General features: G+C 48.7%; 3 protein-coding genes across 3 annotated transcripts; 2 read left to right on the top strand and 1 right to left on the bottom strand.

Moving 5' to 3' along the window:
* Positions 1-39492: 39492 nt before the first annotated feature.
* LOC136366201 (serine/threonine-protein kinase pim-1-like) lies at positions 39493-43594 on the top strand. The gene is given in 9 exon segments (XM_066327098.1): positions 39493-39595; positions 40683-40896; positions 41563-41635; positions 42024-42095; positions 42097-42391; positions 43044-43081; positions 43083-43179; positions 43453-43543; positions 43545-43594. Coding segments are annotated over 9 exon segments (1026 nt in total). The 3' UTR covers positions 43588-43594.
* Positions 43595-83884: 40290 nt separating this feature from the next.
* On the top strand, positions 83885-125837 carry RAD54L2 (RAD54 like 2). Its single transcript, XM_066327057.1, is given in 35 exon segments — positions 83885-84609; positions 107844-107993; positions 107996-108041; positions 109431-109570; positions 111123-111254; positions 111982-112020; positions 112023-112097; positions 112100-112165; positions 112168-112211; positions 112703-112718; positions 112721-112912; positions 113181-113289; positions 113983-114122; positions 114125-114178; positions 115048-115160; positions 115163-115392; positions 116652-116829; positions 117256-117289; positions 117292-117459; positions 117462-117505; positions 118061-118179; positions 118487-118602; positions 119580-119679; positions 120006-120211; positions 121403-121578; positions 122303-122398; positions 122400-122472; positions 122475-122499; positions 122606-122802; positions 123291-123380; positions 123931-124023; positions 124232-124246; positions 124249-124494; positions 124497-124742; positions 124745-125837. Coding segments are annotated over 35 exon segments (4392 nt in total). The 5' UTR covers positions 83885-84458; the 3' UTR covers positions 125218-125837.
* A 4268-nt stretch (positions 125838-130105) lies between these two features.
* On the bottom strand, positions 130106-141344 carry LOC136366146 (semaphorin-3D-like). The gene is given in 20 exon segments (XM_066327056.1): positions 130106-131008; positions 131079-131221; positions 131388-131442; positions 131444-131519; positions 131660-131820; positions 132093-132112; positions 132115-132133; positions 132548-132636; positions 132758-132809; positions 132811-132982; positions 133059-133202; positions 133549-133618; positions 133763-133877; positions 134105-134250; positions 134573-134701; positions 134807-134909; positions 135244-135363; positions 135585-135647; positions 136309-136469; positions 141145-141344. Coding segments are annotated over 20 exon segments (2370 nt in total). The 5' UTR covers positions 141263-141344; the 3' UTR covers positions 130106-130594.
* Between the last annotated feature and the right edge of the window lie 1074 nt (positions 141345-142418).

The raw sequence follows: 142418 nt of genomic DNA, 5'->3' as shown, positions 1-142418 counted from the left end.
ATGCCAGACCCCAAAGCCTCAGACAGTGAAGGAACTGAGAACCCTTTTAGGTATGATGGATTATTTGTTAAACCTCTGTATGCCTTGATCACGGAAGGAAGCAGAGATCTTCAATGGACAAAACCAGCTAAAGAAGGCCCTCATGTCAGCACCAGCCTTGGGACTTCCAGATGTGAGTAGGCCATTCTTTTTGTTTTCTCATGAGAAGCAAGGGATTGCTTTAAGGATACTAGCACAAAATCTGGGTCCATATCGAAGGGTAGTTGCCTATGCCTCTAAACAGCTGGATACGGCAGCTAAGGAGTGGCCAGGGTGCCTCAGAGCCGTCAGCAGTGGCAATGAACATCCAAGAGGCACGCAAGTTCACCCTGGGTCAGAAGATGACAGTGCTAGTGTCTCACACAGTGTCTACAGTCCTAGAAACGAAAGGGGGGCACTGGCTCTCCCCACAGAGATTCCTAAAGTACCAAGCAATACTGGTGGAACAAGATGATGTTGAGATTGTGGTAACTAACATTGTGAACCCAGCTTCCTTCCTCAGTGGCAGTATGGGAGAACCAGTGATCCATGATTGCCTGGAGACCATTGAAGCCACCTACTCCAGTCGCCTGGATCTGAAAGATACCCTGCTTGAAAATGACTGATGGGAGCAGCTATGTCATCAGTGGAAAGAGACATGCTGGGTATGCAGTTGCCACAAGCAAAAAGGTAATAGAGTCCAAACCATTACCAACAAATACCTCTGCACAAAAGGCTGAGATAATTGCCTTAATTCAAGCTCTGGAGCTGGCAAAAAAAAGGAAAAAGAATTAACATCTATATGGACTCAAGGTATGCATTTGGAGTAGTTCATGCACATGGAGCCATTTGGCAAAAGAGAGGACTGTTAAACTCACAAGGAAAGAACATTAAACACGCACAAGAAATATTGAGACTGTTAGATGCAGTGCAACTGCCTGAAGAGGTAGCCATCGTGCACATCAAGGCACACCAGAAAGTGAGCTCGGAGTTGGAAGAGGGGAACATGCTGGCGGATAGAGAGGCAAAAGAAGCAGCAAAAAGTAAGATAACTGATGATTTGTATTGAAGGTAAGCCAATATACAACAAAAAGGATAAGAGACTTATTTAGGCAGAAAAGGCAAGTTATAACCAGAAAGGATGGGCTGTGACAAAAGAAGGAAAACTTGTAGTACCCTCCTATTTGTTGTGGTCATTAGTACAGAAGGAGCATAAGAAAACACACTAGGGCAAGTAACTTGTCAGTGTAGTCTTTGCCTCCAAACTAATCCCAAAAACACCCCAAAGCCTAAAGTGGGACAAATTGGGAAAGGCTGTGGACCTGGGCAACAATGGCAAATTGACTTTACAGAGCTGCCCAGGAAGGGAAGATATCGTTACCTATTGGTGTTAACTAATACTTTTTCAGGATGGCCAGAAGCCTTTCCTGCTAAAAGAGCTAAGGCCCGAGAGGTAACCAAAACACTGTTGCAAGAAATAATACCTCGTTTTGGAGTTCCAGCCACCATATCCTCATATAGAGGACCACACTGTATTTCACCCCATATCACCCTCAATCTAGTGGCCAAGTGGAAAAATGAACCACTTGAACAAATAGTGAGACTGGGGCAAGAAGCAAATTTGCCCTAGCCCCAGGCTCTCCCATTGGCATGATTGTGAATTCGAACAAAACCAAGGGCAAAAGAGAAACTGAACCCTTTTGAAATATTATATGGAAGACCATATGCAGTTCAAGAAGAAACAACACCCATGCAAGTAAGAGCACTAAATAGACAACTCAGAGAAATTGAGAAACGTGTCTGGAGCTCAAAACAAGGAATTAGATGGACCAGTACATGATATACAACCTGGGGATTATGTATATATTAAGTCTTTTGCAGAAAAGACCTTGGAACCACAGTGGGAAGGACCATTCCAAGTGCTTCTTACTACCTTCACTGCAATCAAGGTCAAGGAACAGAAGGCCTGGATCCATCACTCCCGAGTGAAGAAAGCCCCAGAAGGAATCTAGAAAATCACACCAGGCGATAATGAACTGAAGCTGAAGTTCACTCGGAATCACAAATAGATGTATTGACAGTATGGACATTATGTAGAAAGTTGTAATTATTGCAGTAATTCCCTTAACCATAATGAAAGTCAATGCAATACCACGCAAGTACAATGTGACTGAGATAAATAGGTGTCAAAGGAGAGCTTATGATGCTTACTCTCGTAAGGCTCTAAATAAGATGCTAAAAGTCACGAATGCAAGCTTGTGGGAAGGAAGAAATGTTTGGGGATGTAAATATGCATTCGTACAGGATGGGTTCCACAAGGCTTACCACCCACTCATGAGATCCATCCGCATTAGTCCTGAATGTTGTGACAAATGCTTGAGTAAATGTCCACAGTTTAGGCTCAAAATCGAGGGGTGTGCAATAACCATACATGATGCCTCAGTGGACCTGATACATCCAATAGTCCCCTTAGGATTAAACCATGAGGGAACTGTATTGTACCCTTCTGAGCACAGGATGTGGGCACGAGAAATTGAAGGAAAATGGCAAACTGTTAATCTAGAGCCCTGCACTGCGAGGAAGGTGTCAAAGACACTTGCTTAGATACAGATCAAAATATTTGTCACTTTGAAACGCATCCAGGCGAACAAAAAACTTGACTAGTATATACAGGACAAGGTTGGGTCTGTCTAAGGACAGCGTGCCTCATCTTAAGAATAGCCAGCCAAATTGTAAAAGAGACCAAATTCAATTTGTGTGTTTGCAATTTTGTCAGAATTAAGGGATGTGATTTTTCCTATCGAGCACCTGTAGTATCACAACAATACTGTACAGAAGATACTGCCTGTGCCCATAGGGATGAATTTGACTCTAGTTGCTCAATTGATGAAACACCCTGAACTGAAAGAAATCTTAAAGGAAATTAGAGAAGGGAGCAAAAAGACATTAATTACAATTCACCATGATACAGAGACCATCAACGGAGTTTTTAAAAGGTTTGAAGAACATTTGTCTCATCATTGGTGGGATGTTCTTTTTGGATGGTCTCCAACAGCAACTGGTATACTAAACACCTTAGTCCACCCCATAGTTGTGTTGCTTATTTTAGTTAGTATAAGTTTAATTTTATCTGTTGCAATACTTGTTTGGAATTGGAGGATGCTACGACAAGTAGCAGCCTTAACCTCACTATCAAAAGCATATAGCTTAGTCTTAAGAGACACCAGCTGTGTGGCTTGGATAGATGAAGAAGACTCTCTATATTGAGTAAAAGAATTTACTCACTTTAAAGAAGAAGTGGGGAATGAGATATTAATTTTAAAGAATTAAGGACTTTAGTTAAAGAATTAGACGTGGACTTGCTGACGTAGACTTCCCTTTACATTTTGAAGAATAAAAGACTTTAGCACGTAGACTCCCCTTTTACTAACTAGACATTGCTGAGGTAAACTTCCTTTTTTTAACATAAGCCGGATTTAAGGAACCGATAAATCAGGAGACCTGTCAACTTAATCAATAGACTCCAAGAACACAATGTGATCATAAATCAGATAGTCTTGAGAAAACAGGATCCAGGTGTCACCAACACTAAAAGGTTAAAAAGGCAAAGCGAGGAAGACGCATCTTACTTCATCATTTTGAGACCCCACACCCTAAAAAGGACCACCGACCCATTTCAAAGAACAAACTACGCATGCTTAATTGCTTTTTGGCTAATTACCATACGAAGCGGGGAATGGGATGGACCAGAGTCATGAATATGCATTTGTGTTTTGGGTATTCAACACTTTTGTACATAAAAAGACCCTGTGATCATCTGTGAATTGCGCGTGTGTATTTGGGAGCTATCCCTCACGCTGCCCGGCGTCGTAATAAACATACACTTTCTAACTTCAAACTGTTAGAGAGTCTTTGTCCGTCATAGTTGGATATTGGCATTAGATCAATATCCATATTTTTTTAACAAATCAAAGGAGGGAGTGAAGGGGTACTGGTACAGAACTGGGCTCTACTGGGGATGAACTGGGCTGTACTGGGAAGGACTGGAGGGGCTGAACAAGCTGTTCCCACCTCCGGACACTCCCATTTGCCGAGGCACCAGCATATCATTGCTTGCAGCCAATCAGTGCCAGGAAACCGGGGCCTCGGGGCGGTGCCTGGTGTCAATGCCATGTTTCCTTTTTGCCTACAACTCCCGTCATGCCCCGCGGCCAAATTGAGCCCCATTGCAGTCCAGACTACAATGCCCGTCATGCACCGTGCTCTAATGAACCCTGGTATCCGCCCCGCATGTGTCTTTTTAAGTGTCACCCAAACCCTCCACCGTCTCTAAGTGTCCCTTCAGCGTCCCTTCGGAAGCCCCCAAAAGTGTCCCCGACTCCCCTGAATGATCCCAACCCCAGAGATGCCCGTTAAAGCCACTTCCGGGAATTCATCTCCAATCATCCCCCGTGGCCTCAGAGCTCCGCCTAACACAGTCCTGCGCCTAAAACTCCTGCCCTAAAGGGCACGACAGCTCCAACAGTTTCCCCCCAAGTGCTCCTGAACCGTGTACGTTCCCCCTGAGGACCTCAAGTCGTGGCTTGGACGCCAAAGTGTTCCCCAAGTGCCTTCCCGGACCTCCAAAACTCCGTGCGACCCGCTTCCGGGACTACAGTTCCCAGCATGCTCCGCGGTGTACAGAGAGCGCTGTTCCAGCGGTGACTCCACCTCCCATCATGCCCCGCGCCACACCCAGAGCCGTTGGAGCCGCGCTTCCAACTTCCAACTCGTGATGTTCCGCGGCGATGTTAACCCATGTTATACCCGCGCCTACAACTCCCATCATCCCCCGCGCCCCAGAGAGCCCCCTCAGAGCCCCCCAAGTGCCCGCCCGGATGCCGAAGGGCGCCCAGATTCCCCTCCCTGACCTCCAAGTGCCCCTCTGGACCCCCAAGTGCTCCCTTGGACCCCGAATTGTCCGACAGGATCCCAAAGTGCCCCTCCAAGTGCTCACCCAGCTCTCCCAGGTGTTCTCCAGACTCTGATGTTCTCTTGAAATTCCTTCGCCAGATCCAAAACTGCCCCAAACGTGCCCCAGAAATGTCACTATGGACCCCGAAGTGGTCCCTTTTACCCTGTTTGAGAAAATGCTCAAAAATAAGACAAAAGGACTAAGAAGAGAACAATTAGCATTAAGAGGGATAAATCAATAGCCAGTAGTAGTCAATTATTAATGAAGGAAATTGTGTTAATTAGAACTAATGAAGAAAAATTTTTTTGGTTGCTAAAAATGTATAGATTTTTGACGGTAAACATAAATATTTGTTAAGAAAATACAGAATTATAAACAACAAAAATATAATTTTTATTTATTTAAATTTCAATTATCAACAAAATTTAAAATTTTTCTTTATATTTTGGGATGCCAGTCCCAGGTGAGTGATGTCAGACATGGTGAGGTTGGGGTGAGGAGCAGCTTGTCCAAACAGGGTCAGCCACCAAGGGGCTCATTCTTCTCTGTGCCCAGACCTCCTGAGGAGACATTCAGCATTAAGATCACCTGGAGACTGCTTCATTCACCTCTCCTAAGAACTGAAAATTGAAATAATACAACCCTGATTAAAAAAAAAAAAAAAAAAAAGTAATGAGACGCACTTTGAAATCTTCCTCCTTGACAGAACTCCAAACTGAGTCCAAGCAGCTGCACAATCCCTGAAGACTTGAAGAGAACTGAAGAAAGACAAAGAGCTCCTCAGGACTTTCTGTATTTTAATCAGCCCTGTTAGAAATGATCAGGGCAGGAGATGATATTAACTCCTTAAATGCCTTTATTCCCAAAGGAGAAGCTCAAGGGACGACCTACAGCACGGCTACTCCACCAAGGAAGAAGTCCAGGTCAATTCTACCACTGCCCTCGTTGCTGCAGAGCCCCTGCAAAACCACTGGAGAGCTGGGCTTGTTTGGTCTAGGGTCGTCACCTTTGTCCAGTCTCTTTTGGTCATGGTGAGGAGGCAGAATCAGTCCCCAGGTAGAGGAGGGTCCTCTCGGTGTTGTAGTGTCTCCCTTTTATTTGGATTTTGTGTTGGTTCGCAGCTTTTGGACCATTTTGCCAGCAACTGCACTTCCTCTTGGAGTGAAGCATCATGAGAGTCCTTGGATTTTCCATGAGGGTGGCAACAGCAGTTTGACGGTCAGGCCAGGCACTGGCAGGAAGCAGGAAGTGGAGCAGACAGGGGGCAAGTGGGAGGAGCAGCAGAAACTCAATCCATGGCAAGGGGCGTACAATACAAAGGGTAAGAAACTGGGGTCTGGGATACAAACATTCGAGGGAAGGTAAGGGGCATGCAAGTTGCTATGGATACCAGTGCACCCGACAGTAACAAGTAACAGTAACCAAGCTTCCAACCCTAAACAACTAGGAGTCCCTTAATTTTATTCACTTCAAGCCCCACACTGGGTTTGGGGCTGAGTCCAGGAGCCCCAGGAACTGAAAGAAGGTGGAAGAAGCTGCTCAAGGAGTCAGAAGCAAAACTCCAAGTCCCTTGGAGCATCCCTGGGCCCCAGTGAGGGCAGGGAGTGCCAAAGGCTCCCCAGGGACTGGTGAGAGCAGATCCTTGAGGCCAGGAGTGCAGGGAGCCCGAGGCTGTGAGCAGGGAACTGCAATGCTGAGGCAGGCCTGGGCTGGCTGGAGGGAGCAGAAAGGCCAAGCCCTGAGCCCAGGCCTGGGACAGCAGGGCCTGTCCCTCCCGGGGGGCTTGGGGCTCTTGGTGGGGCACTGGGATGGCAGCAAGGACAAATGGCATCAAGCTGCCAGCCCTGCCAGCCTGCTCAGGGAGGGGCCAGGCAGAAGCCAAGTGCAGCCCCTGGAAGGAAAGTTCCTTCAGTGGGGCCTCCCGAGGCGCTGGCAGAGCCCAGGGGACAAAGGCCTGGGTGCCTGTGGCCCTGCCAGCCCTGCCCAGCCCTTGGCCATGTGTCCTGCAGGCTGTGCCCCCTGGGCGTGCTGCTGCTGTGCCCTGGCCGGCTGCACACGCCCATCTCGCTGTCCCCCCAGCATTTGTCAGCCCAGCATTGCTGTGCCCTCCCTGGGCTCCCTGCACCCAGCGCTGCCGGCTCCTGGCACACAGAGCCAGGCCATGGCCCAGCCTCACGCTGGGACACCTGCTGCATCAAAATTCTGCCCTGGCAGGGGCTGTCCTTTGTCCTCAGCTCCAGGCTGAACCTTCCAAGTTGCACTTTGGGGAGGTTTCCTTCTCTTCCCACTGCCAAGGGAAACGCTGTCTGCTGCTGTTCACAGAGAGAGAAGGGCTGGTGGGAGACCAGTGGTGGTCAGAGGCTGTTTGGGGTACAGGGACCATGAAATTGTTGAGTTTTTAAATATTCTGTGGAAGAAGGAGGGGCATCCATAAAGTTTCTACACTGGACTTAAAGAGAGCAGACTTCGGCCTGTTCAGGATGCAGATTGGGGCAGTGCAAAGTCTGGTACTGATTTTATTAAGAAAAACATCCCTGAAAACCAGGAGGTCCATGGAGGATGGACACACTTCAAAAAAAAATTCTGAAGTAATAAGAGCACGCTGTGTGCCCAAACATAAGCCAGTGAGAAAAATGACTGGCCTTGCTGGGCATGGGGCTTTTGCAGGAACTCAGGGAAAAACAAGAGTGTGCATCCCTTAGTGATAGAGTGGAAGGGAACTCCGGAAATATTTAATGATGTTAGGTCATTTAGAAAGAAAACTAGAGAGGTGTAAGTCCAATTAGAACTTAAACTGTCTGCTTCTATGAAAGATACTAAAAGTCATTTGATCAATAAATTAATGGCAAACAGAGGGGGAAGGAAAACCTCCATTCTTTTTTGAGGGGGATGCAGTTACCAAAGATGAGGAAAAGGCTGCAGTACTTAACCCCTTCTTTGCCTCAGGTTTCCACCATCAGACAGGCTGTCCTCAGGACAAGTCCTCTCCTGGGCTGGTAGATGGGCACAGGGAGCAGAAGAGCCCTCCTGTAATCCAGGAGGAAGCAGCTGCTGAGCTGCTGAGCCACTCAGATGCTCACAGGTGTCGGTGGAAGCAGGTGGGATCCATCCTAGGGGGCTGAGGGAGCTGGTGGATGAGCTCCCCAAGCTGCTCTCCATCACTGCTCATCAGTCCTGGCTCAGCAGGGAGGTCCCAAAGGACTGGAGGGGCCAATGTGAGCCCATCCCCGGGAAGGGCTGGCAAGAGGATCTGGAGAACTCCAGGCCTGTCAGCCTGACCTCGGTGCCCGGCAAGGTTATGGAACAGATCACCTTGAGTGCCACCACAGGGCACCCACAGGATGGCTGAGGGATCAGACCCAGCCAGGGTCGATTTCAGTATCTGCACTGATGGTCTGGATGAGGGGACTGAGGCCACCATCAGCAAATTTGCAGATGCCACCAAGCTGGGTGTGAGTGTGGGTGTGCTGGAGGGTAGGAGGGCTCTGCTGGGGGCCCTGGACAGGATCCAGGGCCCAAATCCAACCATGGGAGGTTTAACTAGACCAAGGGCCAGGTCCTGCACTTTGGCCACAACAACCCCTGCAGTGCTACAGGCTGGGAACAGAGTGGCTTGAGAGCAGCCAGGCAGAAAGGGATGTGGGGCACTGCTGGACAGCAGGCTGGACATGAGGCAGCAGTGTGCCCAGGTGGCCAATAAAGCCAGTGGCACTTGGCCTGGATCAGGAATGGTGTGGCCAGCAGGAGCAGAGCTGCTGTGCCACCCCTGACCTGCCCCCAGCTCTGCACACAGACATTGCTGCTGCAGCTCGGAGGAGGGAACAAAAGGAGGATCTCCAGTGGGCACTTTGCTGGGAGAACTTTTAATTTGTTGAAAGCCACTGAGAGCACAGCTCCTCATTGACACAGTCCAGGGCCAGAACAAAGGTGGAGAAAATGCAAAATGAAAAATGGCATAAGCAATTGCCTTTCTTTGTGGAAAATATTGAAAAACCAAAACACAGGAAAGAAAGCCGTAATCTACCCAACAAGAAGTATCAAAGGTGTATTTTATTACAAAAGATTTGCAGAAACTGGCCAGCAGTTTAATGTTTCTGAACTCATCCAGTGATCAGTGTCCACACGGCAGCCTTGAGCTCCTGGTTTCTCAGGCTGTAGATGAGGGGGTGTTGCCTCAAGTTTGCCTGTTTTTCACTTTTTGCATTTTGTTCTCACGCAGCTTCAAGTAAACTATGTATATTATTAGAATTTTTTACATTCTTCCTCTCTAGGAGGAGAATGATGACTGATGGTGATGGCCACCAACATGGTCAAAGAGGTGGCTACCTGTGTAGGCAATCTTGGCCTGTCTGTAAATTTGTATATATATGGAGTCAGAAAAATAAAGTAGAGGCTTTCCTGCTTGACCTCCTGCTGGCCTGCGTCGTCCTTTCGTGCTCCTAACAGCAGCCGCAAGTGTGACCCTACGTCACGTCTGGTGACCCCTCCGTTTGGACAGGAATTCAGCCTTCTGTGTATCTGAGGTAACAAGTGGTGAGAGATGATGACCTCTGCCTCTCCCTCGGAAGATGTCCTCGTGATGGACCTCTGGTTTGAGGTCCTAGAGAAGGAGGGATCCTCTGTATCTAGGGAGGACTTCCTAGAGTTTTTTTATTATGCTAGAAGCCATGTTTTTTTCTCCACCGTTCAGGCTGCTTTCTCTACATTGGAGTGGCGGATCTTAGGGTCCCGCCTACTGCACGAGTTTAAGGCGGATGCTGGGGCGGATTTTTTGCGGTTGCTAACAACCTGGAAAAGGCTGGAAGCGGTGCTGCTCGGTATGCAGCCTCCCAGTTCTGGGGCTTCAGAGGATGGCTCCAGCCTGATGCTGTCTCCCGGGCTAGGTCCCAGGGGAGATGGTGGTGCCTTTTCTCCTGTCCCCGCGCCGCGGACGCGCCGCTGGAACGGAGGGGATTTAACCCCTACCCCTGCTCGCACGGTGCCGGTGGGAACACCGATTCCCGCCCCACGTAGGCGCAGGAGTGAGGAAAGCCTGTCCTCCCTCATGCCAGCAGCTGAGGAGGATGCGGGGCCCGCGGACCGGACCCCGCCCGTACCTGCACCCCGCAGGCGTTGGAGTGCGGGGGATCTCAGGGCTTGCGGAAGCCCAGCAGGAGCGGCGCTACCAGCGCCGCCGACTCCGGTGCCGGGGAGGCAGCAGCAGAAGGTCCCTTCCCCTCCCCGTGCATTCCCGGTGCGGGAAGCGCCAAGAGCGCGTTCGGACCGGGGAGGGGGGGCGGTCACAGCGGACTGCCCTCATTGTGGAATTTCCACGAGATATTTCGTGGAGGAGGACAGCGTGGGTTCGTGCCGTCCCGAGGGGCCGAGCGAAGCGGCCCCGGACCCGCAGCCCCCCCGCGCCTCCGGGCGCGGCTCCGGGCGGCCAGCCAAGTCTGCCCGGGGGGACACGGCCCCGGAGGGTGAGAAGCGTGCCCCGGAGAGTGAGAGGCCGGCCCCGGAGAGTGAGAGGCCCGCCGCGCAGCGGGCGGGAGGGCCGCCCACCATTGGAGTTCGGATGGCCGGGGGGACCATGCTGGGAGCGGTACTGGCAGCCCCTCCCGCAGCCGTGGCTCCGTCGAGAGATGCGTGGGGGAGGTGGCGCTCGGGTGACCTTCGGGCTGTACAGCCTGGCTCTCCAGAGAGTCTTTCACCCCCCGCAAGCCCCCCTCCTTCCCCCGTGGCTTCTCCCCCCAAATCACCCGTGTCCTTGGAAGCGGTGCCGCACGGCAAGTCCCTCAAGGCGCTGCGTTCCCCTCCCGCGCTGAGCCGGAGCGGCTCCGCAGTTTTTACTTTTAGGGGGGACGGCGCAGCTGGTGACAGGCCGATGTTCACCCATGGCAAGGGGTCCCGGGATGCCGGGTCGCCTTCGGGTGGCCGTTGGATGCTGCCACCGTGTCAGGTGACGGTCTGGCCGCGGGATTGTGCACGTTTTTGGGAGGATGTCCGATCCAAGGCTGATACCGTGGGTACCCGTGGTTCGGCATGGCGCCCCCTGAAGGGCAGGGATGAATTCCCCAGCTCTGCAGGTGCTGCAAGACAGGCACCTGCCTCTGTCCCCGTGGAGTCTAAGAGACAGAATTCGGAGGATGATGCCTCGACGGGCGGTCTGCGAGCTTTCCCTGTGCTTCGGGAAGCTGGTCGCAAGAAACATGCCCATTTGTCTTGGCAGGCTTTGGTTGATCTCCGAGATAGGGTTGGTAAACACGGTCTGGGGTCTCCGGAGATGATGCAGGTACTCCGGCTGATAGACACAGACATGTTACCTCCTTATGACATTCGGTGTTTGGGCAAGGTTCTCTTTCAGCCGGTCGAATATGACCTATTTGAGTCCAAGTGGTCTCAATTGGCTGAAAAGACTGCAGCAGAGAATTTGCTGGCTCGTCAAGATGACCCTAGGTATGGGGTCGGGCCAGACGTGCTGCTGGGTATAGGTGAGTTTGCTGATGTTAATAGGCAGATCACCTGTGAGCCCCTGGTACTGGAGCAGTGCCAGAAGGTTGGCATGGCAGCATTGGTACAGACAATGGAGTTGTCTGCACCAAAACAGTCTTTTGCTACGATTCTTCAGGGGACTGATGAACCCTTTCTGCAATTCGTGGGGAGGCTGACAGCTTCGGTTGAGCGACAGGTGGATGATTTTAATACCAGAATGATGTTGCTCAAACATTTGGCAAGGAGCAATTGCAATGCAGAGTGTAGAAGGATCATTGAGGCCCTTCCAGGTGATCCCTCACTTTTGCAAATGGCTGAAGCCTGTGCCAAATTGAGCACTGTACGTGCTAAGGTGGCTGCCGTGGCTACCACCCTACAGCCGACCTGGAAGGGGAAGTGGGGTGGGAAGCCGAAGCAGGCAAAGGCTCCAGCCAGCAAGAAAACAGGGAAGAAAGGGGAAAAAGGGACCATTCCTTTGTTTCTTTGTGCACGGTGTGGACGGCCAAATCACATGGCCAATGATTGTAAGGCCACAGTTCACGTGAATGGCCAGTCTCTATCGGGCTCAGGAAATGGGCAGTGGAGCACGAAAAGGAAGCGTGCTCAGACATGAGTGTCTTCCCAATCCCCAGAGCCAATGGAGGTCTGCTGGGCCAGCAGAGTTTCCACACCCACCCGCCCCTGTCACTGTCCCTGAAGGGACCTGAATTGCTCAACTTGTGTTTTTTGAGTCTTCTGTTCACAGGACAGAGTGCTGGTGGAGAGAAGGAAGCTACTCTGAAGCTACTGGGCTGCCCGACGTTCAATGGACTGTTGTTCTGGCCAGAGACTGTCCTGAAATGACTTTTACTCTGTCTGTCTTTGGAGTGGACATTGCAAGTTTCTCCCTTGCTGCTTGACGTCTGGAATGGACTCTTTCTTCTAGACGACTTCGTCGCCCTTCGTGACTTGGTTCGGGAGCAGTTGGTCCAGGATCATCTGGAACTTTCTACCAGTCCCTGGAATGTCTCTGTTTCCTGCCTCAGAAAGAAGTCTGGGACATGGAGGTTGTTACAGGACCTCTGAAAAGTTAATGCTGTGGTGGAAGGCATGAAGATGGTGCGGGCTGATGTGCCGTCGCCCGCCATGCTTCCCACAGATTGGTTGATCCTCGCTGTGAATCTGAAAGATTGTTTTCTTGTGATTCATTTGTACCCTACAGGTATCAGTGGCCGATGGAATGTTGAATAGTCCAATCCCTTGCACATTTTGGACTGGGTCTTTCTGCCCCATCAGACACAAAAGACGGCAATTGCATTGTTTGAGCTTATTGCTTGATTGATAATTAAATGCAGGCAACAGTGCTTGCAGATTGATGGGTGCAGATTTTGCGAATTTTATACTCTCAGTATTACGGGAGAAATTTGACTGGAGCTTTGCAAGCAGTGTTTCTCTGCCAAATGCTCTGAAAAAATTTTAGGGCAGGTTGCTTGTCATCTGCCCAGCCATGAGCTATTGCAAGTGGCAAAAATTCTTTGAAATTTTTGCGGCACAAAACTAGTCAGAAGTAAGTGCAAGGACCTGCTGTCTTCACAGATGGTTCAGGAAGGACACGACGAGCCATTGTTGCTTGGAAGGATGGATCTGAGGGTCAAGTTTTGGAAGGTCATGAGGATGGGACAGCCCAATTGGTTGTATTGAGGGCTGCCGTCATGGCATTTCCAAAGTTTCCCAGGAACCTTTCAATTTAGTCACGGATTTCGTTTCTGTGGCCGACATGGAACAGCAGTTGGGTCATTCAATTTTGAAGGAAGTCAGCAATGTTGCTTTGTTTCATTTGATGAAGACCCTGTGTTGTGCCCCTGAGGTCTGTTCTTCAAAACAAAAATGGGGAATGCAGGGTGAAACCCCGCAATCAATTGGCAAAGGTTTTGCATGCCATCAAGCATCATACGGTGCTGCAGGGTTTTAATAACCCTGCCATGTTGAAAGCCAGGAGACTGTGACCAAGACGAAGGTAAACAAGTGGAGGAACCACTGAGTGACGACTCTGATGCCGATGATCACTCCGATGGTCCTTCCATGTCAAGAAATTGAACATTGTTCATTTTCTTTTTCCTTTTTTCTTTTTTAATGGTAAAAGGGTGAGATGTTGCCTCAAGTTTGCCTGTTTTTCACTTTTTGCATTTTGTTCTCACGCAGCTTCAAGTAAACTATGTATATTATTAGAATTGTTTACATTCTTCCTCTCTAGGAGGAGAATGATGATTGATGGTGATGGTCACCAACGAGGTCAAAGAGGTGGCTACCTGTGTAGGCAATCTTGGCCTGTCTGTAAATTTGTATATATATGGAGTCAGAAAAATAAAGTAGAGGCTTTCCTGCTTGACCTCCTGCTGGCCTGCGTCATCCTTTCGTGCTCCTAACAGCAGCCGCAAGTGTGACCCTACGTCACAAGGGGGTTCAGGGCTGGAGGCAGCACTGAGTACAGAACTGACACTGCCAGATCCAGGGATGGGGAGGACATGGATGGGGGCTTCAGGTAGGCAAAGGTGCCAGTGCTGAGGAACAGGGAGACCACGGCCAGGTGAGGGAGGCAGGTGGAAAAGGCTTTGTGCCGTCCCTGCTCAGAGGGGATCCTCAGCACAGCCCTGAAGATTTGCACATAGGAGAAAACAATGAACACAAAGCAGCCAAAAGCTAAAGAGACACCAACCAAAATAATCCTAAGTTCCCTGAGTTTGGAATGTGAGCAGGATGAGATACTAATTTTAAAGAATTAAGGACTTTAGTTAAAGTAGACGTGGACTTGCTGACGTAGACTTCCCTTTACATTTTGAAGAATAAAAGACTTTAGTTAAACTAGACATTGCTGACGTAGACTCCCCTTTTACATTGAAACTTCCTTTTTTTAACATAAGCCGGATTTAAGGAACCGATAAATCAGGAGACCTGTCAACTTAATCAATAGACTCCAAGAACACAATGTGATCATAAATCAGATAGTCTTGAGAAAACAGGATCCAGGTGTCACCAACACTAAAAGGTTAAAAAGGCAAAGCGAGGAAGACGCATCTTACTTCATCATTTTGAGACCCCACCCCCTAAAAAGGACCACCGACCCATTTCAAAGAACAAACTACGAATGCTTAATTGCTTTTTGGCTAATTACCATACGAAGCGGGGAATGGGATGGACCAGAGTCATGAATATGCATTTGTGTTTTGGGTATTCAACACTTTTGTACATAAAAAGACCCTGTGATCATCTGTAAATTGCGCGTGTGTATTTGGGAGCTATCCCTCACGCTGCCCGGCGTCGTAATAAACATACACTTTCTAACTTCAAACTGTTAGAGAGTCTTTGTCCGTCATAGTTGGATATTGGCATTAGATCAATATCCATATTTTTTTAACAAATCAAAGAGAGCTTGAAGATGTGTGGGATTTCACAAAAGAACTGGCCCAGAGCATTGCCCTGGCACAGGCGCAGGGAAAATGTATTGGCCGTGTGCAGCAGAGCATAGAGAAAGGCACTGGCCCAGGCAGCTGCTGCCATGTGGGCACAAGCTCTGCTGCCCAGGAGGGTCCCGTAGTGCAGGGGTTTGCAGACACGTAGTGGTCATAGCACATGATGGTCAGGAGATAGAACTCTGATAACATGAAAAATACAAACAGAAACACCTGTGCAGCACATCCTTCATAGGAGATGCTCCTGGTGTCCCAGAGGGAGTTATGCATGGCTTTGGGGACAGTGGTGCAGGTGGAGCCCAGGTCGCTGAGGGCCAGGTTGAGCAGGAAGAAGAACATGGGGCTGTGCAGGTGGTGGCTGCAGGCGACAGCACTGATGAGAAGGCCGTTGCCCAGGAGGGCAGCCAGGGAGATGCCTAGGAAGAGGCAGAAGTGCAGGAGCTGCAGCTGCGGCGTATCTGCCAATGGCAGCAGGAAGAAGTGGCTAATGGAGCTGCTGTTGGACATTCCTTCACTCTGGGCAACGTGGACTGTTAGAAGAAAACATTGAGAAGATTGGACATGTTGCCTCAAGTTTGCCTGCTTTTCATTGTTTGCATTTTGTTCTCACGCAGCTTCAAGTAAACTATGTATGTTTTTAGAAAATTATCTTTGTTGACATACTTCTCCTCTCTAGGAGGAGAAAGATGATTGATGGTGATGTTCGCCAGTGAGGTCGAAGAGGTGGCTACCTGTGTAGCCGATCTTGGCCTGTCTGTAAATTTGTATATATATGGAGTCAGAAAAATAAAGTAGAAGCTTTCCTGCTTGACCTCCTGCTGGCCTGCTTCGTCCTTTCATGCTCCCAACAGCAGCTGCAAGTGTGACTCTCCGTCAAAGGGACACATTTCCTTGAGTCAGTCCTCTGCAATTTTATTAGGAATCCCTTGAAAACTACTTCTCTTCCTCTGGGGGAATTTCACTATAAACTTTTTTTTTCAGTTCAGGTTTTTGCTGGTGAGTTACTGCCTCTTCTTCAGGATTGCTCTCACCCTAAACTGGGGAGCCCAGAGGGAAAAGAGAGCTTCCTGTGCCCCAGTGCAGTCAGATCTAAATGGTCCCACACAAATGCCCTTTGTTCATTTCATATCATCTTTTTGTCAGCATCATGACACTTAAGAATACTTTAAAAAGAAAGTGGACTATTTGAAGGCTCCTATTTAATAGTCAATTCCTCAAACCCTTCTCTCTTTCCCTCTGGAGCTGGACAGGGAAGGAGTTCCAGGGCTGGTCTGGCTCTCTGCTGCCTGGAGCTGTGCCAGTTGGGACCTGTTTCTTCATATCCAAGCCTTGTCCCTTCCAGTGCTCCCAGAGCCCAGCCCAGCCTGGGGGCTCAGCTCTGCCCTGCTCACCCCTCCCAGCGCAGGCCACTGCCCAGGGGCATCTCCCTGGCAGCAGGGCCTTAAGGGCAGCTCAGACAAGCAGAGATGCTGCAAGCCAGGGTACTGCTGGTGCTGTCTGGCGGTAGAGGAGGGTGTGGAGGCACTTTCTGAGGGACCTCAGAGGCAGATCTGCTCATCCCCAGGGTGAGAGTGCAGGAGTGTCAGCGACACAGACCACCCTGACAGCCCCTTTTCCCTTTCCTTTAGGAGAAAGCTGAGAGCAGCTCTGGCCATGCAGCACCACCTCCACAGCAGGAGGAACCTGCCCTGATGGGGGTGGCTCCTTCCACCTCCAACTTCTCCCCACAGCCCATGGGGAGCTGCCAGGCAGGCTGAGAGCTGCCCCTGGCAAGTGGCCGATCCCCTGGCCTGGCCAAGAGCCCTCAGGGCTGCAGCACCTGCTCTGCATGACAGCCCTGGGCAGCCCTGGCTGCAGCCCCAGCTCCAGCCCCTGCAGCCATCCCTGGCAACAGGAGCTGTCCTGCCCTGTCCCTCTGATGGTGCCCAGGGCAGCCCCGATCTGGAGCACATCCTCCCCCAAAGCAGAAAGGGCAGCAGAGCCATCTTTACAGTGCTGTCAGTCCTGTCCTGGGGCAGCTTTAGGAGATCCCTGCAGCCAGAGACTTACTGTGTCAGAAGTGGTGAACATTTCTCCATGAAGAAGCTCAGAGATGTCAAAAGGTGTGAAGATTTCTCCATGAATAATCTCAGAATTGTCCTTTTCATTTTATTAAGCCTCTGTCTGCTTCACCCCTCTCAGGTATCTGCAGGCAGTGCCCTCATCCCTTCTGGGCTGGGAGAGGAGCTGCTCCTCAGGAGAACTGTCTTTTTGAAGCTCTTCTTGTTTCCAAGAGCTGCCTCTGTGCCAGGATCCCAGCCCAGCTCATCAGCACAGACACAGCACAAAGATTTTAATGAGCCTTTTGGAGGTTTAGTGCTGAGTCCCTGAACATCAGTCCCTGAGAGTCAGTGAAATAAATCTCTCAAGAATCCAAAGTCACATACAAACTCCAAAGTTTCTTGAAGTTTTAATGGCTCCCGCTGAAGGACATGACGGAGAAAGAACTTTAATGACCCTCACATGGATTTGGTGTTGTTTACAGTGGTGTCAGCCCCAGAGAGAGTTTAAAAAAAAATTCAAAAACTTTTTAAAGAACTTTTGGAGAAGTTTTGGAAGTGAGATTGAGACTCAAAGTTTCTTGAAGTTTTGATGGGACCCAGTGAGAGACAGGGCTGAGAAAGTGTCCCTAGGTTCCAGTTAGAGCAGAACACTGCAGGCAGTGGTAACAGGTGGGGGCAAACCAGGCAAAGGTGTCTCTGATGCTTTAACAAACCCTGTGCCCTGCCCAGCCCAGGCTGTCCCACGGTGTCCATGCCCTGTGCCTCTGTCCCTGCAGGCTGTCGTCACCCCCCGGCTGCCCCACCTGGCTGGCCCCTTCCTTTGCTGACAGCTCTGCATCCTGTCTCTGCCTGGCCACACAGAGCCTTGGGCTTGAAACCAGGAGGGTTCATTCAACATTTACCATGCCTGGGAATTTTTGGCACAGGAACGAGGCGTGTAGGGCCTGCTTTGCCCGCAAGAATGGTTGGAAGACAAGAAGACATCTACCTCAAGAGTACACCGATAGAAAAAAACCAGCGACTGAATCTGGGACCTTGGGGTTGGTTTTATGGTAATGGCTAAACTGGAATACAGATGTAGCGATGCTATATAAGTACCACTCTTTTAGAATCACATGTCCATGTAAGGTTATGAGTTTTCACACCTTAGACCTAAGCCTAAGGAAGTGATGCCCTCTTAATTGCAAGTTAGTGTTCAGGAGTCTTATTCTGATATTTTCTAGATTTGGTGATAGAGGGGCCTCAGAGAACCAAGGAGGCTACTGTGACACATTGGAATCTCCTGAAACCAAACTCCTTTTTGACACAGCAGGGCCACATGGAACCAATGGTCCATTATGATAGTGCAGATCCAAGGAGACCATGGGGACACTCTGGAACCTCATGGAATCAAAAGTACATTGTGACAGAGAAAGGCTTCATGGAACCAAGAGTCCATTGTGACACAGCCAGGCCATGTTTGAACAATGAAACCATTGCTGACAGTACAGAAACTCCTGGAACCCAGGGGCCACTATGACACTGTATGGCCTCATGGAACCAAGGGGCCAGTGTGACACACCGGTGCTGCATGGAATGGAAGGTCCGTTGTGACTATTCAGATCCAAGGAGACCATGGCGACACTGTGGGACCTCGTGGAACCAAGGTCACCATGTTATACTGTGGGACCTCACGGAACAAGGGTCCGTGGTGACACTGCAGAACCAAAGAGATTGTTGTTGGCAGTATGAAAGCTCACGGAACCAGAAGTCCATTGGGACACAGCGTGGCTGGTGCAACCAAGGGTCCATTGCAACTCTGTTGGGCCCCATGGAACCACAAGTCGTTGTGACACAGCGTGGCCACATGGAGCCAAGGGGCCATTCCGTGAGGTTCCTGAAGAACCTCACGGAACCAAAGGTCCCTTGTACACAAAGGTCCCTTGTGAGGCCCTGTGGAACCAAGGGGATCACAGTGACATTGCCGGGCATCATGGAACAGTGGAGACAATTCTTACACTTTGGGACCCACTGGAACCAAGGGGCCACTATGACTCTGCAGGGCCTCATCCGGCCAAGGCAGCCTTGTGACACTGCGGGCCCCCTTGGAACCAAGGGTCCATTGGGATATTGCAGGGCCTCATGGAACACTGGAGACCATTATGACCCTTCGGAACCCATGGGAACCAAGAGGCGATTGTGACAGTACAGGGCCTTGTATAACCAAGAGGCCACTGTAGCACAGCAGGGCCTCATGGAATCCAGGGGACCATAGTGACACTGTGGGGCTCCATGGGACAAAGGGGCCATACTGACACCATGGAACCAAGGAGAGCTTTGTTACACTACAGGGCATCATGGAACCAAGGCAGCCCTTGTGACACAGCATGGCTTCATGTAATGATGGAGCCCAGTATGTTACATGGGGCCTTGTGGAACCAAAGGATCATTGTGGCACTGCAGGGCCTCATGCAACCAAGGGGACAATAGGGACACTCTGGGGCTCCAAAGGACCAAGGGGGCATTCCTTTAGTGCAGAACCAAGGAGAGCATTTTAACACTGGGGCATCACAGAACCACATGTCCATTGTGACACAGTATGGCCACATGAAACCACAGAGGCCATTTTTACACCTGGAGGCCGTGTGAACACAAAGGGCCATTGTGGCACTGTGGGGTCACATGGAATCCTGGAGACCACAGTGACAGTTCAAGGCCCCATGGAACCAAGGGTCCATTGTGATACTGCAGTACCAAGGAGACCCCTGTGACACGGCAAGGCCTCATGGAAGCAAGGGGGGACAATTGTGATGCTGCAAGGCTCAATGGAGCACAAGGCCAGTGTGACACAGCTGGGCCTCATGCAGCCAAGGGGCCATTGTGATCCTGAAGAACCCAAAAGTACCAAGATCCACTGTGACACTGCAGGAGTATAAGGAATCATGGAGAACATTTTGACACTCTGTGGCCTCATGGAACCAAGGGGGCAATTGTGTCATTATGCAGCTCCAAGGAGCCAAGGAAACCATTTTGACACTGCAAGGCCTCATGGAAGCAAGGGACCATTGTGACACTATGGGGCCCCATGGAAACAAGGGGCCAGTGTGACACAGCGGGGAACTAAGGTTCCAATATGAAGCTATCATTGTGACACTGTGGGGCCCTGCAGATCCAAGGGAACAGGTGACAGGTCTGGTTGGCTTGGCCTGACTGACTCAACTGACCTTGGCCTGGTGAGGGTGTCCTCTTATGTGCCCCTGCAACACTGGGGCTCTGAACTTTCCTTTCTATGGAAAAGAATCATCCGTCCTGCCCAGGCACCCATGGCCAAAATTGGTACTTCTCCAAAATTCACTGTATGCAAAGGTTTCTCCCAGACAAATGAAGCCAGGATAGACAGGTCTGGCTTGGCTTTGTCTCTGGTTGTTTCCTCTAATAGGCCCTGGACATACTGGGGCTCTGTGCTTTCCTCCCTATGGGAATGAACCAGCCTACTCATCCTTTCACTCATGGCTGAAATTGGGATTCTGCCCTTGAAATTCCATGTATCTGAGATACAGAATGCAAGATATTTATTCCATTGCTCCCAGATGAAAGGTGCCAGGACACACAGGTCTGGTTGGCCTTGGGCTCTACTGGCTGCCATTCATCACCCACAGAAATACTGGGGATCTGTGCTTTCCTTGCTCTAGAGACCATGGTGACACTTCAGGGCCTGAGGGAACCATGGAGACCTCGTGCCACTGTGGGAGCCCCATGGAACAAAGGGGCCATTCTAACACTGCGAGGTACCATTGATGTAAGGGAGCAGTGGCCACTGTTACACTGTGGGAATTCATGGAACCAAGGGGATCACTGTGGCACTTCACAGAAGGCGCCAGTGTGAAGCAGCAGGGCTTTGTGGAACCACGAGGTCATTGTGGCATTCCAGGGCCCCACAGAACCAAAGGGCCATGGTGACCCTGCTGGGCCTCATGGAACCAAGGGGCCATTGGGACACCTCAGAAGCAAGGAGAACATTGTGACACTACAGGGCCTCATGGAGCCATGCAAACATGGAACAGATCCAGCTGGTTTAGCCTCCCAGAGGCCGCCTGAACGGTTCAGCTGATCATGGAATACTGAGGACTGCCTCTCATCAGCCCCTGCAGCACTTGGGCTCTGTGCTTTCCTTCCTATGGAAAAGAATCATTCGTATTTCCAGGTGCCCATGGCCAAAATTGGTACTCCCTCAGAAAAATTCCCTATATGCAAGGGTTCTCCTGGACAAAAGCTTCAAGGACAGAGAGCTCTGGCTGGCCTCAGCCTCTGGTGGTCAGATCTCATCTCAAAGAGGCCCTGAGGAAAGGACTTAAACAGTTTTGACTACTGGAACACCAATGAGTCTCTCGTTGTCTGAAAAATTCAGATACTCTTCTGATCATAGGTGTCTTTTTTTCCTCATTGTGTATTATACATGAAATACTATTTTCAGTTGAATAATAGTATTCATATCACTCTGCCCGTGAGATCTGACACAAAACCAGCTGCTCTACATATGGCTCCAGATACTGTAGAAGCAAAGACAATAAAGGATCCAGCAGGAATTCTTTGTCTCTGCTCCCATCTGTCCCATCTCCTCTGGAGCTGAAGGTGCAGCCTCAGCACTGGGGAGGGTTCAAGGGGTCACAAGATCTGCTCCCACACAGAACTTGCATACCCTGGGGTGCCCTTCTCAGCCTCAGTGCCCAGAGCCTTTCTGCAACCTTCCCCCTGGAGCTGCTGCTTCCCTGCAGCCCCGGCCATGGACAGCAGCAGAATCTGGTGTGTCCCGAGCAACAGTGGCAGCTCAGGGCCCTGTGTGGAGCAGGGACTGGGGCAGCAGGACAAGCCAGCCCAGCCAGTCAGGGCACACTCAGCTGGGGAAAGGGTTTTCCAGGGAGAAGGGCAAGGGAGTGCTTCTGTGCCTGTAGGGAGGAATGCAGAGGAAGCTGCTGCTGCAGGCACCATCTCTGGCCAGGCCCCTCTCTCCCCTGCCCAGGGCTGCTGTGCTGGCCTGGGGAGAGGGGCTGGCACTGGGTGGGCAGAGGCAGCCTGTGCTTAGCATCTCCTGGAGCCAGGAGTTCTGCACTGTCCCTGAGCTCCATTTCCCCTGCCCTGGGAGCTCCAGCCTTGGGCTGATGTGGAGGCTGACCTCCTTCTCTGCCCCTCAGCAGCTGCTGAGCCCTTCAAGGGGGCCAGGGCTGTGGGGTGAGTGCCCCCAATGCTGGAGCACCCCAGAGCAGGCACTGCCATGGGGCTCAGCCAGAATGGGCTGCGCAGCTGGGCTGGGCTGGGCTGGGCTGGGCTGGGCTGGGCTGGGCTGGGCTGGGCTGGGCTGAGAGCAGGAGAGGTGGGCAGAAGCTGGGCTGAGCTGGACTAGACGGGGAAGTGCCCAGGAGATAAAACCCACCCATGTCAGCTCAGCTGTGGGACTCTGCAGGGCCAGGACACATTCCAGCAGGTGTGTGGTGCTGTGCCAGTTCTCTGGCAGGGATCTCAGACAGGCAGGTGCAGCACTGAGGTGGTTGGTCTGCGGCCTTGGTGGCAGGGCCAGAGTCAGAAGATGCCCCAGGGCTTTGACCATCCCTCCAGCCTCTTCCATCAGGCACTGGCACACCTGGGCACTCCACCCAGGTCTATTTGTTCTGTGGTTATCTCCTTCTTCCTGCTGATTTCAGCACCAGTGTTGGGGCAGCATCAGCCCTGCTCAGTCTCCCTCCTCCCCCAGCCCTTGGCAGACCCCAGGGCAGGGCTCTCTGTGAACCCTGGCATGGGATGTGGGTGTTGGAACTGGACACTGAGGTCTGGTGTGGACACTCTGGTGGGGAACATTTGCCTACCCAAAACACACTCTGTGCTGTGCTGTGTCTGATGAGGGGGATGTGGGGCCTGTGCTGGGCAGAGGGGCTGTGCTGCCTCAGGAACAAATGACAGGGATGAGCCACAACACAATGACCAGGAAGTGTAAGTGAGGACAAGCCACGGGGGGAGAATTCAGAAATCTGACCTGAACTGTGTTCATGTGTTTAGGAAAGCCAAAGCGCAGCTGGCGATGATGGAGGCTGCAGGCAACATCCAGAGCAAAGTTAATTCAGTTGCTGGGTTTGCAGGAAATGGCTGCAAAGGGAGCATGTCAATCTGCTGCTAAATGAGGGCAGGAGGGGCAAACCTGGGATAATGGAATGGCCTGGGTTGGAATCCTAAAGATCATCCAGTTCCAATCTCTTGCCATGGGCAGGGACACCTTCCACTGCACCAGATTGCTCCATGTGACCTGGCCTTGAACACCTCCAGAGGTGGGGAGTCTGCAGCCTCTCAGGGTAACCTCACCAGGGCCTCACCACCCTGACCGGGAAGAATTTCTTCCCAATATCCCATCTAAACCTGCCCTCCTTCTTCTCATGGCCATTCCCCCTTGTCCTGTCACTTTGTCCAAAGTCCCTGTCCAGCTCTCTCCAAGCCCCTTTGGTGCTGGAATGGGCTCCAATGTGTCCCTGGAGCCTTCTCACTCCCAGGCTGAACAGCTCCAGCTCTCTCAGCCCGGCTCCAGAGCAGAGGTGTTCCAGCCCTGCAAATGTCCATTGTGACACTGCAGGGCTCCCTGTAACCAAAGGTGGTGCGTTGTCACACTGGGTGCCCCATGGAAACAAGGGGCCATTGTGACACAGCAGAGCCACAAGGAACCAAGGACATCACCGTGACACTGTGAAAACAAGGAGAGCATTGTGACACGTGGCATCTCACAGAACCAAATGCCCATGGTGATACTGTGGATCCCCTTGGAACCAAGGAGACCATTGTGACACTTTGGGACCTCAAGGAATAAGGGAACCATTTGAACACTGCAGAACCAAGAAACCACTGTACCACTGTGGGGCCTCATGGAACCAAGTGGTCCATTGTGACACTTCAGGGCCTCTTTAAAACAGGGGGATCCTTTGGGCACTGGGGGGTCTTTTATAACCAAGGGCCAGTGTGGCACTGCAAGAACCAAGGGCCATTTTAAACTGCAGAGCCAAACAGACCATTGGGACACTGTGGGGCCCGATTGAACTGATGAGAATAGGGTGACACAGTGAGACCTTATGGTAGCAAGGATCCATTGGGACACTTTGGAGTCTCCTTTATCCAGGAGTCCAGTTGTGACACTGCAGAGCCAAGGAGATCATTACGACACTACAGGGTCTCATGGAACCAAGGGGCCATTGTGGCACTATGGGGCCCCATGGAAGTGAGAGGCCATTGTGGCACTGCTAACAGAATCGAGTAAAAATAAAAGTAACTCGTTATCACCAAGGGAGCAGGAAGAAGCACCATTCTTTTTTTTAGCCAGATGCACAACACAGAACTGCTTTTCCCAAAGCTGTGTATGCTGAATACAGGAAAGTTCCTGCTTACAGACTGTATTTTACAGAGATTTTCAGTGATTGCCGCAGAATAAACTTACATATGAGAATCATTCCCCTGAAATCATGACGTATTTTTCTCTCCTTCACAGATATGTTCTTCTGTCCGGGGGTTCTCTTTGGTGATCCCTGGTGGTTGGTGCTTCCAGGGTCACAACTGACTGCCAGTGAACTTTTAAATGTTGGCACAACTGGAGCTGGTCACTTTCCAATTCTCCTTCTTACACAATGGACATTTTGCAGTTCCATGGGGCAGTGGGTTTGCAAGAACAAGCATTGTGTGTGCTCACCAGGTGGAGATGGTTTTACAACTGGTGACATCCCCCTCTTTGAGGCTTGTGAAGCTTCTCTTCTCTCCAAGCCTTCCAGAGCCTGACAATGGTGGCTGCTGGAGTTCAGTCTCCCTCCCCATCTCACAGCAGTCCTGCCTTTCCCTCCTGTTCTGAGTTGACGCTGTCTCCTATCCCATATATTGGACTACATTGTTATGTCTAACTGCTGCCCCCCTTTGGGCGGGGCCTGCCACTTTGCTACTCTCTCTGGGGCTCGGCTGTTTCGCTCGCTGCTGGCTGCTGCTGCTTGCCCACTGCTTCTCTCTCTCTACCTGCCTGTCGCTGCTTGCTGGCTTTCACTGCTTCTGTTTGTTTTTTATTTCTTTCCTTCCTTTTCTTTTCCCTCCCCCTGCCCCCGGGAAGGTTTTGGACCGGCTCCTGACCTGACCTGACTGGAGAATCTCCAAGGCCCGCAGAAGAAGCTCTGCACCCTCCCCTTCACAGTAACTTGAGAATTTTTTTCCCTTTCCCTTGGTGTTGGGCAGTGGTTTTTTTTTCGTTTATCAATAAACCGGTTTTTTCCACTTTTCTTCCAAAGCATTTTCCTTCCCGAACCCAGGGCTGGGGGGGAAGGGGTGGTGGAAGTTTGTTTTTAGGGGACTCCTTTTAGAAGTTCTCCCCTAATTTATTCCAAACCAGGACATTTCTTGGTGCATTGGCCGGGAAAGGGCGAGAGAAAATGGAAAAAACCTTAATAATAATATTGGTGGTTCTAATCGTTTTGTGGGTGTATTGAGATGGTTTTTTCTAGACTCATAATGTCATTCAGAATGAAAGCCTGCCAATATTTCTGGTCCCCAGAGTTTTCTGAGGTCTTAATACCTTTATGGTACCTAGGGTTATTTCCTTACCCAGAAATAGCTCTGGTATTGCTCCTAATACGTAGTTCTTGTGGCCGTGGGGCACTAACCAGAATATTCATTGGGCTGGGCTTGTTTGTGATGTTTTATAGGAAAGTTGTTAAGATGCTTGAATCTATTCCAGGAGTTTATAGTTCGTTGTTATAGTTGTGCATTCAGTTTGTTAGGGGAGAAGCAGGGGGAAAGTTTTTTCAGCCTCTGTTTTCCCTCTTCTCCTTTGAATTTTTTACATCTCTATTAAAAAATGTTCAGTTTCCCCTGAGTGTTAAAGAGACCATCTTTCTGGCATTTAATTTAGTAAGTTTTCTCTATACTGTCTGCAGTTTATATAAAATCAAAGCTGAGATTTCCAAAGAAGCTAATGAGACTTCTGATTTAGGGGCAAAGCCAACTAAGAGAAATCTTGAGTGGAGTGGGAAAGAGGAAGATATGGGCCAAATTTTAGAGGAATTTTCTGATCCTATAGTCTAGGACTTCCCATCTGAACAAATTCAGAACCCAGCTGAAGTGGCAAAGTACTTGAAAGAAAAGTGCCGTAGTAATACTAAAAAGAAAAGGATTATTGCAGTAAGCTGGGCCCTGGCATATGTTTATCGTACTCTGCTAGATACTGAAGGGCAGCAGATAGATAAAAGAGAACAAAGAGATAAACTAGTTGCCATCCCAGTTACTCAGGCTGCAGCTAATATCCCAGGCTCCAGGCCAACAGCTAAACCAGACAGGGAGTCTAAGACACTGGCAGTCGCCGGGGCAAAGAGAGCACGAAAGACTGATCGTCCCGTAGGGAATGATGCAGGTGAAGAACCCTTGAGGCCTCCCGAGGACAACCAATCAGAAGCTGGACAAACTGACATAAAATCAGAAGTCGAACCAACTGACTACCCAATTAGAAACCGGACCAACTGGCCTAAGATCAAATGCCCAACCAGCTGGTACAAGATCAAAACCCACTATTAATTCCTTTTCCCTGAAAGACCTTCGAGGTCTAAGAAAAAATTACACTCGACAACTAGATGAGTCTATAATTAGTTAGTCCATCTTTGAGATACTGCAAACAAGGCTACAATTCTGGATAGCACTAAAGCAAGGCATTTGGGCTCCCTGTCACATGATCCAGTTATTGACCAAAGAATGATGAGGAAGGCTACCCCTTGCAGTCTCTGAGAACGAGTCCTGAGAAGTGTAGCACAAAGATATCTGTGTGTAGACGATCTCTACATACAGCAGACCTAGTGGAAGACCATAGAACAAAGAATTCAATGCTGAGAAAAACAGCAGTGGCAAAGATCATCTTCTCAGATGACCTAAACATTAAGAACCCAGACTTGATACCATGTACACCCGTGATGTGGCAAAAACTTGTACGACTTAAGCCATCTAAATACGCTTCTGCTCTAACAATAATGAAGCAGAAGACATATGAGACTGTGCTCGATATGGCAAAAAAGCTTCTAGCATATGCCAATACTGTACATAGCCCAACTCATGCCAGAATTGCAGCTGTGGAAACATGACTGCAAAAATTAGAAAACAAATTAGAAGAGAATCATAAGAAACTCAGGGAAGAAATTAAGAAGAACTTCCTCCAAATTTCGGCTGTGCAAATTAAAAGCCCTGGTATCCAACGCAGGTGCACCTTTGATGGGGAGAGAAGGCACACCCCGTGAGCTGAGTTGTAGTTCTTCCTGCATGAATCTGAAGAAGACATGAGAAGATGGGATGAAAAACCCACTGCTGCTCTAGCGCAACGGGTACGTCATTTAAAAGAAAGTAAAATTTGAAGAGGAAGTCCCACTAAACAGAGAGCAGCTCCAGTTATTTGCAGCCAGGACGTTAAGTATGATGACGATGATGACATGTCCGATCCCCTTAAAAGAACCTCTGAAACACATATCCCCAAAAAGAAGGATAATCATGCTTAGTGGAGCCCTGCCTCTAACCAAGTGGAAATTAGAGAAAATCATGGTTTTTAGACAGTATGGGTTCGTTAGTCTGGCATATTAGAACCACAACAATATAACACCTTGATTAATACTGGTTCACAGTGCACATTACTCCCATCAGGACATGTGGGAGAAGAATCTGTTTCTGTTGCTAATGTAACAGAGAGATCACAGGATTTTACTTTAGTAGAAGCTAATGTTAGTCTGACTAGAAATAAGTAAAAGAAGCGCCCTATTGTGACTAGCCCAAAAACACCACGCGTTTTGAGCATAAACTTCCTCCAAAATGGGTATTTCAAAGACCCAAACGATTCAGATAAGCATTTGAGATAGCGACTGTAAAAACAAAGAGTGTTAAACAATTAAACACCTTGCCTGGACTATCAGATAACCCATCTGCTGTAAGACTTCTAAAAGTAAAAGACCAACAAGTGCCAATTGCCACTTCCACAGTGCATCACCGACAGTACAGAATAACTCGAGATGCAGTAATCCCCATCCACAAGATGATATGTGAGCTGAAGAACCAAAAAGTAGTCTGCAAAACCCACTCACCCTTCAACAGCCCCATCTGGCCTGTGTGCAAGTCTAACTAAGAATAGAAATTGACTGTAAACTACCGTGCCTTGAATGAAGTGACTCCACCGCTGGGCGCTGCTGTGCCAGACATGCTAAACTACAGTACGAACTAGAGTCCAAGGCAGCAAAGTGGTATGCCACTATTGACATTGCTAATGCATTTTTCTCCATTCCTCTGGCTGCAGAATGCAAGCCTCAGTTTGCTTTCACCTGGAAGAGTGTGCAGTACACCTGGAACCGACTGCCCCAGGAGTGGAAGCACAGTCCTACCATTTGCCATGGACTGATTCAAACCGTGTTGGAAAAGGGTGAAGCTTCAGAACATCTGCAGTACATCGATGACATCACTGTGTGGAAAAACACTGCAGCTGAAGTATTTGAAAAAAAAAGAAAAGATCATCCAAATTCTCCTGAAAGCTGGTTTTGCTATCAAAAAGAGCAAAGTTAGAAGACCTGCTTGAGAAATCCAGTTCCTAAAAATTGAGAAGATAGACAGCATTAGATTCCCACTGATGTCATCAACAAGATCACAACAATGTCTCCACCAACCAACAAAAAAAAGACACAAGCTTTCCTAAGCGCCATAGCCTTTTGAAAAATGCGCATTCCCGAGTACAGCCAAATTGTGAGCCCTCTCTACCTAGTAACTCGCAAAAAAACCATTTTCCAGTGGAGCCCTAAGCAACAACACGCCTTTACCCAAATCAAACCGAAGACTGCTCATGCGGTAGCCCTTAGCCCAGTCAAAACAAAACCAAATATGAAAAACGTGCTCTACTCTGCAGCCAGGAGCCATAGTCTGTCTTAAAACCTTTGGCAGAAAGTGCCTGGGGAGACTCAAAGCCGACCACTGAGATTCTGAAGTTGAAGTTACAGAAGATCTGAAGCCAGCTACACTCCAACAGAGAAGAAAATTTTAGCAACCTATGAAAGAGTCCGAGCTGCCTCAAAAGTTATAAGCACTGAAACACAACTCCTCCTGGTACCCTGACTACCAGTACTAGGATAGATGTTTAAAATAAAGTTCCCTCCACCCACCATGCCGTCAGTGCTACCTAAAACAAGTAGATTACCCTCATTACACAACGTGCTCAAGTTGAAAAATTAAATTGCCCTAGAATTTTAGAAGTAATTACAAACTGACCCGATAATGAAAATTTCAGTGTTGCAAATAAAAAACAAGAACCAATAACCTGGATTGACGAAGCTCTGCCATATGACCAGCTGACAACAAAAGAAATATGTTATGCTTTATTCACCGACAGTTCCTGCCACATCATAAGGATGATCCAGTCAATTTGCTGAACTCAAAACCATTCAACTGGCTCCAGATATTGCAAAAAAAGATAAGTAGCCAAAGCTCTATCTGTACACTGATTCTTAGACGGTAGCCAATGCTCTGTGAGGATAACTAAAGAAATAAAAAGAGGCGAACTGGCAGCGTAGAGAAAAAAAAACAATTTAAGCTGCTGAAAAGTAGAAAGATATCACTGCCCAGTTAAAAAAACCTACCTGTGAAGATTTGCCATGTAGATGCCCATGTCCCCAAGAATAAAGCTAATTTAGAGATGCAAAATAATCAGCAATAATCTGAATGTAAAGTAAGATTCATATATGCTGAATGTTACTACCATTGTCTGCACGTTAGATCAGTCAAACATGAAATAAAAACAAACGTACAAGTATCAAAAGTCTGAGCAAATAGAATGGACAGAAATATGTAAATGTCAAAAGTCTGAATAAGTAAGATAAAAGGTTTTATTGTGTGTCCACGATATAAGATGAGAAGTAAAATGTTCTGAATTGACACTGTCTCCTATCCCATATCTTGGACTACATTGTTATGTCTAACAGCTGGCCCCCTTTGGCGGGGCCTGCCGCTTTGCTACTCTCTCGGGGGCTCGGCTGTTTCGCTCGCTGCTGGTTGCTGCTGCTTGCCCACTGCTTCTCTCTTCTGTTTGTTTTTCTTCTTTCCTTCCTTTTCTTTTCCCTCCCCCTGCCCCCACACATTTCCCCCCCGAAGTTTTTGGACCGGCTCCTGACCTGACCTGACCTAAGAAGTCAGAGAATCTCTGGGGCCCACAGAAGAAGCTCTGCACCCTCCCCTTCACAGTAACTTGAGAATTTTTTTCCCTTTCCCTGGTGTTGGGCAGTGGTTTTTTTTTTCATTTATCAATAAACCGTTTTTTTCCACTTTTCCTACAAAGCATTTTCCTTCCCAAACCCAGGGCTGGCGGGGGAGGGGTGGTGGAAGTTTGTTTTTAGAGGACTCCTTTTAGAAGTTCTCCCCTAATTTATTCCAAACCAAACACCTCTCCAGCCTTGGTCTCCAGTCCCAGCCATGGAGGCTCTTTGGCTCTTGAGTTTTCCTGCAGCCCCCAAGGGCAGCTGAGCTCTGCCCTTCCCACAGTCAGCCCTGCCCAGCTCAGGCAATGGCCAGCAGTTCCTGCTCTGTGCCTGGCCTTGCTGTCAGCCCCGGCAGCGGCTGCGTGGCCCCTTTGTGCCGCGCTGGCCCAGCCATGGTGCCACAGCCCCTGTGCCGGCCCAGAGCAGGACAGGAGCATTGCGGGTGGGAACGGCCCCTGTGCCGTGGGGCCACAGCAGCCTTGGGGCTCTGTGCCCCATGGCCTCCCTGCTGGGCAGCCTCTGCCAGCTCCTGCACAGCCCGTGGGCCCTGTGGGCCTGCACAGACAGCCCTGCCCCGGGCTCTGCCGGGCTCTGGGCCAGCAGAGAGGCCGGGCAGGGCTGGCCATGGCCGGGAACAGGCCCTGAGCCCCGCAGGAGGATGGAGCTGGGCCACAGCCAAAGGGCCCCGCAGAGCTGGGCTGGGCAGCCGGGGCTGCCAACGCCTGGGGACAGAGGCTGGCACTGGGGACAAATGTCCTGGGCCCCCTCCCTGCTGTGCCCATGCCACCAAGGGCACAGAGCAGCGTCCTCTCTGGGCCACTTGCCTGTTTTCAATGCCTTCCACAGGCGCTGGCCCTGCCCCACACGGCCGGGGCTGAGTCCTGCCCCTGCACGCTGCCACAGGCCGAGATGGACACTGATGGTTTCTGTGCCAGCTCTCTGAGCCCAGCCCAGCTCCCTGCCAGCTCTGCCAGCTGCCCTGAGCTCTGTGCAGCACCAAGGGCCTCTCCCCAGCCCGGCCCAGCCGGCTCTGGCCCCACAGCTCTGCTCAGGGCAGGCTGCTCTGGGCAGGGGCCCCACGGCCTCAGCCCCTGGCAAGGGCACAGCAGCAGCTGCAGCTCAGAGAGGGCTCAGCCCCAGACATGGGGAAGGTGACTGGCCAAAGGAAAAGGAGGCTCCCTGTGTGCCCTGCTCTCCTCTCCAGGAGATCCTGAGAGCTCTGCAGCCCCTGCTGCCATCCCACCTGCCCAGGCCAGCACAACAGCCCCGGCCTTGTGGCCCTCAGCAGCTGTTCCTGCTCCAGGCCCAGGGCCCATCCCAGAGCTGGGGCAGCCACAAAGCTGTGCCCATTTCTGTACATGGCTGCCCTGATGAGGATGGAGCCTCAGACACTTGCAGGTTGCTGATGAATTTCACTTTTTAGAAGATTCTTTCTTGAGCTCTTCAGTGGAGAAATTCATTTCTCCAGAAAACATTTCTTCAAAAAAACCACACAAGACAAGCCTCTGTGAAAAAAACCTAAGTTTTCAATTCTTTTGTGATTAATTGGAGAGATTTCAGAAGTTCATAAAATGTTTCATGAACTGAAAATAAGATTGAAACACTGAAGTTTCTTGAAGCTTTAATGAGTCCCACTGAGGGACACAACTGAGAAAGTGTCCCCAGGTTCCAGTTAGAAGTGAACACTGCAGGCAGTGATGACAGGTGGGAACAAACAAGGCAAAGGTGTCTCTGATGCTCAGCAAACCTGGATGTGTTTCAGGAATGCCAAGGGTCAAGGCCTGAGCCCCAGCCCCTGCCAAGGCACATCCTGTCCTTCCCTCATTGCTCAGGGCTCTTCCCGGGCCACTGGCATGTGGGGATGTGCAATGCCAAGGGCAGCACCATGGGGCGGCCCCTGCCAGGCTGCTGAGCAGGGACAAGGAGGCAAAAAGGCCCCAGGCCTGCAAGGGTCACTTGTCTCCTCCTCATTGCTCAGGCCCAGGGCCAGCAGCCATGGCCAAAGGGCTGCAGGAGTTGGCTCTGTCAGGGCTTCGCAGCTGCTGCCCATCCCTGTGCCCTGCCCAGCCCAGGCTGTCCTACGGTGTCCATGCCCTGTGCCTCTGTCCCTGCAGGCTGTCGTCACCCCCCGGCTGCCCCACCTGGCTGGGCCCTTCCTTTGCTGACAGCTCTGCGTTCTGCCTGCCTCTGCCTGGCCACACAGAGCCTTGGGCTGCTCCAGGCTCCTTCTGGGGGACGTGTTGCACCACAGCCCTGCCCTGGGGGGAAATTCCTTTTTCCTTTTGTGCAGTCTGGGCCTCCCTAGATATCCTTGGCATTAATTTTTTCTTTTCTGGCTGTTCTCTACTATATCAAAAGGACCCACCATCTCTCAAACCAGCCCTCAGGCCTATCCCGTGCTCTCAGCCCCTGTCCTCAGTCTGTACTGCAGTGAGCACAGAGCTCCTTTGTCCCCATACAGTGGCTGTGTGCTTGAGGCCATGGGCACCTGGACAAGAAGGATGGTTCTTTTCTATAGAAAGGAAACCACAGAAGCCCAGGTTTTGAAGGCACGTTAGAGGCACTCACCTGAGGCCAAGGCAAGCTCAACCGGTCTGTTCTTGCAACTTTTGTCTGAAGGGAACCGTTGGATATATGGGAGTTCTACAGGTGAAATTCCATTTCAGCTGTGGTGTGTCTGGACAAGAATGTCAGTTCTCCACAGGAAGGGAAGGGCAAAGCCCCAGTATTTCAAAGGCAGATGAGAGCTGACCCTCACAAAGCCAAGGGAACCTAGACATTCCTGGCAGCTTTTGTCTGGGAGTTATCCTAGGATATAAGGAATTTTGGAGGCAGATTCCCCATCTTGGCTAAGGATGCATGGATTTGAAAGGTGTTTTTCTCCATGGGAAGAGGCATGGCTCACCAGTGTTTTGAAGAGAGCTAAGATGTGGCCCCTAGAGGCCAAGGCAATCCAGAGCTGTCTGTCCTGGCAGATTACATATGTGAACAACCCTTGGATATAATCCAATTTGTAGGGAGAATCCCAGTTTTGACAATGGGCCCCTGGAGGATAATAACTGTTTTTTCCTATAGGAAGGAAAGCACGGAACTCCAGGGTTTCAGGGGCAGATGAGAAGCAGCCCTCAACAGGCCAAGTCAGCTTGGACCACTCAGGTGGCCTCCAAGAGGCCAAGCCAGCCAGATTTGTTCTATGGTTTTGGATCCTTGAGGCCCTGCAGCATCACAGTTGCCCCTTGGTTCCATGAGGCCCTGTAGTATCACGACAGCTCTTTGTTTCCATGAGGCCCAGTGATATCACAATGCTCTCCTTGGCTCCGTGCTTCCATGAGGCCTGGCAGTGTCACAGTGGTTGCCTCAGTTCTGTGAGGCCCTGTGCTGTCACAATGGCCCCTGGTTCCCTGGAGGCTCAGAGTTCCAGAATGGTCTCATTGCTTCCCTGAGGCCCTGCAGGGTCACAATGGCTCCTTGGTTCCACCAGGCCCTGCAGAGCCCCTTGATTCACAAGGCCTCTGTCGTGGTTTGGACTCATGAGTTGAGATGAGGACTGGGAGAAAAACACTCTAAGGGCAAAGTAGGTTCAAATTTAAAGGTATAAAGTAAATTTATTATTAACAGATTCAGAGGAGGATAATGAGGAATAAAAGAAGACTTTTAAATACCTTTTTTGTCCCTTAGTCCCCTTCCTTTTCCCACCAATAATGCAGGGAGACAGGGAATGGTGGCTCTCATCAGTTCATCACCCGAGATCTTTTTCTGTTTGCTCAGAGGTTTTTTTCTGCTATGTCATCAGTCCCTGCCATGGGCAAAACAGTCTTCCCAATGCTGTTGTGGCGTGGGACACTTCTCCGTGGGGTGCAGTCTTGTAAGGACAGGCTGCTCTAGTTTGGAAGCAAAGGCCCTCTTTCTCTATCTCTGGCAGCAAGGGCCCTCTCTCTCTCTCTGTTCAGGTCTCTCACGGGATCACAGTTTCCTCTGGCATCTACCCGCTCAGCATGAGCACTTTTCCCACGGGCTGCGAGTGGATCTCTGCATGCCCATGGGCTTCATGGATTACAGAGGGACAGTTTGTGTCACTGGGATCCTCACCACGGTTTTGCTGAGAAATTTTAGCTCTGACTCTTAGAGCACCTCCTCCCCGTCCTTTTCCCACTGACCTTGGTGCTGCCATGTTGTTTTCACCTACATGTCTTCCCTTCCTCCTCTCTCTCTAAAAGAAAAACTGCTGCCTGGAGGTATCATTGCCCACAAGTTCCACTAATTCAAAGATTCTTGCATCATCTCATAGTGCCAAGAGGTTGATTTTGTCTAATTTCCATGTTCGGAAATCGATCATGAAGTTTCCACTACTGGCCATGCCACTGCCAACAGGAATCTCCTTGGTTCTGGTGAGTCATAATGGACCCTTGGTTCCATGAAGTGCCTGGCCTTCCTCAGCCTCTCACAGACTCTTATGGCCCCTCACAGCCCCTCACAGCCCCTCACGGCCCCTCACAGCCCCAGCATGGGGCTCCTCCCAAGAGAGAAGGGGTCAGGCCCTGTTTGTTCTCCTTTCATTTCGGTCCCTTCCCAGCCATGAGCAAAGAAAGGCAGAACTGGAGCCTTTCCCCAGCCTTTCCCTGGGGTTCATTGTGGCTGGAGCTCTGTGCTGGCGCTGGCCCCAGCGCCAACATCCCTGCAGCCCCGCAGGCCTTTGGTGTCCCCCCGTGTCCATCCCCTGTCCCCGAGTCCCGCCCGGCTCCGGCAGCAGCAGGAGCCGCAGCGCAGCGGGCGCCGGCCCGGCCCGGCCGGGGCTCCCGGGCAGGAGCAGCAGCAGCGCCGGCCCCTTCCCACCTGCTGCTGCCTGCCTTCCAGGGCTTTGTCCGGCTGAATTCTGGACTAGAGCAACACTCACCCACAGACAGTCCTGACTGCTCAGGGCTCGCCTAGGCTGCCCTGAGCCAACCTCAGAGAAAGAAAGGATCGCGTTCCAGTGCTGTTTTCAGCGCTGTTTACTCACCCTGAGGTGACAGCAGGAGGCTGCTGCTGCCTTTGCGTCAGGAATTGTAGCTCATGGCTGCTCTTGTCCCTCTTCTGCTTGCCACTTGGATTTTATCCATAAATCTGCAATTGCCTCTTTTGATCGGTGCTACCCAGACCGCTTTCATGACAGGGAACTCAGGATTTTTGTGTCAGACATCAAGATTAGGAGACCTCCAAATGCTCAGAAGTCCCTGAGCACAAAGTTGAGGAGAATTAAAGTCACACAGGCCATGTTTGCAGTGCTCAAACACAACTCATTTGCTGGTGCTGCTGAAAGAGAATCAACTGAGAGAGGTCATTACAGGAACTGCCTCTTGAGTGTCGAATAAAATGAAAAACTCAAGCCAGGAGAAAGAGAAACCAGAACTTCCTGACTCGTTTCACTGTTCTTTCCGAGCAGCAGCAGAAAGCAGAGATGCACAGAGGTATTTCCAGCTGCTGCTGATCCCAGGTGGAGCCCAGCCTGCTGCCCAGGGCCAGCGGGAGCCTGAGCCCAGCCCGGGCAGCTCCCGCAGTGTCGGGAGCTCAGCGCACGCGGGGCCAGCCCCACAGCCCCGGGCACGGCCGCCCATGACGGGGCAGCGGCGCAGGTGGAATGTCCTGCGGCCCAAACCTCCTGCTCCTGCCACACAGCGCCCATCCTTCTCCCCCTGCTCCTCCTCTCCCAGCACAGCACCAATTCCAGCTCACAGGAGGCTTCCCAACACAGGGCTTAGGCTCCTGTTTCAGCTTGAGTGGCCCTGCACAGGAACAGGGCGTCTGTCAGGCAGTTCCACAAGCTCAGAGTTCCCATTCATGGGAAATCTGAGATGCAAGTGGCCTTGTTAGAAAGACAAAAGTGGAGGGAATGGACTGGAAATTTTAGGAAAAAATGGCTCTTCCTACAGACAAAGTTCACCAAGTCATTCCCTGCATTTCTCCTTTCAGTTTCTTTCTGTCATCTGCCGAAGGGTCTGGCTTGTTTTGGTGCTTTTCATGAAGAGATTATACTCTTGATTTATACCAGTGCAAGAGATGTAGAAGCATCTCAAACTGAACACAGGAACAAACTCCCTTGCTCAGCCCATTTCATGTTCTAGATCACTTTCAAAATGTCCACAGGGATGTTGGAATGATTACCACACAACTCTCCACTTCTGGCTACAGGCTCTGGAGATTCCTTCTCTGCATTCAGCCAGGCTTGTATTCCCTAATAATTCACAGAATTACACAGTGACTAGGTTAGAAGAGGCCTTCAAGATCATCGAGTCCAACCTGTGCCCTAAAACCTCAACTAAACCATGGCACCAAGTGCCACATCCTGTGTTTTGTTAAACACATGCAGGGATAGTTATGCCATCACCTACCCAGGCAGACCATTCCAGTACTTTATCAACTTTTCTGTGAAAAACTGTTTCCTAATAACCAATTTGGTAATCCCCTTGGCACAGGTTACCACCGTGTCTTGTTCTGTCACTTGCTGCCTGAACAAAGACACCAACCCCCACCTGAGTACAAACACCTTCCAGGGAGTTGGAGAGAGTGATAAGGTCACCTCGGAGTCTCCTTTCCTCCAGGCTAAACAACCCCCAGCTCCCTCAGTCATTCCTCACAGGAGTTGTGTTCCAAGCCCCTCACCACCCCTCGCTGCCTCTTCTTGACACCCTCAAGGGTCTCAATGTCCTTCCTAAACTGAGGGCCCAGAACTGGACACAGCACTCGAGGTGCAGCCTCACCAGGGCTGAGTACAGGGGCAGATTGACCCCCCTGCTCCTGCTGGCCACACCATTCCTCATCCAGGCCAGGTGCCATTGGTCTTCTTGGTCACCTGGGCACACTGCTGCCTCATGTCCAGCCTGCTGTCCACCAGTGCCCCAGGTCCCTTTCTGCCTGGCCACTGTCCAGCCACACTGTCCCCAGCCTAGAGCACTGCAGGGGTTATTGTGGCCAAAGTGCAGGACTGGGCGCTTGGACTTATTAAACTTAATCCTATTGGACTTTGCCCACCCAACCACCCAATTCCAGGTCTCTCTGCAGAGCCCTCCTACCTTCCAACAGATCGACACATGCTCCCGCTTAGTGTTGTCTATGAATTTACTAATGAAAGACTCAATACCCTCATCGATGTCATTGATACAAATATTGAACAGAACTGGCCCCAGCACAGACCCCTGAAGAGCACCACTGGTGACTTCCCCAGCTGGATGCAGCACCATTCCCCACCACTCTCTGGCCCAGCCATGCAGCCAGTTCTTAGCCCAGCACAGAGTGCTCCTGTCCAAGCCGTGGGCTGCCAGCTTTTCTAGGAGTGTGCTGTGGGAGACATTGTCAAAGGCCTTGCTGAAGTCCAAACAGACAACACCCCACAGCCTTTCCCACATCCACCACGCAGGTCACCTGGTCATAAAAGGAGACCAGGTTGGTCAACACAACCTGCCCTTCCTAAACCCATGCTGGCTGGGTCTGAGACCCTGGCCATCCTGTAGGTGCTGCGTGATGACACTCAGTATAAACTGTTCCATGACCTTACTAGGTACTGAGGTCAGGCTAACTGGCCGGGAATTACCAGGATCCTCCTTCCCACCCTTCTTGTCAATGGCTGTCACATTGGCCAGCTTCCAGTCACCTGGAACCTCACCAGTGAGCCGGGACTGCTGGTAAATGATGGAGAGCGACTTCGCAAGCTCATCTGCCAGCTCCCTCATCACCCTGGGCTGGATACCATCTGGGCCCACAGATTGATGAACCTCCAAGCAGCTCAGCAGTTCTCTGACTGCCTCCTCCTGGATAACAGGGGCACCTTCTGCTCCCTGACACCATCTACCAGCCCAGGAGAGCAGGTGTCCTGAGGACAACGCAACTTACCACTAAAGACTGAGGCAAAGAATGCATTGAGCACTTCTTCCTTCTCCTCATCTGCAGTTACTAAGTTCCCTCCCACACCTACTAGACAACAGAGGTTGGTCTTTCCTCTTCCTATTGCAGTTAATATATTTGAAAACACTTTTTTATTCTCCTTTACAAAATTGCCAATTAGACTGAAGTGAGCTTTGACTCCCTAACTTTTTCCCTACATGCCCTAGCAATCCCCTTAATACTCCTTGATAGACCAGACCCTCCTTCCAAAGATGATACACTTTCTTTTTATTTCCTAAGTTTCTTCAAACCTCCTTCCCAATCCAGGCTGGACGTTTGCCTCATCAGCTCATCTTTCGGCACCAGGGACAGTCTGTTCCTCTACCCTCAAGATCTCTGAGCACGCCACCTTTCCTGGACTCCTTTGATTTTAAGGGCTTCTTCCCAAGCAACTCTCTGAGTAAGTCTCCTGAACAGGCAAAGCCTGCCCTCCAGAAGTCCAGTGTAGAAGTCCTTACTGATGTTCCTCCTGATTTCACCAAAGATTGCAAACTCTATTATTTCATGATCACTGTGCCCCAAGCAGCCTCCAACCACCACATTCTGCCACCAGCCCTTCTCTATTTGCAAACAACAGGTCAAACATAGGCCCTCCCCTGGATGGGCTCACCCACCAGCTGCAATAGAAGTTGTCCTCCATACACTCCAAACCCTTCCTGGACTGCCTCTTTTCTGCGCTATTAAGTTCCCAGCAGATGTCTGGCAGGTTAAAGTCACCTACAAGAACAAGGGCCGATGATCCTGAAACGTTCTCCAGCGGATTATAGAGTTACGTTGTCCAGCTCTTCTTCCTGGCTGGGTGGATGATACAGTAGGTTACTTCCCAGTAGGTTCCCCTGGTACCCCGTCCTGTTTTCTTAGGGTAGAACAATAACAATGAAAACCTTACCAAGGGCACAACTCCTCAGCCCACAGGGAAAAGAAAGGACAAGCTGTCAAGTTCTTCCAATAGTTGTCCTGCTTTGCTGCAAGACTCCTGCTGCATACATGGTGTGGAAAGCCAAGGGAAGCTGCAGTTGGTGGCACATCTTGTGACAGAAGCTGCACCTCGCTCTCCAGAAAAGGTTCTGGAAAGAGCAGACAGGACTGTGAAGATTCTTGGAAACTGAAACAGCTTTGGAGAAATGAAATAATAATAGGAAAGAACCAATCCAAGATCAGTTTTCTCTATTTATTTTTATGTTTCCCTTTTTCCATTTTCCACTACTTCTCTATCCCATTAAGTCCAAATGGATCTCATCTCTAAGATCCATGACCTTGGCAAGTTTTAGACACTCTAAATAGATATTGTAAAAGAAATGGACCAGGAGACCTTCTGCTCCTTGGTTATAGCCTTTAATAAGAAGGGCCTAGAGGTGGGGGGCTCGGGTGCTCGCCGCCGCTTGCTGCTCCCGATGGTCGACGTCCAGGAGGAGGGCTCATGCAGGCCTGTCGTTTCCGACAGGACTGGGGGCCTCTTCCCTCGCAGGGATCGTCCCAAGGCTCCTCTTGGGCTCAGTAAGCTCCGAGTGCCATTCAAGCCGTGGTGACTCACTTGTTGGGCTGGAATCAGTGTGATTAGCTCCTATTAGGTCCTTCACAGCACGTAGTGCAGAGTCTCTTTGTGTGTTTTAAAGTGGCTCGTTGGTCAGGGTCGTTTTATTCCTAGGCAGCAACATGATTTTAATATGCATGGGTGCGCAAGCCCTGATAGGAAACGTGGCATCCATTCCGGGGAGCAGCGGCTGGGTTACCCAATGAGTCAGAGGGGATGAGGGGTACAAACAACTAAAGGTAGGGTAATAAAACAGATAAAACAGATGAAAACCCTTTAACAGCGAACTCTTAGAATTGAAAGGGGTAGGTACATTAACTGGGACATTAACTGGGAGTTTCAACCAGGGTTAGAACAATAACAGCAACACGGCTGGAACAGAAACAGGTAATCCCTTTGCAGTCTGAACATTCTCAATTTTATTCATAACAGATATCATGAGCTAAACACAATTTTCCTTACCATTTTTCTTGGAAAGCAATGCTGGAGACACAAGCGCAGTGCTTGGGTTGGGTACAATTCTGCATTCAGGGAATGTGCTCTGACAATGTGTGACCCTCAGCAGGGACAATGGACGCAACCAAGGGGATTCCTCTGGCACAGTGCAGGAGTCAAGACTCTGGGTCTTGGCTCAACAGGGCCAAAGTTCCCAGTGTTTGGACAGGCTCAGGGGCTGCCCCCGGGAGCGCGGGGCTTGGCGTGGGCCGAGCGCGGGCAACGGACAAACGGACACGAGACAAACAGCCCCAGGCCTTCAGTTGCAGCGGCAGTGCAGCAGCAAGACTGTCGACTCCCTCCGCTTCTCCTCGCCCTCCTCCCGCAGTCGCGCACCCTTCTCCTGGTCTCCCTTTCCCGGGGTCCCCCTCCTCTCCCAGTTTTTCCCTCTCCCCTCTCTGGCCGTGCCATGTCCCAGCCCGCTCCCGGCCCCGGCGGGACCTGTACTGCGGTGGGTGCTGCTGGCAGGGATCAGTGCCTTGGCCGCGGCAGCAGCGCCGCCCTTTGGCTGTTCCTGTGGCCGAGCCCGGCCCCGGCCCCTCCTTCGCTCCGCAGAGGACACATGCGGCTTCCCGGCCCGCGCTCCGCCACTCGGCAGCGCGGCCACCGGCCCCGAGCCGCCGCTGCCCCGTTCCAAGGAGGCAATGCCGGGGATGCCCGGCCCGGGGCAATCGAGGGGCGCTCAGGGCTGCTCTGGCCCCGGTCCAAGCGCTGACCGCCGCGTTTCGCCAGCAGGGAAGGCGCAGCGGGGCTCAAGGAGCCGCACCGAGTTGAAATGAATGAAATGTAGAAATTCCTTTTTCTTGGACACAGTCTGTCATTTGTAAGAAAGTTATGCTGTTTAAAATGTTTATGCTGTTTGTACCCAAAATTTGTACCTCAAAAACCTTATTCCAAGTTGTATACCCCCTCTAAAACCCCGGGTTCCCTTCCCCTTCCGTCGGGCTAGGCTGTCCCCATTCCCCACCAGCTCCTCGAACTGCCGGCCCCGCCTAATAGGAAAATCCCAGGACTTCCATGGGGGGCAATCGCTCCAAACCGAAGTGCAGTTGCCGGCAAGCGGACCCAAAAGCCGGGACCCGGCACAAAATCCAGATAAAAGGGAGACACTACAACAACGAGAAGACCCTCAGCTACCTAAGGACTGAATTCTGCTTCTGCCGCCTCGCCATGACCACAAAGAGACTGGGAAGAAGTGACGCCCCTAGACCACACGAGCCCAGTTGGGTTGCCGGGGATTCCCGCGAGACCGGAACCCCCGACTCTGCTGCGGCGAGAGCAGCAGATTCGCCTGACACCTAATCCTCAGCGACGACAGGAGCGAGAACGGCGACAGGAGCAGCGGCGGCGCAGGCGACCCCTCGAGTTCCCCCTTTAAAGAGCTGACTAATAAAAGCTTTTCAAAGGAGCAGGTCTCCTGGCCCATTTATAACAGAGTGGGTTCGCTGCTGGGGCGCAGCGGCTTCGGCAGCGTCTTGGCGGCGACGCGGCTCTCGGATGGCGCCCCGGTGAGCGGCGGGGCCGGCGGCGGGGGCAGGAGGAGGAGGAGGAGGGCGGAGGAGGAAGAGGAATGATGAGGCTGGGCTGACAGGGCAGGCTGGCGAGCGGAGCCAGCGCTGCTAGCCCCTTGGCTTGGCAGGTGGCCATCAAAGGGTGGCCATGGAACACGCGTCCTGCACTGAGGGCGAGCTGGTGAGTGAGCGGGGCCAGCAGGAGAAGCCGGGGTGCGCCGGGCGGGGATGAGCCGAGGCCCGGCAGGGTGGGGAGCCACCGGGACCCTTGAGGGAGAGCGGGCATGGGGCCAGCGCAGGGTGCAGAGCATCCTGGCTGGGTGAGGGCTTCCCCAGCCCTGGCACGTCCTCGGCCCCACTGATGGCACCGTGATCCCTCCCGCAGCCCACTAGCACCAGCGCACCTCTGGAGATCATCCTGCTGGACAAGGTCTCCACTGGCTTCCCTGGTGTTGTCCAGACTGCTGGAGTGGCTGAGCTCCCAGCGACATCGGGATGGTGCGGTAGCACCTGGAGTGGTGTCATGCTTTCTGAAGCATTTCATTCAGGCACGGGGATTCCTGTCTGAGGAGGTGGCGCGGAAACTGTTCCACCAGGTGCTGGAGGCCATGCGGCACTGCACCAGTTGCGGGGTCCTGCACTGGGACATCAAACCAGAGAACATCCTGGTTGACCAGGCCACTGGGCAGGTGAAACTCATCGACTTTGGCTGTGGCACCTACCTTCAAGACACGGCCTACACTCACTTTGCAGGTGAGGCAAGAGTGTGCTCCCAGTTCCTGACATCTCACAGCCCAACATCTCACAGCCCGACATCTCACAGCCCAACCTGGGTGTGGCAGTGGGGATTCTCCCTTTTGCTGCCTGTCATGACACTGAGAGTTCAGCTGAGTTGCTTTTGAGCAGGGGTGGGTGGGGGCCCAGCTTCCAGCCCTGCTGGCAGCCTTTGCCAGCCACTCTGCCCAGGACTGGGGCTGGGGCTGGGGCAGCCAGCCTGACAGGAACACCCATGGGTGGGGCATTAAAGAGTGTGGAGTCAGAACCTATGCACCAGGCAGTTTGGTGTGCAGTGTGAGAAAGGGCTTGGACTGCTCCTCTTGCCTTCTTTGCCTTGACTTCATGTTTTCTGGGGCAAAGCAGGCAGGGAGGAGGAGGCATGGTTTTACTCCTCTCTGAGTGGGTTTTCCTTGTCACGGGTCAGGGCATACCAGGGATTCCACTGCCCTCTTCCAACACCAATGGTTTCTTTCCAACCCCAAGTTTGTACACAAGTCCCAGGTGCTGGGTGGGAGAGCAGCGGGTCCACACCATGTGCCACTGGGGCTGTCCTCACATACCCAAGGATGCTGGGGCCAGGCTCTGGGGCAGCAGCATCCCCCTGATGAACTCCATCTGTAGTCCATAGGAACACCATCATACAGCCCCCCAGAATGGACCCACTTTGGCTGGGTACTATGGCCGGCCAGCTACCATCTGGTCCCTGGGCATCCTGCTGCACCAGATGGTCTGTGGGGATGCACCCTTTCAGGAGGGGCCAGAAGATCAGCTGAGACCATCATCTCTCGCTGCCACAAATGGCTCTCTCCAGGTGGATCCTCATCTCTGGGCATGGGAGGAATACCAGTGCTGGGAGGCAGCAGCGGTCTCGTGAGCATCCTGCTCTGGCAGCTGCTGTGGGAGGTGGCACATGTCCTGCTCTCCTGCTCTCCTCCAAAAACAGGCAATTGATGGGAAAGTTTAGGCCCAGCTCTGAGCACATCCAGCATGGCCGTGGGCATGGGAATATGGGCAAAGCAGACCAGAGCCTTCTCCACTGACTAGTGGTTTCTGGTTTCTCTCCCCAGAGTGCAAGGCTCTGATCAGGTGGTGTTTATCCATGCTTGACTCGGAGAGGCCCTCATTAGAGACTTTTTTGTGATCCTTGGATGCAGGATATCCATCAGCCATAGAAGAAGGGAGAGAGACACCGGCACACTTTGATGCAAGGCCTTGGTAAGTTACAGCTCCACACATGCCTTGGCAATCAGAAGCGAAGAAACCCAGCTTTTTTGTGCTGCCTGTGTCACTGCACAGGGGTCATCAGATTGGAACAGGCAGCCCTTGTGCTGGAGCTGGGCTGCTCTGCCCAGCACTGGTGGCCGCCATCCAGGCTGGTTTGGCGTGTCCTGGTTCACTGACAGCTGGGGCCCTGGGCAGAGCCTGACAGCCTGGTCCTCACACCCAGGGAAGGAGAAGGAGCTCCTGGAGAAGCTGAAGAGGAGGCTGCTGTTGCTGTAGACAGCAGGACAACATCGAGGATGACAACCTCTTCCTGGATCTGTCCACCACAAAGTTGAAGAAGATGGACTTTGATTCTGGCACCTTCCTCAAAGCCAGGCTCCACGGGGAATTGGCAGATGAGTTCACACACAGGGGTATGCTCCAGATTTGGGCATTGCACAGCCAGGCCAGGAACCAAAAGTTCCCCTTTGCTGGGGCTGATGCAAACTGATTCTTCAATGGGCTTGCCCAGCTGCTTTTTGGCAGGGCTGGGGCCATGGGCTGGGGTGGTTATGAAATGGAAGTCGGCTCCTGGCCCTGCCAACCAGCCCCCACCACCCACCGTGCCCTGGGCTGGGGCTGGGGCTGGGGCAGGCAGCCCGACACAAACAAACCCCCACGGAGGGAGCAGAGATAGGACTCCAGAACCTGTGCTCAGCTTCTTGCTTTGCAGGCAAGGAATGGCTTGGCGCTCCACTCCCCTTGTTTGCTTTTGGGATCATTGTTAGTTTGGGGGGCAGTGCATGGGTGAAGAGTAAAAGCACGGCTTACCTCACTGGTGAATGGGTTTTTCCTTAGGCATGCAGGGCCTGGGGTTTCTCAACCTCTGACTGAGACAGGATCTTTTACCTTTTACCTTGTTTCCCCTTTTTGTCTGTAATCTAATTTTATTAATTGGATGTTTGTTTTTTTGGAGGAAGCATTCTAGGAGCTGTCCAGTCTGGATGGGGAAAGTGCTTAGGACCAGCTGTGGAGTGGATGGGCCATGCCCTTGGAGAAGGCTGAGAACATGGTTTGGGAGCAGCTTTTCCTCCAGCATTGGATGGCATGAGGTGGGTCCCCGTCTTCTGGCACGGGTGGGATAAGAGCTTTTGGGAGATGGCAGCAAGCATAGGAGCGTCCTGCTCTGGGCAGCTGCAGAGTAGGTGGGATCTGCCGTGGCTGGCTGCAGGCTGGGCACATGTCCTGCCCTCCTGCTCTGCTGCCAAGGGCAGCAATGATGGGCAGCTTTGGGCCCGCGGGCGGCTGGGACCAAGGGCGCAGGAGCCTTCATCTGATGGGCAGTTTCTGGTTCCTGTCCTTGCAGCCGGGCTCTGCGGGTGCTGAGGCTGCTCTGGGCTCTGCCAGGGCTCTGCTGGAGCTCAGCACCGGGCCGGAATCAGCCAAAGAAGAAACGGTGTGACCTGCAGCAGAGACCTGCCTTGAGCATTTCAGCATGCAGCTCAAGTTTGCAGAGTGTACACCTCTGAGGGAAAACATGACACCCCCCCCCAAAAAATAACTTCTTCAATACCTTCTGAAATGAAATCAATCCTTGGGATGACCCAAATGCTGTTTTTCAGCTTGCTCAAGCTGTACCTCAGCTCTTCTGTAACACTTCTGTCCCACCTGCCTTTCCCTTCACACCTGCTCCCCTTTTCACCCAGTGAGTTCCCAGCCCATTGCAGTTTTCCATCACACTGTTTCCTTCCTTGATGCCCCTCACCATGAGGAGAAGACTGAACCCTAGGCTTAGGGACTCATCTTGTCACTTGCTAAGGAGCAGCAATGTCTCAGAGGTCCGGTGCCATTTTAGTGTTATTGAGAGCTGCTCTCTAGCCCATCAGCTCTCCTCACTGCTGAGTTCCCACTCCCTTTCCTTGTCCTGTCCAGCAGCATGAGCTCTGTGACTCCCCTTGAGCCTCCCAGCCCACTCACACCAGCTCAGCAGGCTTAAGCTGAAGCTTCTTTGTCTCCCTGGCACACCAGTGCAGTCCCCTCTGCGGGGAGCCCCAGCCCCAGAGCACAGCACACAGCAGTGCAGTCCTGGCTGGAGCAGCTGCCCTGCGCCCCAGGCTTGGCTGTCTGTGGCACCTAAATGCTCCCTGTTTGCAGCTGTCCCTGCAGGATGGCCTTGGGGCAGAGCCCAGCCGGGCTCCCTCTGCATCCCCTGATGCTTGGGGCAGACAGTGGTCCCGGGGCAGAGGTTCATGGGGAGCACCCAGAGCTGTGGCTTGCAGTCAGTGTTTACAAGTGTTGTGTTCTCATCTGATGCAGCTCATGAGGAAAACAACCTGTGCTGCCAGGCCAGCAGTGCCCCTGTGGGCAAGGACCAGGCTGAAGGGCTTTCCTGTTCCAGAGGAGCCGGCACTGAGCCTTGGCAGGGCCAGGCAGGGCTGGAGCCGGGTCTCGCCTGCTGTGCGGGACTCGCTGCCCACCAACCGCCCCCAGCCGCCGCACTCCGTCCTACAGGGACAGAAGGGTCTGTATGTGCCAGGGGCTCTGGGATGTCTCTGTGTCATGTGACAGAGGGTCTGGTTGCAGGTCTTCGGTGTCCATGGACAGAAGGGTCTGTGTGTGCCCAGGGGCTCTGGGATGTCCTCTGTGTCCATGCACAGAAGGTTCTGTCTGTACAAGGGTTTCCATAATGTCTTTGTGCCCATGGGATATGGAATGAACACAGACAGTGAAAGTGTCAGCTCACGTTGCTTGCACACTCCTTCCTTTCTGATACAAGACACATCCATGCACACCCCACATACAGATTATTAAAAGGAATAGGGATGGATAGAGATTTCCCACGTAGCTCTAACTTTTGGCATAGCTCACTTGTATGACTGGTGGACCAGGGGTTTTTCCCCAGCTCTGTGTGGGAAGTGGTGTCCAAGAGCTGAAGGGAGCAGCATTCAGGTTCAGGATTTCTAGGCAGGAAATGGAGCTGACAACCATCCCTGTAACTCGCTGTATTAATCAGGGATGGGCTGCTGGGTTTTCAGGAATATGGCACAATGAAGACATGAGACTTGGCAAAATCCCAGCTCTCTGTGGATTTGTGCAAAGGGGGGAGCAGCAGAAACATTTTGTGTCTGCTTTGGCGGCCACAAGGTCCAAGGAGTTGGGGTGGCAGAGGGTGACCTGGGATTGTGGAAGGTAAAGTCCTATTTCATGAAATCTCAGATTGGCATAGGACAAAGCTAAAAGTATCCAGAACCCCACTGATGAAGGCTTTGAGATGCTGCACATCCTGGAGGAAGAGCTGCTGTCACACAATCCATTGGGATTTATGACTTTCATCTGCAACACTTTAGTTCCAAGGTTCAAACGTGCCTTATTTTTACTCTCAAGACACAGCCATGCAAAATTTGTCATTTAATTTCCTATTGCTTCAATCACTATTTAAAATAATTCCATATTGGGAAGAAACCCAAAATTGTTAAAAAAAAGGATGCTGAGGTCAGTAAGATGGATCCATGCCATCAGAACATTTACAAAGTAAATAGTTCAGTTCTCTTTTTAAAAATATCAGTTACCTCTTAATCTAAAGTTACAGATTGTTCACTACACATTTGTTCTTTGTTTTTCTCTTTCATATTATTTCTGGTTTTTTCTTTTCATTTTTCTTTTTAAGCAGATAACATGTCCTAAAAAAGGAATGTAGAGCAAAATGAGATACATTTCTGATAAACAGGGAAAATGTAGGACCCTTCTCTGTTTACTTTTGTCTGGATACCCTGAAGAAAATATCAAGCAGAGACCAGCATCAGTAAATCAGGTACCAGGTAAACTGTTTGCTTTGGACTGAACTGGAGTTCTGCACTGGTGACACCCTGATCCAGTCAAGAGTTGCAGAATCCGTTTGCAGACCTCAAACCATGTGTTTGCAGGCACAGTGCCTGGATGTTGTGCAAGGAACAGAGTTGGGACTCCCTCTCCACATGGAGCCTCCAGATGGAAAAGGCTGCTGTGAGCAGGCAGCTCCAAGGGCAGGGAAAGGAGGGTCTCCACCATTGGAGCTGTGCAGTTCCACAGTCCTGGGCAGCAGCCACCGAGCACAGGGGGGACAGAGGGCACAGCAAGAGGGACAAAACCAGGCAAGGTCAGAGCCTGGGGAAGAGCCAGAGCTGGGAGCGGAACAGCTGCTTCATGGCAACTCTTGGAGAAAGCTCTGGGCTGGTTCAAAGTGCTGAACGGCTGGGAAGGGCAGAGAGGAGGCCACACCAAACATGTTCCTGTTCCCAACACCCTCCCCTCTCCATGTCCCAAAGGATTGGAGAACTGTGTTCTTCTCTCTGAGTTTTCTCAGCATGAAGCAGCTGAGCACAGGGAGCTGAAGGAGCTGAAGCCTTAGGCCAGAAGCGCTGACCAAGAGGAAACTTTGAGCAAAGCATACTGCTAACGTGGACCCACCTGAATCCAGCAGATGGAAATCTTGGAATTATAGAATTCTTTCTTTTGGAAAAGACCTCTGAGCTCATCCAGTCCAGCCGTTCACCCAGCAGTGTCAGGCCCACCACTCAACCATGTCCCTGAAGTGCCTAGGCCTGGACAACAGGCCCTGAGCCAAGGTGACCTCTGGATAAAACTTCCAACCAAAGGTTATCTTTGTATCTGCTCAATAATGAAATATGTATGGTCATTAGTGCTGTGATTTATGTATCCCTCACTAGTGAAACATGTATTGACCTTTCTGTATTTAGAAGGTGGACAATCCTTGAAATCCACATCTGGCCCTGTTTGGGGTGTTTGGTCAAAGTCACTTGCCTTGTTTCCTTCTTGAGCCATGGCCAGGCTTTGCGATGCTATAAATGAATTTCTATATGTCCGATTCAATAAAAAAACAAAGGTTAATTTTAGCAGCATTTTAATTGAAATGAAATATATATATATATAACATTTGGCAGTGATTAATTGTACTTTAGGTTCTGATAAGGCATCAGCAAAACTGATCAGTGTATGTGGAGGGATTATCTGAAATACATTTCAGACTATACTTCTATACCATAGGCTAATAGATATTCATCGATATTCCCTGTAAATTCCCTTCCATTCCCAATTCTAAAATCTATGTCACTATACTTCCTGGCACATGCTTCACCTGTTGCCAGGGGGTCTTCTGTCCTCTTTCTGTGGTCTTTGATGAAGGCTCACCTCTTCCTCATTTTGTCCTCTGGATAACCTTACAGGTTGCGCGTGCAGTACTAAGCATTGAGTGAAGTAAGTAAGCATTATGTTCCAAATAAAACTTAGCCTTGTAAAATGACAGCTTCAGATCTTATACCCAACTTTGTGCATCCAAGGTCAATTCTTTCTTGGGACAATACTTATCTCAAAACTACATCCTGTATCCTATTTTTACATGTAACATCTGCAGAAGGGCCCATCTGCTTTTCTTGACATAAATTCCCTGGATTACATTGTAGTAATTATTTCTAAAATATTGCTATAGTTACAATTAGTGAGCATGAATCCTGTCCATTTATCATTGCCCTCAAGGCTGCCACAGCTCCAGGAGCCTTTGGACACCCCTCCAGGAATGCCCAGGCTGCTACTGCCTGGACTCCACCATCCCTCTGGGGCCCTCTCAGCTCAGCCCCATTCTCACCTGTGCCTCGGCCTGTGTGTCCACTCCAGGGGCTGACAGAGCTGTGGAGGGTGGGGCAGCAGCAGGGCAGCCCCAAGGTTCCCCTCTCTGTGACACCACGGTGCTGGCAGCCCCCAGATGCCCTGCCTGGAGACGCTGCAAGGGAAGCAAGCGTCAGCAGCTGCCTCCACTCAACACTAGTGACCGGCCATTGAGCAGCCCTGGCCGGCCTGCCGGGCCTTCCTCTGCACACAGCTCCAGGAAGATCCCCTTTGGCAACCCCCACCGGGCCTCAGGCAAGTGTCACATACACTTACACAGCTCCAGCCAGAGCTGACAGGGGGTGGGAATTAAATTCAAAACCAGAAACAAAACCCCCCAAGAACAGAAACACTTCACCCCAGCACAGCTACTCCCTCCCTCCCTCCTTCCCTCACTACTTCTACCTGTTCACAAACAGCACCCAAGCCTGCAAACAGTCAGCAGGTCTCAGGCACATCTGCTGCAGAAGCGGCTTGAGGACAGCCTTGCAGCAGCACTTTTCCCATCCCAGTAAAACAGGCCCCTTGGCAGGCAGCTCTAGGGCCCTTGCAAAAGACAAGGCCAGGGCCTCAGGCCACAGGGGAGAAAAGGCCTCTCCACTGGCCCACCCCAGGCAGGTCAAGCCTCTCCCAGGCTGCTTCAACACACAGCGTTCTTCCGGAGGACTGCAAAAGCTCCTTCCCATACACGAGGGGCTGGGCCACTGACCAAACTCCCAGGGAATACTCACAACCCTGACGCTTGCTGCAGTTGCAGGAGCCTTTGGACACCCCGCGAAACGATGCCCAGGATGCCGTTGACCTATCTTAACCCTGACCCTAAAACTCAGCCCACGTCTAACCCTAAAAATAACCATTAGATTAAGATTAAACCTAACGTTAAACCTATCCCTACCCTAACCCTCACCCCATCCTCAACCCCAACCCCAACACCGATTCTAACCCTAACCGTAACCAGAAACACTAACACTAACCCTAACACAAACCTAAGAATCACACCCCCGCCCCCCTCCCCCAGGATCCGGATGTCATTTTGCAGGAGACATTTGGCACGCTCAGCAGGGCAGCCAGGATTCCCGTTTGTGGCAGCTTGGCTCTGGGAGAAATCCTGATCTGTCTCAAATTCTAGCCAGCAGAAGGCAGGTCCTGAGCACGGGTTCTTGGATACGAACGGTGGCCCTTTTCCATGGGAAACTGAACTCCCCCTCTCAGGTCCTGCGTCATTTTGCAGGATACATTTGGCACTCTCATGGCAGCCAGGATTCCCATTTGTGGTACCTTGGATCTGGGAGAAATCCTGATCCATCTCAAAAATCTAGCCGACTGAAGGCCTGTCCCAGGCCTAGGGTCTTGGATACGAACGGTGGCCATTTCATTGGGAAACTGAACTCACACCCTAGGTTCCTGATGTCATTTTGAAGGACACATTTGGCGCTCCCAGGGCAGCCCGGATTCCCAATTGTGGCAGCTTGGATCTGGGAGAAACCCTGATCCATCTCGAATTCTGGCTGACAGAAAGCTGGTCCCTGTCCCGGGGTCCTGGATACAAACAGTCCGCCCTTTTCCCTGGGAAACTGAACTCCCCTCGTTAGGTTCCTTTTCTCATTTTGGAAGACATATTTGACACTCCCAGGGCAGCCAGGATTCCCATTTGTGTTACCTTGGGTCTGAGAGAATCCTGATCCGTCTCAAATTGTAGCCAGAATAAAGCCGGTCCCGGAAACAGGATCTTTGATAGGAACGTGGCCCTTTCCCCTGGGAAACTGAATTAACCCCCCCAGGATCCTGATTTCATTTTGCAGGGAGATATGTCACTCCATGGGCAGCCAGGATTCCATTTGTTGCAGCTTGGATTTGAGAGAAATCCTGATCCATCTCAAATTATAGCCGGCGGAATACCGGTTCTGGGAATGGGGTCCTGGATATGAACGGTGACTCTTTTCCGTGGGAAACTGAACTTGGCCCCCCCCCCACCCCCACCCCAGGTTCCTGATGTCACTTTGCAGGAGATATTTGGGAACTACCAGGGCAGCCAGGATTCCCCATTTGTGGTACCTTGGGTCTGGGAGAAATCCTGATCCGTCTTGAATTCTAACCGGCGGAAGGCCGGCCCCGGGCACAAGGTCTTAGATACCAATGTTGGCCCTTTTCCCGGGAAACTGATCTCCTCCCCCAGGTTCCTGATGTCATTTGCAGGAGATATTTGGCACTCCCAGGGAGCCAGGATTCCCCATTTGTGGTACCTTGGATCTGGGAGAAATCCTGATCCATCTCGATTCTAGCCGGCAGATGGGCCGTTTCCGCACACAGGGTGTTGGATACGAACGGTGGCCGTTTTCCCTGGGAAACTAAACACAGCGCTACGAGCTCGATCTGCAGTACCGCTCTCTGTCCACACGGTGGCAGCACTGCCGCACAGTTCTTCCGGGGCTCCTATGCACCCCCTGCAGCAGCGCGCGGCGCGAGGCAAAAAAGCATGGGGCCCAAAATGCCCTTCCAACATCCTCTGGAATAAATGGCCCAAAAGTCTCCCCACCACAACTGTAAAACCCGCCATCAACCAAATAAACCTTTAGTTTCGGCTATATTTCAATATTTTTTATTTATAGTTTTCCTATTTTATCATTACCATCTATCTTTTGTATTCCTATCTGTGTGTATTATCTATTGTGCATTATAATACACTTTGTTGGAGTCCAGGACATCCCCTTGGATGGCCTGGGATCTGAGGAAAGGAGTTTGAGCCCTGGACAGGGGGGTGGGGAGACGGTCGAGGGGGCTCGGAACCTTGGCACAGAGCCCAGGAAGACACCGTGTTTGATTGTAATCCATAGGAAAAGCTTTCAAACATTGCAGAAGTAATTACAAACTTCCAGGATGTGAAAGTTGTAATTTGGTGCAGTAGATGATGTAGAATTTAATAGTTTAAAATTTATAGAATAGAAGTAAATGGGGACAAGCTGGTGGAATTTGGGTGATTCCTTATGTACTTCTCCTTCTTCCTTGTCCTCCATTTTTTGGGGTGGTGATGGCACAAAGTAGTTAGAGTGGATTGGATCGAAGTGGAATGTCACTTCTGGTGTGGGCACTGGGCATTGGCACAAAATAGTAAATAACTAGTATGTAATTATCTGTAAAAATGTTAGGGGACATCCCATCTGTGGGGCAGTCACCTCGTGTCCCAGCTGCTGTCCAGACCTTGGCTGGGAGCAGAGAAAATTTTGAGATACCAAATAATAAACAACATGAGAAACCTGAAAACAAACCTTGAGGACTCTGCTTTCTTACACGGACGCGACTCGGGGCTTTTAGAGGGCCAAGGACTTTAAACCACCTAAAGCTTTGGTGAGGAAACCCCCCCGATACACTTCACATGTAATATGTATTATATTTACCTATATTATTAATATTATTTTGTCTTTATATTTCTTCTTTGGTTTTATTACTTATATTTTTCTATCTTTTTACTTATTTTTAAATTAGTGTTTAAAATATTAACTAATAATCGATATTTTAAACTTGATGAATTCATAAACCTAACACATCAGAACCACAGTTAATTAGAATTAAATGACCCTTGGTTTCTAAGGGGTCAAGATGTTATTTTTATATAAATAATATTGACATACATTATAAATAATTGACATATATTATAAATTGTCATATTCTTAAATAATCTCGATTCTTTCCAGGCATCCAGTGGATGTGGAGGTCATTTTTTCAACTTCTTACTTGCCAAGAGCCAACATTTGATGTCCTCAGGAAAGAAAGAGTCTGGGGGAAACAAAAAAGAACAAAGAAAACACGAAAAAAATAAAATAAGCCAAAAATATATAAACTAATACTCTTAAAACATAAAAAAGAAATAAATTTAAAGTATCAAAATAAAATGAAAAATAAAAATAAATGAAATTCAATAAAAGACAAATTAAAAACCTAGAAGTAATTTAACTAAAGTAAAAAACTAATAAAATAAAAAATTAAAAGGAAAGAAGAAAAAAAATCTTTTAAAAACCCAAAAATAACTAAAAATAACATAAAAATCCACAAAATAAAAGAGCATAAAAGATACAAAATTCAAAATAAAAAATAAAAACATAACAAAAATAAAATATTAAATTAATAAAGGCAGCTCTCCTCCTCATGCCCCTGCCTAGCACAGCTCCAGGAGTTTCTTTGATTATGTAGCAATATGGAAAATCAACACAGTGCCTCCCACAAAATAAGGTCCTGTAGACAATTCCCAGTTTTGCCTGGAAACAATTCTAATGAGAAGCCACTTTGGATGAACAGCCACATGTGCCAAGGCAGGAAAGAACCACCTCACTGTGTATAAGGAACAGCAACTAGGCCAGGATTGAAGTTTTTAATGGGACTCATGGAATTACAACTACAGCAAAATGAACTTTACAAAGAGATGAAGCATGGCAATTAAATACTTGGCAAGATATCCTGGGAATTCACAGAATTCTGTGGATATGGTGCTGAACAATGCTTGATTTCCCCAAATTAATTTGGTATATTTCCTTGGAAACGCACCCTAAGATGTACCAAAATTCTAATTCAGATGGAAAACTAGCATTTGCAATAAATATTCCCTTACTAAAATCAGACGGAGGAAAAACATCAAATAAAAGGAAGGAATAATATCAAAATCCCACCTGGCCTGGAAAACAAGCTTAGGAATTTCAAACATTGAAAACTCTTGGCCCAGTCATGCAATTGGTGGAATGATGATTTAAAATCTGCTTCCTCTGCTCTGATTTTAAAGGGAAGCGGGAATTCAACAAGTCTAATTACTCCTGTCCAAGAGTTATCTGTATTTTGTGGGAGTAGATGCAGAGAAACTCAAGACTTGCTTGTATTTGACATCTGAAACTCTATGGGGCAGAGATTTGTGGGGCAGGAGTGGGGTCAGGAATGTGGTCAGGAATGTGTAGGGCAGAGCTGGGGGAGAGAAACAGGGTTAGGATATGTATGGGGCAGAGCCCAGGGAGAAAATCGGGGGTCAGAAAAATCTATATGGCAGAGATCTGTGGGGCAGGAATGGGGGAAGGAATGCGTGGGGCAGGAAAATATGTGGGGCAGATATTATGGGGAGAAAAATGGGGTCAGAGAAATCTGTGGGTCAGGGAACATCATTCCCACACATTACCTGCCCCACAAATCACAAACTGTGTCCCACATCCGCACCCTCTTCCTGCCCCATAGATCCCTGCCCCACATCTTGACCACATAGTTCTCTGCCCCACACATTCTTGACCCATAGATTTCTCTGCCCCACAGATTTTCTGACCCCATTTTTCTCTCCCCAGCTCTGTCCCACACAGCTCCTGGTAGTCTAAGAAGTTATGTCTTAAAAATGAAGTTTTAAATTCAGTAAAGATCAAGTTTTGCTGCTAAGAATTAAGGAGGTGGCATGTTGGGAGTTAGTGCTTTAACCTTCTGACATTAGAGGGTATTTGCACCATAAATTCATTATCAAGCAGCTAACATTAAAATAAGATTCCCTGAAAATAAAGTTGCCCAAAAAGAGAGTCTCAAATCAAGATATAAGACACACAGCTATTGAAAAAAAAAAAGCTGTCCTTGGTGTGTATAACTTGATAGCCACTCATGTTTTCAGTCCTTACCATTTATTTTTTACCAAGTTGATGATTAAAACCTTGTAGAAAAAGAAAGAAAAAAAAAAATCCAGGACAAAGTGGGCCATTTTCCCAAGTACCCCCAGTGTGGAGCAGCGTCAGCCCCAAGTGTTTGCTCCCTCAGCCCAGTGCAGAGTAGGCTCCAGCTGCTGCCCAGGGGGGTTAGCAAGGGACTCACTCGTTTGAAGCTGTAAATGCAGGTGGCCTACACTGGAGTGCAATAAATGTGAAATATGTGACTCTCCTCTTGAGCAGTGACTGATCTTCCAAAGGGAGCCCTCTCATCCAAGATGGAGCACTGTACCACCGACTTCATACCTCTGCATCTGAAAGAAAGTTAGGACACAAGTCAGAGTGCTGCACAGTACCTTGACAGCTCCAGACATCTTGTGGCAACCTAGGAATACCCTCTTCAGGTCAACAGGACCAACTTCAAGTCCCCGGGACTTGTCCTATGACCCCAACACCCAGACTAAGCAGCAAGGCAGAGCAGCTCCGGGCCAAACACACACAGACCCTCGTGACTCAGAAGATGACAAATGAGGGGATACAACAGGGACAGCATCTCTTGGCAAGTGTCCTTCAGCAGCCAGAGCAGAAAACGGATTCTACTGTGCTGTAAGTAAGAAAGAACATTTATTCCGAAGAAAATAAAAGGAAGCACCTCTCCCCATCCCTTTTCTAAAAATACCCCGTGCATTAGAATTTTTTTAAGCATTCCTTCTTGCTTTACACAGTGTAAATTACAAGCACTCATCTTTCAGCCTGCATTTGCAACAGCTCCTCAGGCTGACTGAGCTCAGCAGGACCGTCAGAATCACCAAATTGTGCAAGGAACCTCAAAGCTCGTCCCATTCCACCCCACCCCCCACCCCCCTTCCCCCCCCAGCACAGGGCAGCGACACCTTCCACTAGCCCAGGCTGCTCCAAGCCCCAGCGTCCAACCTGGCCCTGGCCACTGCCAGGGATCCAGGGGCAGCCACAGCTTCTCGGGTAACACGTGCCAGGGCCCCACCACCCCCACAGGGAACAATTTCTTCCTGATATTTAATCTAAACCTGCCCCCCTTCATCCTGAGGCCGTTCCCCTTGTCCAGCTCACTCCGTGTCCTTGTGAGAAATCCCTCTTCCCTCACGTCATAAGCAGCTTGCACAGACCACCCCGAGTAAATGCTCCGGGGGCTCCCGGGGTCACGCCAGCGCCCCGCGCACTTTGCCGGCGCTCTCCTCGCGCCTTCCCCAGGAAGCCCCAACTGCCCCGGGGCTGTGCCCAGCCACGACCGGCTCTCCCCACCCGCACTCTCCGAGCAGCTCGGAGACCTGCGGCTCCAGGCCCGCAGGGGGTGGCCAGGCCAGCACTCACCGCACGGCAGGACATGCAGCCGCCCTCCTCGCCACCCAACGCCCGGCTCCAGCAGCGACAGCGAGTGCTCCAGCTCCGGCCACAGCACCAGCGTGTCCCACCCGGGCAGCAGCCCCCCACATGGCCTTCGAATGGCCTGCTGAGGCAGCGGCGGTGACGCCTGACACTGGCCCGGGGCCGCCCTGGAACCGCCCTCCGCTCGGTTCGGCGCAGCTCCTTCAGTTCGGCTCGGTTGACCTCAGCTTCGTTCGGGCTGCACGCAGTTCAAGTTGGCTAAAGTCGGCTGTGTTCGGCTGCCAGGCCTAAAGTGGATGGTTTTCAACAGACATCGGCTATTTTCAGCTGTTCGGAGAAAGCCGGCGGTTTTCGTCAGAGCTCGGCTATTTTCGGCTGTTCAGCCAAACTCAGTTGTTTCCGCCCTCATCATTGCCACATTGGTTGTGCCTGAAGCCACTTCCAGTTGCTTCACCATATCTATTGCAGCACCCCTAAGGTCCCCCATGGCTGATTACTCAGTTGCCTGACTAAATGGACTAACTGAACCCAGCCGCGGCGTGGTTGAACCCACAGCCCACTCTGGAAACGCCACGGAAAATTGCTCCCAGGCGGCGCCATGATCCGTGTCGTGGGCAGGCAGCCGGCTGCCACGCACCCGGAGGTCCCTGCATTTTCCCGCCATTTTGGCCTTAATCTTTGGACGGTCGTGGCGGCAGCACTGCCCTCGAGCTCAGAGCCCGGGCTGCCATGGCGGCACGTGGAGCAGCTGCAGTACCGCCCTTTGTCCAAAGGGCGGCAGCACTGAAGGACAGCTCGGCCCGGGGCTGCCACGGGCTAGAACTGCAGTACCGGCCTCTGTCCACACGGCGGCAGCACGGCCGCACAGCTCGCTCGTGGGGCAGCGCATGAACCTCCAACCCCACGGCTATAGGGAGAGTGCGTCCGGCCGAGCTGGGTGGCTTGGGAGGGGGGTTCGGTAGCTTTGCTCAACACGGGACGCCCGGGTGCTTTCTCTGCCCTCCACAAGCCGACAAGCCCGTGGGGCAGCGCCTGAGCCTCCAAGACCACAGCAAGAGCGAGAGTGCGGCAAGCTGGGTCAGGAGGCCTGGGAAGGGGGTTCGATGGCTTAGCTCGGCACGGGACACACGGGTGCTTTCTGTGCTCTCCACGAGACGACAAGCCCGTGGGGCGGCGCCTCAGCCTCCAAGACCACGGCAAGAGCACAAGTGTTGAAGGCTGAAGAGTGTTTCAAGTGAGCAGTGCTGTGCTGAGTTATGCAATGATGTTACAGCGTTTCAGTACTGAAATCCTCCCCAAAGCAGCTCATCATACCGTTAAGAAAACCAAAGTGCCAGCTTTTCAGCAGAGAGATCTTGCTTTGCAGGGACACTGAATCCCTTCTGGATTGGAGCTAGTGCAGAGCCTATACAGGCAGAGGAAGTGTTCAAGTTGTTTCATGTGGTGGATTTGCCCTGAACCGGCCGTAACGAAACTCCCTTGTTCCTGCTCTGCAGTGGCTGGTTCTTAGCCCCTTCTAGCGGGGGAAAGAGGAGGCTGCAGGCTGAGTGTTGAAGCACAGGTGAAATCCGGCCTGGATATCATGACGCTGATTAAATGCCCGTGAGGCTGGAGCACCACAAACCTAACAGGCCACTCTGAGCTGTGGCTCCCTTGTGACTCCTTGACCAAGTCCTTCAGCACAAAGCTCAATGATAAGCTGTGATATTAGAAATCGAGTGAACTTCTGCTTCTGATTTTCCACGTCCCCCTGCATGACTTGCTTGAGCCCTTCTCTCAGGATGAAAAGATCTTGGCAGCACCATCAGGTTTCCCCATCCTGTAGCTATGGGCTCCCTGTGAGGGAGTGGCTGGAGTGTCCCCCCTTTCTTCACAATGGGACAGTGCAGCAGCAAGCAAAGGGAGCAGTGAATAGCACCTGGAACAAGCACCTCTAGAGAAATGAGGAATATCAGAGACTAGTAAAGGCATGTGGAAAAGGAGACAACTCCGATGTTGTTAATGGTGAATGGGGGTGTTATGCAGAGTACCGTGTGACACCCCTGGCCACAGAAGGGAGCACAAGTGGTGTCACATTTGCGCACTGATGTCTGTCTCTCTTCAGTGGGAGTTCATATAACAGGTTAGACCCCACATTTGAAAGAGAAGGATCTAAGAAAGGGCACGTCCACCAGCAGGAGGAATTGTGCTGTCAATAGAGTACTTGAGAAAAATTGCTGTGATGATGGGATATGGTCCCATCAAACCAAACACATTTGTGATAATGGTGATATTTGATTTATTAATTGCTTTGTATAGGGTGTCATATGCTAACTTGTATCTGCTTGGGATGCAGAGTGAAATTCAGACCTGCTCATGTCACTGAGTGTCTGGACTGCACCTTGATAGTATGTGCTGTTTCTAAGCATTCTGTCACAGGATTTCAGTTCCCAGAAATCTAGGTCAAATCTTAGCATTGAAGAATCCAGAGGTATTCTAGTGTCAGGGTGCTGAAGGCATAGCTGAATTATTCTCATGTAAATGGGATAGGTATTTTTCTCTTGCTCTAGAGGGAGCCTTCAGAGACTCTTGTGCTGTGGCTGAGCAGTTCAGGAGAAGCTTCTATAACTTCCATGGAAAGCTCTTGCAAGGGCATTTTGGATCCCTACGTGTTTCATAGATTAGATGTTTCAGAGCATTTAATCAGAGGTGTGGAGTCCTTTTCAAATCTTCCCTTTTACCTCTTTTATAGATCCTGTTACGGGGAAGAAGGCCCAGAGTTCTTGACCTCCCAGTCAAGACAGTGAGCATCAGTGCACCAGAGCTGACACTTTTATCTGGGCACAGAACTCAGGTCTGAAGTCTCTATGCATTGAGATCAAACTTGATGTTCTGATCAGAAAGTCATTGAAAGTGCCTTTCCAAGTGGAATAAAACTTCATAAATTGTGCTCTGCTGGACAAGAAGAACACAGCCAAGTGCAGGAGTACTCATGGTTATAAGAGAATCAATTAGGGCATGTTGATGAATAATGCATGTGCAGCTTAGGAGAGATGGATGACATCGATTTTATTTTTGTACTGTTAATTGAGAATGATTCTAGGACAGAAAAAAAGCACAAAGGGAAGATGGGGAGATTCCGGTCATAGTGTAAGAAGCTGGCGGCTCATCAACAGTGCTTCCTGTCCATTAAGTTGTAAAAACCTCAGGAAGAGGAGTTGTACTTATGTCCTCTACAGCTCCTAATCCATGTAACTGATACTGCCTGAGAACCCCATTCAGACCGTAAATGATATGAGCATTTAAAGACTCAGAAGTTGAAGCTCTTGCTTTGAAATCTGATGGCCTTTCCTGTATTAAGACAATGTCTGCCTTGCTCTTTTGGGATCTAGTTGTAGGGCATTAATCAGTCAGCTTTATTTATCCATAGAGGTGTGGCTCTACGGTTCTTGCATATGTGCAAGGATCTCCAAAGGAGACCCAGTGCAGTGGGGTGTTGGGGAAAGCATAGGACCCAGATGGGGAATGCTCTGTTGCTGTTCACATATTCCATCCCCACATACTGATCTGCAGGTCAAAATCATCTGCTCTTCAGATCTTCTGGGCGTCCCTTTGGTTCTGTGCACTGGTTGGGTTTGAAAAAGCTAAGTGTCAACTCTGAGACTGAAATAACTGCTGTAGGCTAGAGCAGGAGCCTGGTAAGGCAGGAGGAGTGCTCTGTGTCCCTTTGCTTTGGTGCTTCCCAACATCCAGCTACAGGAATTTCCCAATGCTTGAATGCCTGCCCAGCTCAGAGCAAAATTTGCTGCAGGTGCCCTGTCATATTCAGCAAGGCATAGGACATGAGGGAAGGGCAGAGGTCACATGTAGTGGTGAGCAACCAGCCAATGGCCTGAGGAATGGTGTTGGTTGTTTGTAGAGAACTTCTTTGATGGCTGACGGCTGACATGTGAAAGGCTGCAAAAGCAGTTGGGGGATTGTTTAGGTGGTTGCTCCACTGAAGTTATGGCAACCACTGATTCTACCTGGAAGATTTGAGACCATCTCTTTGCTTATTCTGGGAGGAGTCACTGCTACAAACTAAGCTCCCACCAGAGATGGTAAAGGACAGCCAGTACCTGTTTAAGGAGCCAGAGCTGTTGTATGTGGTGGGACATCCTTGAGAAATAACATCAGAGTTTGCTACTTCAGTTCCCTCTGGATGGTGCAACTCCAGCCTCAGTGTTGCAAGCCAGCAGTCATAACTCACACTCACTGCCTGGACTGAATGTTTTTGGTTGTGGCATTCTGAGGCTGCACCATGAGCTGCCTGCTGGGGAAGCGTGGGAGATGTGAAGCTGTGGGAAGGGATGAGCTCTGCAGTGGGACTGTGCAGGCAGCTCCCTGTGCAGACCCAGCCTAATGTGTCCACCAGACATCAAGAGTGTCTCACTGCAAAGGTGACACACTATCTGAAAGATAGTGGCTGTACATCTATAGAAACCAGGAATAACCTAGGCTTTCTGTTTTAGCTAACTTGATAGAAATAAGGAGGAGGTAGGTGCTTAGCTGCTGGAGTGCTTAGAGGAGTGGCCTGTGAAGCAGCCACCCTTAGCTGGGCTGTGCTTGTCTGTGTTGCTGTGGGGCAAATGCCTGAAGCATAACACATTATAATGTTGTCATACAAAATAAAAGCCCATAAGGACTCCTCGATGCTCTGCTGGGGACACTCTGCCTTGCTTTAACTTGGACTTTTTCCATTCCTTCTGAGGTCTCTGCCACTATTCCTCTCCCTGAGGGTCTTCCCTGTGTGACAGGCTGAGGAGGGGAAGTAAAATCTGGACTTTCATATCAGGTTTAACAATAGAAGGTACCATAGACGATTTGTATGTGTCTAGATGAGGAGAAGGGTAAAGGCTTACTGTGATCCCTTTCATGCCTTTGCCAAGTACTCTGGGGCATGCTCTTTGTGAGATGGCTCTGTGGTGCTCTGGCCTTTTTATTTTGGATCAGCTCTGGCTTCCCCGAAGACTACTTCAAGTCCAGAAGGCTCCTGAAGTACTCACAGTTGAGTTACACTGATGATGCTCAGGTTGCCAGTACATATCCAGACCCAGACATCAGTCTCCCACTTGTATTTTTCTTGCTCTGGATATTTGAGCACAGGGGAACCAGAGAGATGCTTTCTTTGCTGGCCTTGTCCTTTTTCTTCCTGTAAAAGATGAAAACACAGAGCTCGGGCTGCTGTGCAGGCTGTGCAGGCTCGGTGTGGTGTCAGCAGAGTATGCTGGCAGTGACAGAGGCTATGGACACGCTGGGCTCTCTGTCTGTGGGATCACAGCCAGCCCATGGAGATGAGCAATGAACTCACCTTTTTCTCAGCATTCACATCTGAAATGCTGCCTGCACTTTTGGATACCCCTGGTATGTGGGATCTGGAATTTTGGAAAGCCCTGGGGAGGCTGCAGAAAGGCTGGGGTTTAACAGGCTGAGGGAAGTGGGAATGTTGAGCTGGAGAGGGTTTGGGTGGGCCCGGTGATTGTTGCTCAGTCCCTGTGGGCAGGGTACGGAGGCAGCAGAGCCAGGTTCATGGCAGGAGAACAGGGAACATCAGTGGTGAGCATAAATGGGTCCTGTATCACTGGGTACGAAAAAAAAGTTTTCTCTTGTGAAGAGCCCAGGGCTAGAGCAGGGGCTGGGAGCCTGATGGGTTTTGTGCATGTGGAGGGATTTAGCCCTATGGCCAAGGCCCAGAGCTAAGCTTCTTATTGTCCCTGCTTCGAGGGCGGCTGGAGGAGAGGCCCCCGAGGCCACGGGTCCCTGTGGCTAATTAGCAGCTTTCCGCGGGCGGTGGGGGTTGCCCCTCGCAGTCGCTCTCCTCACAGCCGATGGCACCGGCAGAGGCAGCCCGGGCCCCGCATCCCGCCTCATCCCGCTCCCGCCCCGGGACCCCTCCACCGGGGGGAAACCTTTCTACGCCCTGCGGAACCTTCGCGGCGGAGGCGCCTGTTGCTGCCCGGGGACTAGGCGGGCGCTGCGACGGGGGGCGGCCCCGAGCGGCGGCGGAGCCCGAGGAGCGGCGGAGGCGGGGAGGAGGCGGCGGGGCGGCCGCAGCTGCCGGAGCTCCCAGGGCGGCCGTAGCTCCCGGGGCCGCCGGCCCGCAGCCCCCGCCCGCCGCCCAGGTGAGAGCGCAGCGCTGCGAGGTCGCCGCCACAGTGGGAGCGGGCTGGGTACGGGCACGGCGGCAGAGGCCCGCCCGCCCCACCGGGGGTGTGCGCGGAGTGGCGCCGGGAGCTCGCCTGGCCCGCGGTGGGCGCCGAGTGGGGCGGCGGGGGAGGGGCTCCTGCAGCCAGAGGGGCCGGGAGCGTTGCGGGGGTGGGAGGGCGGAGGGGCGGTGCTGCCGGGCCGCCCGGGGGGCGGGTCCCGGTGCGGGGCGAGGAGCTGGGGGGCTGCGGGGTTGGGCCCGGGGCTGAGGCTGCACCCGCCACCGGGAGCGGGGCGGGCGGCCCTGGGGATCGCCTGGCCGAGCTTCGGTTCTGATTGTTGTGGGAGCCGGCGGGTGCGCATGCCCCCCGTGGGGTGCCGTGGCTCCCCGGGGTCCGCCCGTGCTGGCAGCGCGGTGCTGAGACGGAAGGGGCCGGCGGTGCCCGCGCACAGCGGTTGTCACGCTCTGCTGTGGCCGAGCAGCAGTGATCTGTGGTACCGGTAAACACGGTCTGTGAGACTGGTAAACAGACATGCAAAGTCATAATTTATTGTCTGTGTGAGACTTGTTTGTGGGCTGTGGAAGGCGAAGGCTCGCTGTGCTGAGCTGGTGCTGCTGATCCTGTTACCTCTCGTCTCTGGATCCTGTCGCACAGCTTTTTAACTTGCTCCTCCGAGGAATAGGTTTTGGGGGACTGTATGTTTCGGTGCTCACATTTGAGAGATGCTCATAAACTCCATTGAAATCTTCTCCTCTCTCTTAGTCTATTGGTACAAAACTACATCCCTCCAGTCTCTGTGCAGGTGGGGGAATTTTGAAAAAAAAAAAAAAAAAAAAAAAAAAAAAAAAAAAAAAAAAAAAAAAACAAAACCAACCAAAAAACCCCACCAAACAGTAAAAAAAAGGATCTGGTGGTTGGTGGTGGGTATTTTTGGTTTGGTGGGTTTGTTTTGGTTTGGTTTTGTTGTTTGTTTGTTTGTTTTAATGCTAATAAGATGGTTACATTTGCTTGTCTTTATAACTTTGTTAAGGCTGGGTATCCTTTGTGTGGTTATGCAAGTATCATGCTTGGTGAATAATCACTTAGACTTATAGGAAATCACTGCAGAAACTTCCATATTGGTTCAAGATGTTCTGCTGCCTAGTTGAAGGTCGTAGCTCCCCTTCCTGACTTAGAATAATGAGCCTTGTGAGTGGTCTCTGTATGCTTCAATGCAGAATCAATTAATTTAGAATAAACAGCATTTAAGTAACTCTGCTCTAGGGGCAGCAGCACCCAGCAGAAGAATAATACAAAACAGTCTGCTTAGACCACTGCAGGTGCTCCGGGTGGGAGCTGGCATGGTTTTGGTTTGCTAAGTGAGGATTCTTTTCCCAGGTGTGGAGCTGTACACCCTGAATACACAGAGAGAACAATGCAGCTTCTTACTCTGTGCCTTTACAGCATCAGAATGTAGGGGTTGTTCCTTGAGGGTAGGTGCTGAACCTGAAATTGTCCAAGAAATATACAGTTACTACTTTAAGGAAGAGCTGTTGAGGATGTGTGACATTTTCTGCCTCAGAGTAAACACCACCTTCTTCCAAAAAATCTCTACATGTTTAGGCACTGGGTTCCACTTGTACTGCACTCAGGTAACTGGTAATTTCTGAACCCCTAAAATCTCTTGGAATTCCAGATTTGGTACTCAAGGCTATTGCAGATCCTGGGTGGGAGCCTGTGCTTTTGTGAGATGAACCAAACAGCATGGATTTTGTCTCCTCTCAATAGTGGTTGCATTTTAGTGAAGATTTGAAAGGTATAACCTGGCACAGCATATTTGTAACAGGACATGGTGGTGTCCTGTGGGATCCAAGTTGACATTGTGGAATAATTCAGGCTGGAAAGGGCCTCAAGAGGTGTCTAGTCCAACCTGCTGCTCAAAGTGGGATGTACACCAAGATCAGACCAGGACTTTGTTCATTCAAGTCTTAAACCCTCCACGACAAAGGTTTGTCAGTTTCTGTGTCCTTGTTCTGGTGCTTGACTTTTCTGTGTCCTTGTTCTGGTGCTTGACTGTCCTTACCAGGAAAGACCCTTTTTCTAGGTCAGGTCACACCTGCACCATTGCAGTTTGTGTCTGGTGTCCTGCTGTGTTGCCCCTGTGCACAGACCCCCATGTAGGTACAGAAGATCTGCTGTCAGCTCCCCAAAGCCTTTTACTCTCCAATCTGGGCCTCCCCATCTCCCACAGCCTCTCTTTGCACAGCTCTGTCCCTCTGAGCATCTTGGTAGCCCTCCATCAAACCCAGTCTGGTTTATCAGTGCCTGTCATGTTCTGGGGGTGCCCAAAACTACCTGCAGTGTTTCCACTGGCTCTGGAAAGTGCTAAGTTCCAGGGAGCCATGGTTTCCCTACATCAGGGTGGTTGTGCATGGTGATAGCCCTGGGTACAGCCCAGTGCTATCACCGTGTGTTGCATTTCTTGTGTGCAGGGCTGTATTTGTACACAGGTGCTCACCACTGATGTCTCTCACCCTCCTGCCACACAGCTCTGCAGAGAGCCTTATTCATGTGCGCACATTCGTGTGTAGGTACACACACATGTCAAATCACACTGCCTGCAGCACTGAGCAGCAGTTGTTTCATCCTTTTCCACATACTCCAGTTGTCACTACTGTGACTCTTGGCTTCCTGACTCCCTAAGTCTTCTGCTGTCGCAGCGATCCTGACTTCCCAGCTGACAGATCTTTCTGTTGGGTCGCCTTCACTTCCTTGCTCAAAATTTTGTTGTTTCAAACACTTCTTTGAGATGTATCAAGTTACTGTGCTAGGAAGGGAGTGGCAGGCTTTTCCCATGGAGTGTGGAGTTGATCAAATCCAGAATGTAATGATGTCGATAGAAAGTGTGCTTTCAAATATGGTGATTTATGGGTGTGAGGTGGATAGAACAGTTGGGTACAAGGTTTTAAAGAATGATGCTAGTTACCATGCAGTGATGTTCCTGTAGTTTCTCTGGACTTGTTTCCATCATGTGCTTAGAAGTTTTTGGGAGACAGTACCTTGTGGGATAAATATTCTCTGCTAACAAAGTCTCTTATTTTAAACCTAATTCTCCAGAATTCTCTCTCACATTTAATTTTTAGGGCTTTATGCTTATTAAGAAATAATTTTAAAAATTAAGGGGAATGATGAAATAATAAACAACCATTTGTTGTTTGAGAAAGGGACAGAATTAGCTGATGAAATCAAGTGTCATTATATACTGGGAGAAGAAAGAAGGTGGAATTACAGGTAGCCATGAGAAAGGTAAAATTTGTTGAACAGGCACCTTTAGAAGCTGGTTGAGTTTCTGAGAATATGAGGGTATTGTTTTGTTGAGATTTTTTTTTTTTTTAAGCCATCATTTTTTAAAACCAACTTGCTGGTGTCCTGACATTCTAAATACTGTGAGTTATTGATCAGTATTTGATTGTGATAACCAGGAAATGCCAACTGCACATGTGCTGACAAAATTGCTATATCTAAAGTTGAAACAAGTTTTGAGGGGGAAAAAAAAAAGATGAAAATGTATACATTGCTTTCATTCACGCAGATATAAAACTACATAAAAATATCAGAAAAATATCATAAGAATATTTGAAAAATATCTCAAGGTATAGGAAATAACCTTTCAGAAATTCTTAAAGGTCACATATACCATTGACTCAATTTATGCCTGATGTGGAGTAGCAGAATTTCTGTGCAGTCCTGTGAGCAAGGGTGATGCAGTGCAATTGCGATCTCAGAGCAGCTGTAGTAATTGAAATCTTGCTCTTACTCAGTGGTAATGGTGGAGTTGGGGTCAGTCTGACACCTCCAAAAATCTTGTGGCATTTCAAAGGTGTCTATGACTCACTTGAAGTGTTACATCCACCACTTAGACCAATGCACCTGAAATAGCAGCATTTTCAGTGTGCTCTAAAACCTGCAGGTAGGAGCAGTGGTTTGAAGCCCTCTGGGGTGGCTTGTCAGCTTGTCCCAAAGCTGCTGTTCTGAGAGTGTATTTGCAAGTTGAAATGCACAAACAAAGAAAGGAAGAATGATCACAGTTTTGTATTAGTGACAGTCAATTATTCAAGCATCAGGAAAGATATAAAGGCTGGTAGGCACTTGTCTGGAAGAAGTATTGATCCTGTGCTGGGGAAAAGTGCTGAATAACTTCATGACTGAAGATGTCATTCAAAGATGCAGAAATCTTTAGGGGAATACTGTTAGCCAGTTGCTTTGAAACCAGGCTGAAGAAATCTGTTAGATGCAACCAGTGCGGCTTATGGTATAAACATGGAGTGCAGCATTCAAACCATGCAAACACTGCCCTCTACTACTGCCCTAAATCCTAAGAGGAATTTCTGAGCTGCAAAGTGCAATTACCATTTTCTTCCTGGACACCTGTTTGAAACAGAGGAGAGTTGATGAGATGAACCAGCTTCTTGCTGGTATGACTTGAGATACCCTCTCCTCCTTCTCCACAGGTGCACACACAATGGTACTGGTAGAAGCTAGCTGAGAATTAAGTGTATTAACAAAGTTTCTCTTCTGCCACTGTAACTGTTTCTATGCTGGTGGACCTTTGATGGCAGATAGGTAGAAAAGCAAAGGTGGAAAAGCTCAACATGCCCACATGTTTTCTTAGTTACAAATACATTGAAACCGGACCAGGAGGACTTTGATCCAGTCAAGTGCAAAACAACATGCTTTATGTAAGAGAGGCACTAGCCTTGTAAAGCAATTGAACGGGTTTTGTAGTGATTTGACAGAAAACTTTACTCTGGTGTTCTTTGTGGCAAACCAGCTTGATCTAATTAACAAAGAGGTGGAACTATACAAGGGCAGAAATGACCAACACAAAGTGCAGAACCTGGTTGGTCGGGTACAAAGAATTTGTAGGCAAACACAGGATGGGAAGTAATTGAAACACGGTGGAAGTAATGTACTTTTGACTTGAGTTTCTTCTCTTCACAGTGAAAATTTTTATCTAAAATTTTTGTGAAGAGAACTTTCCTAGCCCAACAGAACTGCGGAAATGACATTTTAGAGACATGGTAGTTCACCAAAGATTTTCTACAATTTCTCAAGTCTTACCCAGAACGTCAGCATCAATGAACTGTGGGTTATTATATCTGGAGTTGTTGAATCCATAATAAATAGGTTGTTAAAATGAATTGGTCTTATGTGAATTGCTCTAGCTGTTTGTTGCTGATACAACAACAACCAACCAAAGCCTGGGCATGGATAATGGAGCACAGGTGCTCCAACTGCTTGCTGGGTCAACATGGAAATGGAGTGTTGCTCAAAAAGGTATTAGTTGAGGAAGGCTGATGGTGGGATTTACTAATAATAAATGAAGAAAAAGAGACTCTGTTACATGACTGGGGAGTAGCAGTGCTCTGGAAGATAAAAAAATTCTAATTAAATCTCCTGTATCAAACACATACTTGGGATTTGTGTGGTAATTGTATTCCCATGACTGCATCAGTCATTGAGGGTGTTGTTGAAAAGCGAATTCTTGTTCAACAGATACATTTTCATGTATGATCTGTGAGTCAACAACCGGATTATAAACAGTAGATGTGTAAAATAGAATATGAATGGAGGATTTTTCTAGGGGTTTGTAGTAGGTCCAGAGCTTTGTAGTATTTTTGTCAGTGGCTTGGAAGGAAACAAATCTGAATTTGTGGATTATGTAAAGGTTGTGCCTGAGTGGTGAAGCATGAAGAAGGAACAGCAGCTGTACAGTGTCCTCTGATTTGTTTGGGTAACTGGGTTTGATATAGCCAAATGTTTTTATAGAGCTGGAGCACATTATCCATGTTATGAGAAAGACTGGAGGCTGTAGGTTTAGAATAGAGAATTGTGCTTCCAGAAACCAGTGACCTTGGAAAGGATGGCAGGAGCAGAGCAGCTCTATGGCAGTGAGTCCTCAAAGCTTAAAATAAGCTAATTAATTTTTTTTAATGCTAGTGTACATTCATAATAACAGGAAATACTGTATAAGGACAGAGAGGTGCAATCAGTTGTGGGGTATTTTGACAAGGTTTAATGTTGATGTTTTTAAAGAGATGTTCAAAGGCAAGAAAGATGTAGTGTTCAATGTTATTTGAGGGATTAAAATGCTCGTTATAGGACTTTTTCTTGAACTGCTCAATGCATTTAGCTAATCACAAGGTATTCAAAAGTTTCTCAGTTTTCTATGGGCAGAATAGGCTGTGTACCAAAGTGCTCTTCAATTTAGTGGAAAAAGATACAATAGCAGCCAATGCCTGGAAGATAAAAAGATTATTTCAAATTAGGAAAAAGGCACAGATTGTTAACAGTGAGTGTGATCAACCACTGAAGACATTAGGAAGATGCTTGTAAGTATTAAGAAAAATTAGGATGTCTCCATCTCTTGAAGTCATCAAGTCAAAGGATCTGGTGGTGGTAGTTGTTCTCAAATAGCACTCCTTGAAATCTATTAAGTGTATGTTTTCTCTTGGGGGAATAAGTGTGCTTGTATGCACCATGCACTTAAATGAAATCAAATATTTGTGATCTCTTTTTTTGGGGGAAGTACTGTCATTTTTGGTGATGGGCAAGGACAGGGGTGACTGTTTCATTTCCTGAAGAGGTTGGAATATCTTCCCCAGTGTTTTTCCTCAAAAAAAATCTGATCATGTGCTCTGAAGATGTTTACTCCAGTAGTAAGTAGTCTATACATTCTGTAGAAATTTCTTTTTCATTGGGATAAGAAATTGCATGTGCTCTTGCTGGCAGAGGTAGCTGAGTGTGGATGCATAAGGATGTTGTGCCTGATGTGTCTATGGTAGTATGAAATCAGTGTGTCTCTTGTCCACCAGAGGAATGGTTTCTTTTGTGTTCTGTCTGCTAAAGCAGTGAGGGATATAGAGAGGAAATAACTATGTAAAAACTCTCCTGTCTTAGCCATTAGGGAGGTAACTGGTTGTCTGTTGGTTCTCTGTGGACAATTATTTTGGGATGTTTTCCTAAACCCTTTGAAAGTACAATGGAAACTAGTCTGGCTGTGACAGCAGCTTGTGCCTGGTAGGCACCTTTCCAGACATCCTGATCTTTTCCCCATCACAGGACGGGTGTGTGCTCTGTTACATGTCAGAGGAAGGGATGTGGGAAATGCAGGAGTTGGATGCTGTGCTTGTGGCAGATTGTCTTACATGGCCTTTCCCCAGGCACTCCCTCGACCTGGGCAGGGATTGTGTGCGTACGCCAGCAGCCCTTGTGCAGAAAGGGTGTTCCAGCAAGCGTCAGATGTAATCTGCCTGTTTGGGACCTCTGAGTTTGGGGAAGGGTCAGCACTGTAAAAAGTGACTTCTTTTATCACTGAAAGAGGCTGTCCTGCTGAAATAAGTTACCTCCTTGGAGCATTTTCCAGCCAAGTGTTACCTTTTCCCCTCTAAGACTTATTTATTATTTTGGCAAGGTCTTGGTGGTTTTTTGTGGTGGTTTGTTTTGTTTGTTTTGATTTTTTTTCCCCACTCCTGGGGCTGGTCTGTGCAGGAAGACTTAGAGGTAAATCCTTCTGTTGAGGGAAGTTGTTTATCTTTCAATTTCCTTGCAGCTTGGAAGGGTGTGTCTCCTCTGAATCTCTTGCTCTCCTTTCTGTTATCTTGTCTGACCCATTTTGTTCACAGAGAGAAGGAAGGCAGTGAAGCGAGACAGAAGTGGTTAAAAGTGAACAGTTTCTCTACCTTCCCCCGCTCCCTGCAGTGATCTGCTGGCTTTTCTTTGCGGTTGCTTTATGGCAGAGAAGACTGAAGGTGGACAGAGTTAATTGTCTGGGAGTCAGGATAAGATTTTGGGGATTGGAGGAGATTGTAGAACTCAGGAGATAAGGATTTCAGGGTTTTTTATTTCATTTGGTCTTAATGTGCTGGGACTCCTCCTGTATCCTACAGGATATCTATAGGTATCTTTCTCATGGTTGCTGAGGAGATCTGTCACTTCTCTTCTTGCTTTTATCTATGCTTGGCTGTGACATTATTTAGTATTACCTATAGAATGTGAAAAAGTTTACCTGTGGCCTGAGTCTGAATATTCAGACCAAGAGCAGTGGTCTCTGGAGTGGCAACTTCATTCTTGTGAGAAGAAAGGATAAGAGAAGACTTTTAGGACCTCATGCCAAGGGTGTTTATGCCTCCTTGAACAGTTTGGGTGAAGTTCAAGTGTTAAGTGAAACAAACACAAACACGGGGGATGTGCATGGGAGGCTACACAAGTATGTATTTTGGACAGATCCCCAGAGTTGCTCTTCATTGCATTTTTGGGGAAGGTCTATGTTCTAGGACAGCTCAGAAATATCTACTTATCCCAGACATAAAAAGATAACAAGAAAATTGAGAAAGGCAGAAGGCTAAAGAAGGTGATTCTCTTATTCAAGTACTAACAATCAGCCCTTGATCTTGGGGAGGAGAGTAAATTCCTCTCATGAGGTTAAAGGAATTACCCATTTGTTCTTATGGTACATACAGAATGCATGACTTCCCTTTGTCACCCCGTAGACGTGTTCCTTTAACAAGTCCCCCTGCGTGCATTTAGGAGGGGACATGCCCTGACCCAGAGAAATTTCTGTCAGTGCAGGTTACCAGCGTCTCAAGGCTGGGACATCTTATCTTCCTGTTCCTTAAAATAGAGCCTTATTCTACCTTTTCTGGTGCTCATGTGTAATTGGAAGGACCTGTTTACAGAGGCTGTCACTAAAGATGCTACATGCTAAGGACTTACATGAGGAGTGTATTTTGCTTTGAGCTTTGGGCCATTTAAGAGTATTTCCTGTGGGGAGAGAGATGTATACAGCAAGTGTCTGACTGCATGATATAATTTATGATACTTCTGTGCTTTGAGTGGCAATTGCATTGTTTTTTTAATTGAAAAAGTCCAAAATGAAGTTCAGAACTAGTTTACACAAACCACATAGTGGTGCCATGAGTATTCAAAGAGACATTTGAGAATATCTTTCCTTCGCTACATGCATCATCCTTTGGGCTGGAGTTTTGAAGGCAAGGAAGCTTTGTCACAAGGACCATCTCCCTTCCTCAAATAGAAGTGCTGTCTGTCCCTTCCACTGGAGCAGTATCTGGCTGCTGAGAGCATGGCCTTGCTGACAGTGACTCCTGCTTGATCAGCCCCATACCCGGGGCTGCATGTTCTCACCATCTCACTGGTTTGGGTTTTTTTCCCTTTGTGCCCTCACAGCTGTTCGTTGTGGTAAATCACATTTGGGGACTGAATTTTGCTTCCAGGTAGGTTTTCAGCTGAATCAGTTTGCTGTCCAGCCACACAGTGGGTTGTGCTGGCACGGTGTGGTAGCAGTGTGTGAGTTGGGAAAAGTGCAGCTGCTGCAGAAAATGCGTCCGAGGCCTGGGAGGCGGCAGTCAGCAAGAGGGAAAATGGGTAATTTAATCAAGGCCAAATGTTTATTACCCTTCTGGTGCCTCTGAAATCTGAAAACTCTCTGTCAGTGTCAAGGCACGTCTCTGTCTCTCTAATTGGTGGGTTTAGCATCAGGGTTTGGTTGCCATCTTCTGTTTAGTGCGCTCTTTCATTCAGTCTTTGCGTTTATTATTTGCATCACTCACTGGATGTAAGTTAAAGGAGCAGCATTCCCAGTGTAATGTAAGTGCCCAGAGGTTTGATTATTCTTGCAGCATTGCTACTTAACACTTGTGTGAAAAGACAGCTGGCTATGGCTTCTCCTTTCCCAAAGTAGTGCAAGAGTTGTATATTCCTTCCTTAAAAAAAGTGCCTGGGTTATGGAATGCACCTCAGCAACTAAACACAAGCTTCCGGGCACAGGAAGTAAGAAAATCAGCTTGCCTTTGGTAGGGGATGTTGGAGTAGAGGAGATAGCAGGAACAAAGAATATTTTCTTAAATCGAGAAGTTGTAGGAGTGGTCACACAGTTGGATTTTAAATTCCTTGTCTGTAGGTGTCAAGAAATTTAGGGAACAGGACCAAGAAATAAACCTTACAAGACCAGTGCCTTTTTGAGCTTAGCATATGAAGTGTAACACAGGCTCTAAATAGGGAGCAACAGTTGCCTTGAAAACTGGTGTCAAGGTGATTGTTGCATGGAATAGAGAAGATTTGGAATTGAACGAGTGCATTTGAGATCAGATATTTGGGGAGAAGCTGTTATCCCAGAAGAGATTTATTTTTTCCCCGATTTTTCCCTCACTCTTCCTGTGTGTCTTGTTATCTCTGGAGAAGAATTTCCTGGGGAAGCTGGGGGTTTTTTTGGTGGGGGGAGCTCTTAATTCTGGACAATGTATAGTAAGATTGACCCTAGCCAGCATTTTTAAGTTTCTGTCAACTGTAACTTCATATCCTGTTCTCCAGTGAATGGGAGTAGTTCAGGTCTGTGTTCTGAATTTGTTTATTTTATTATGACAATAGTTAACTGCTTGAGAGAAGTAAGACACAGAAAATGACTAGAGAACACTGGAGAAGTAGGTGATCTGCTTAGTCATACAGACTCTGTAGGAAAATGCTTTTTTTTTTCCTCCCTTAAAAAACATTGTTTAGAGGTGCCTTTTCCTTACTCCTGTACTTGCAATAGCACTCACAAAAAGCAAGAGAGGAGATCTTATATTTCAATTAAATCAATATTTCCGGTCAGTGAAATGCTTATTTTAACAGAATGAGATACTCTGCCTCTGTGCTTGTGTGGAACCTCTTTGTGAATATCTGTCTCTTTATTGTGATGACAATGTCTTTAACTTTTTTTCATTTGCCTCCTTCATTCCTAGTGAGGGGACAGCTATGAATGAAGTTGATTGAGATTTTACAGCGTTGCCAGTAAATCTCCTTTGGAAGTGCAATGTAATTAGTTTTCTCTGCTAAAGAATGCTGTTAACTGCACCCAAAATCTCCCATCAAAATAAGAGTTGTAGTTACTACACAAATTTCTTACTTCAGCCCAAATCAATAATAATCAAGAATTCTTACAATTAGATAAATGAGCAAGTTCAGGTAAATGACTGGGCAGAAAAAAAATGGCTAAGCCCAGAGTGGTAGAGAATGGTGCCACATCCAGCTGGGCATTAGTGGGGTTTCTCCAGGGTTTGGTATTGTGCCCTCACCTATTTAATCAGTTTTATCTTAATCAGTTACTTGGATGAGTAGATGGAGGTACTCAGCAAGTTTGCAGGGGACACCAGTTTGGGCAGGAGCATTGATCTCCTGGAGGGCAGGAAGACCACAACAACCCTCTGCAGCACTACAGGCTGGGGCAGAGTGTCTGGAAAGCTGCCCAGCAGGAAAGGACCTGGGGTGTGCTGGTCAGCAGTGGCTGAGCGTGACCCCAGGTGGCCAAGGAGGTCAGTGGCACCTGGCTTGTACCAGCATTCTTGTGACCAGCAGGAGCAGGGCAGTGACTGTCCCCTGTGGTGGGCACCAGTAAGGCACCTCAAATCCTGGACGGAGTTTTAGGCTTCTCACAAAAAGAAAAACATTGAGAGCTGGAGCTTCTCCAGAGAAGGGAAGGGTCTGTAGTGCAAGAAGAGGAGCAGCTGAGGGAGCAGAGGGGGCTCAGCCTGGAGAAAAGGAGGCTCAGGATCTTATTGCCCTGTGCAACTCCCTGAAAGGTTGTTGCTGGGTGGGGATTGGTCTCTTCTCTCAAGGAACAAGCAACAGGATGACAGAAAACGGCTTCAGGTTATGCCAGGGAGGTTTAGATTGGATATTAGGCAAGATTTCTTCATTGAAAGGGTTGCCAAGCATCAGAACAGGATGTTCAGGGAAGTGGTGAAGTCACCAGCCCTGGAGGGATTTAAAAGATGTGTCAGTGTGGTACCTGGAGGCATGGGTTAATGGTGAACTTTATGGTGCTGGGTTAGTGGTTGGACTCTATAATCTTAGAGCTCTTTTCCAACTCCAACAGTTCTATGATTTAAGACTAATAATCCAATTATCTAACTAATAATTGAAAAGGAGGGGAGATAAATGGTGGTAATGCCAGACATTTCATTCCTGTTGTATTTGGGGAGATAACAGCATCTGAGTATAGGGTTGTTGACTTCTTATGACTTGGTTGCCTTCACTTGGGATGGTAACAAGTCAAGGGGACAAAAGAAGACCTGGCTTTCCTGCTGTTCTCCCTGTTCTTGTTCACTGGGCCCAGCTGCCAGTCAGGCAGTATTTGCAAACGCTAAATGAGCTTTGATAGATAAAGTGGTCATTTGGGGAAAGCACTTGACAAGGTTGTGGGTTTTTTGAAGATCACAGCCAAATGCTCTTTGTCATTCTGCTTCTGAATCTTGGGAATGTAACATTCTGGATTCCGTTTGGGTATGAATATACAGTATAGTGCGTTTGGTAAGGAGAAGTACTGCAAAAGACATTGCTAGCATTTACAAAAGTTAAGTGAATTCAAACACTTGGGAGGTAGCGACATTTTTACTCTAAAAGAGCTATATTTGGTAGCCAGCAGCTACTTCCCTGGATTATTGTTGTGGAGCTTATTTGTCATACAGTGTTTTACGGTAATTTATTAATATGTCCCTTTTCAGTTGCTCCTTCCTGACTTAACACTGGATATGCTTGTGCTGGTTGGTAGTTAATATCCTGTGTAGCATAAATTGGGTCAAGACAGTTGGATGTGTTTACCAAAAGGGTATGGTGTCTCTCAGGACATATTATTTTCCTCTTAATATTTGTGTATGTCCTTGGCCCAACTTGCATTGTGCTGCTTTTAAAGCTCTTTTGGAAGTAAGCTTTAGTATGTAGACTCGTATGCTCACAATTTTATAAGCTAAATATATAATATACATATCATGAGGCTCATAGCTCTCTTTTTTTGTGAAATAATATTTATTATCTCCATTGGGGTGATTTTTTGTGTGTATCCAAATGATCCCCTCAGCAGTGCATTGAGTTATTTGTGCTCTGTGGGGAGAGGCAGTAAGCTCCATTCTTTTCCCTTGCAGGCCTGTCCAAACCACTGGGAAGTTTTCAGCCAGCAAAGCACAACCAAAGTGGCGCTTCCATTACTAAGGACAGAACCACAGGAGGCTCTTTCATCCATTTTTTTCCCATGTAAGCTGCCTGTACTGTCAATGTTTAGTGTTATCAAAGCAGATGTATTTGTGCGGGATAGATAAGGATCAATGTAGGTGTTTCATTTTGACCTGCTTAGGGGGAAAGGCAAAAATCAACAGGTTTTGATTACTGTGTTCTGAAAACTAGCAGAAAAGTGGTACTTAAACATTAAGTTTTTCCAGCACTGTGCAGTGTTGCAGGGAGGGAATGACTTCTGAAGGAAGTTTACGACTTTAATGGTTTTTAATCTCTGCTGGAGTTCAATAAAAATTAGTTTAATGTCTGATTGCTTGGCAACAAATTTGGTCTAACATACACTAATTGTCATATCACATGAGTTCAAAACTGTTTATTTCCATTTCCTTCTACTTTGGGATTTTTTGGTTTTTCCTCTTTTTTGTTTTTGTTCATGTTCAAGTTTCTTTGGTAAACTGTAGGTGGCATAAGTAATACTTCCTCATCCCTGGTGTAATTATCTTTGCTGGAGGTGGTGTAGGGAATAAAGAGAAACAAACCCTTGTGAAATTCTTCCTTTTTCTAAAAACCACATAAACCAGAACCTCAGATTTTAAGTCCAGTTTTGAAGAGGGAGAAGGATGAGACATCAAAACCAAGCTCCCAGATCTCTGTGATTCTTTGTACTGAAATGCAGACCTCTGACTCAAGGCTGATTTAAGCTGCATTTTTTTCTTGGTCTAGTGATGCCAGTGTATAGTGTGACTGGCATCTGTCACACAGGAGATGGTGAGCTGCCCTGGACTGCTGCTGATGGGAAAGCTCATTTCCTGAGCAGGGACACAGCTGAAGGATTCATTGAATCATTCCCCAGTAAGGAAATGTACCTCTCTGGGAGGCAAAGAAGAAGAGTGTGTGGATGGGGTGATGTAGAGAAAATAGGATGAAATCAGACCTTTTAACATTTGGAAAACTTGCAGTTTTCCTCATCCTGAAAAATGATAACCATGTTTGTGAGCTATCCCAGTCTGTTTTTGAGGGATACCCTTCAAGGAGGTAAGCCATAATGTTAGCATATCTCAATGACCAAAGACACAGCTTGTCTTCGAAGACTGACAGTGATTGATCTTTCTTTGGGAGGGGAATCCTCTGTGCCTTTCCACTCCTCTCTGTTGCACTGCTTCTGTTTATGTATGTCTTGGTTTGAAAAGACAAGTGTCTGCTAAGGAAGGCAGGAGCCTCCCTTGAAATGGAAAATGTAAACCCCCTTCCTCCAAATTATTACAATTTTGAAATTAAGGGGCTGTCAGGCAGAGATATGGGAATAGGAATAACAGTTCTTTACTAGGAAAATGAAAATAAAAATGTAGTATGAAAAAAACCCCACTGACAGAGTCAGAATGCAACCTGACACCCTGTTGGTCAGGGTGTTGGTAGCAGTCTAATTAAATGGTGACTGCAGTCTGCCTGGAGTGACAGATGTAGTTCTGTTGAAGTAATGATCCTGTAGAAGGGTGTCGTTTTCTTCTGCAGGTCTAGTGGTGGTGTAGATGGGTCTGGTCGTCTCTGGAAATCCAGTGGAAACAGGCTGCTTCTGGTGTTCTGAATCTCAGATTATATCCAGGTAGGAATGCTGAGCTCCTCCGCCTGGGTAGAGCATTTTACAATGGGATGATGTAATTGTATCAGCCATGCGGTGAGTCTCGATGGTCGATTAACAGAAGATATCCCCCAGGCAAGGATGGGTTGTGGAAGATAAAGAAAACTGCCCCACCTGGTTTTAACAGCTGGCCCATTAACAGAGGATATCCCTCTTAGAGAAGAGATAAAAAACACTGTTCCACCTAGTTTCAACAGATGGTGATAGAATACATATTTCTGGTTACATCTTGCATTGCAACCTAAGTCAGTGTAGTCTTGATTTATTACGTAACTTCTTTGGCACCTATGTACGACAAGAGCTTAAATTCCAGAGGGATCTTCCAGTTACCTCTATCTTTCCTGCTTGGGAATTGTTGGAATAAGTCAGCAGACGGGACTCAGTTTTCTCATGTAGAAAAGCCAGTTCTTTATCCACAAAGCTCATATTAATAGGAAATATCAGAAGGCACTGTGTTTAACTGAATTGGTTAGCAATACAGTGAAACTCAGTTCATTGGTTGGTAAGGGCTATTGTATATGTCTGTCAAATATTCTCTCTCTAGGTATGTTTACGTATTTTCTTCACTGATTCTCCTGGGACAGATTCATTGTTTATGCAGTTGCTAACTTACTTTTCTCTCTAAGAATAGGGTGTTGTGTCCGTTATTATAATTTTTCGTTGTGGGAACTTACAAGCTACTTCTCGCTTAGCTAAAGTTGCAGAGCCTAAACCATATTCTGTAAGGCCTTTTTTTTATAATATCTCTACCTGTCTGCAGAATAGGGAATTGGCTCACATAGTGACATAGTTTAGGTGTTCATGAAGACAAGGCTTGGCACACCTCTCCCATGAGCTGACTTTTCAAACTTATCTTTTGGAGTTTGAGAATGGTTATGATTAATGCAAGTTAGGCAAGTGTTTCCCAAATTAATTTGCTGTATAAAATGTATTGAATGTAATTTGGAATCCTGACACACTGTGCCCTACTATTGAGTTTTCCTTGCCAATTGAAATATTTTCTCAGAGTTTTTTGCTCCTTACACATATCTTGGTTGTTTTTTCTATGGCTGTAGCACCGTGGGCAAAACATGTAAAAACACACTCAAAAGTGGCTGTTTGCTTTGAAAGAAACAGTGATCAGGGAAGGAGAATGTCCTTTAGCAGGTAATGCAAGTGCTGTTTATATAGAATTTAGCAAAACTAGAAACATAGATGGAGATTCTGTGAAGTAAGAGAATTTTTTTGTTATTTTGTGATGGCACTAGTCCAGATGTCAGTCATTACTGAAAGCAAAACGGATCACATCTTCTTGCCTCAGGTAGCCTGAGATTTTATGCAGTAAGAAACCAAACTGCTCTTCTGTGGTAGTTCACTGGTGATGACATTTTGAGTGTTTGAAAGGAGAGAGTTGACTCACAGGAAGTCAATTTCTGCTTTGATATGATTAAACAAAATTGCTTTTAGAAGCAATACATCAGTGATTAGGCAAATAATTACATACGTATCTATATATACATACATAAACACAAACACAAAAACATTTGCCCATTTCTGCTGGCTGTGTCCAGAGGTGAAGAACCTCACAAAGTCTGTGGAGTGCTGACATCTTACAGAGAGTTCGGATTTTCTTTAAGGGTTACAAAAGGTTGCCACTGCCAGCAGCAGGGTGTTCCCACGTCCCTCCCGAACTGCAGGAGAGAGGGTCTCCGTGGAGGGACCCTGTGGCTGGAGGGCGGCTCCCACAGCAGGTGATGGATGCTCAGGTTGTGTAAGGAGGTGCAGATGCTGCCCTTGACTCAGACTGGCTCTTTTTGTTTGAATCGCAGTGGGAACCAGGCCTTATGTAATGTTCATTGTCACATTCTCACTGCCAGCGCTGTCACATCAGCAGAGGGGAAGGATTAGCTCTCCCTTTTCTTTCTTTATGGGTTGATTTTATGGTTTGGGGTGGGGGGATTGCTGTTGTTTGTTGTTGGGGTTTTTTCTGCCACCCTTTCTTGCAGCAGCTTTTGTTGTTTATGTTATCAGGGAAAAGACAGTTTCCGGCTGGTTTTAGTTTTGTGGTGCCTTTTAGAAGTGAGATTGTTAGCCTGGATAGAATAAAAGAGCAGGTCCTGCAGCTCTCTCAAAACTGATACATAGATGTGTTTCTAAAAGCAGTCTGTTATTTTTTTCTTTCAGTTCCTGTTCCCCACAAATCACAGTGGGCTCCTTACCACTCACATCCAGTGGGGGTGAAGACTATATCCGTTGTCCAATATTTATGTGGAGTAGGGAGAAGCACACTTGCCTTCCTTGGAAGGGTGGTGCAGGACAAGCAGATGCTCCCCAATTTATGCTTTCACAGGCTGGTTCTTTTTCCTTGAGTTTAATATTCCTGTGGAAAACACATCAGTTAGAGGGGATCAATGCCATTTAGTTTGTGATTTGAACAAGATGAAATGAAGGAAGAGAATTGTTCTCTTACTTCCCAGCCAGCAGCATGTGGCCACCAGTCAGCTCTGAGTTGCGGCAGAGAAACTGTGTAGCTGGAATCTCAACAGTCTCAGGCTGCAAAGGAAGAAGGGATTTAAATCATGAAGTAATCAATTAAGGATGGCTTTAAATGTAATTTGGGGGAAATAAATTAATTTTGATTTTTCAGTAAACACTTCTTTGCTTTGTTTAAAGCATAGATGGGTCTGCTGGACATGTACTTAACTTTACTAGTATAGTAAAGACTATTAAAGACCAGTAAAGACTAGTATAGACTTGACTTTACTAGTGTAGTGAAACTGTTGGCCCCTTTTTGAAAAAGTGTTTATCCTTTTAGGTGATTCCTCCTGACACCATTTTTTATATGATAATTTAACAGAGGTGTTAATATTTTGCATAATGTAAATTGGAGAAAATCTAGTGTTTGTTAGAATTGAACCGTTCAAAACCACTGATCTCAGATCTATTTCTTACTAGATTTTTAAGTGGAACAGAGAAATATTAATTGTTATTTTACAGTAACATTGCAGGTTATCTTTTGCAAACTGTTACAAGACTTTTTGTCATAGAGAGGCTTAAGCTCATAGTTCCTTTACTCATGCAGCTGTGTGCTTTATAGTAATATTCTGCTAGATAGTGAAGGCTGCCTATGAAATACCAAGAAGGTGCTAGTACTGGTCTAACACACAGATGAGATTTCCCCTGAGGAACCAGCAGTTACCTTCATACACATTCAGTTCGGAGTGTTTGTGTGTGAGCTGAGTGTGTTAAGAGGAATCTTATGGCCTCAGCCAACGATTTTGCTTTTTTACTGCCAAACAAAAAAGAAAAACATGGAAGGAAATTATTATTGCCATAAAACATGACTGTGTAACAGACACTGAAGAGCATTATGCGGTAAAGACTTAGAAATATCTGTTTTTATTAAACTGTCTGTGTAAATCCTCTTGTGATTTGCAAGGGTGCTTGATCCTGTTTCTGTGGCCAGACGCTGCAGTGGCCAGTGTGAAGTCTTGGTTACAAAACAGGCTTTAAGGGACAATTCTTGATGAGTCCCAGATATTGGGCTTGGCTGGAGGTTGGAGAGGTGATGGAATCCTCTTTACCGTTCATCACTGGAGCAGCATTAGTGTTAAATCTGCCCTTTCTGAAGGGATTTGTATGGGATGGTTGTGTACTCAGGAGTAAGCATGTCCTGTACCTTGTGTCGTAGTGGGCAAAGAGCTTCTGTAAAGTCTCTGGCTTTTGTGGCTTTCTGTAGGTACAGAGGAACCCTGATCCTTCTCTAGTGCGGAAGGACTCCATTCTGCCTTGTCACGCATCCTTGCTTTTTACTAGTTGGTATTTGTAATAGTTAATTAAATAATGGTTTAGTATTTACAGTGCTAGTGGATCCTCTTATGAGGTGATGTGCAGAAATGCCCTAAGTCCCCACATTGCTTGAAGATTGTTTCACCTAAGTGTTTGGCTCACAGCATACACCTCCCTGCTGGGAGCAACTACAGTGTAGAAGGGAAAAAGTCGCTTTCACATTTCTCTCTCAACTTTATATGTGAGAAATTATTCTAAAGCTTTGCAGAGAGAAAGAAAAACATGGGGACGACAGAAATGTGTCCAAATTCTCAAGGTTTCCTCATCTGGAAGTGGGCTTCCTTTCTGTGTAGGCTTGAGGAGGAGGGGCACTCATGGCATTTACTATCTGAAGTGTTCTACCTTAAAAAAGCAAAGCCCAAAAAACTTCAGAACTATTTTTAACTTTGTTGAAAGATAGGGCATAATACATGAGAGACGCTGTCTTGAATGTTAATTTGATGTGCAGTTGATTGCAGGGCTTAACTTCTGGGTAGGATAAACATGACAGCTCTTTTTTCCTTCCTGAGTAAGCAAGAGGAATTTTTCCAAGTGTTTCCCTCTAATATCTCAGCCCGGTTTCTCAGCAGCCCCACCAATGTCGAGGCACTGTGCTGGAAGGCTATCTGGCTCTCTGCTGTAGGGATGGTACAGAGGGTTTCATCTGGATTTCTTGGAGCTGTAACCTTCCCCAGGCACACATCCCGCTCGGGGCCGACTCCCGGCCGATCCAGTGCGGGACTGGGAAGAGCCGGTGGCAGGTAATCAGTTTATCTCTCGCAAAGTGCCCTTCCTCCAGCGATTAAACATTGAGTACAGTGTGCCTGCGTGTGCTAAGGCAGGAGATGGGGCAGGTTGGAATAACTCAGCCACAAAACAGTAGCAGCAGCCACAATCTGGCCCTGTTGTATAATTCCCCTTGGTGGGAGGCTCCGAACTGGGTCACATCGGTGTGAGAAACGAGGGCAGGCTCCAGGCTGGGCACCAGGCAGGATGGGAGCCCTACCAGGACCTGGCTGGGGCAGCGGCAGTGAGCCCAGCACGAGGGAGGGAAGGGACAGAGAGAAACAGCAGCATGACAATGGGCACAGAGGAGTTAACCATCTTTGTGTCACCCAGCTCTGCAAGATTTAATTAAGTCTTTTCAAAAGCTTCTGTTTAACTCTCCTGCATATGGCCAGGGCTGCCGAGCGAGTATCAGGAGTTTGCTTATACAGAACGTATGCTTACTGCTAAACAAAAATAAAGCTTAGATTCGAGCTCTTTTCTGCTCCAGTATGAGGGAGAGCTGCTCTCCACTGGGTTTGATTTTATCTGTAGAAATACAGGGACCCATATTATTGCATTTAAACCATTTTCAGAGAATGTTTTGTGTTTTGATTTGGTTTTTTTTTTTTTATTTTAAGGTTCTGGGACAAATGACAGAAAATGTGAGGATGACACACAGGAAGATACTGATTCGAGAAACTGTATCATGTGTCATTCCTTGACCTGGAGCACTTGGTGACATTACAGCACTTCTGCTTTTCCTGTTTGTGGAGGAGTTCACTCCTGCCATATTAGCAAGTGTTTGTGTTTCTTTGGTTGGTTGCTTCTATGTGAAAGAAAAAATAAGTGACTGTTTTGAGATACACATGGACTTTAGCACAATATTTGTAAGGAAAAACTGCTGATAATAAAAAAAAAGATGGCTTTGTGTATGCAGCCCTTGACTGAAGTCATCAGACATCAGAAAACAAGGCATGCTGGAGGTGACTGTGTTGCAGCATCCTGACAGCAGCTGTACCTGCCTAACCAGGAGACCACAGAAGCTGAATTAATATGTTTGGCTTGTGTAAACTGGCACAGTTCCACTTGAACTAATTCAGATTTTGGCCTTTTCTGCCATCTGCTTGTCTAAGCCAACTTATTTTGTGTGACACATGTAATAGTGGAGAGACTTCAGTTGTCTCTGCCTGTCTCTGCTCCTGGGACTGAGTGGTAAAAGACCTCCTGTTCCAAAGCCAATCTCTGCAAAGCCTTCTCTTCCCTTTGTTTACTTTCTTTCTGGTAATATTCAGTGTTACTGAGGAGCTGAGAAGCGCAGAGAAGGAGGTGACAACTTCAGCTGGAGTAATTCAGCATGCTCAACAGTTAGATTTTCAGCCCTGCTGCAGAGGTGTTGTTTTTAAACTTCAGGTTTCCAAGTTAAGCTAAAACACAACTGAGAATGAAATTTAAGTTTTAAGTGAAATTTAAGTGTTTATAGATATTTGAACTGCCTTATCTGCTTAGAAGTTTGGAGCTCAGTATTTTTTTGGTTTTAAGTGGCTGATTAGTTGTCAAACATTTTATAGTTTACAGTGGAAATGTGGTATAAGTAGGGGGCAGTGGAAGTGAGTGATGAGGAAATGTTTCCTCCATCTTTCTTTAAAGCTTTCTGGGAAGTGTGTGGGTAGTAATTCTTCTGTAGAAAAATTGATCCAAGATACTTGATCTTTGAATACATCCTTTGCTTATGTTCCTTGAGATCAAGAAGCCTTCTTTATTTTCCTTTCTCAGTTGTGTTTCTTTTCATCTCTCTAACACAGCTCCTTTAGGATCAATCTGTGTGTATGGAAGAGAAGTGCTTAAGACTACCCATCACTGTCCAGAAGTGACAGTCCATGATCTGAACAGATAAACTAGTGACTTTGTGATTGCCCATGTCCTCTCTTCAGCCTTTATTTTTGTGTTCTACCATAATGCTGTGCTGCACTGGAGAGAAGTTGTGCACAGCCAGCCCCAGTTCTTGTCCTTGAGAGAAAGGAAATGCAAATGTTATCTGATCCATCTTTCATGTTTGCTTTTCTTCCTGCCCTGTTTTACAAAAGGGAGTTCAACCTTTAGAACTGGATCTTTGTTATCTTCTGCCCCAGTTATGAAGGTAACACTGTTTCTGTTGTGTGGCTGGATAGAGAGTTCAGCCAGGCTGTGATGAGGAGCCAGGTGACCTTTGCAATGGGTACAGCTGAGGCAGGAGGGGGTTTCTGTCTCTGAACCACATCTGCACACTGTGATGGTGTTTGCAGGGATCAGGGTAATGGCTTTCCGGAGGGGATGCTGGCAATGATCCTTTTTTGCATGCTTCCTCTTTGAGTGGTAGTGTTCTGAAATTGTTTACATAATTTATTAATTTTGGCATTTCTGAATAATCAGGCATTGATACCAGGAATCTTCCTGCTATGTGCGTGTCAAGGATACCAATGAAGAGATGGAGTTTCTTCAATGCTTGGCCTGTATTATGATCCCTTTCTTATGGCATCTGTTTTCTACACAGGATTTTGTGCTTTGTCTGATATCTGTTATTTAAAAGGTTGATTTGGTTTTTTATGTGCAGTAATGCTGCTATGATGTTGAACCTTGAGGCTCAAAGGTTGGGATTTTTGAGATTTGCTGGGCTCACGTACCTCTTTTGTGTCCTTCCAGGGCTGCCTCACGGTAGAACATGAGCAGGTAATGCACAAGGAGCACCACTGGGAATCATGTCAGACGAGTCAATCTCAGGGAGTGATCCAGACCTGGACCCGGACTTGGAGCAGGAGGATATGGAAGAGGAGGAGGAGGAAGATGAGGAGGAGGCAATGGAGGAGGACAATGATGGGGATGACGAGGAGGACTTACTTGATGAAAGCAGTGAGTGAATGGGCTTGGGAATATACATTGTTATAGAAAACTGGCTGTCACCACATGGGAGATTGTTCAGCTCTTGGTAGGGAGAAGTCGTTATGTGGCTGTTTACTTTAAATAGGTGTTTAATGTATGTTAAATATGATCTGGCAAAAAAATATTTCCATCACGAAAACAAGCCACAAGTATAAATTGTGAGGAGGACAGAATTTTTAAAATAGCTTCAAATTTTGGGGAAGCAATTATATAAAGAAGTAAATAAGTTGATTTGCAATTTCTTGTACTGTCTAAAGAATGAAAAAGAAATATGGTGAAAAGAAATATGTTTGTCATTGGCTTGCCCCATACATAAACAATTTGATGGATGCTATGGACAATTATTGTTTGTTCACAATAATAATCTTTAACAGCTGGAAAATGTTCTTTTCTGCCAGCATACAGGTTGGGTTCTCCTTTGTTTGTTTTGCAAGATGAAAGATGGAAGTGCTAAGTAAGTTGTCACCTTCTAGCCTCACCTAGTCCCACCTGCCCTACTCCCCTCTTCAGGAGAGGAATAGTTCAGGCCAGGGCTAATACAGGTGTTTGTGGGCCTTTGCTGTGCAGGTTACATAGTGAGTGTTACTAGATAACTGTTCTAGGTCATGACATGATCCTAGGAATATTGATTGGTCCAGAAGGGCTGATGTTCTGGGACACATAGACAGGAATGCAGAGCTCAGGTGGGAATTCCCCATGCTGAATTTGCCATCAAACTCTTTGTATCACAAAACTGTATCCAGAGCCTAAGGGGATGCTCTATTTGCTTCCTTTAAAATTGCAATTTTTAATAACTTCAAAGGATATGCAGGTATTTAAATATACTTACCTAAACTAAGAGTAATCTTCCTTTACTTAGCATAGAATGTGCTAAAAAGCGATACTTCTCTCTTCTTCTAGTTACTAAAAAATTTTTGGCTTCAAAATAAATTCTTATCCTCGAGTGTTGTTTGTTTTGTTGTTATATTCTTTCAGCCATGTGCTACCTGAAGATGCTGTTTTTATTTTAAATGCTTTTATAAAAATGTTTGCACAAAAAAAAATTATTCCTCTTTGTTTATTCACATGATGGCTTTTTCTAATGAGAAAGTAGCAGAAATGGAAGTGTTAGTTCAGGTAAGAAACAAGGGAATTCCCAATATCAACACAGATAAGACTTCCAAGATCACAGATGACTCTGTCTCAGGCGCTGGTGGTGATGGTGTCACATTGTTTGCAGGACCCTGCAGCCAGTGGAGCAGGAGGAACTGTGATGTGGTTGCCAAACTTTTATTACCAGAAGGGAGTGTCTGTATGTCATGTCCAAGTGGGTCATTCTCAATGGTTATTTTATCATAGACTTAGGTACTTTATCATCAGCATCTATATTATTTTGAGGGGTTTGTCAGGATTATTCTTTCCAAAGTAACAAGATCATGTAGGTATACAGAACATTGTAAACTGCTAATGACAGCTATTTATTTTCATGTTAAAACACTAGAAACATGTTTATGTTTTATATTTTTGTAGTGACTAACTAAAAATGGATTTTAACAAATGTAAAAAATGAGGAACAGTAAAAAGAATTTAAGTAAAACTAGCATGAAATATTTTTGTGGTTGTTCATGAGATACAAGGGAACTCCCTTTGTGGAGCTGAGCAAAGCTAGATTGCCTTTGAGGTTTCATATTGTTCAGCTTTAATTCTGTCTGCAACAATATCAGAATGCTTCCTGGGTGCTTCGATGTATAATTATCTTCTGCGGAGGTGTCCAGTCTGCTTTTCCTGTTATCTCTTTACAGCTACACACTGCCTCCAAAATGTCATGTGGCATCTGTATCACCTTAGATCTAATATATACCAGTCTCCTGCTCTTTAGCCTGTGAAATATAATCAACTTCAGAATTATTTTATTTTATTTTTTTTTTAGTTTATGTTTAGTTTAGTTTAAATTAGTTTAGTTTAAATTTAGTTTAAATTAGTTTATTTTATTTTGCCCATCTGATGTTTGTAGTCCTGTTGCTTTGTAGACTAACCTCATTCATAAATATCGTATTGGGAACAGACAGTTTTATTCATACGAAGGGATGCAGTCCTCTAATGTTTATATTATGAAGCTTTTAAAAGCTTAATTTTAGTAATTTCTGTTAAAACTTTGCTCTCCCTGTTCCCACCTGTGCTGTTTCTCCTCCCCTCCTGGTATTGTGGTTGTTCTGATCCCACTGGGGATCCGGGGGGGATCTTTCCCTTGTGGATGGGCTCATGCATATTTCTAGCACTACAAGCTCTGGATGACTATTAATCTTTCACAGCTATTTCCTTGGAAGGGTGACAGGCTGCATAAACATTCTCCAAACTGAAACTGATTACTTCTTTTAAAAGTAGTGGCATAGTGATTATATCAATTACAAAAAAAATACCATTGTTACTGCTTGCTTGGAAACGAGTGGCTTTGTTTTGGATTTCCATGTATTGATGGTGGCTCAAGTAACTTAAGAACTTTCCAATGTTTATATAATGTTATCCACACTTGTTGGTGGTCAATAGTATCATCTCAGACTTAGCAGTGACTTGTGTTTTGTATGTTTAACCTGTTTTTGTCTTTCTGATACATGTTGTGTGTGGAGTTAATCCTTGTGTGTAGTTTCAGTTTCATAGTCTTCTAGGAATTCTTTTTACATTCTGGTGCTTGAGTGCTATCTTCAGTTTTGATACATTTTTCTCATTTCTGCTGAGTTTTTATTTGCATTTAGTATAGGCTGTCCTATAGGTGGTCTAGAGTTTAGTTTGTACTTGTATGGTACAGGCTTTCAGTATTGAAGAACACAGCTCTTCAACTTTTGCCCCTGCCTCAAGGAAACAAAAGAGCATGGAAAACTAGTTTTCTGAATATTTCTGACTACGTGAAAGCTAATAGCCACATGGCTTACATCCTTTATCCATTTCTTCAGTGGTGGCCAGTTAATGAACCTTAACATCAGGTGTAGGAGCTCTTATGGCTTTAGGGTTTGGTTTTTTTTTTCCTGGAATGCTCCTTTCAGAACATACCTATTCTGACACTTACAGCCCCTTCCCAGGCTGCCAGACTGCACACGCATCCCAGCAGCACACTTCAATCCTAGCCAGAGGCGGCCACTGCTTTTCCAGCCTTGTCATCCCGCCCGCTTCATCTGTTTTCTCATCACTTGTGGGTTGCAGCACCTGTTTTATCATGTTTGATTTTGTGATTGCAATGCGTGACTGCTAGGAACTTTTTTTGTTAACTCCTTAAATTGTTTTGACTAGGAATGTGATGTACTGATGACTGTAGAGATAAAGGGCTGTTTCAAGTCCTGCACTTTTCCTCTGATCCTGGTTGTTGCTCAGGGCTGTGTAGGACTCCATAGCAATAAAAGCTAATTTGAGCAAAGAGGAAACAAACCTCCAATATGGATTTTACAGATCATTTCAAATGCATGGACTGTTTATACCTCAGAGCGTTCCCAAGGAAAGCTGTTCAGTGTTTGAATGAATCCCACTGAACTGTTCTGTTTTCCACTTTGGGGAATGTCTCTGGATTAGTCTGAGTGATGTCTCTGGAATTCATTATCTCTTATTCATACATATTGCTATAATTCTGCTATTAATAGTGATGGCAAAGTTGCTTGTTTTCTTACCCCTGAGTATATGGGTTAAACACTTTCTAAAAATGCAGTTTGGGGTAAAAGTAAGAAATGTCTCAAGATGTCTTAAAGAGTACAAGCATTCAGACACTATCCTCAAAGGCTCGTAGTGGTGTTTGGTTACAGGGTGCATGGTACAGCAGATGGGTTGGAATCAGTGCTTTTAGGGTACACTAGTGAACATTTTCCAGTACTACAGTAGTGCTGAAATTTTACTGTACAAAGATACCAGGCAATGCCAAATAATAGCATATTAGATTATACTGTTTTGATAAGACAAACTCCATGGAATTAGTCTTGTCTTCTGCCCTGTGCTGTGCACTTTTTCTCCTTTCCTGTCCTCTCTTTCTTTCCCAGGGCTGGGGACGTGTGAGCTCTGTGGCATCTCTGTTTGACTACTGGAGAACTGGGGGAGTTCCGTCTTCCCAGTTCACACTCACACTGTTCCTCCTACTCCCTGGCAAAGTACTGGAGCAAACCAAGACTGGTTTGTGTGGGGTTTTGTGCATTATACAGACTCTTAGAGAGGAGTGAATGAGAAGCACGGCTGGTGGTACAGAATAGCAAGTCCAGGAGAGGAGGACACATGGGTGTAGTGATGTTTTGCACTGCAGCTCCTTGGCAGGGCGAGGGCATCAGGAAACCTCAGAACATCTGAGGGATTGGCACATCAGGTGAGTGAGGGTAAAGAGAGACCCTTTTCCTCACCGTAGCCTCTTAAAAGTGCTCATCCTGCTTATGACATCTGATAGCTCAAACAGAGCTACCTTTTCTTTCTGCAGCACAATCCACAATGTCTTTCAGTAGCTGCTTTCTGCTTGAACTTGAGCTGCCACTTGATACTCACAGTTTTGTGCTTCCCCCCTTGATACCAAGGCAGAAATTCTTGACTTCAGATGGCAGCCACTGCTGATCCAAACTTCAAAGACCTTTGTATCCCTTGAACCTTCACTAGAGGAAAACCTGTTTGTTGATCAGCTTTTCCTACAATTTTCACTTGGTTTTTGAGGGAAAAATGTTGGCATGAATTATAGCAAGTATGGATTTTGTTTAATATGGTGCTTTTTGTAGGTCATCGTTGTGGGGTGCAATTACATTGAAAGGGGAAGTCATTTCATAGCTGCCTGGGCAATTTCTTTCTCTAATCTGATGGGAAAAATAAGTAGTTAACACCATACTTACTAAAAAGTTCATTAACACCTGGGTTATTAAAGCTGAAATTATTCTGGAAATCTGTTTTTAAAGTCATGTGGAAGTGTGGGTTAATATTTCTTTGAATGATACATGGATGCATCCTTGAGGTACAGAGATCTGCTGCTCATTTTGGAGATGGTGTTATTCATGTGCTTCCCACCACAAAGCATTCTATCTTTTCCTCTCCTCAACAAAGTGTTGGAACCAAACAAAATTGGGGTGTGTGGGTGTCCCCAGCTGGATGTGTGTGGTTGGGAACACAGCAACTTTGTCCTTACAGGGGAAGAGAGTAAAGTCTTTGGTATGAATCTCTTCATTTTGCAGCCTCCTCCTCTTCACATACATGAGTTTTTGCTTTTGACTGTAGTTGCTCTTATAAATTAGGTCATGTTATGAGGAAAAGTATGAGAGACAGTCTCCTATCTTGCTAAATGGTACCATATTCTGTATCATTTTATATCCAGATTTAGAAAGGCCCAACCTGCTGGAGGTAGAATGGAGAATAAAAAAGAAATTGCTGTTAGAAAATAATTTCCCTGCACTTTTTACCTGAAATGAATGGTCCTGCTTGTGTTGGTAAATGGAGATTTGTTCCAACAACTTGTGTTGGGGCAGTTTCGGTGCTGGGAGGGCGGTAGAGGTCCCTTGCCTACAGCGTGTCTGGCAATACACCAGAGAGGAACGGGGAAGAGTATGGAGGAGTGGTGCTTGAGGTTCGGGGGCTTTACTGACCTATTCCAGCATTCTGTCTAACCCTGTGAACTAGGTTATTCTCGGCAGGATGAGGTGTGGCCTGAGGGCTGCTGTGGGAAGGAAGGATGAGATCCTGGGAAGTGCTGTCCCCCAGCCCCCTGCGCAGGAGATTACGGACTGCCGATGTTGCAGGTCAGTCGCTGAGCCTCTCGCCAGCTGCCTGCTCTGTCGGAACGCGGCGACTCTTTCCCGGTGTCCTCGGCTTATCCCGAGCGGGGGGAAGCTCCGAAAGAAAACGTCGGTGACTCCCCTTCCCGCCTCCCAGGCTCTCTGACAGCGGCTTCCTTTTTGAGAGGGTGACACAAAGTCTGGCATAGTCTGAGTGTTATATAACCTGGAGTAATGACTTGCTTTACTTCTTTAAAAGGAGGTGATGACGCCAGAGCTCTGCTTCCTTCAGAGCCGCCAATTGGGTGCAGGGACTGGCAGATCTAACCAGCTACGCTTTTTTTCTCTTTTCTCCCTCCTTCCCTTTGATCTATTGCGTATGATGGAATACAAAATAGAAATCTTTCTATGCAGTTGAGGAGCAGCCCACATCTATGGCTCTGCATTTTCTATATATAGGTATACGGAATTTCTCAAATGTTTTATTGCCTCTCTTTTATTGTTCTCTTAAAGCTGTCACAAATGTGAGAGTAGCATGAAGGTGTGGGGAGCAGGGTCAGGACGAATGAGCAGTTATTAACTGAACAAAGAATCACTCCAAGTGTGTTCCTGCTTTTCTGATAAGCTTTGCAGGATATAGAGGTTACGCTTTATTGGCCAAAACTTGTTTTTTCTTTTCAAGTAAAGGCCAAGAATCTCTAACAAAGGCAGTCCCACTTGCTCCCTGTCCTGTTTGGTGCCCTTTTCCCCCGTATAAGTTCGGTTTGTCAGCTTTGTACCACACCTTTGTACCCTTGCTAATAGATACTGTATTCCCTCAGCTGCAACTTCTGTAATGGTGATGAAATCATATGGAAACTAATTAGCAAATTTGTAATGTGGTATTTTCCTTCTTGAACAGGTAAGGCGTGGCAAAGTCACTTTGCCAAATTCACCTGGTGAGTGTGAAGAAGTCCAAGTGAAAATCCTCTGGTTTACATTTTAGGCAGCACCCTTTTTATGTTCAAATCTACTAGGTGAAACACTTCTTTCATTTCCATCTGAGTTTAAAACCATGCAAGGTCCTTAATTTCATTTTCCCCTAATTTATGTGGTATTGTGATGGTTTTAATGACTGGTTAAATAAAATGTGCATGTAGCTATATATATATATATATATATATATATATATATATAATATTATATATATTATAATGTATAATATTAAATAAGAAAAGTGTGGAAGGAGGTGAGGAACTATTTTAATTAAATTAGAAATATTCTTCAGATTTTAAACACAATCTCACATCACAGTTATTTCCTTTATTTACTTTTAACTTCTTGCTTTGCCTTTATGGAAACTGCAACACTGAACTTTTAGCAGTGTCTGGTTCATTGTTTGGATCAAAGGTGGGTTTTTTAACAGTATTTTGTACTGCAGATGTTAAAATGTCTTGTTCTCATTTTCTTCAATATGCAGTTCACTGACTCAGCCTCAAAAACCATTCTAAGTGGGAGTCAGAGGATTTTATTTTCACTTGCAAATATGCAAATAGGAATGAGCAGGAGAAAGCTACAAGATAAAATCTTTTTGGGCTCGGTGAACAGAAACCTTCTAGTTTTAAATCTCTGTCAAAACCAAATTTTGCAATTAAAACATCTGCAGGTAATCTTCATCTATGTAAAGTATTTAATAATTGAGCTGTTAGAAGCAATTTAAAAGTGGTGTTTTGTGTACTCAGCTTGTGATTTATGTCAAATTTGCACATAGCTGAAATCAATGGAAATGAAATTAAGGTTGTTCCAAAAAATTCTTCAGTGGTGCACAAATATGTTGTGTCATCTACAGCAGCAGAGAAATTTAGCAAGTTACAGAAAAGAGGAATCAGTTTCTTGAATGTAACTGGGATTGTAACTCAATGGATTTAATTTGGATTGAAATGATGATAAATATCTATGGTATAAAATTCTTCAATTTTAAATCATTACATCTTGTCTAGTAACAGCTTGTTTTCTTTGGTACAATTAAACAGTCTTTGAGAGCCTTGGAATCTCAAGCAGTGTGTTTTTTCCACAGTGCTAGTGTGAAAAGCATTTGCAAGAGGCACTGCATTGTGTCACTTCCTGTATTTTGTGCTATTAGAATTTGTTATATTATGTACAAGTTCCCAACATCCCCCCATTTATGATTTGATGAGTTTGGGAAAGAAAATGCACCAAGATTTATATGAATAAAATATAAATTTAGAAAAAACAGATTTATCAAATTTTATGTCTTATGGTTGTCTAAAACTCACCGAAGTCAATGGAAAAACTCCTCTGGTTTTCCATGGTTGGTTTAGATATTATTAAAAAGAATTTTTATTTGCTTTGCAGTGTTTGTTTTAAAACCAAATGATTCTTAAAGCCCAGCAATACTCAGTTGCCAACTCAGAGTGTTGTGGAGTCCAAGTGGGATTCTGTCTGAACTGTTCTGGGTGTATAAACAACACCTTATACCGTATCCAACTCAAACCTGGTATTCTTGTGTGGTTTTTATGTTGCTAAAACAACGTGGAAACTAGGACAGGGAAAGTGGCCTTAATGATATGGGTATGTGCTACTAGCAGGTGCTAATCAAAAGTGAAGTGTGGCTGTCAAGCCTCATTCACGTTCAGTAACTTAAAAATAATTTGGGTTAGTAGACAGCCTCCCTGTACAGTGGAGGTCAGTGGGGTGTGCAGAAGGAGCTGGTGGATATGGAGCATGGCTGGGAGATAGCCATGCTGTGGGGAAGGGACTATGCAGCCAGCATGGAGCAGTTTTCTTAGTCTTCAGAATTTGGGCTTTTTTTTTTTCTTCTGTGGGCAGCAATCTAAGTTCTGTAGCTCCCTGCAGTGCTGGGTTCTGGTTCCTGGGGTTTGATTTGTGGTGGTGGCAGGGCCAGGGAGCTGCTGCTGCCTCTGCAGGGTGGGTTTGTCTGTGGCACTCAAGGGCTGCTTTCAGGCTTGACAGAGGGTTGAGTGGCTGTGGAGGTTGCAGCTGAAGATGAATGAGGTTATATCACAGGTGTATTATTACTGGGGGATTTGGGCAAGGAAGGTTTTTTCTGCATTATGGGCTGGTGATAAGGATAAGCCTGGAGAAAAGGGAACCACCCCAGCTTGCAGGGGCCCAGAGCAGAGTGGCACATCATAGATCAGGTGCTTCTTTCTGATGCTGTCCTTGCTGGGCTTGGATCATGTCAGTCTTGAGCAGTCATGTAGCTGCTCAGCCTGTGGAGCAGGGGTTGAGAGGTTCAAGGTGGACAACAGGCATGGGGAAGGAGCTACTCCATCTTGAAGGGAATGCATGTTTTGGGACCTTTTGTTGAAATTATTTAGTTTACCTGACTTCAGTTTGATAATATTCTTTGCTATATGAAGGAACTAGTGTCCTGAAATACTTTATAGTCAAGTTACTTGTCTGTATAGACATGTTTAGGTATGAGTTTTAATGTTTGTAAATTTGCAGTGTTCAGGGATGCTGACATTGCTTCTTGTCAGCCACTTGTCACTTGGAAACACTTGTCAGCCAAATAAAAAACATGTTCTCATATTATCTTAATATTCTATGAAAATACAAACTTCATAGTGTTGTGAGGTTTTCTTTATTCAAGTAATCTCCTAAATTGTTAGGAAGGGAATCTCTCAGGTCACAAAAGCTTTTTGGGAAGCTCTTGTGACATGTAGCACAGTTTGTACAGTTGCAAAGAGCTTGTGGTTTGAGATGAGGAAGGTGAGGTGTGACAGCTGGGTGAGATTTCAGACCTTGTAGGGGAGGGAGAACATGGTTCCTTACTGATAAGACTTGCCTAATGAAAAAGCTATTCAGTAAATGGACTTATCTCTAACAAGATTACCTTCCATGAGGGGATCATTTTATAAACTGACTGTTTCAGGCAGATTTAATTCTTGGTTGTGCAAATACGTGTTTATCCTGGCTAACAGTGGTGGCCTCACCAGCTGTTGTGAGTAGAAGAACTAGAAAAATTCCTTTTCTATTTTGCACTCTAAGGTGAAGAAGGAAATTCTCTTTTTCTTGCTGTGTGCAGAAGGACAGGAATAGGTTTCCTGTTTCCCCCAGTGTGTTGAACTTCCATTTTTCCCATGCTTGAGTGCTGTAATATGGATGTGCTGTGGTTTAACCCCAGCTGGCATCTCAGCCCCACACAGCCACTCACTATCCCCTATGGGATGGCAGAGAGAATTGGAAGGGTAAAAGTGATGAAGCTCATGGGTGGAGATAAAGATAGTTTAACAGCAAAGCAGAACAAGGAATTCATCGACTCCCTCCCATGGGCAGGCAAGTATTCAGCTATCCCCAAGAAAGGAGGACTCCACCACAGTAACAGCAACTTGGGAGACGAACACCATCACTCCGGACACTCCCCCTCCTCCTCCTCCTTTTCCCAGCTCTATATGCTGAGCATGAAACCATATGGTCTGGGGCCAGTTGGGGTCAGCTGTCCCAGCTGTGTTCCCTCCTAACTCCTTGTGCACCCCTAGTTTCCTCACTGGTGGGGCAGTGTCAGAAGCAGAAAAGGGCTTGATTCTTTGTTAGCCCTGCTCACCAATAGCAAAAACATCTGTTTTAACACTGTTTCCAACACAAATCCAAAGCATAGCCCTGTACTAGCTGCTATGAAAAGAATTAACTCTCTCCCAGGAAGAACCAGCACTGCATGCTTTGAAATACCCAGTTGTATTTACCCAGTACTTGTTTTAAATCTTGCTTTCCAGTTTCATGAATCTATTAGGTCAGATGCTGAGGTCATGTTTGTTTATTTATTCCAACCCTACAAAGTCCTTATAAAGCCTGTTATAAGATCCTTGGCTATGCACTTCTTTATATATTTGTCCTTCTTTTCCCCCTTGATAAACATTGTGTGCCAAGCAGGCCGTTTGCATCTGTAACATAGGTGAAAGACTGCCTTGTTTACTGGGTGTCTTAATTGTAATAGATTTCATCTTTATTTTATATTATTATTATTTTTGTAAAATTTATATAGCTCTAATTATGAAAAAGTATCTTGGGTTCATTTCAAAGTTGTGATGTACGTGATGCACTGAGGGTGTTTTGATGGCAGCAAGCATTTGCAGCACCCTGCTACTCTCCCAAATAAAAGATCAAATAAAAATGGCTGGAGTCACACAAAGAAAGGAGAACTGGGCTCGTCCCTGGATGTGCTTGCAGAGCTTTAAATCAGCTTCTGCTGTTGTGAGTGCAGCTCATTGTCCTGGACTCCTGCAGGTCTGTGTGAGGGCTGTTCGGACACTGCCTCACTTTGGGTTTCTTGTGCATGTCCTGGCTTTCCCAGCACTCCCTCACCAGTTGTTTCAATAAACAGCTGATTTGTTACATGGACAAATGCTCACTACCAGTGAGCTAATTTTGTTATGTCTGTCTCAGCCTAGGCTTGATGTTTATTACTGGCATTAGATATGCCTGTGAAGGGAATTTGGCATGGATAAAGTCTCTCTAACACTGAAGAAGGTTAGACAGGATGGATAGCCTTTAGGGTTCAACCACAGCTTTAAAGGACTTATTCTGTACCTCTTTATTCTCTCTTGTGCCTGTCCTGGTGCAGGTGAATGACTAGGATAAGTAGTGTCCCACTCCACAAATTCTGACAAGTTATTTTCTGAAAACTGAGAAACTTGCAGTGGTCTACAAGCTGCTGATTTGACCAAGTGAACAGGATGCTCTTTTACCTGTTACTGTGCAAACAGGTTACCAAGCTCCATCAAATTGCTCAAGTTTCAGTCTCAGTTGACCAGGTTTCTTGCAAATTAGCAGGCGTCATACGAACAGCTCATAAAATCACAATTGTTTTCAAAGCCAGAAAGGCTGTCCTCCTTTTTGCATCTCCTTCCCACTCACTTTTCCTTGTGTGCTCTGAAACTCAGAAGCAGAGTTACAGTCCTATGTGTCCCCTGCTCTGAATGTCCTGTTGTCTGTTGGGATTCCCCTTGCGTGGGGCCCCACCAGAGCCTGAACGGTTATGTAAGGATTTTTATTTTATTCTCCGTCTTGGTCTCTGCCACTAGTTGAACTGGATCACAGGGTGAGTGAATGGGATCTGATCCGTATGGCGTGCAGCTCTGCTGCTCTAGAGGAGAGAGACCTCCCCCGTACACACCACTCAGCCTCGCTTGCTCCTCTTTCTCTCTTCTAAAACTCCTTTCCCAGGCATAACTGAGGTTGCTCCCGCTGATCAGGAGCGCGTACAGAATCCAAACCGTCTCGGCAGCACAGCTCCGGGCATCAGTCCCCAGTGGAGCAGCAGCTACCTCGGGCAGGGCTGTGTTGTTTGACTCTCCAAGCAGGGGAGGAGATAGTGACAATTTTTATTTAGGCTGAACACGAGGCATATTTAACTTGTTTATAACAGTGACCCTGGTCTGTCTCGGCTGGGTGCAGGGAGGATATATACGTACTGCTTCTCGTCACACCAGCTGGGTGAATTCAAGCACTAGGAGCTATTGACCAGTTATTTTCAGAAACTTTAAGTGCAGGTTTCCTTGCCTGTACCCTGGACTGTTTTATCAGGAGTCTTTTCCCGCCTGCAAACTGAACAGCCAGTGAGAGTGGATTTAGTGCTCACTGAGCTGTGGGCAGAGATAAGGAGTTGTCAGGAGTGACTGGAAACTTTTGTTCTGAAGACCCTGAGACCAGAATAGCAGAAGAGCTGAGAGTGTACAGCCACGGTGAACAAGTGTGCAAGCAAAGGGCTTGCCTTGTTGCACTGAGCAGCATGCTACTCTTGGATGAGTCTCAGCAGTTTCCAGGTAGGACACAGGGGATTTTGTGGGTTGATTTCTCTTTATTTTTCTTCCTTGTTTTCTTTTCCTGTAACAGGGCATTCATTTTCCCACCCCTGGGCTGGAGCACCCCACTCAGGCTAGTAAAAGGCATCAGAAACCAAGGCTCTTCTGTAGGTATCAGGGTTTAGTGTATTCCCTACCAGGCAGGAGTGGAAGAGGTTGAGATTTCAGAGCCTTGCAATGCCTGTTGCCCTGGTAGAGAGGACATGAGAAGGAAGCTCAGTCTTCCTTTGTGCCTGTAATTCTGAAGTCTTTGGTGATGTGACATTCTGGTCTGGCCGTTATTGTTTCTGCTGCTGTTGTGTTGTAATGCTGTGAAAGTTCTTTTTTCCAAGAGAGGAAGCGGTTGTTAATAGCAGTATCGTTTTCTATCCACTGTCCTCTCCCCCACCCCCTTGACTTTGTGTGTATACTTTCTCTGCAACATCCTACTTGATAAGAGTTTCAAGAGCTTCTTTTGTCAGTGAAATATTTGATGACTTGCTGACCAGGCAACAATCTGGGCACCAGACAGAGCTGTTGGTGCTTGCTCCAGATCCCCTAATTAGTGCCTAAAAGACTAAAAGCTACTTGGCCATTTCCCCCCCTATAAAATGGAAGATGCTGGTGAAATCCTAACAGGAGTTTACAGTTTGGGGATAGCTGCCCCTTAATTTGTTTGCTGGTGGGAGGGCATTGTGTGTTGGAAAAAAAACTTGGTTCAGAGGTAAAGAACTTTCTAAACTTGTAATTTAACTTCTTACTTTGAGGGGAGGTACTTTGTGATGCCAAGCTTCTTGGACCTTGTTCATGTTGCAAGTACCTCCAAAGTCATGCTATGAACCTAACAGAATGATCAAAAATGGTCCCCAGGAGTTCCAGCTCTGGATTCCTGGTTTATTGCAGAAGTACAATGTGGTTGTCATGAGGAGTTTTTACAAAAATAAGCTGTGCAATATTTGTTACCCATTAGTGGGAAGGGGGGGTTCTAGAAGAACTAAAAAAATCCATCTTATTTTCCTGGTTGTGGTGGCAGGACAAAGAAGCTAATTCTGGGAGAGTGTGAACTGAGGAAAAAAGGAATTACAATAGAAAATGAGTTTGGATAAATGAGGAATCTGGGTGATGATACAAGTGGCTTATGTAACTTAGTCTAGATAATAGGTATAAAAAGAGGAGACAGGGAAGGAAAGATGCTTTTGGAAATTAGACACTAGGTCATAGATGGAGGGAGAATACAAGGTTAGAGGCCTTTCAGAAATTTTGGCTGGAAAGGTATTTAAACAAAAGAGAGCAAAAGTGCAAATTAACTCTTCTTTGTACTCATCAAGTTGTAAAGTCTGGGGCAAGGTTTGTCACAGTCTCTACCAAAGTCTCTAGCAGTAGAAAATTATCTCTCTTTCAGGAAGCTTTTTTAACTGATCTAATGAGGTTCTGGTCTGGCTGGTGGATCTAGGAGAGCATCCATCACGCTTCTGCACTACCTTTCTACCAGGAGGGATGATAAACTGCACAAGGTCACTGAGTGAGTCTGTGCAGAACTTACACATCATGTATCTTCCCTGGTTGTGTGCTTCAACCGCTGAGCAATGTTTCTTTTCCTCTCTGGTTTATATGGCTTTTCCTCACTCCAGGTACCTGAACACTTCTTTGGGGGCTCCGAAGTAGCAAGTTCCTGTATATGCAGTGCTGTGATACTTTTCCTTATTTTAAAAATGTTTCTGGAAAATTAGAGCAGATTTTAATTATTTTATGGTAGCACTCACCAGCTAGTAAATCAAGGTTTGTTGCAGCACACTATCTATTCCCCTGTGTCTTGTGAGAAAAATGTTTTATGGTAAGATCTCTGTTTACTCCTGATACACACATATACTTCTTTTTTGACAATAGAGGTGATTGTTATTTTAGCTCTTAGGGTATTAGGTGTTTTGGGGGGGGGGATCCTTGTGACATTATCACTTCGATTTGTGTGTGTCTGATTGCTATAAACAACTTCGAAGCCTTTTGTCCAGCTCCTTTAGCAGCACCAATATTTTGGAAAGGAAAACTGGAAACAGATTTTTCCCAGTGGTGTTTTTTCAGTGGTGGTGTTTCATCCTGGTTGTATTAACTTTCTCCAGTGCTTTTGGTCACTTTTCTGGCTGCAGTTGATGAGAGAAGTGCCAGTGGAATGTGGTGGCACACAGGCTCCAACTGAACAATTTGAATTTTTCTCCCAAGTAATGCTTCCCTCATTAAACAGAGTCCTTAAAAATTCCTCTGAAATTACTTTAGAGACTAAGGCAGAAAATGAGAATGTAGCTGAACATGTGCTTTGTTAGAATTCTAAAAAAAAAAAATCCACAACTACATTTTTTTTTTCAAGTAGGAAATTATATTTAAGGAGAAGAAAGAGAATAGTTGGTTAGAGCATGGGACAGGAAGCCAAAAATTTGAGTTACTCAGCACTGATGCCTACCTGATTGCTTTTAGTTTCTTCCTCTGCAAGGTGGACACGAGGGGTTTCACAGGTTGCTGTGAGGAGCTCTTAATGCCCATGAACTCCTTTGACACGGACTAGAATGCAAATTACACTATTATAATTTTAAAATCACTCCTCTCTTATACCACTGCCATTAGGAGCAACAACAAAGGAGGACTCAGATGCTGGAGGATGCCTTGTGCTGGGATTATTTTCCCATGCTGCTCTTTTAAATTAGGAGTGAGTGTCACCTGTCTTTTCCCTGTCCTTGTTAGCAGGTACTGAGCAAAGCTATGGTGAGAGCTTGAAGCATAGATTAAAGTTCAGCTGGTGCTTGTTGTTTGTTTGCCATTTTGGTGGCCTTAGGAGTGTGTGGCAGCAATAGTCCCTTCATTATTATTTCTCATTGCTCTGAGGGTATGCTGGTATAAAGCTACAACTCACAGCTACCTAGTGTAAATTAATGCTTATGTAATCATTGCATAATGCAGAATGCTTGCTCCCCTACTCGTCCTCTTTTCTTAGTCCCTGAAATTTATCCCTAGAAGAGTTATGGTAGCAGCCAGCTGGATTCACAGTGCTTGGAATGTGTCATGCCCCCTGTATGCATCTATTTTCTAAAGCTGGAAAGGGGAAATTTATCTTTGTTACCTAAATCAATATTTAGCCTCCTCAATAAACTAGATCATATTTCTTTTTTAGAAAAAGCTTCAAACTGTTGTGAAAATAAAGAAGGTTAAATCCATTTACTTGTGTTTTAGATCCCCATGGTAATTTTCATAATCTGGCTGACAAAACTCTATTCTGGGTGACTAGTTAACTGGGATAACCAGAAAGGGGAGGTTTCAGTTCCCTCCTGCGCACAGCTTGTTTAAAACTTCCCAGCACACAGCCTGAAACATTTCCTGACTCCAGAGCAGTAGCTTTATGTAACTCATTGCTCTCGCACCCCCCTGGCTAAAAGACAAATGTGACCAATCCCTGGTCCCTTGCTACCTTAGTGGGTGCCTTTCCTGTCTTCGTTTCCCTGTCTTCACTAATGCCCACAGTGTCTGTGCAGGAGAGGAGACACAGCAGGAGGGAACAGTTTATGTTTCATTGGAAAAAGTAGTTTTGATTACATATCTAGAAGAGGGATGGCAGGTAGCATTCTGTATCTCTCCAGGTGTTTCTGTCTCAAAGCACTGTGAAAATGTTTGAGTTGAAGTTTCACAACCCTCTTTTGAGCATATTGGAGCTGGAAATGGATACAGGATTGCCCAGTGCTCCAGAGTAACCATGAGCCTGTGGTACCTGTGAAAGGGAGGACAACCTGATGGGCACCTCACCTGGGCTACATTCAGGGGCTTGTGCAGGGAGGGAGGAGGTCCTGGAGGGGCTAGGTCCCAGAGCAGGTACCTGCCACACTCCGGTGGCAATGGGGTGCCAGTGCCTGCGAGCCTGTGCTATACGACAGTATATAAGTGCTCTTGGTTTTTATGTAACCCCGGTCTCAGCGTCCGCAGCACTGAGGCCCAGCCAGAACAAGATCTCTTGGGTATTTGGGGCCTGGTTCTGCTTGCATAATCCAGGGTTAGAAGATATATTGCCTGTCATCAAGTTAGCTGTTGGATGTTCCAGTTTGTCTCTTGGCACTTCTTGGCTACTTCCCTGCCCTTTGGTTTCTGGGTGAATATTCCTTGCTCCTGCCATTCAATTCTGCTGCCTTTTGTTCCTGAAGGATTCCATAGGGCACAAAAGGAGTTTTATTCTGCAGTGTAACCTCATCAGCAACTGATAAGCTGGAAGATGTCTCAAGGAAAAATAAGGGCAGTACTGCCTTGTAATTTCTCTTTTAAAGTTTCTATTGATTTGGGCTTACTTCTTACCAAAGGAGACTGGAGATGGGTTTGACTTGTGCTCATGGTCTGGCTCCCTCCTCATGCCTACGGAGTCAGTGCTGGTGAATTTTTCTTTAGAGCTCATCTCTTCCGTCTATCCTCTGGTCCTGCACTGGGGGCAGAGACGGCCTGCCACCCCTCACCAGCAATCTGCAGATTTCACATAGGTGTCTTGAACCCACAGCAAGTGATCACTTTACTGATACACAGAGAAATGAAAAACATGTTACTCAGACTTTCAAGCAGCGCTCTTTGTTATACCAACATGACAGACTCTGGGTCTGGTTACAATGACAGGTATGAACGACAGATTCCTAGATAAATCAGCAACGAGAATGAAGATGTACGTGCTTTTTGACAAGTGAGGGAAGCTTCCCCTGGGAGCAGGCTCAGCCCGAAAGATGCCTTTGTGCCTGGCAGTACCATGGCTGTGACTCAGCAGGACGCCAGGCATGGCAGCCCGGCAGCAGAGCTGGAGCCGGAGCAGTGCTGGAGTCGGTCACTGCTGTACTCAGTGGGCTGCGTTCCGCTGGAGCCAGGCGGGGACAGCCTGGACCGAGGCTGCCCGTCCCGCTGCTCGCGGCTCACGCGTGGCTGCCCGCTTGTCCAGGGGTGCACTGCCTAGCCTGGGAGCTCCCACAGCCGCGGTCCTGTGTGGACAAGCGGACAAAAAAGACTTGTCCCGGCTGTCATGCTGGCAGCAGTGGCAGCTGCCAGTGACCGGAGAGGGGCGGCCGGGCTCGGCGTCCGCCGTGCTGGGGCGACGCGGCCAAGCGCGGGTTGCGGCGGACCGGCAGCGGGAGGCAGGTGTGCCGGGTTATATAATACTTACATAATTAGGGCTTTGTTCAGCGCTGGTGGCTGGGAGGGGAGTCCTGCCGTCGAAGACTGAGCCCGATTATTTTCCGGGAACTACGTCTTGTTGCTAATTAGCTGCCCTGGTAGCGGCTGCCTGGAGGAGAGCCTCGAGTTCCCAAAGGGGCTGCGTCCTGCTCTGTCTCCCTCTGAGGTGGCTTTCCAGTGCTTTGGGTGGAAGCAACCAGGTGTTGATGTGTTGCCGTCTTTATGTCTCTCTTGAGTGTTGCAACAGGTAAAACCTGGAAGAAGAGAGTCTGAGCTTTTCCCTTACTTTCACCTACACTGTACTTGAGGGGCGTCACAAGGAATTTCCTGCCTCCAGCCCAGCCTTGTGGTGCTCAAGTGTTTTCACACAGTGCCACCTCTTTGAGAGGTGCTCTGTGCAGACACCACTTCTCCCTTCTTGTGTGGCATCCACGCAACTGCTGCACCAGTGCATGCAAAGAATATTTTGAAAATATTTCATTTATATTGCACAACTGAGTATAGGATGAGCCAGAGGACTCTGGATGTTGCCAGCCTCCCAGTTGATTGCTGTGCTGCAATTAAGAGAACCGCTGTTCTTTGTGAGCCAGGTACTGTTGCACTCTGTCATTACCTACCCACCACTCCAACTCCCAGCACACTGGAGAAACATCACATAACCCCACAGAGCATCTTCTAGGCTGTCCGAGCCTTTGCAGTCTGGCTCGCTCTGCGGAGTTGCTCCTCCAACCTTTGGCACTCCAGTTGTAGTTCAGTGTGTCAGGACTGAGTTGCAGCTGGAGGTGCAATTAGACTTTCTTCTGCCGTCCCTCGGTGCTCCTCCCATTCCTGCTTTGACAGCTCAGTACTGGTTGTAGTAGCACTAGCTAGTATTAGCTAGTCTCTGACAGGCTTTTGCCCGCAAACTGCGTAGAAGTTCCCAAAGGCCGCAATAATATTTAACTGCTCTTTGTGCAGGACAAAAGAAAGCTCCCAAAGTAAGAATTGACTGCTCACTGCTCTGCATGCAGCTACCTTCCTCACCATGCATGCACGTCCCCTGTCCTTAGGGTAGGAAATAATGCCTAAAACCCTGGCAAAATTGTCCTCTTTGGTATTCTGAATTTCCATAGTGAAAGGATTTTAGAAATAAACAAGAGTCTGGTTTTCAGTGCTGTGTCTTTCCTGGAGTCACTGGAGTTACCCTGACGATGAAACTGGTCTTCCAGGAGAAGGTGTACATACCTCTAGCTACCCCTGTTACTTGGCTAGTAACTGAGCAGGAAAGAAAGTACACAGTACTTTTTACACAGTAGTTTGTCCACTGAGGGGTCTCTTGGATCTTTTTATGCAGCACCTCAGGTGAGAGACCTTCAGATCTTCTGAATGGGAATTTCTGTACTCCTAGGAGTGCTGACTGTTGCTAGAACCAAATTGTTGATGCACAGACATTTGGGGTTACTGAGATCTGCCTTGGAGCAGAGATTTGCTATAACACTGTTTTTCACTTACCTTGGTGTCAGAAGACAGTGTTAATTACACAGTTGTCACACCTCAAAACAACCTGCTGCTTCATGACCCTTGCAGCAACCTCAAGCCTGTTTTGCAGAGAAGATTCTCCAGGCTGAATCCTGTGCTGTTGTAATGGAAGTTTGAGAAGGAGGTGATGAGGTGAGCTTGGCTGCAGTAGGAGGTGCCTGACTGCGGGACAAATCTTTTGCTTTGTTACACATCATGAGTCACAGCTGTGTGCAGTGTTTAGGGACAGCTCTAGCAGTCACACCAGACAAGTAACATCTGAAGCAGTGTTACACACAGCAGTCACGACTCTCTTTCCTACAGAGACTTCTAAACTGTAATACTGTGGCATGCAAATGTCAGTCAAACACCTCCCCCCTATTGTATGTACATCTCTGGGTAGTGCTTGCTGCTGCTTATTGAGCAAAGAAAACTGGCAACCTCTGGTCTGCGGCACAAACCAGAGCCCTGCTGTAACCAGGTCTGTTGGGTTTTGAGGGTGCAGGCACATTTCACACCTCTAAAGTGCATGAGAAAGGATAGTCGTTGTCTCTCTTGGCATTTCAGGGTACATTGCAGGACAGAGTGCCTGGGTGTGTCCAGGTGTCCATAACTACTGGGAACTGTTTGGGGTTTTTCTCAGACAGAGAGGCTATAACCACCTGAAGAAGCAGCTGCATAGATTCTACCACACTTCCTTGGGGAAATCCTCTTCGTAGAATCTGGTGAGGACAGTGCAAAACATGGAATAAAGCTGGTATGAACTGGGTGAATCTTGGTGCCCACAGCGTGTAACCGTGGGCTGGAATTTACACCCTTGCCAACAACCACACCTGACCCATGGCTGTTTCAGCTGGGCAGACTTGGGGCTGCTTTTTCCAATGTGGTCAACTTGCTGTGCAGGGCTATGCTGGGTTGTCACACCACAGGCTGGGGGCAATGCTCTTCTCAGGCTGGCAGTGGGAATAAATGCCCAGGTCTTCCTAGAGTGCACAGCAGCTCCAGCATGATCAGACAGTTGTCAACATGCAAACGGGGCTGATGAATTTCTGTGTTGTGTAAACCCTACTTGTATAACCATGTCAGAGTAGTGTGTTGAGCTCCTGTTACAAAACTCTAATTGCATTTCTGTTGTAGATGCAGGTTTGGCAAAATTGAGGCAGGATTATTCCATCGATTACCTGATGGGACCTGTCAAACTGTGAAGATCAGGCCTTTTCTTATACAAATCGGTGTTTGTGTGTGTAGTTATTGTTTCTTAATGTGTTTCTGTCCCAGTGTGGGTCCCATTTACACAGCTGGGAGCTCACTGTGTTGGAGAGCAGCCATTACGACTGCAGCGGGAGCCACACTTTTCATCTGGGTTAGGTTTAGGCTAAAAAATCCGGAGTTTATTACAAAACAGCAACAAAACAATTTCTGCTTGTAACTGCCAGCTCATGCCACAGGTGTGGTGGGAGCTGTTGCAAGGTAACACTTGGGGTTTTATCATTGTTAACCTTCACGAAAAGTTTTATTCATGGTGGTGGCAAGGATAGGAGCAGCCTTTGGGAAGCCAGCTGTCCCCTGAATCCACTGCAGCTGAATCAGTGAGATGTTTGGAGCTGTAGCTAGCATGGAAGAGCTCTCTTGATGCATATGTGTCAGGAATGTGGGCTGAGAGACAGCTTGTGTCTTCACCTCAGAACTTGTCACTAGCAGGACAAACACCAGCCTGATCAGACATGGCTGTGGCGATGAGGACTTGTACTCAGTGCAGGACCAAATTTATCATCAAATTTTGGGCTTCAGGCTCCTGGTCAGATGAGAATTACATTTGAAAATTCTATCTGATCCAGCTGTGTGACAGGTTTCACCAGAACTGTATTACATATCATTAAGAAGAAAGAAAAGGTAAAACACAGAAATTGAAAGAATCTACGTAGGGATTGCACAACACATCTGAAAACATAGAGGAGACATAATAATTTGGGCTCCTGAGACTTTAGGTTTTGCTGTTATCACCCTTGTCTTGAGGACAGCCTTGCCTGGCACAGTGCTGGAGGAGGTGATGTGGCAATTGCTGGAGTGTGGGGAGGGAAATGCTTCCTCTTCCAAACAAGCCTGGCTTTGTGCTCTATGGTGCCTTGTCAAGGTCCTCCGGGCCCAGGGGTGAGATGGCAGCAGTGTAACCATGGCAGTGTTTTGTCTCAGGTTTAATGACTCATCTGGAGCATGTGATCACGTGTGCAGCCTGCCTGCTTCCCTTTGCCTATTTCATCCAGTCTTTGATCTAGTTATATAACCAGGAGTCAAGAGGGGTGGGGGGAAGGAAACAGTGCTGAAGAATTGCAGGTAATGTGACTAAAATGTGTCTGTAGCTCAAATAGCAGAGTTGTCTGAGAAGCCTGAGAAACTGGGTTTATTCCCAGCACAGCTGTCTGTCTGCAAGTGACTTGATGCTTGATATCTGCGCCTGTAAGTCTAAAGAGGCATGGTGGGAGGACACGGCTCCAAGGCCAAGGCTGTGGTTAGAACTGCTATGCTTGTAGCAGTGAACCCCTTTTGCCTTTATCTTCATATGCATAACTCTCCTGCATTCATCATGAGATCTGTTCCATCCATAAGCTGTAGATACCTGGTTTTCCAGTATGCGTAGGGCTTGCAGAGACAGATATTCACAGAAATATTTGAGCTGCCTCTGCTGGTACTGGTCCATGGTGGGCTGAGCTTAGAAGTCCTAAATGTGTTCTGACATAGACTTGCAGCAAATGCTGGGGTAGGCCTGGTGGGATGTCTGGAGAGGAAGTTTGCAAAGTTGGTGCTTTTGAACAAGGTGTGAATCTACTTCTTGTCATCTCAATTTTAGATGTGATACTGGAGATAAGGTTAATTTAATGGGCATATCAACATGACAGCTGTAGGTGCAATGTACTGTACTTTAGCATCCTTCATTTAAGCTCCCAGCATTTTGAGGAAAAGATACTCTCTGTCTCCAGATCCCTGAGTCACCAATGTGATGCTTGTTGGTTCTGTAATTACTTCATCTGCCACATTCCTCTGCACTGATGTCTTCTTTCCTTCAAAGTTCTGTCTAAGTGTCATCTCAGTTCAGTCATTAGCTTAGATACACAATGTAAGCAAGAAAGCTGATTACAAGATGAAGTTCAGAATATCTCTCTTTCTGACACAAGGGGACAAGATGCTTCAAAGAAGCTATTACAACGCTTGTCAGAAACAGTTTGCTTCAAGGGAGGCTTTTGAACAGAAGCATTTTTTTCTTTGCTCTGGAAGCATTAGCTTGGTCACTGGCAGCCTGTTGAAGAGCCAAGTGTCACACAGAACAGGGTGTCTTTTCACATTGTGCTTTACGAGTGGAATCAGGCACAAATGGAATGAAAATAGGAGAATGAAGAGAAAAAGGAATGCATGTGATTTATAATGTAGAAAAAGTATTGCCACTTAGTTTTGTTTGACAAAAGGCTTGTTGGAAATTACCATTTAAACCATGAGAGTGAAGCCTGGTGCTAAAACCACTGAGCTGCCTGCTAAGCCATGACCTACTCTTTGAACCAGATAACCTTTTACATACTGTGTTCTGTGACTTGGGAGATGGTTACACAGGTGTCATATAGATGGAAATTCTGCCCTAATTGAATGATGTGAAACAAGCAAAAGAGATTCAAGTTCCTTGTTTTAATCAGAGCTTATCAGGCCCTCATAGAAAAACAGACTATTGGGATAGCAAGTGCTCCTCATGGACCTAAGTGATTTTGTCTTGTTTTCTTGTCAGGTCACTTTAAGTCTGTGTTGAGGGGTGTAAGTCTTGGCTTTCACTAGGGACAGACTCTTTACTGAAAAACTTTTTAACTCTCTTTGACTGTCAGAAAGGCCCCCAGTTTTGACCCTCAGAGTGACGTGCTTGCAAATGAGTGAGAGTAGGTCTTGTCAGTTCCTGTTCCACTCAAATCCTGCTGAATGCTGATGGAAAAGCCAGCTGCCAGCCTGGCACAGCTGTTCCCATGTCCTGTTCTTCCCCTTGCAGACCAACCCCAGGAAGCCGTGTTCAGTGGTGACCATGCAGAGCACGTGGAGGATGGAGAATGGCAGCGCTCGACTTCAACTACCTCATCTCAGAGCGAGCGGGCAGAGCAACTCTTGCAGAACCAGCACAAGAGCCTGGCCTCTGAGGACACCAAAAGAAGAGGGCTCAGAAACCGTCTCACATGCGGAGGAACATCAGGTAAGCAGCAGCAGCAGGACAGAAAGAGCTCAGGTCACATATGGTGGTGAAAACATAATCTCTGCACTTTGCTTCTGAGCTACATTGTGCCACTGCTGGCAAACCAGATGGTTTTTCTTTTCCAAAACCTTAGGATTTCACCAGTGGGAGTAGAGTGACTTCAGACTGGAGTGCTGCATGTGGGTGCAGACTTGTTTGGTATTTCAGAAGAGTGAATATTCGGTTATGGAATACATTGCAAAAATTGTGTAATTGCTGCTGTCTTTTGAGAGATGTAATTGAAAAACAGTACCACCATTAAGTAAATACCAGTTTCAGATATTTGCTGAGGCGAATCCTATTGCAAATAGCCTAAAATACAGTCCTTTCTTATACTATGCTGGGTACTTGTTGAGAGGAATACTGATGCTACGACTAGCGACTGAAATGTTGGAAGTCAGTTTCACCTGGCTTTTACAAAGCAGTAGTTGTTTGATTGTGTAATTCGCCGTGTATTGTGGGACAAGTTGCAAGGTGGTAAATCATTAGGAAATTTGCTCAAGGGAATTTTATAAGCTCAGAGGAGAACTAATGGAGCAGGAACTCCTGTGGCAGCAAGTGGCTCTCAATCCCTGTGCTGGTGGTCTTTGATTCCTATTTAGGCTTGTGCAAATTGATTTTCTTAAAGCTGAAGGAATAAACATTGACTAAGCCTTGAAAAATGAGACTTGATTAGGATGAAGGAGATGTCCTTGAAGTGCGGAGTTGGGTAATTTAAATGACTGGTTTGAGAGAGCTAGATTTTACCACTGCTTGTACTGCACCTCTTGTCTAGCAAAAGCAGTTTCATTTCCAGGACTGGACGTGTGACACTGAAGCAGGGTAAAGCAACTTCTGGAAGTAAATAAAATTACCTGTAAAGGGAAGGTGCTTTGAGAGAATGCCTTGAAATAATTGTTAAAACCATTAGAGATCCTAGCTCCTGAAATGCTGTCAGAAGAGAATCAGGGTGATGACTTTTTGTGGGGGAATTGATTCATTTTCTTCCCATATATCTTCTTTGCATGACTTAGTGCATTTTGTGTTTGTAAACTGTATATCAATAAAAAAATCCTTTCAAGACTAGCCTCTGGTAACCTAATTTACGTATGTGCTTACCTTATGTTTTTCCTCCTTTTGTGATTTTGCTTCTGTCAAACTTATCTTTTCCTTGAGTGATAGTAGTGTTACGTGTATTTGGGAAACACAGTGTTGAAATTGCTGTAGAATTTGCCCATATCTTTTTGAGAGATAATGTTCCTACTCTGTGTCTGACAGAATACCTGGAGCTTGTCAGTCATCTTTGCAGCAGCCATTCACATTTTTGGAAGAAATTGAGTGTAACTAAATCACATTTGCTCCTGTGTTCAGAAAGCTGTTGCGGGAGGACCAACTGGAAGCCGTGACAAAGGCAGCCCAGCAGGAAGAGTTGGAGAGAAGGAAACGGCTTGAGCAGCAGCGGAAGGATTATCCGGCCTCTATACCAGCTGTACCCTTGGAGTTTCTTCCTGGTAAGCACTGGGAGACAACAGTCAAAGCAAGAGTTTTAAGGATAGAAGCTGTATGAAGAAGGTTAGTGCCATGCATGTCCATGACGGGACAAGGAGTAATGGTTTTGACCTAAAGGAAGGTTGATTCAGGCTAGATACAAGGAAGAATGCTTTACAATGAGGCTGGTGAAACACTGGCACAGGTTGTGCAGAGATGTGGTAAATTCCCCACTCTTGGAAACATTCAAGGTCAGGATGAGTTGGGCTCTGAGCAGGCAAATGTAGCTGAAGATGTCCCTGCTCAGTGTAGAGGGGTTGGACTAGATGACCTTTGAAGGGTCCTTCCAACCCCAAACATTCTGGAATTCTGTGTTGTACTTGGACTTCCAAGTGTAAAATAACAGCAGTTCCAAACCACTTAGAGATTCAGTGTAGACAGTTCCAAACATACTTGTTTTGTATCAAGAACATGGCTGCTTGGTGAAGGATGCCAGGTAATCTTTGTTGAAGATATTTTGACACATATTAAGTGTGTATATGGGGATGCTGAAACAGAGCTCTCTTGTCTTTCCAGCTGGTATGGGAGCTTAAATCAACAGTCTTGGCAGAAATGCCAGACCCTGTTTGTCCTGGGAATGGTCTGGTAACTCCTGTGTCTGGTACTGGGGACAGTGGAACAATAGACTGGGTGTACATATGGTGGTGATGTAACCTTGGCCTTCCTTGCATGTTTCAGCAAGCAGTGAGTTGCAGGCAGTATAAATGGTTAAGCATCATTCATGTCTTTGGGTGAATGTCACCTGGCATTGTCTCCCAATCTGAATCATTTTGGTGATTTAGTTTATTGCACAGTTTTAAATGGTGTAAAGGGCAGAGAAGTGCAGCTGGATGTTGGGCAGGGTAAGGAATTCTGCATTGGCCTTGCCTCTTGAGGAAATATATATTCTCCCTTATATGCAAGTGTTAAAAACACTTCTACATGTGGGAGAAGGAATAAGAGCTGTTTAAAATACTTTCACTTATGCAGAGTAGGTTGAGCCCCAGAAGAATGTCATCTCTTGCTATGTCACTGCAGTGGTGCTGTTTGGCCCCATTAGCCTCTCCCCAACATGGCAGCACTTAAAACATACAACAAATGTTCTTGATTAGCAAAAGTTGTTTATGATATGTGGGATTGTAATTATTACAGTGTCCCTACTAACAAAGGGCAGTTATCATCCCTTCAGCAGTTGATACTTTCTCTGCTGGATGAAACACAGCTTTTACTGAGACCAAGAAAAAAAAGAGAAACAAAGGGCTTTAGCATGTTGCATGGTCAGTGTGTCTGAGTCAGGGCATGAAACAGAGGGTGCCATCAGCAATGGGCTATTGTTTCAGCATAGTGAGAATGGAGGAGAGTGTGACCCAGGAAGCTGAGTCATAGCAGGATTGTAGACTGTGAGAGTCTGTTATGGAAAATTCCAGGACTAAGTTATTGGAGCTAAGTGGAAGGAAATACTGTCTGGTTTCTGAACAGTTTTGTCTCTTCCCCATTATTATTAATTACTTATTTGTTTGTATTTTATGTTTGTAGAGGACATAGTTTTCAGAACAGCAGAGGCAACCCAGCTCCCCCCTCAGGTCCTGGCTGAGGAAGTGATCTGCCTCGACAGTACCAGCAGTGGCAGTGAAGATGATACTAAAGGAAAAAATAGCATTAAAGATGGTAAGTGACCAATTGCCTCAGCCTGCTCTTCTCACAATATGCTGTTTATTCAGCCACAAGTCTGTTTTCATCTGGTCAGATGCTCCACAGCAGTGAATCACTTCAGACGTTTGTAAGGCCTACTGGTTTCCAGTTACATGGGCAGTCCTGGCCTGTTAGTCCTAAAATGACATTTATAAAATGGCCTGTCAGGCTCTCTTGTGAATTTGTCTTTAGAAGTGCACTTAACTTTGTCAGTGAATTCCTAAAGAATGCTTACAGGAGTTGTGGCACCATTTGGTGCATGTAAAAGGAGCATTTAAGTATTCGGATCTGCAGCTGGAAGTGATTTTGTGTCCCTTGTCCCAAATGGATTCAACTGGACTCCTTGGTGATCCTTAGGCATTACATCAGTAGATAAAATTCATGACTGGGCTTGGGAATTAAGAAAACCTATGGAAGAGAATGTAAAACACTCCTAGAAAATGTCTCATCTTCTCTTTGGACCAGCCAAGTCAATGTTCCCTGACACGTTTGGAAGCAAGGAAGCTGATGCTTTCATATACTGGTCTGAGGGGGCTGGTGTGTGCCTGTATCATGCCTGCTTGTTCAGGATACATCATTAGGCCAGGGTGGAATTGCAAAAGCTGGGGGTAGCCTTATTTCCTGATAGGTTTTTCCAATCGTGATAAACCCTGACATCAAGTTAACTTGGTCCTTATTCCCTCCTGTTTTTTTCAATTTACAGAAGTGATTGAGCTGAGCTCCGGAGAGGATGATACCCTCCAAATGTGGACAGCAGTGACTCTGGCAATGAGGGGGAGGAGGATGGCAGTGAAGAGAGCAGTGGCTCTCATGTGAATGATGCCTAAATCAGTCAGATGCTCTGGGGCAAGTCATCGTCAACATCAATCATCCACCGAATGAGGAGGACATTTCCTGGCTCCTCAGCTTGCACATGCAGTAAAACCTCATCAGGTAGGCTTTGTTAGCCTTGAAAATGCAATGAACTTGGGCAAGCCTGCCTGGGAATCTCAGCAGAACTTCTTTGGTGAGCCCTGTGGCTAGGGGTGGTTGTGGTGGTGACTGTTGTGGACAGTCAAATAATAAACTGAATTAGAGGAAGGCCAAGGCTCTGTATAACTTCAGCTGTTGTTATTATCAGACCTTTTTATATTTAGATGAACCTCTAAAAAATAAAACAATATTTCTAAACAAACTGATGAACTCACATTCAGAGAAATCCTCTGGGTACAAATTAATTTGATTTATTGATATATTCTCAAGAAATTCTATGAGCATCTAAAAATACAGAGTTTCTGAGCCTTCCTAGATTAGAGTACTCTAGTGAACTTGAAACATCCATTTACATTTTAACAGTCCTTATGACTTGCCACCTGTAAAAACATACCCATCTTGGGCTTTTTTGTCTGCCACCATTCTAACACTTCTTCTACTTTTATGCCTAGATTGGTGGGATCCGATTCCTTATGACAACTTGGTTGAGTCGTTGGAGAGATTTAAAACCAGCAGTGGGTTTGGGTGTATTTTGGCACATAGCATGGGCCTGGGCAAGACCATACAGGTCATCTCTTTCTTGGACGTACTTTTTCGGCACACAGAGGCCAAGACTGTTCTTGCCATTGTACCTGTAAGTAGCCACATGAAAGGCTGGCTGAGTGGCTTCCTTACACTGCTTCTTTCTTTGCATAGAGAAGGTAGCTTAGTGTCCCATCACTCATCAAGCAGTATCACATCCTTGCTGCTTTTCCCCCCTCTATCATTCCCTGTGTTCCTGAATTTGCATGCTGTGAGCTGCTGCTTCATCTGGGCACACTGGTGTCATTTCCTAATCTCATTTTTGCTCTTAAAAATCCCAAGTGACTCAATTCAGTTTTTAATTCTCCATGGCTAATTTTTCAGGTGAATACGCTCCAAAACGGCTAGCAGAGTTCAACATTTGGCTCCCAGCACCTGAAAACCTTCCTGCTGATTATAATTCCAAAGAGGTCCAGCCCCGCACCTTCAAAGTCCACATCCTGAATGATGAACACAAGTAGGTGACAGGAAAAGCTTTTCTGAGCTCGTGGCTCAGGGATCTCTGCCTCCCTCTGGGTTATTTTCTGTGCATGGATCAGGGCAGTGCAGAGGTCCTCGGGAATTCTCAGTTCACTGGCTGTGCTATACACCTACCTGTTCATATCTTCACCTCCTGGGTGGGATATATTTGAATCTGCTGATGCTGCTCCAGCCATTTATTACTGTTGGCCGAGATCTGATTACTGCGGTGGACTGAGTGAAGACAGTGTCTTGATCTGAATCAATTCTGAGCAGGCTGGAAGGGAAGGAAGCCTGGGTGACAGGAGCATTGAAGGAGACAACAGGGGATAAACAACTCAAAGATTACAACTATGTGCATTGGCAACTCGTTCTGAAAATAGTTTTTGCAAACTCAACAGCTTTATTAAAAGGGAACTCTTGAGTTTGATATGCTTTTGTGCATGACAGTCTTCTACACCTCAGCTCCTGTAAGGATTCTCAATCCTGCTATCCATGGCACATAAAAGGCTTTTTCCCCCCTCTTTATCTGTTTGTTTCCTAAAGAAATTGCATTGTAAACCTCCATCTGGTTTGATGTGAGAAAAGTGCTTTAATTAATTAAATGAGGGGTTTTTTTGCAGCAGTTTCTGGTCCAGTGATTCAACCTGAAATAGGAGTCAAGCTCACAGTTTATTTGGTTGTTTTGCAGGACAACAGCTGCACGTGCAAAGGTGGTGAATGACTGGGTGACAGAAGGTGGTGTGCTGCTGATGGGATATGAGATGTACCGTCTCCTTTCACTGAAGAAGTCCTTTGCCACTGGCAGGAAGAAGAGAACAAAGAAACAAACTGCCCTGTCATTATTGACTTGGATGAGGAAGACCGGCAGCAGGAACTTCTGAAAGGTGGGAAGTCAGCCCTCAAGAGGGAGAGTGTGACCCTGCTGAGCAGCTGGCTGTCAGCTGTGGCAGGGCAGGGAAACAAGCTATAACTTGCTTTTAGTATCACTGACGTGATAGAGCTTTGCTAGATGGGATTGTATCTTTGGAGGCAGAAGGTCGTTGAGCTTTGTATGAATCTATTTCTTGAAATACCTGCAAGTTAGCGTGGAATTCAGTACACTGAACTCTGAGATTTGTCGGTGTGGGATTTGTCACTCTGATTTAATGCAAGACACCCGACTTGATGCAACTCAGGTTGTTGAACAGAAATCAAGGGACAGTAATGTTTGCTCATTACTACATTTTGCTAAATCAGAACTAGTGTCTAGTCATATGTTATCTCCTGCATCAGCCTTGCTCTCTGCACCCATGGATACTGCTGTGGGAACTGACAGTGGCCAGAACATGGGCTCCAGGCAGAAGCTTGAAGCCTGTGGGAAAGCCAAGTACAGAACTCTCCCAGTCTGGCCTGGGAAATCATAAGGAGGAACCCAAAACAATCTTGTAGATACCATCCTCCTGACACCTGGTGGTTTCCAACTTGTTTACTGGTAGAGATGTTTACAAAAACATCTTTAGGCCCCCTAAAGGACCAATCCTATTAATTGTACCAGAACACTGTATAAAAAGAATTTGTCATTCAAAAACTTTGCTATAAGCCCTCTGAAGAAATCGGAGTTCTGCATGTCCTTACATGAGCCATCCTGAATCATAACGATAGACTGATGTTTTGTCTTTCAGACATACCCCTCTTTTGTGAAGCTGGTGACCTTATAAAACCAGAACTTAGTCTTATTCATCTCTAACTACCATTTAATGTCCCTTGTCCTCAGGGATTGAGAAGGCTTTGTCTCGCCCTGGCCCAGATGTGGTTATTTGCGATGAAGGACATCGGATAAAGAACTGCCATGCCAGCACTTCCCAGGCACTGAAGAACATCCGCTCGCCGCCGGCGGGTGGTTGCTGACAGGGTACCCACTCCAGAACAACCTCATCGAGTACTGGTGCATGGTGGACTTTGTCCGGCCCGACTTCCTGGGCTCCCGGCAGGAATTCAGCAACATGTTTGAGCGGCCCATCCTGAACGGGCAGTGCATCGACAGCACCCCCCAGGACGTGCGGCTGATGCGCTACCGCAGCCACGTCCTGCACAGCCTGCTGGAGGGCTTTGTGCAGCGGTGAGTCCACAGGGAGTTCTCAGGGCTCTAGTCCGTGCAAGCAGCTCCTTCATCGTAAGTTACATGGCTTGTTTCTGAGTTTATGCAGTACAACTAAATCTTGCTGCGTTATGGAATCATGGAATCGGTTAGGTTGGAAAAGACCTGTAAGATCATCAAGTCCAACTCTTAACCCAGCACAACCACCACTGCGCTTGTTCCCAGGTGCCATACCTACGAGTCTTTCAAATCCCTCCAGGACTCCACCACTTCCCTGAGCAGCCTGTTCCAGTGTCTGACCACCCTTTCCATGAATAAATGTCTTTTAATATCAAATATAAACTTTCCTGGCACAATATGAGGCCATTTTCTCTTGTCCTATCACTGTTACCTAGGGAAGACACTGTCCCCTCCCTGGATATAACTTACTTTTAGGTAGTTGTGGGGGGAGAGAGAGAGAGATCCCCCCAAAGCCTCCTTTTCTCCAGGCCAAGCCCTCTCAGCTGTTCCTCATGAGACTTGTGCTCCAGACCTTTCCCCAGCTTTATTCCCTTCTCTGGGAAGCAGAGAAGCACCTCACTGCACCTAGCTGTAGCACTTCCCTGTCTTCTAGTGAGGGGCCCAAAACTGAACCCAGGATTCAAGGCAGAACCTCACCAGTGCTGAGTTCAGGGGGAGGTTCACTGCCCTGGCCTGCTGGCCACACTGTGAAGTTGATTTGCTTTGGTACCACAGACTCTGATAATGGAGAACTACATCTCTAACTGCCCCAGAGTGACCTCAGGTTTATTTGATGGCTTAATAGCCAATTTGGATGTGTGCTTTGTGACACCCTTATCCAAGGATCTGGAAGTGTTTCATGAAAGTGTTAAGAAAAGTGACATGACTCCACCACTCAAAACAAATCAGCATTTTTTTTCTCAGATGAGAATTCTAAGATGCTGGTCTGGAGTGTCTTAATCATTGGCAGACCTGAAATAGACTTTACATTTTATTTCTGTTTTGCAGCTACCATGAAAACAGGACTTTCATTACCCTGTTAACTCTGTGACCTGTGCTAGAGGATTGTAATGTTTGAGATTGGTATACAATTGGTATTTGGCTGCAGGGAGAGTATCTCAGAAGTGTCATGCATTAGAGAAACATGCAGTTTAGAGGTCCTTCTCCCTGCAGCTGGGTGGGCAAAAAGTCAAAATCTTACCCTACAGGCAACCACAGGGAGATCATACTGGAAAATTCCCTTCCCTGTATTTATCTCATCCTTTTTATTTCCTCCACAGGCGAGGCCACAATGTGCTGAAGGTTCAGCTCCCATCTAAGGAAGAACACGTCATTCTGGTACGTCTATCCAAGATTCAGCGGGACCTTTACACGGAGTTCATGAACCGGTTCCGAGATGCAGGCAACAGTGGCTGGCTGGGGCTGAACCCACTCAAAGCTTTCTGTGTCTGTTGTAAGGTAGGTTTTGGCAGAAGATGCAAAGAAAGATTCTAATATGTTGGGAAAGGGGAATATAAGTGAAAAGAGGATGTGAAAGTGGTTCAACAGTGTTGTTATCTTTGCTTCCAGATCTGAGGTACAGGGATGTTAAATGTCTCTTTCAAACTCTGCAAGAGACCTGCTGCCATCAGCTGAAACAGTCTGGGCCGATACCTGAAACTGCATAACCATACCTGCTTAGTACAAACAGGCAGCTTTTTCTGCCTCTGTGCTGTGGGGTGCACAGTGACCTCCTGGTTTGTTCTCAAGGCACTTTTAAAGATATGAGAACCAGAAGAAGTATTAGTTCTTCCCTTTGAATAGCTGTGGGGGCTTTCAGGTTACAATCATTGGCAAGCAGCAGACCAGTGCAGGTCTAACTACTTTCTTTCTTTATCCCTTCAGATCTGGAACCATCCAGATGTGTTGTATGAAGCTCTGCAAAGGAGAATCTGGCAAATGAGCAGGATTTGGATGTGGATGACCTTGGCACAGCAAACACTAATTCCCGCTGCCAGCCTCAGGGAATTAAAGTCAAAACAGAGAATAATGCTTTGGCATCACCAGTTGGAGAAGCTACTAATAGCAAGTTCCTCCAGAGTGTTGGCTTCAACCTTTTCAAGAGAGAGCAAATCAGGTTGTAACTTACGAGTGGGTGAGTGTCACTGCTGGAAAACTCTTCGTTTCAAGAGTCTGAAAGACAGGACAGTTTCCTGAAGCAGAGTAAAGAGAAGTCTCTTTGAGGGTGTGGGTTTCTCTTGGGTTCTCTTTACCACAGAGCATCTTGATAAGCAAATACATTTGGTGCTAGGAGAGGTTTGTGACTCTAGTGAGGTAGAAGTGCAGGCAGGACTCTTATGTCCTTGTTCTCATCTGCCCAAAAAGATTGTGGACTTTGTTATTCTAAATAAAGGCATGAGGGTAAAGTTTAATCTAAATAAGATGGTGGTAAATCTAGAAAGATGGAGGAAAGCTCTTAAGATAAAAGAGTCATGAGAGGTTAAGAGGACACTCATTCATCGCTGAGTTTGTCATTTGGAGCTTCTGGAATGGGAAGTAGCAGCAGTAGTTGGGAGTAACACTGTCACCTCAAACAACTGGATGTAAATAACTTCATCGCTATGATTTATTTCTCTCACCTTGAGACAGGGTTGTTGAACTAAACAGGGAATGAGCAACTCCACCTGTAATAGTCTCCCATTCTCGGTAGGCCAAAGACATCTTGTGTGATTACAAGACAGGAGTCCTGGAGAACTCACCCAAGATGGTGTTACTTTTCCACCTAATTGAAGAAAGTGTGAAGCTTGGAGACAAGATCTTAGTCTTCAGGTAAGCAGAGTATGACCATTGATCCCACAGTCATTAAATACTGGAGTAGTTGGATCCCCCCTGGTAGTAGGAGGTTTTTACAGAGGATGAATGGTGTGGCAGTTCCTGTTTTCCTCCTTTGTTGTATTAATGTGGATTTTCATCTGTGGATTTTATACTTCTGCCACTGTCACATTTACTAGTGAGAGATGTGCTGCACAAACAGGTTTTGACAACCATCAGCACTGTTATGGTTGGGGAAGGGTTCTGATGCTCCACTTCTGCTGCTGGGCGACTTTTTCCTGAACAGAGATCTTGGTTTTTGCAGCCAGAGCTTGTCCACCTTATCTGTCATTGAAGAGTTTTTGGCAAAGAGACCAGTGCCAAGTCCTCCAGGCTCAGATGGAGGAGTTCATAACTGGGTCCGAAACATCAACTACTACAGTGAGTGCATCCAGTCCTCCTCTCTTTTGTTGTGACACTGTTTGGTCGTGTGAAGGACTTATTCCTGAAAGTCGCCCACCATCTTCATTTAGTTGTCTTTGGGTGTGAAAACACTGCTGAAGCACTCTTCTGATGAACCTCTTTCAGACTGTTCTTGCTTTAGTTGTTTTGGAAGACAGTGTCAGTTGGATAGCAACTAAGCAGTAATTTCCAAATCCTCCTTTGACATCTCACTGAGAAGGTGTTAGACATCTCTGACATCTCACTTACACACTACTGCTTTTTTAAAGTTGCAAAGATACTTTCTGTGTCCTGCTGGCTATTTGCTAGATCTTGCTTCCCAAAACAAAACCACTGTGGAATGCTTTCACTTTTCTCAAGGCTGTGACCTCCCCTCCCCTCTTCCCCAGCTTTAAATCTTTTTCTGGTATGGGTTGTTGCTTTGTGTGGCTGCTTTACAGGCCACGACTAAGAAGAATGATTTTTACAGAGCTTCCAGAAGCAACCTGCTGCCCAGGAACAGAGACATGACACTCCCTGCACTCCTTTATACCAGCACTGTCTGTGCTCAGGTCTAGTTTCTGGATGTTTGCCAAAGGCTTTACAATTTTGCTTTCTCTTGATTCCTGGAGCTTTCTGCATAAATGAGGCCTTTGTTCCTGTTGTTCTTGTCTGCTATCCACCTTGCCTAAAGCAGAGCCTTAAAGGGTTAGATGTGTCGTCATGCTCACAGGCCTAGCCTTGACAAGCTTGAGTAATGTTTACTTGATCTTTCAGTTGATCAAATCCCAACCTGGCTGGCTGCATTGCACCTGCCTTTTGGATATATTACAGGTACAGTTTGAGATCCTGGAGTACACAACTTGAATTGGTTTGGAACCAGTTTCAACGCTTAGTGTTCAGAAAGGGAGTTTATTTCTGATAGAAATCCCCCAAACATGCAGAGCTTTTACATGTATCTTTAATTCCCTTCTCAGGACTGGATGGCAGCACCTCTGCCTCAGAAAGGGAGCGGCTGATTAACCAGTTCAATGATCCCAGCAATGCCTCTGTTTGGCTCTTCCTTTTGTCCACACGGTGAGTTGGCTGGAGCAGAAGGGCATGGGGAAGGACTCATACTGATGTTCTGTATGCATGTGGGTTTTTCGTTCTTAACTTCCTTTATAATGTGCTCTCCATGGTATGATAGTGCCATCTGCTTCTGAGTTCCCTAGGGATGTAGGATTTCAGCCTTAGGCCTCTGCAACAGCTTAACAGTCCTGAAAACTAAACTTGGGTTTAAAGTTTGATTGGAGGAAACTTTCCGTAGACCCTTTATGGACTCTTGGCTGTGATGGTTGACCCTGCCTATAAGTTTTGGAAATTGACCAGGGCAGCATTTGAAATTTGCCTTAATTTTCCAGTGCTGGGTGTTTGGGTGTCAACCTCATTGGAGCAAACAGAGTGGTGGTGTTTGATGCTTCCTGGAACCCGTGCCACGACGCCCAGGCCGTGTGCCGGGTGTACCGCTATGGGCAGAAGAAGCCGTGCCACATCTACAGACTGGTTTCTGATTACACCCTGGAGAAGAAGATCTATGACCGTCAGATCTCCAAGCAGGGCATGTCAGGTAAGCACAGATGAGCACTACGTTCCACTGTCAGTTTTCACTCCTCTTAGCTCCTGGAAGTCCTGTTTCTGTAGGTTTTGTAATTTTTTAAGTTTGAAAAACAAAGAGGTGACAGGCACTGTCCCAGGGCTATGTTTGATGTTTGAGTTTGGCAGTGACATGGGATCCTGTAAGAAATTCTTGGTGGTAGAGCCAGCATCCTGCAGCAAGGTTGTGGTCCCAGTCCACTGCTGTACTATTTACTTTCTTCGTCTGGCTGCTGCAACAGACTGGAGACTCAGGAGGTGCTCATCCTGTTTTCCCCTCTGCCTGGATATTGCTCATCTTAAACTGGGTGTTACTACTTAAATACCTCTGTATCTCCATTTTTCCTGCAGTAAGAGAGGAAAAATAGATAAATTAAAATGTATATCAATACCTTTGACTGATAGTGCTTGCCAAGAATAGTTAAGTCATTGTGGTTCTGACCTGCCATTGTACCAAAAGTATCTTTTGTGCTGGCTTGTGCCAGTTGTCAAGGTGCTCTCATAGAATGTGCAGCTGAGGGTTGTGACCCAAAGAGAGCTCTGTCCCCTTCTTTGCCCAAAACTCCAGAGGCAGCAGCCCAGCATGATCAGCTCAGTTTGCTGTTGTGCACTCAAGATGGGGTCCCCTGGCAGCAGGCCTGGCTCCCCAGAGTCTTGGATAGAGTGTTTTCTCCATGTGCTTACATTTGACCTGTGTGCAGGAGGGAATGTTTCAAGGAAAACATTCAGGCTCTTGTAAGTGAGGAAATGTGGCTGTTTTTTTGAGCTTTCCATTTTAGTATATAGGTATTAATTTGAGCCTTTTTGGGGGGATTTGTGGGAGAACACATACTGATGTGGCTGCAGTTCTGTCCCAGGATGTGTATGTTTACAGCCTAGTTCCATGAGGTGGGACACTATCCATAATTAGTTTTGTGTTCCTGTTTGCCAAGAGCTTGGTGACCAGCACAGCTGGTCCACAGGCACTTGTCACCCTGACTTGGTCAAACAGGTTCAGCTCTCATCAAAACATGATGATTTTCTCCTTGCCCTGACATTTACAGCATACTTCTGAGGATTGTGTAGATTGCAAGGAGGGAGCTGTATTAGGACAGAAGTATAGGAAGGGCAACAGACAAGCAGTGCTCTCTTCCCTTCTCTGCTCATTCCCTTCCTTCTCTTCCAGATCGGGTGGTGGATGATCTGAACCCAGTGCTGAACTTCACTCGACGGGAGGTGGAGAACCTGCTGCATTTTGTGGAAGAGGAATCTGATCCTGCTCAGCTCTCCCTCAATCCGAGCAAGATGAAGGAGTCTGTTCTACAATTAGCCTGTCTCAAGTATCCTCACCTCATCACCAAGGTAAGACCAGCCTGCTTCTTTGCTGGCACTGCACTGCACAGGTAGGAGTGGGCCTGAAGGAGTCTGGCAGTGTGATGGAGCCATGGTTGCAAGAAGGATGCACATAGAGTCTGGTGGAAATAGGCAGAAAATTCTCTAGAGAGGACTCAAAGATCCTGCCCTATGATAGCTTCCACTCATCTAGGAACACCTCTGTCCTGTACAGGTTTGGGGGCAGTTGTCAGGCACCCATTTCTTCAACTTGGTGCTGGGCGTGAAGGTAGCAGTGGAATATCCCAGCTTGCTCCCAGCTCTTTTCCTGGGGTGACTTTAAGCCAAAGCTGGGACAGGCACCACTGGCCAGTGTGTCAGGAGTGTCACAGGTGGGGTGGTGCTGCAGAGTGTGCCTGTGCCAGGTGCTGTGGGGCTCTGGGGGCTGTGTGACATTGTGGCAGGCTCTGTGCTGTGCTCTTGGCCTGGCCAAAGCTCCTGGGTTTTGCTGTGTGCTCATGGTAAGTGATGACCTTGGCTGGGCAGATGATGTCATTAGCTGACTGTCACACTTCAAGATGAGCCTTGGTCACACCCACAGCAGTGCCCCCCACACGTGCTTTGCCATGGCCAGCTCTGCCAGCCTGGGAAGGAGGCAGGCTGGGCCGCAGGAAGCGGGCGGCTGCCATTCGGGGTGTGCTGGTTCCCTCTTGTGGTGTGTGGGTGCCAGAACCGTGGTGCTGTGGGGTTGCAGGAGCCTTTTCAGCATGAGTCACTGCTGATCGACCGGAAGGAGCACAAGCTAACCAAGGCAGAGAAGAAAGCAGCCAAGAAGAGCTATGAGGAGGAAAAAGCGAGCATCCGTCCCCTACACCCGGCCATCCTACGCACAGTATTACCCAGCCAGTGACCAGAGTCTGACAAGCATCCTGCCTTTAGCCAGAGGAACTGGTGAGCATCTGCCCCTTCCTTCTCTCCGTGCTGTAGATGAATGAGGTGGCAAAGGATGCTCATGGCTGGGGTGGGTGCTGCACTCTGCTCCCTCCTCTCTCACCAGGCGACCAGCCCTCAAGGGTGAGGACAAACCAGTGGCAAGTGTCCGCCCAGTTCAGTCCACTCCTATTCCAATGATGCCCCGGCACGTCCCCGTGGGCAGTGCAGGATCAACCTCAAGTTCTAACCCTGCTGTCAACTTTCCCATCAACTATCTGCAGCGAGCTGGTGTCTTTGTGCAGAAGATTGTTACCACCACCGGTGAGTTGCTGCTGCTCAAAGTGCATTGGGTCATGCCCATGGTGCCCAGGGTAAATTGAGGATGCCCATGGTGAAACGAGGATCAGGGTGAGTTGTTGATGTCCATATGGGCTGTGGGCAGATGGGCATCAGAGGCAAAGATACTGTCTCTCTGCGTTTGGGTGGTTCCTCTGTGCCTGGAGGACTTTCCCTGCAGGTATACAAGAGCCATGGACCTGGTGGATTGTGAACTTTCCCTGATAGGAGCTGCAATACTGTTGCTAGTAGTTTTGGAGATGCTGTGCCAGGACAGTATGGCTTTTGCTTCCTTGGAGCCTCTGTTGCCTTCTTGTGCTGTGTAGAAATAAACCCAGGACTTACTTATAGCACAGCACATAGGAAAGACAATTACACTTCAAAAAAAGGGAATGGTGGTGCACTTGCTCTTCCCTGGCTGTGGCTAGCATGTAGTTTAATGGGCATTATTCTGTTTCTTTCCCCACTGCTAGATATTGTGATTCCAGGTACAAACACATCCACTGATGTGCAAGCAAGAATCAGTGCTGGTGAGAGCATCCACATCATCCGAGGGACAAAAGGTAATTCTGTCCTGCTAAGACTTGTGGATAGCGTACTAGCCAGAGATAATTAGGAAAGAAAATGATGTAAAGGCATGAATCAATCCCTTGAGAAAAAAAGAAACAAGAAGGGAAGGAAACAAGAGTTAGAAGTGACTGTTGCAGCCCGTGCTCTGGGTGTGCTGATGCTGCACGGCTGTTGTAGCTGTGGCTGCTCCTGGTCCCTGAGAGGAGCTGTTCAACTTTGGGGCTCAGTTCTTCCTTCACATAAGTCCTCAGTTCAAGTCCTGAGGCTTCTGCAAGTCCAAACGCTCCCTGCTTCTCCCAGAGCAAACTGTTTCAAGTGTGAAGTTCCACATTTCCCAGTGGCACACTGAGAGGGGTGATCTCCAGTCCAGGAAAGCTGAAAGGGTGAAAGTGAAGGGGGAGAAAGGGGGTAGAAGCCCTCCACTGTGTCTATGCAGCACTGCTGTCCTGTTCTTGCACAAGAAACCTTGCAGGATCCAGGTCCTGAGCTGAGATTGGAGTTGTAATGAAGTTGTTGAATGAAGTTGTCCTGCCTCTGTTCCAGGGACATATATCCGGACCAGCGACGGTCGGATTTTTGCCATACGAACCACTGGGAAGCCGAAGGGCAATGAAGACCGTCGGACAGCTGCCTCAGGTAGGGGCCTGTGGGTGCTGTGTGGGGCTTGCACACGTGCTTCCCTACTGGAATAGGGAAGGGACAGTATTCCCTGATGTATTCCATCATGTCTGTGTTTACAGCAGACCCTGCCATATCCCCAAGATATTCCCACCTTCCTTTCCAGCATTGTTCTTGGCCCACAGGCTTTTCTCTGAGGTCACCTGCCCCATCTCCTCATTTGCAGGCTCCCAGAGCTCTTCCCTGAGTCCACGAGCAATGGCAGACACAGTGCCTCATCCCCACAGCTCCCCAGTGCAGAGGAGCTCACTCGGCCCATCGCCCCCGACAGCCCTGAGATCATCAGCGAGCTGCAGCAGTATGCGGAGGCGGCGGCCGCGCGTGAGTCCCGCCACAGCTCTCCCAGCACCACCACGGCGCAGGGCCACAGTACCCGCACGAACAGCACGCCTGGCGCCGCCGCCCGAGGAGCCGAGCAGCACGTGGGGTTCCCTGCATGGCTCCCTCCGTGTCCTCAGCCCTGCCAGCCACCAGCCAGCACAGCAATGCCCACCCAGTTTTGGACTTACGGGGCAACAAGCGCAAGTCGACGTCGCCATCAGCTCCGGAGGAGCAATCCCGGAGGCAGCAGAAGAAGCGCCAGTTGCCGTCGTCCATGCAGCCGTACGAACACGGGTACCCCATCTCTGGTGGGTTCACCATGCCTCCTGTCTCTTTAAACCACAACCTAACCCATCCATTGCCTCCCAGCCAGGAAACTCCTTGTACATGGGCACTGGCTCCTCTTATTACCAGCTGCCCAATTTACTCCCAGACCCTCATCTGGTGTTCCCTGTGACTACTGACCCTCTGCTGACAGCCGGCACCGCCAGCTCTTCTGCTGCTACCTCAGCCACCGCCAGCGTCCCCTCATTCATGCTAAACCCTTCTCTGACAGGGGTGCTGCCCAATTATTCACTTCCCTTCACGCAGTCACTCCTGCCCGAGCCCAGGATGTTTGCTCCTTTCCCAGCCCCTGTCCTGCCTAGCAGCCTTCCCAGGAGCATGGCATCTGCCTACCCTGGCTACATGTCCCCTCACTCGGGCTACCCGACTGGGGGTGTCCTTCAGTCCCAGGTGCCTCAGTTTGAACCCCAGGAGGTCCCAGAGGTGGGATGCAGCTCTAATGATGAGGACAAAGACGATGATGTCATAGAAATCACAGGGAAATAAAAAGGCCCAGCTCCTGCTCTGTCTCAGCTCCGCCAAGAGGCAAAGGTTGCAGTACCTTTTTGGGAGTCAGGATTTTCTCTCTGGGCCACGGCAGTGGGTGGAGAAGGATGCGAAGGGTGTGGCGTGGGGGTGGTTTTGTTCTTTTCGTTTTGTTTTGTTGTGTTTTTAGCTGTCGAGGATAAGAATTGTATTAGGGGGCCTGGAGAGGGATAGAGTGGACCTTTGAGAGCCACGGGAGCAAGAGCCAGAGAGGAAGGAAGCAGCAATGCAAACTGTAGGAGTGCTTCCCCCACACTCTGTTTGTCTGTCTGTCTCTGTTCTCTGTCTTGTCTGGCCGTGGAGGCTTGGTGTTGTGAGTCACTGCCCTTCTCAGGCCTGGAGGCACAGGCTTGACTGCTGGCAGGGCCGAGCTCCCTCTCACATGAACTGCCTTATCTGTGAACTTCTCTCTCTGCGAGAGGGGTGGGCCGGGGATGACTCCACCAGAGGTTGGGGACAGTGTTTTTAATGGGGAGGGAGTGGGGAGGCATCTACATTGTGTATGTTGGGGCAGGGAGGGAGGGGATTGATGTCAAATAAAAGAAGAAAGAAAAGAAAAAAAAGATTAAAAAAAGAGAAAATACCCCACAATTTGTCACCCTCTTCAAATTCACATGAGACTAGAGTGTGAGGGCTCCAGGCAGGTTCCTGTGCCAGGGCCTGTGGGTGTGATGCCACCTCTATATGCCAGGCCAGGTGAGTGGAGCAATCCCACATGTCTTGGTGGCCATCAGAGGGGGATCCTGCTGACTTCCCTGTATCCTGCCTGGCTGTGTGAAGGCCACGTCTCACCCTGCTGTGGCCCACCAGATCCAGGGGTGGTGGGCTCGCTGCTGCTTCTGAACAGCACCAGGCAGTGGAGAGGTTGGGAGGGGACACTGGACCAGTGCCATTGCTGTTGAATCTGTGACTGGAGAGACTTTTCCCTGCACAGAATCTCTACATTAATTTATTTCATGAAGGCATAATATTTATTGTCTGGGGGAAGTCTTTCTTTCTACTTTTTAAATTAATTTCCATATTAAAAAAATAAAAAAGCTGGCCTCCATCATGCAGTGGTCGCTTGTTGGGTTGTCTGTGTGGGGAGAAGCAGCTGGTTGACCAAAGCCTAGCCTAGGAGCAGGCCCCTACCATGGAGGTGGCCTGTGGCTGACCCAGGTGGCACCAGTTGAATGTGTCCCATCAGGGCATTGTGCCAGAGCAGGAGCTGCTCTGGGTGCTGAGCGGCTGGAGGGAGGATGGAATCCTCTTCTTGTGGGGCTGCTGGAGGACAACATGTGGAAACCTCCTATGCTCATTCCCAGTGAGACAGAGGAGAACTGTGAGGTGCGTGGAGCTGGGAAACAGAGTTCTTAATGAGGAAGTGCCTTTCCCCATGCAGGGATTGGTGCTTCTGCTCAGCCCCAGGAGTGCAGAGCCTGGTCCTGGCCCTGCCAGCACGCACCCAGCTGCTACTCAGGTCCAGGGGCTCCGAGAGAGAGGCTAGGATACCCAGGTGCAGCTGGGCTTGGAGCATGTGACTGTGTGTGAGAACGCACTAGGATGGACACTCGAAATCCAGGAACCTCCATGTCACATCTGGGTGTCACCATGCAGGAGCTGTGCTCACCTGCGTTGGGTGTCCCTGGAGCTGGTGGTAGCCTGTAGGGGACCCTTAGTAGGCCATGGAAGCTGCAGTCACTGGTGTTAGCTGGGACCAACTAGGTGTAGGAAAGGGCAGGATGTCCTGACATGCTCCACCAAAGGGGTGCTGGAAGATGGGGACCTCCCTTACCGAGATGAGAGGGTTGTGTGTGCACGCATGTGTACAGAAACACAATAAAATTGTTACGGGGCTTTCCTAGTGTCTTTCTCTGTTTAATGGACATTGTCTGTCAAACATAACCACACCATTCATAGAAGCCTTAGATCAACAGTTTAGCTATGCAAATTATTTTAATTATTTAAAAAAAAAAAAAAACAACAACAAACATTAAAATAGTGCTTTCTTCTTTAACATATCCTAGGAGTTGAAAACCGAGGGGTTCTGAGCAAACTGCTGGACAACTTGTCTTTGGATGCACCATGGAAATAAAATCAAAAGCCCCCACAAAAGTAACAAAGCAAATTAACTGATGGTGTTCATGCAAGTTTCTCCAAAGACTTGACAGTGCTGCATCTGTGAGTCATGCCCTCCTGTGCTCTGTGTCCACCTCATGCACTACCCTCTGACACTGATTGTATGACCAGCTTGCCCAGCTGTGCGTTGTGTCCCTGTGAGGCTGTCAGTTTTCCTGTGGATTTGGGGGAATGAACCTAGGCAAGGGCTTTCTTTGTCCAGAGTAGCAAGTATTGAGACCTGTGGGCGCGTGTGGGAGGTGGGAACATGAGCAGACCCCCCAGAGCCCTGCAGCCATCCCAGCCCTTCCTGTGGGGGTCAGGGTACTGGGGCTCATCCCAGTGACCCTCACACGTAATCTCTGATGGGGCCTGTGCTGGGCCAAGGTGTGAAAATGGCTGGGGGCAGTCAGCACTGTGGTCTGGATGTGGTACTGGTGATTGCACACCTCTCTGCTCCTTGCTTTTCTCCAGGAGAGAGCCCAGGGCTTCCAGAGCCAGCGCATCCCTGTGCTGCCACCTGATGTTCTCCAGTGGTTCCCCAGCAGAGCCGGAGCCCTATGGCTGTAGGGGCTGAGAATGCCACAGGGTGCAGAATGTGCTCCGGGCTGGCTGTTAACCCAGCACTAGAGAGAGGTGTGATGCCTGTTCCACCCTCCCTTGTGGCCATGGCTTGTACACCACCTAGGCACCCTCCATACGGTGTGGCTGCCCTGTGCATGACCCACTGCTGGCAAACATCCACAGCCCCGGGCAGCTGCAGCAGCCCCAGCTCTGCCCCCTCCACAGTCCTGGGCCCCCCTAGTGAGGAGATGAGCCCTGGAAGAGCTTCGGCTGAGGTGGTCACAGAGATGGCCACAATGCCTGACTACAGGGCTCCCGTGGGAGCTGGCAGTGCCTGGGGCTGCTCCAAGGCAACTGGAGGCACCTGCTCTGCCACGGTGCCATGGGAAGGATTTCCTGTGCCCCACAGAAGCCACAGGAGGGGTTGTGGGTTGTCCCCAGCGAGGGAGCTCTCTAAGCTCTAAAACTCCCCTCCCATGGGGCCTGCTCTTCTCCCTCATCTGCTCTCCTCAGAGGTTTCTCCTCTCCAGCATGTGTTTTCTGCTGCAGAGGGTCCTCTCTTGGTTTTCCTGAGCGTGGAACAGGGGCTTCCCGGCACGGGTTTAAATTTTTCTTCTGCTGCTGAATTTCTTTCTCTGAATGACCTGATGGAAGCAGCATGCTGGTTCTCAGAGGGGCTGCGGGTGACACAGAACAGCAGTGCAGGACTCTCTTGCAGAGGGTTTGGGCAGTAAGGAAGATTCCTGAGCACAGCCCAAGGCCAGGACAGATCTGTGGGGGCCTCAGGAATGGTCAGCTGCCTCTACGCTGGCACCCAACCCTCGGCACTTGCCTTTGGTGGGAGGTTTGCTCTCCTGAGGACAGTTTGGGTGAAGGCTGGGTACCACTGTGGGACAGTGCCATGGGTGTGGGGTGGCTGCTGGTGCTCTGTGCCCTGGGCTTGGTGAGCTTGTTGCCCCCACTGCTGATGTGGCTATTGGGGCTTCCTGGGGAGCTGCAGGTTGGGGAAAACACAGCCCATCCTGGCCCATGTTGGGCAGGATCTGCTGCACATTGTCCTGGAGTGTCTGGGAAGGTGGGGAGGTTGGGTGCAGCCACTTGGAAAAAGCAAATATTCTGGCAAGCAAAGAGTGCAATTTCCACAGGGTCTTCACTAGAAATGATGTGTATTTTGACTTAATGATGTCAGTGAATCATAGAAGGGTTTGGGCTGGAAAGGAGCTTAAAGACTGTCTTGTTCCAGCCCCCCTGCCATGGGCAGGGACACTTTCCACTAGACCAGGTTGCTCCAAGCCCTGTACAGCTTGGCCTTGGATTGGGATTGGCAGCCACAGCTCCTCTGGACAACAAATTCAAGAGTCTGAATGTGCGAAGATTGCTGCTGGTTTGGGGGTAGCTTCCAGGCCAACAGGGACAAGTACAGCAAATACCTTCACCTGGTGTTTCTTGCCACTCTGGAATAAATTTTGCTGATCCAGTCTTGGAAGGACCAGGGGTGGAGGTGAGCTGGGGCTGGGGAAAGAAGTTGAACAAGGACCATAATCCAGCTAAATTACAGTGAGGGATGGCTCCTTGCAACATGGAGCAAGTGCTCCCTATGAAGGGACGATGGGGCAAGTGAGGGAGAGAAACCTCTGCCACCTCCCAGACCACCACTGCTGCCTCGGCTGCTACCCAGCTCAGAGCTGGAGTCTGGCAGATCCATGGGAGCCTGAAGGAATCCATCACTGAGTCTCATTTGGGGTCTTCTGTTGGTTTGGGTTCTTTTCTTCTGTTTTTCTTTTCTTTTCTTGTTTTTTACTACCGCCTTAGTTGTGGCCCGTCTCTGTGAGTTGGAAAGAGGAGTATTGCTAGCAGGGTGGGTCAGTCGTTGGCCCCACGCATGATCATGGCTTCCCTCTTCTCTCTGTCAAATGGGATGTGCTCGCCTGATTTCCCAGAACAGAGACTTTGAACAATTTGTTGTTATATGATGTATTTATTTTTACTTGTGTTTCATGTCATTTTTAAAAAAATAATAAATCCTAAGTTGGTATAACTGCCTGTTGCTTCTCTCTCTTTTTTTTTCTTTTCTTCACCCCACCCCCCCATCCCCGCAGTAAAATAAATGTCAAAATGCAAAAAGGAAAGTGGTTTCATTTGAAGTGGGTTGGAGCTAGGCTAGGATGAGCATCTCGCACACCTGGAACCCAGGCTCAGCCCGGAACTGTCATGCTGCTTCTAGCAGCACCTGGGCTCCATCCACACCTCGGCAGCCACCCAGGTGAGCATCCTGCCGCCTCCACAGGGAAGAGAGGCATCACACGGCTGGCCCTGCCTGGGCTGGGTGCTGCGGGAGTTAGGGAACAGCATGGACCTTGGGACAGCTGGCCCGTGCCCCTCCCTGCCCTCTATTGCTGCTGCTGATCATCAGTCAGGGCCAGGGGGAAACAGGGAAAATAAATATTCTGCAGGTAAATAGCTTTGAGTCTCCGAGAGCCGGCGAGGGCTGCCTGCCCTGTCCCCGGTGCCCCGTGGGGCGTGGAGAGGCCGCGGGGCTGGCGGGGCTTGAGGTAGTAACAGGCGAGGCGGTTCTGCACGGGAAGGCGAGAGGTGTCCGGAGCTGATGCCGACGTGCGAGGAGAGCCCTGGAGAGACTGGGGAGGGAGCTGTGGGCAGCCCTGGCTCCCTCTGCCTCTCACAGGCCCTGTGGCTGCCTCCGCCACCGGCCGTTCCTACTGTCCGGGGACGGGTGCTGCCACTTCTGCCAGGCTCGCTGCCGCTGGCGTTCCTGCAGCCGCAGGGCATTGCAGTAGGCGTCCAGGTTGGTGCCCGGCGCCCCCAGGGCCCGCGGCAAGCCCTTGGAGCCCGGGTGCAGGTCAGTCCGAGGCCGGGGGCTGTGGTGGGTCCCTCCCGGCTCAATCTCCTTGTTCCGTTTGTACGGTGGCAGCTCCGTGGCCTCGTGTCTGATGACGCGGAGGCTGTACCGGGTGAGGGGCCGGGAGAAGGAGCGCTCCACCGCCTGGCACTCGTAGGTGCCCATGTCCTCCCTCGCCAGCTGGCGGATCAGTAGCCCTTGCTCCAGCACCAAGAAATGTCCGTTGTTCCTGACCTGGGGCAAAGACACACCTCATGGGTCAGTCCCTGAGGATAAAGCCAGCCCTGCCCCTCGTCCCTTCCGCCCTGTCCTCGTACTCGCTCGGGGCTGTCTCCTCGCCGCGCCGCACCAGCCATCGGATCGTGATCTGCGGGGAGCGCGCCAAGCACTCGAGGAAGGTCGAGTTCTTCTCCACCCCAAAAACCACCTTCTCCACCGCAGCAGTCCCTGTGCAGGGGAGAGGGTGAGAACCCGGAGTGGGGGCTGTGCGACCAGAGGGAGGGCAGCAGGGAGCAGCCAGTCCGCGGTGAGGGCACTGGTTCCCAGCGCGGTGCCTCCCGGGCACGGCGCTCCCTGGGCACAGCCGGCTGTCCCTGCCGGAGCTGGTGCTTACCTTCGGCCGTGTCCTGGCACTGGCTGAGCGGGTCAGCTTTCAGCACGTCCTGGCAAGCGGGCACGCCTGTGGGAGAGCAGAAAAGGCTGTGGCTGTCCCACCCCAGGCTGTGGGATTCCTCTGTGGCAACGCCCCGAGAAAGGGAGACCAGGAAAGGGTGGGTGGCAGGCAGGCAGAGCGGCAGTAGGGGTCTGGCTGATGGGTAAAGCTCCCGGGCTGCCGCTTGCCCATTCCCTGCTTGAACAGCATCACCCTTGCAGGGGCACACACTCACCTCTTCTCGCGTGAGCAGGTGTGAGGCGCAGGTCTTGCTGTCCCAGGTGCAGTAGGGATCCCTGGCCAGGCAGCAGTCGGTGCAGGTTTTGCCGTAGAGCTCGCAGCGGAACAGGGAGAGCCGGAGCAGCCCGTGGGTGCAGCTCACAAACAGCTCCTGCTGCTCGGGGCAAGCGGGACAGTGGCCATCAGCACCCCGGCTGGAGACCGGGGGTTGGCAGGGAACAGAGCCCCTACCCCCGTGCTGTGGTGGGGACCACTGGGGGACAGTAGGAGTGCGAGACAGACCCTCCCACCCCCTTAAGGCCCTGGCAGGATCCCATTCCCTAAATGTGCACCCCTGGGGCAAGGGACCCGGCAGAGTTGCTGGGACCAGCTGATCTCTATCCGTGTCCCTGGACTGCTTTAGGGAGAATCAGAAGGGAGACTCACCCGCTTTGGTGATAACTTCAGTCCAGGATGGGAGAAGGTACCTGCAGGGGAAACAAAAGGGTGCTGCAGCTACATTAGACCCTTCTGGGTGCCCCAGCCTACCAAGTAGGACTGTGCCCCCAGGGGTTACAGGCAAGGAGCTTGATGTGGGCAGCCCAGGACAGCTCTGCCCAGTAGCCCTGCTTTCAAAAGCTGGGCTCAGTCCTCCCATTTCAGCATGGGCTCCAAAGTACAACCCACACCTCAGGGGACTGGATGGCTCCAGTTCCACTGGCAACCCCTCTGTGCTTTTCTGCCGCCCAGAGCGGGTAGGAGCCCCAGCAGTGAGGTGAGAGCCTCCCCGAGAGCTGCAGTGAATTCCTGCAGAGCCTGCAGGAGCGTGCCACGGCCACGGGAGGCTGTGTGGTCCAACCACCTCACTTCAACCCCCGCGGTGCCACTCTGGCTGCCTGTACCTTAGTGACGCTGATCTCCTCCAGGCTGATCACCTCGGGGCCATGGCTCACCCCGACGGCCAGGGCCACTTTCAGGACTTTGCCGTCATCTGTGAAGGCCGCGGGAGGAGGAGCTGTCAGGGTTGAGAAGCCCCCCGGGCTGGCAGGACCAGAGTGCCACACGAGCTGCCCCGTGGTGGCAGCGTTCCCCGAGCTGGGGCAAGCTCCCACCTGTGCCGAGGAAGAGCACGTCGTACTCCCGGTTCTGCGTGTCCAGCCGGTGCAACCAGCAGCCGCCGCAGCCGGTAGGGCACATTGACCCGGACCAGCACGGGCTGCCCGCCCTGCGGGTGCACGGGCTCCCACATCAGCTGGTGGCTGCGCATGAAGCTGATCAGCTCGTCGGGGAAGTCCTTGGTGGACTGCAGGAGGGGGTCGTACGTCTCACTGGGGCAACTGTGTGACACAGGGGTTGCAGTAGGGCGACCAGCCTGTCCCACTCTCCCGCTCGGCTGCTCCCCATTCCCTTACCGTGCCGGGGCGGGGGTAGGGGACACGTCCCTTGTATTCTACCCAACGGTAGTCGAATCCTTCCTTGTGTGCGAAGGGGCCGCTGAAGGCAGCTCTCACGGCGGCCATGGAGTAGATGCAGACGGCAGACCCACTGAAGACACCACTGTCGGGAAGCACAGGGCTCTCACGGTCTCAGCTGCTCCACGGGGATCAGTTGTTTGCACACCCACTCCCTGAGCCCACACTGTCCCCTGTCAGCCCTGGAGTCATGCACAGCACCCCGGTGGTGACAGGAATCCCTTTGACACAGCCGGTCCAGCCTGGGGATCACTGACTGTGCAGATGCCAAAACTGTGGTTTAATGATGGGCTGGTGAACCAGCAGCAGGACAAGCAAGGAAATGCTGGTGACCCTTCCTCAGCCAGCTGGGTGCTACTCCTGCCCTTCTTCCCACAGAACTCCCTGGTGAGCAGCACTGGTTGGAATGTCCCACACAGGGTCTTGCTCACCTGGAGACTGTGAAGAGCCCGAAGATAAGGGGGTTCTGGGGGTCCCGGGTGCGCAGGAGGAAAACATCCTCTGCAAAAAGAGAGGTGGAGGTTAGGCACCCAGAGCTGGAGCACCAGTCCAGAGGATGCAGGTGGGCATCCTGGGGCTGTGCTGGAGGGAGCAGCCATGGTGGAGCTGCATTGCTCCTGGCTGCAGACGGGGCTAGGCACTCACCCAGTTGGTCGAAGTGTGTCTCAGTGCCCTGAGGCCCGGGGATGGAGCACACCAGGCGGGCCTTCAGGAACGTGCTCCAGCGGTTGATGAGGCTGCGCTTCCCTCCAGCATCGTTCTGCCAGGCACCAAGAACCAGGATCAGTCCAGCCTCTGAGTCTCCTCCACTGCTGTGCCCTCCTCATTCCCACAGAGGGACATGCCCAGCCCTGAGCCTTCTGCCCTGTGGTAGGTGTGCAGTGACACCCTCACATTCCTCTGCTTCGCATGCACCTCGGTCCAGAGCAGGTAAAAACCCACCTAATGGGGACAACAGGCCACAGGGTGCTGGCCTTGGCAACTGACCTTGCAGACCCTGGCCACCCTGGCATGGATGTGCCGCCACTCCCACTGGCCAGCTTCCATGGCCGTCTCACGGAAGAAGATGTAGACTTTATCATCGTGGGGATTGTAGGTATCGGGGATGGCGTAGGCACCAACAAATGCGGGCTCTGCGGGGGGAAGAAGCAGCACAACATGGCCCGGTGCCCTGATCCCACCCTGTGGTACTGCCCTGAAAGCCCTTGGGAACAGTGTGAGGCACTGAGGGGACACAGGGCCCATGGAGACCTGGCTACCCAGGAGGCAGAGCACCACTCCCAGTGCTCAAGATCTGGAACGTGCTGGAGCATGGGTCCTATCAGGAGCTTCATCAGTGCTTCCCCCCAGCAAGGAGAGAGGGCCCAGACCAGAGCTCTGGCCTCAGGGCTGGCTCCAGCCTCTCTCCAGCTGGAAGGAGAGGCCCCCATTGCCCACAGGTCACCCTCCTCCTACCGTGTAGCCAGTGGTCCTGGTTCTGCTCCGTGCGGATGTAGCTCTGCTCGGCCCCATGGACCCAGGTCCGTAAGAAGGCAGCGCTGCTGCCCATGAAGTCACTGGAGGTGCCTGAATACAGCTCCCCACCTGCAAAGTCAGGGGGGTGTGGGTGGGAAGCAGTACCTCTCAGTGCAGATTATTCCCAGCACTCCCCCCCCAACAGGATCCCCTCTGCTCCTCACTCACTCTTACCAATGAGGAGTCCCGTGAATGGTTCATGGGGGCTGTATGGGCATCGTCCTCGCCCCGACTCCAAGGACTGTGTCACCAACTGCATTTGGGGAGCCCTGGTACCCTGCCAGAGCCAAGGGAGAGATGTCAGCCCAAGGGGAGTCTGGGGAAAAGCTGGAACTTGGGGGAAAAGGATGGAAAGGAGGTCGGTGTGTCTGTGATGAGTGAGTTCCTTGAGCAGGATGCCAGAACCTGGTCCCATCCCCATTGGGACACCCTGACACTCCCAAACCAGTGTTGCTCTCTCCATGGGAATGCCAGGGACTGCACCAGGCTGGCCACCTCCCGAGGCCGTGGGGCTCCCTCTCCCCCTGCTCCCAGGGAGAGGAGTCTCTTGGCACCTTCTGCCAAGGGGAATCCGTAGTCATAGGGATATGTCTGTCCAAGGTGTCCCTCACCTTCCCCCTGGCTCCCAGTTGGATGAAGGCACAGACGGGTTGGTAGGAGCCGGTGCCACAGGCAAACACATGGGTCTGGTTGAAGGGCTGGAGGAGGCGGATGAAGTTGGCACACTCGGTCTGTGCAGGGGAGATGTTTGTCAGGCCTGAGCTGGGGTGGCTGCTGGGGTGTGGAGCCTGGCCAGGCCCTGTCCTAGCAGCTGTTCAGCTGGGCTCAGCTCCGGCTGGCTCCACACCGGCATTCCAGGCAGACCCCGGGCTCCCCTTTGGGGTGACGGGATTGTTTATTATCAATGGTGAGCTGCCAAAGGCAATGGGTGGGGGCTGCCAGCCCTACTTACCTCCACATTCTTCCCTGCCAGCTGGCAGTGCTCCACCTGCTCCCTGGGGGCTGGCCAGAAAATCTGAAACATAAAAACACTGCAGATGCAGCCCCTGCTTCCCTCGGCCTCCTGTGGCACCAGTGGGAACAGGCTCAGCCAACAGGTGCTGCCAGGCTCAGGTGCACAGCGAGGACCTGGAGTTGCCCCTGAGTTCCCAGTGGGCAGCCTGCCAAATCAACTCAGAGTGAACCTGGTGTGAGGACAAAGCCTAGACATGCTGAGGCCCACCCAGGAAGTAGGCAGGCTTTCCTGGATCCCAGCCTGTGGGAACACCACGCTGCAGCACCATTATGGGATTTTTTTTGTTGGGCTCCAGCCGTACCCCCGGCCAGCAGGATGTCTTGGGATGACGTTAGTGGACTTGCTGCTGGAGTTCTTGAGGCAGCATCAGGGACTAGGTGTGACAGCAACGCTCTGGGCACTGCCTGCAGTCCACCCAGGTCACATCTCCTGGCCAAGCCACCCTGTTCCTCTGGCACCAGCCCTTCCCAGCAGGGCTCAGCTCCACCAGGGATGGGCTGACCCCACTGATTGAAACATCCTGGTGTAAATGTGTCCCCGGTGAGGTTAGAGCAGGCCCGTTCAGAGCACATCCACACCCATGCCCTGGCGCTGGGACAAGGAGTGGTTCCCAGGGAGGAAGGGGCCAGCCTGGCCAGGGCCTCCTCCTCCCAGCACTGACCTTCTCAGGCTCCCTGCTGGGATGATCCAGGTGGAGAAGGAAGATATGGTTTTTTGCTCCCACCATCAGCCAGGCTCTGTCTTCATCCAACAAGAGGGCTTGGAATTCCATCCCATCCCCTAAGGCCAGCAGCAGGTGAGAGCTGTTCGATTTCAGCAGGTCTGAGGAGCACAAAGGTGAGAGAAAGGAAACCCATCCAGAGGCCCCATGCCTCCCTCTCTGGGACAGCTCTGGATACCTATCCTTGCTCCAAGGTTACACGATATTCCTGCCACTGCCTTGGCAAAACCCACCACCCTCGGTGCCCCTGAGCTCATCATGGTGCGGAGCTGAGAGAGAGTCACTTGTACAGAGAGCAGAACTGTGCTTGACCTTGCCCTGGCTGGGCTGGTTTGCAGGCACAAGGCAGGACAGAGGTTCAGCTCCAGTAGCTCAGAGTGCTCAGCTTCCAGCCTGCCTTCCAGAGGAACTCCTGGAGCCCTAAAGCCTCTGCACCCTGAAACCAAGGGCAGAGGATGCAGCAGAGAGGTGACTTGCTTGCTGTGACTCCTGGCATGTTTTCCCAGGGCTTCAGATCAGGAGAGTCTTCATAAAAAAAGGGGGTTGCTCTTTGCTGGGGCAAAGAATCCCTCCAAGGAAAGGCTGTGTGGAAACAAAGCCAACACAGCCTGCTCTGAACACCCTCTGTGAGTGGGGTAGAGCCCAGCAGCCACTTCACAGACTCAGAGGCTTAGGGATGGGTGCAGAGTCAGGCAGGTGGATAGATGCACTGGGACTGACCCTTGGAAGGGATGTCCCCATCTGTGCCACCTCAACCCAGGACTCCACATTTCCCACTACTGTGTCCTGAGGCACAGCCTAAATCCAGCATTAGGCTGGCTCAGAAAGGGAGCCAGATCCAAGAGTGCCATAGACCAAATGCCCTCCTTTGGGAGTGAGACAGGACAGTGGGAAAGGCTCTGCTCTTCTGGTTGTGGCTGCTCCCGTGCAGCAGCTGGGATGGCTCGCCTCGCCCTTCTGGCACAGTTGTGGCCATATGAGTGTGTGAGGAGGAAAATAAGCTGTTGTGTCTTGGTTGAAATCCTGGAAACAACATCCCTGGGGCTAGTATTGGTCTGTGATGTGCCAGGTTTGGGGGCTGTGTGTGCAGGTCCCCCAGTTCAGCCAAAGCTCCACCGACACCAGACCGCAGCAGCTGCCAGCCCCCAGCCCCTGCTCCCAGGGATCAAACCAGCATTGAGTCAGTCCTTGGAGCTTCCAGAAGTCATAACACATCTCTCACCTCTCTAAAAGTGACAGGACTGTGGCTGGGGATAGAGGGCTGGCTACTCTGCCAAGGCTCCTCTTGGTGTAGTGCAGGGTAACGAGCAAAAGTAGGGCCATAGGAGGGGGAGATGGAGATGGGTTGCACTGGATGGGGGCTGAATGGAAGTGGAATGTGGCTGGAAATCCAGGGAAACCTGTAAGACCCAGGCTGAAAGTCTGCCCAAAATCACAGGGAGTGAAGCAGCGTGTTAGGAGCAGAGGGAAGGAGGTGACCAAGGGAAGCCCATGGTGGCCAGGCAGATGCAGGGTGGACAGGAGTGTGGGTGGACGTGCAGCCCCAGGTGCAGTTGGGATGGACGTGGGCACAGGCACGGCTCCTTCCAAAGGGAACCGGCTGACCCAGGAGGCTGTCTCACTTCCTTCCACTCCTTTTTCAGGGCAGAGGGGAAGTGAGGCCAGAGCCTGCAGGCTGGAGACACCACTGACATCCTCTGCTCCCTGCTGGGACAGGCAGCCCACGGGTTCCTGCCCGGATCCAGCAGCCAGGCTGGCTCCCAGCTAGCGCTTCCATCTACCCTGCTCCGGGGAGCTCCCGTTACAGTGGGGACACAAATCCTCCTCTGCCAGCAGCAGCTCCAAGCCACACCAGGGAACTCTTGGCTCTCCTCCTACTGCCACAAAAACTGCACAGCCCCACCGCATCTCCACCTTCCCTTCGGTGCACAAGGGCTCTCCTCTGGGTGCCAGAGATACAGGGCAGAAGGCTTTCAAGCCGTTTCCCACCAGCTGAATGGGATTAACAGCTGAATTCCTGTCCCTTCCTGCAGGCCATTGTCACTGCTGGAGGTGCGGTACATGGTTCACCCTCCTGTGTCTGCTAACACTCCCAGGACCTGCCTGATCCGGGGGAAATGTCAGGCAGGGCTCTGGAGGGGGATTGGGGTGGGAGGGCGAAGGCTCATCCAGTTCATTAGTTAAGAGGAATGGGTACAAGACTGGTCCTTATGAATGTCTTTGCTGGTCACCGTCTGACCTGCACCAGCCCTCTCTGAGGACAGGTTGATGGCAGAGCCCTCTCTGCTGCCTCTGGCAGAATGTGGGAGAACCTTGGAAGGACTTGCTGCCCTACACTTGCACCCTCTGGCAGATTAATGACCATGGAGTCTGAGCCTGACCCCATGGCTCTGCTCCCTCACCGAGAGACACTGAGTGCAGGGATCCAGACCCAGGGAGCTGCTGCACAAAAGCAGCTTCTTCTCACCTTCAGGTCATTGGATCCAAACCTGACATTGGAGACAGGGAAGTGGGGGGGGGGGGGGGGGGGGGGGGGGGGTCTGCAGCAGCCATGTCACGGCTGTGGGTGAGAAACATCCTCTCCTTTGTGCTCACCAATTCCCAAGGCCGTGGTGTTTGTCTTTATTGTTGAGACCACTGTAAGTGCCTTGTCCCATTCATCATCTCTGCCTGCCCCTCAGCCACACCGTCCTCTGTGCAGGACGACCCCAAACTTCCCGGGGTCACAGCCGGCTGTGCCGGAGGGCTGCCGTCTCCCCTTCCCCCTCACCAGGCTCAGCAGCCCACGGAGGAGATCCCTGGAGCCCAGGGGAAGCTTGGCGCTAAATCGGGCTCTGGCCCCTCACTGCTGCTGGCTGATAAGGGACGTGCCAGGGCAGCCCTTGGTGCGATAACCAGAGCCCGGTGACCTCCCCGTGCTCCGGAGCAGTTGCTGTGTGGTGGTGGCCTCTGGGTCCCGCCTGGCTGCAGATCAAAGGCTGGCAGAGGATTCGTTTGCCAGCTCCTGGAATATTCCCGCAGGAGGAGCTGGCAGGCGGGCTGTGGTTTCGCTGCTGCACTGCCCGGGGAAAGAGAGGTGGAGCTCAGGCAGCGCTGGCGCTGACCCAGACTGATCCAGCTGAGCCTAGGCTGCCCCTGTGTGCTATTATAATCCTCCTCCTCACCTCCTCGACAGGGTGGGAGCCGCTGCTGTTGTTCCTGGCCCCGTGCCCTGTGCCCCATCTTTCCTGTGCTCTTCCGGCCCTCCCTGCTGTCATTTCCTTCCCTCGACCCCGCTTACCGACGTCTTCTCCCCCGCCCCACCGAGGGCTCTGCCTGCCGCTCCCATGCTGGGATCTGAGGGCAAGGCTTGGTTCTGTGGATGGTCTCTCAAAGGCCTTCTTTTATTTATTTTTTTCCTAGGGTTTTTTAAACCTAAACTTCTCAAGGAGTTGTATCCTTGAACCCGCCCTGTGCTGTCCATGAGTCACATCTCTTTGCCATTGTTCACTTCGTCCTTGAGCCCTCCTGATGCTGCTGGGAGCTTCCTCTTCTGCCTCTGGTCAAGGTTTGAGAGCTGTTGGCATGCTGGGCCCGGGAGAGTGTGAGGCTTTGAAGTCAGCAGTCCCCTTTCTCTCCACCTGCCCCAGCCGCCCCATCTGCCTCCTCTGGCTCCAAGGAAAGGCAGAGCTGAGCTGGGCTATCAGCAGGGCCATCTCCTCACACAGATATCCTGCATGTTTGGGAGGTCCAGCCCTCTCCAGCCACAAATGGGGGCATCTTTCACAGGGACATCCAAGTCCCTGCCTGGAGAGCAGCTTCTCAGGGTGATGGAGTGGGTCAAGAGCATGGCCCTGGAGCCTGGAGTGCCGTGCCCATGGGAAAGCTGCTCTGCCCTCTCTCAGGTGTGGAGAGGGTTGGTCCAACCCTCACCATGGTCACATGCAGGGCAGCACTGAGGATGTGCTTAGTTGCCATCCTCCAAAGAAACTTGCTGGTTTTCATATAGGAGAAACTGAAAGCAGATCAGTTGGCCACATCCATGCTGCAGGTTCAAGAAGGGTGAAAAGCTCCCAGGCTCGCAAGGTTCTGTTCCAGCTGCTCAGGCCATTCCCCTGTAAACTTTCTCTAGGTATTTCCTTTCCACATTTCTCTGGGCTGTGTTCTGTGCTACCTGTCAGTCTGCCCTTGCTGCATCTTCTGGTCACCAAAGTAATCCCTCCCTCTGCATCAGGCTTGAGAGGACCAAACTGCCTCCTCGGAGGAACTCATCATCTAAACAGAGAGACAGCTGTTGGGAGGAAGGGAGAAGTGCAGCAGGGCGATCCTCTGCACAGAGAGTCAGTCTCTCCCAGCAGAAGAGGATCAAAGCAGAAGGGCTGATCTGGGGTAGGATTGTGCTGGTGGGAGGCAGAGGAAGAGGCTGGTGAGACTGTCCTGGGGCTCAGTGTCCCTGTGAGCTGAAGCAGAGGACATTCCCTAGGGGTATGCAGTTCAGCCCCAGCCCAGGGCACACCAAGAGAGATCCACAGTTAGTCTGAGCAGAAGGACATGCCCTCTGGTCCCAGTGTTCTGCTGAATCAGGGCAGGACATTTTCTGTTCAACCTCCTTTTCCTGCTTTTTGGCAGCAGCACTGGTGCAGCGTCCTCAGGGACTGTGCCTGAAGCTGCATCCCTGAAACATCCTGGGGGCCCACAGTGTGGAGAGTACAGCCATGACTAGAGGGCTGCCTGTCTCCCCAAGCCCTGACCACCCCTTTTCTCTCTGCAAGGTGCTGACCCCGAGGAACCCCTTACCTTTGTAGGTGAGGCGAAGGCGTGGGGCATGCTGCTTCCATGCCCTGCTGCTGCCCAGCTGCTGCAGGAGGAGGCATAGCAGGAGTGTGACGAGGCAGTGGCCAGGTGCAGCCCACATGCTGGCACAGGGCAGTGGGCAGGGTCTGGTCTCCCTCACAGCACCGTGGTCCAGCACCGAGATGCCACCTCCAACGCCAGCTGCAAGCAGAGAAGGGGGAAGGCTGCAGCTGTGCTCACTGGACCAGTGTGGGCACTGGGAAGGCAGCTGTGCCTGGGACATCCTCTGACCTCCCACCCCCCTTGGAGCTCCAGCACAGTCCATGTCCGGGGATTTGACAGGCTAGCTATTCCAGCCTGCTATGAGGAGGTGTGTGGGGTCACACCAGCATGCCCACATTATGTGGTAGCTGGGAGCGCTGGGCTTTGGGCATCCTGGAGGTGACTGACATGAGGGCAATAGTACACCCTCCAATGGGCTCTCAGAGCTTGGGCATCCTCTGCTCAGTATCTGCTCAGACCCCAGTGTTTGGCAGAGCCCGGTGAAGGATCCCTAATCTGTTTTCAGCTTGGGGTTAAATCTCATCCCTTTCTCTGAAAGGGGAATTGATGTTTTGGAGCACCATCCTAAAATGCCATTTTTGTGATCCCCCCAATATCACCTGTGTGTGTGCATGGCACATATCTGGCTAGGATCTCTGCAAATTCCTGGTCACTACAGAGCTCTCTGAGGCCACCAGCATTCACTGGCTCCAGGGTGCTGTGGATTGGAAGGGCTCTTTAACACATAAGCCCCTTTGGAGGTGTAGGGGTTCACAACCTTGCACAGCAGCTCCCACAGCCCCTCCCAGGAGCAGGCCTTGCCTGCCCGTTCTAACCAGCTAATCCAGGCTACTTAGATGCTTTTTCTCCACTTAATAAAAAACCTGCTCCCTACATGGCAGCTCTGACTAACTTCCTTTCTTGCTGCATATTAACTTCTTCCAGTCCCATGACTGAAAGATTTAAAATGAGCTTGTTGGCTCATCCCTGGCCAGAGGCTCTTGGCACAAGGAGCAAGGATTCCTGCCATCCCAGGGATGGGCTGTGGGAGGGATGGTAGACCCAAGTCTTTCCAACTGCCTTGCACAAGAAGGAGAGCTCAGCTCTGCCTAGGGTGGAGGTTTTGGGCTGCTGAAGTTGGGCTTTCTCTCCCTCCCAGCAGCAAGCTATGGTTGGGCTGGGGTGCAGCCCCTCAGGCTGGGTGTAGCTCCTTTCTTGCCCCTTCCCTGACTTCA

Source organism: Sylvia atricapilla, chromosome 11 (assembly GCF_009819655.1).
Source record: "Sylvia atricapilla isolate bSylAtr1 chromosome 11, bSylAtr1.pri, whole genome shotgun sequence".
Lineage (NCBI taxonomy): Eukaryota > Metazoa > Chordata > Aves > Passeriformes > Sylviidae > Sylvia > Sylvia atricapilla.
Note: the sequence above shows the minus strand (reverse complement) of the source record. Positions and strands in the feature narration are given on the sequence as shown.